General features: G+C 44.7%; 3 protein-coding genes across 4 annotated transcripts; 1 reads left to right on the forward strand and 2 right to left on the reverse strand.

The window, feature by feature from the left end:
• Positions 1–1,962: 1,962 nt before the first annotated feature.
• LOC147462758 (uncharacterized) lies at positions 1,963–6,988 on the forward strand. 2 transcript variants are annotated; one of them, XM_086485322.1, is made up of 10 exons: positions 1,963–2,204; positions 2,674–3,553; positions 3,807–3,898; positions 3,992–5,057; positions 5,143–5,597; positions 5,706–5,831; positions 5,906–5,986; positions 6,061–6,114; positions 6,199–6,350; positions 6,505–6,988. In XM_086485322.1, exons 1-10 carry the CDS (start codon positions 2,106–2,108, stop codon positions 6,524–6,526), a joined length of 3,027 nt encoding a protein of 1,008 aa, XP_086341448.1. In that variant the 5' UTR covers positions 1,963–2,105; the 3' UTR covers positions 6,527–6,988. The 2 variants fall into 2 exon arrangements, with proteins under 2 accessions (XP_086341448.1, XP_086341453.1); XM_086485327.1 differs by having other exon boundaries at positions 3,995–5,057.
• A 14,948-nt stretch (positions 6,989–21,936) lies between these two features.
• Positions 21,937–114,361, reverse strand: GSH2 (glutathione synthetase 2). Its single transcript, XM_086485338.1, has 15 exons — positions 114,127–114,361; positions 59,895–59,979; positions 33,919–33,986; positions 32,907–33,151; positions 32,127–32,296; positions 31,967–32,042; positions 24,014–24,144; positions 23,813–23,935; positions 23,563–23,648; positions 23,394–23,469; positions 23,231–23,300; positions 22,820–22,941; positions 22,597–22,745; positions 22,328–22,523; positions 21,937–22,226 (listed from the first exon to the last, which is right to left on the reverse strand). The coding sequence occupies exons 3-15, from the start codon at positions 33,959–33,961 to the stop codon at positions 22,097–22,099; spliced, it is 1,617 nt and encodes a 538-aa protein (XP_086341464.1). The 5' UTR covers positions 33,962–33,986; positions 59,895–59,979; positions 114,127–114,361; the 3' UTR covers positions 21,937–22,096.
• LOC147462760 (uncharacterized) lies at positions 40,354–42,469 on the reverse strand. The gene is made up of 2 exons (XM_086527289.1): positions 40,517–42,469; positions 40,354–40,401 (listed from the first exon to the last, which is right to left on the reverse strand). The coding sequence occupies exons 1-2, from the start codon at positions 42,467–42,469 to the stop codon at positions 40,354–40,356; spliced, it is 2,001 nt and encodes a 666-aa protein (XP_086383415.1).
• Positions 114,362–144,179: the final 29,818 nt, after the last annotated feature.

Raw genomic sequence — 144,179 nt, forward strand, 5'->3', positions numbered from 1 at the left:
TAATCACTTCAGTAGCGGGTTGTTGACCTTCCTAGGCATTCCAAGCGTTCGCAAAATCCTCTGGCAAACACTCTTTTATAATGTTTGCAGCATCCATTGAGGACAAATACGCTTATATGCAGCTTCTTCTGCCATAACCAACCAATACCTCACTTTCTAGAGACAAAGGTATACCTCAAATAAAGACTACTAATTAAAGCACACACTAGATGAGCCCTCACTTTTATGGTTTATCAACTTTCTCCGTACAAGGCCACAAAACTGTACATAAACCAGTCTCTGCACATAGAAATTTGAATAAGAAACGTGCACCAATAGAACTAACAGAGAGCCTTCTGAGATGAAATGCAGTGAAGGGAAGCTGCTTGTATAACCTAACATGTTGCTCTGCTGTACTGAAGGAGAAACCCTAATTCGTCACTTTGATCTTTGCTGGCGGAACCCTAACTCGATTACTTTGCTTTTGGCGGACCCAGGTCGTCACACTGTATTGCAGCTCTCGCCACCTGCTGAAATCAAACAACTGACGCGAGCTGAGGAGGCTGACGAAAAGCGAAAAGTCGCAGGGCACATAGCACAGACACTGCAAAGGCTCGCACATAGGCTGATTCACGTTGAGGACAGACGCTTGAATGCGCTGCAGGTGGCTCGCGCGCAGGGCTTACTCGCGTAGAAGGCAGAGCTCAGCAACGCGATCACACACACTTTTTTTTTCTTTTTAGTAAGTGCATTTGATTAATTTACAAGTGGGAAACCTCCAAAGAGGGTAAACCCACAACAAGAAGTCGATACATCAGGGTGAACACCAATGTGTTCCAAGTATGAAAAGGCTATAAAAACAAACATAAGAAAGCTAATAAAGGTCAGGCGATATATCCCCAATAGCGAGGGCAGAGTGTATGGATTTAGCGAGGGCAGAGTGTATGGATTGTCGAAGAGACCTCATGAAGTAGGGGAAGGGTTACAGATCAATGCGATCAAACATTCGGGAGTTGCGTTGGCGCCAAATACTCTAGAAGGTCCAATATCTGACCCGTGTAAAGAAAGTAGCAAAAGACTTTAACGTCATGATATGAATCCAAAAAGCCAGAATATCTTTTGAAAGATCGTTGCGGAAAAACAAAGACGCATGAGTGTAGAAACCCGAGCAATAAAGACTCTAGTACAATGACAATCCCACAGTAAGTGTTGAACAGATTCTTCAGAAGCAGAGCAATGAATGCAGCATGAGGAGCTGATCCGACGCTTTTGCAAAAAAGAACCAACTGGCAGCACACCCATCAAGCAACGCCACAGAAATGGACGTTCCTTAAGAGGCAAATGGCTCTTCCAAATGGCAGTAAGGGGTTTTTGCCACCACTGGGTGGAACGCTGTAGTGACCATAGGGCATTGCAGTGGTCCGCAAGCCACGGATCGGGCAACAAAGTGTTATAAACTTGGCGAGCAGAAACTGTAGTGAAGTTGAATTGATGTAGTCGCCAATCCATGATACGACCTCCATCAGCCAGAGGTGGAATGGGGAGTAGGTCAGCCAACATGAGGTGCAATTGCCGCCTGAGAGGTCGATAATGCATGCCTAAACCAAAATTGCATGCCATCTCGTCAAAACGAAGCACATTCCCTTTCGAATTCACGACATCAGCAACCATACGCAGCGATCACACACACATCTCTCTCTCTCTCTCACACCGGGCGGCGCCACACACCCCAATCTCTCTCACACACACACACACAGCTTGCCAAAATGCATTTTGGGAGCTAGGGCACCAACTATAAGGTAAATTCTCATAAATATCTTGGCACGATTAAACGCCATTTATGCTTAATTCCTCGTATTCGCTTTCTCCCTCCTGCAAGTTTCCCTACAGACAGGTTGATGGAAGATTCTCTCGGCAGGAGCCCATTTTAGAGGTGCTTCGTCACTGTCCTTTCAGCTTGTTGTTCTTGGGGAAGCCTTATCGGAGGCTTGCCCTCCTGCTGGACGATGAGAAGACACTCAGCAGCTCTATTCCAAGGGTAGCTTTGCAAAAGTAAGGACTGCTGGAAGCTTTTAAACAGCAGCACACTTCTCTGCAGAGGGCCTCTGATAGCGGTAGAATTCATAATGCACCAGCGGCATCCCATTAGAGTTGACAAGAGCAGGGCCGTTCCTGCTGGAAATGATCGCCAGATTACAGGCTCAACCCAGCTTTCTTTCCACAAGGTAAGAATCTGTGTGATTGTGGCTCAAGCTACTCATTTCATGTTTCATTCAAAGCCAATCAAAGTTGAAGGAGAAACATCAAGGGCTAGGTCTCTAACCATTCAGAGTTCTTTGCTGAAGGGAATTCATGTCCTAGCTAGTATGCAAGTGGAGAACGTATTCCAGTAATATGTGATATTTTGAGCTCAATAGTGAGCTTTTGGTCTTTGTCTAATGGACCATTAGCAATTGAGAAAAGGAATACACAGCTATTATGGGCTGTGATTTCTCTTGTCAAAGGTTTGTGTAATTAAAGAGGAACTTCTTCAAATGGAGTTTGTGTGAGTGTGTTCTAAGTGGGGAAAAAAAAATGGAACAAGGATAGATTTTGTCCCCTAAAATGATTGGAAAGTGTTTTTTTTTATGGAAAATAAATTCAAATAACAAGGGTAAAGCTTGTTCCCTTGAATGATTGGAAAGCTTTATACAGATATACAGACAAAAAAGGTGCTACTCAAACTTTGACAAGGGGAAGGAGGGGTACTCAAGCAGCCAGTGGAAGTCTGACTGTGGTAACAGTTCAAGAGAAGCTGTAGAACCCAGGTACTCTGCTGGGCATAACGGTTTCAAGAGTACCCGAAGGACTGATTACAAAGAAACCATTAAGTCTACCAGCCCATCTTTATTGCCTTCAAGTACAGGGAGTGCCAAAAGTGATCGAGATTTCCCAAAGAGGTCTTTTGACAGGTTTTCACGCAATTTCTCATCAGGGATCGATTTTGATGTACCGGTGGTTAAGAAGCAAAAAGTTGAACACTGCAGGTCTTCTGCTCCACAGTACTATGCCACTCCAGAGTTTGACCATAATGAACAGAAGTCTTTTTTGGATGAAACAAAGTGGATGTATAAAAACCAGCATGCCAAGATGAGTGGGCCTTATGGGGTGAAACAGCTCATGGAAGGCTTCCATTCTCGCTTTTTGCAAGAGGATCTTCCAATATATCAACTTCTTGAAGGGAAACTTTGTGAACCAATAACACTGAAACAATTGATGGACGATGTTCAACAGTCTCCGCGAGAATCAGGGAGAAGGCATTCCAATCAAAGCATGCCTAGTCAGCGCTTTCCACAGGTTTTGGCTGAAGACAGAGCTGCCAGTGATGATGACCTTCCACCTGGTTTTGGGGGTCGCTGCAGCCGATTTTCACAAAAATCTACTCGTGATTACTCACCTACCTCTATGTTAACAGTAACAGGTCCAGGGCTTCCAGTGCACGGCTTTTCTTCCTCAGGGTCAGATTACGAAGACACTGACCTGTATTTACCACCTGGTTTTGAAGGCGGACCTGCTATTGAGTCACATACATCTGGTACTATATTTTTTGGTAGATTTTAGCTGATTAATATCAATATAGTGAAGCCCTTATCTGTTTTTCAGTATCATCCTTTTAACATGCATTACCTGACTGGCTACTTGTTTGGCGAGTTAATGAGAGTACTGTGTGTCTTTCTGAGCATGTTCAGTTTTACGTGCTACTGTTTCCGCAGCTTCACATGTGCATATGTAAATGTCACCAATTTGCATGTGTTCCTAGTGAAAAGACGGAATATCTTGTTTCCCAGAATTGTGTGGGACACCTCAAAATCCTTCTTTGAGTGTCGGTGTGGCTGCCAGGAGAGAAGGAGTGCGAGTTATGCATTTGGGTTATGAGCAGGTGAACAAGCAGCTTTTCATGTTACAGCTGCTATGGATCCTTCTGGCTTCAAGTAATTGTTTTAACTGTTAATTGGCTACTGCTATTTTGCAGCAGGAGCCTGTGGTACATGATCGAGTCCACGCAAGTTGGCAAGGTAGCTCTCCACATGCAATAGTGGGTTATTCAAACCAAGGGACGAATACAGGGAGTGAAACTTCCTTAAATGGTCACACAGCCTGGGCCTATGCTCCTGCAGCTATAAAAATTCCGAGTTTTGAGCCTCAAGCTCTTTCGCAACCCACCGTGTGCATTGGTCTACCAGTGAGCAAACCAGCAACACGAAGCTGGCCCATTGCCAGCCATTTACCTTCTGGTGTTTTCAATGCTGAGCCCTATAGCTATCTGAATTCATCTGTACTAGCCAATAATACACTGGCTACCAAAGAGTCAATTGAATTTTCGGAAAGGCAAAGTCCTGATCCACTAAGTTTGATTCTCTCAGAGCTGCTTGCAGCTGTAAAAAGAACTTACATTAGAAGTGTTCTTAGTGCGCTTATTGGTGAGCAGCTTGATTGTTGGCTTGATGCCAATAAACATTGGATTGGCAGGGTTTTATCCTCTGACAAAGATAGTCCCACTAGGGGAGCTTGCTGTATGCTGTCAAAGCCAGAGGTTGGCATGTGTAACATGGAGGCTAGGGTTTCACCCGATGAAGCTTCTGTTAGTGCAGAGGCCGGCACTTTGCATGTTGAAGCTTCAACAGCCACTACCGGTTGTCCTAATTTTGTCTCAGAGGCAGGGAATGCCCAAGGTTCTGAGGGTAGCTGGCTCGCTAATCATGCAGGATCTTTGGGTGAAAACCAGCAGCTTCTTTCGACACATACAAGAAATGATGCTAACCTGTGCCATGCAGTGGGAGTGGTTGGCGCTCCACTTTCAAGCAATGCTCACAACAATGTTGTTGGTGCTAGCAAAATGTCTCCCTCTAGTGGGAAATCTGTAACCTTCTCCCTTGGCCCAGACAAGGTGGGATCTTCTTTGTCAAGTTATGAAGCTTGCAAGATGTCTTCAAAGTTATCTAGCTCAATGGGTAATGAAACCAGCCAAATTTTCTCAGTTCCTAGAGAGGAAAGGCAGCGCAAATCAGATGCAATCACTAGCAGACGTCAATCTTCAGGTTTGCCTCATGACTGGCCTCTTTTTTCCTGTATCTACATTATGATCCTTTATGCTGTATGTCTCATGTTATAGAATTTTCTCAGGTAATACTTCTGATGCTGTTCAGCTCGAGGCTAAGCCACCACGCCTTGCCGCTTCTACATTGAAGAAGGAGAATATGAAATCTTTAAAGCAGCTGATGCTGATTACGTCGAAGCTTAGATCGGCTCGTTTAAAAAGTGGTTTGTCAAAAAAAACTGGAAGTAAACTATTATGCAGTGAAAGTCCAAAAATTTCGGAGATTGGGCAAAGGAATTGGATACTGGCTTCTGAAGGTTATGATGGCTGTGCTCGAACGTCCGTCTGTGGGTTATGGAAAACTGATGCTCATGGTGATGGTCATCATGTGGAATGTTTTCACATTAAAGACCAAAGCCCCAAAATTGGAGTGCCATGTATGCAAACTCTCACGCATTTGGCTGGATCACGCAGCGCTCCTGTCGAGAGCCTTACGGCTGCTGCTGAAGAATCTGATGTGATCAAGCTAACGCTATCTAAGGTATCCTTTATTCAACAGCCATGTAGTGTTTGATCCATAGAAGCATTATTGCAAGGTTTCACAATTCGGGGTAGAGTTGATCTTATATTTCCTATCTATGGCTGTCAGCTTGTGAATAAGAGAAGCTTGAAGGTAGCAAGGAGCAAGATACACAAGTGGGGTGTTTTTCCTGCCGAAGCTGTTGAAGCTGGTGATTTTGTCATTGAATATCTTGGTGAACTTGTGAGGTCGAGGGTAGGTGTTTATTTCAGAATAGCTTGGATGGTTTGAAAGACTGCAGTTTTTAATAGTCGTGGGCTGGTACGCAGATAGCAGACATTAGAGAGGAACGCTACACAAAGTCGGGCATTGGGAGTGGTTATTTGCTCCGCATAAACAATGAATGTGCGGTAAGTATGGTTATCTCTTACCTGCACGGTTGTCTTAGATTAGATCTCAAAGCCAATAACTTGCTTACAAGCAGGTGGATGCAACCAAGCGAGGTGGGCTTGCAAGGTTCATAAATCATTCCTGTGATGTAAGCTTCGTCAGAACTATTTTCCTTCTCACTCTGTTTCTCATTCTGTCATTTGAGTACTTAATTTGTTCTCTTGTGGTACAGCCCAATTGCTACATAAACATTGTTACGGTGGAGGGATTGAAAAGAGTGTTAATTTTTGCCAAGAGGCATATTCAACCTGGAGAGGAGGTCACTTACGACTACAAGTCTGTGCGTGGCGTGTTGAATGTTCAGTGTTGTTGTGGCTCTTCAAAGTATGTAAACCCTCTATACCGTAATATTAAATGGCTGACCTGTCTTTGCTTTTTGTATATTGGTGTGAAGCTGGCCAGTGCTGGCATGTATTATGAGAGTTAATTGATCTTTAGTTGACTTGAATAGTTTACCTATTTTGCTGTCGAAAAGCAGGTGTCTAGGATCTTCAACATGACATATTTTGTTCCCATTATAAATCAGCCCGAGTGGTGGAGGTGGGGATCTCTTGTGTAAGTGGACCAAGTATGATGCAGCTTCTGAAGAATGGGAAAGAGTACAAAGTCTATTGGGATCTTTTGGGCGGCTTCAGAAGCTCCATCCAGAGACATGAAAAGAAATTTTATCCTGCTTTTACAAGTTAAAGACCTTGTGTATGTGTGCAACAGGAAGGTCATTTTGGGCAATGTCGCAGCTTTAGCTACGTGAATTGTTGTTACTTAACATGTGAAAAGTATCATAGCGACAATCAGGTAATTTTGAATTGGTATTATGGGCACAACCATGCGTTCTAAATTCTGTGGGCTTCCTGTTCTGCATGTATTTATTCTGCACAGAAGGTGCTTGCTTTCTGCATTGTAATATAAACCATATTTTCAAAGGAGCCACTCTTCTCAAAAGAAAAGAGATTTTGAAGGTGTCTTTTTTGTTGCTAATTGTGCTGAAGATTGAGATACCAGTGTTGAATAGGGTAAAGTTGGGTTTTGAGGTTATATGAGTCAATGACTGTACTGCAGTGGAGCAACAGCAAGCATAATCGGTGTCAATAAGCCATATCAGTCATTTTGTTTCAAGTGATGTAAGCTCAATGAGTACGATATAGAAAAGGTCCTCTCCAGCGTAAGCACTTCTAACATTTTGTGGAGGTGCACGATAATACTCGAGAGTGCTGCCTAGTTTAAGGATTTGTGCCAAACTTGCATCTCCAATGCATTACCTTCACATTCGTTGAGTTGGCAGAGGATGAGAATATGGGACAAGGGCCAACAGAATGTTAGGTAAAATGTGAGCTTTGGGTAGGGAGTGGAAGGGTGAGGGAGATCTAAGTGAGGGATGGAGAGCATGGATGCCTTAGCATACACATATTTTTTTACATATTAATGTATTTTTGCCCTACTTTGCCTATTCCAAAAGGAAAGAACCTTTCTGCGCACATCCACACTGCATGTGCAAGCTCACAGGCAGTCTCTGTGTGAGGAAAAGACGTCTTTTACTTCATTGCTGCTTGGGCTTTCTCTAGATGACCCTCTTCAGTATAGCTTGAAATTATTTTAATGAATATTTGGAGCTTTTTGCTTTCAATTTATTCAACAATTTTTTTTGGAAATGCAATTATGTTCATGTACTCCCTGGTTTTCCTAGAGTATGAAATGTTGGAATGCTTTCATTCTTACTAAGGTAACAGTGTGGTGTATATAGTATGGCAGTTTTACAAGGTGTTTCGACCCTAGTAAGTGGTTTCTATAGAGGATGTTTTCTGTTTCTTGGACATAAGACCGTTCCCGAGCAATGTGTGCCTTGTGAGTGCGTGGGAGAATTTTTTGGCTTAGTGCGCCCGGCTTACCAAGCTCCTTGAGATGTGCTATCAAACGTCCCAAACACCTTCCTGGTTTGGGAGATATGGATCGTGGAAGTTCGCAGTGGAGCCGTACTGGTGTGCCAGCCAATGGCCCCATTGATGCTCCGCAGGCGAGCCAGGTGTCCTGTGTACCGTTGTGTCATGTAGCGTGGTGTCCCTGTGCAAGGGTGTACTCCCACGTTGAGTTTTGGGGGAGGGCACTCCCGTTACCGGGCCCTCTCAAATCAGACCACATGCCCGCTACAACCTGATGGTGGATGCGAAAAAAACTATATGTTGGGAAGTAATCGAATGAAGACTGCATTAAGTCGTATCAAGCAGCCTGTTGCTTTTAGTTACAACTCGGGTGGGAACATTCATATGATACACTTGGTAGTCATAAGAATCCTTAGTTGATAATCTACTCACCCAATGATCGAAGGTTGCGAAAAGAGAATTTTGCAGTTTGGCTTGAATAGCGGTCGATTTTTCAATTAGCAGTGGCCTATGCTATCAAAGTACTGCTGCCAATGACTCTGACCAGTACTCACATTTTGCAGCAAAGACACACCAGTTTAATTCAGGAAAGTTGCAATAGAGAATTCTCACTAAGCCGAAAAGGAGATTTTATGTGGCTTAGCAATGATTGGCTTAGAGTTTCCTTGTTAATACAGTTTGACACCTGGTCTTCGATCTGGCTCAACATCCCTAGGATTTGCTGACACTTGAGAACACTTGCAATGCAAGGTAACCGTGGAGGAAAACGATCTGAGGTAGAAAGATAGGACATTTGAGAAATAGAGAGACATGGATGCAGAGAATTTGTACAATTTTACGGGTTTTCTTCAAGGCAACCTTGAATCTAGTGCGATGTGGCAATTTTACCTGGTTAAAAATCCATTAAACCCGTTCTTTTGCAAACAACAAGCTAAGGTAATACAAGTGGTCGTTCAACATTGTGGCATGGCTACTAAGGACGAAAATAACTTCAGCATCTGATCCGGAATGGACAATTGTGTTCATCCACAAAAGGATTGGAACCATGGTATGCTCCCAATCCGCATTGCGCACATATATAACCACTCATAGCAACACCATGAGCACGAACCTAGTCACGTAGCGATCAACGCACCTATTTACACCATGACACACCACACAAGCTACCCATTCTTTGCACATCACACGGAATCTATCTTGTGCAAGCCAGACAAGCTATCGAGCTGTCAGCATCAGGGTTTGCCAAAAACATATTTAGAAACCGAGTAAAATAAGGGCACACTTTCAGGTTTTTAAGTCAAAATTTGAAGCGTTTTCTGGTATTTACACTAAAACCTGTAAAATTTTGTCAAGTTTCTTCAAGGTAAGCTCCAAAAGGCTAGCTTGGGATACTAGCCTTGAAACATTAAATGGCCCGGGCTTCTACAAATTAGTCATACATCCTAAAGGAACTCATTGGCTTGGCTTTTCATAATAAAGCAAAGGTTGGATACCTTAAAATCCCAAAATTGGCTAAAAAAGCCCCTAAACACTTCGTAGATGTTCCCTTAGTTGTATTATAATCTGGTTCATTAATAGTTCAAGATGCTTTTGTCAATTGCACCTATGGGGCTTTTGTGCTCCCAAGTCATGTGTACCCTTTACTGGCCTACTTTGAATATAAATGGTTCATAAAAAATATGGCTAATACCAATATAGTGACAAAAGAATGTTTTCCAAACTTGAAAGTATATATATGATATTCTTAACAACTTTGAATTTTAGCAGGAGATTTATCCCTCCGATATTCTAAAAAATGAACCCATAGCTACACAACATACTCTGTAATGACCAATAGTTTGTCACTAAATAGTAAACCTACATGCTAACTAGAAAAGAGAGACTTGGTCTTCTCCCTTCTAAATTTGCAAAGAAACAGAGCAACACACCTTTTAAATCTGCTCGAAGTTCTTGCCTTGGGCCCTTCATTTGATTATGTATGCATCTTCTGATGCTTTCGTAGCATTCCTAGCATTATTGGTAAAGAGGTTTATAAATAATGGGTTTTGACAAGTGAACATTCTATGCCCCACTAACAATAGCTTATTAGAAGGCAATTGGCCTAGTGTTAGCTTCTCAAAAGACACTTTATTTGTATGATTAGGTAGTAGGCCCATACTCATTGGGTCTATTGTCTAAAAAATGAGTATGGTGCCTGGGTTTGGGTGGGCGCACTTGCACGCACGCGCATATAGATGGAAATGAAAATATAACTCTGTTCCTAAACTTTTTATACTAAACCTCAAACTATTGTAGTGATAAGTTCGCCTCCTAATTATGTGGAAAGACTAACTAAATGCTGATAATTAGTTCTCACAACGGGACCCTTGCTTAAAGGACCAAAAGCTAATGGATTTTTATAGATTTTGAGGGATAGATGTGATATAGTGCTTACTTTCTTAGGGGCTCTAATCGTAGTTGGGTTTTGATCCAAAAAAGAATGCATACGTAATATTAATACTAAGATCGAGGGAAGTGATGAATTGTTTTACACTCAGCCTTATCCTTCATTCTTTTGCAAAAGATAAGACATAAATATATGACTCCAATTTATACATGTAATTATTTTTTGGTTTAAAAAGCGACAAGGATAACAATTGGATTGGTGGTATGCTAACACTTGTCATATGTAACCAAGCATTTTGTTTTGGTTGTATGGGTACAAGTGAGGATCCTCATTTTTCTTCCACAAAAATGGTTGAAACACAAAGTGTCTTGGTTGGATGAACCAAACATTGTTGGAATTAGCATTGTAGAGAAACGCACACAGCTTGGAGAAGATGAAGGAAGCTCAAGGCACACAATAGAGAGTATATTACTTAGTGTGCAATGGAAAGAAAATAGCCCTAGAGTGATGGGCGTATATACAATGCACGGGGGAAAAAACCTCCTAAAGAGGGAAAAAATGCCCCGGCGGTCTTAGTGTGTTCACACACATCACTACCACATGTATATGGTAACAAATCCCTCCTCGAGTGATGCGGTGAACGAGAGTTGGCACATGAGTAAAGGGAAGTACCATGCCCTAAGGACATGATCGGTCCACAAAGGGGAGTAAGCCCAAAGCTTTGCGGAAAGCTTCAAGCTTTTCATGAGACAATGCCTTTGTGAAAAGATCTGCAAGGTTGTCCTGTGTTGGCACATAAGCCAAGTTGATCTCTCCTGCTGAGAGCCTCTCCCTGACATAGTGGTAATGCACCTCAATGTGCTTTGTGCGAGCATGAAAAACTGGGTTCCTCGCAACTGCCAATGCGCTCTAACTGTCAGTGTAGATAGTGTTGGCAGTGTCTTGTCCAACACCCAAATCAACCATAAGGCGTCTGAGCCATACACACTCAACCGTAGCTGTGAAGACTGCCCTGTACTCAGCCTCACAACTCGAAGTGGCCACAATAGGTTGCTTCTTGCTCAACCATGATATACATGAACTGCCAAGCATGAAACAAAAACCACTTGTGGATACTCGCGTGTCAAAACAACCAGCCCAATCTGAGTCCGAAAAAGCATGTAAGTCTGGCGGCAATGAACCCCCCTTGGGATAAAACAAGCTAAGATGAAAAGTGCCACTAAGGTAGCGGAAAATCCTCTTGACAGCCTGCCAATGCTTAGACCCTGGGCTATGCATAAATTTGCTGACGTGTGAGACTGCAAACTGAATATCCAGCCTCGTGTTGCATACATAAATGAGGTAGCCAACAACAGTTTGATAAAGAGTGACATCAGTAGGATCGACAACATCATGTAGACTCAACTTCAAACCTGTTTCCATGGGAGTGGCAATAGGTTTGCAATCCTCAAGTCCAAACTTACATAGCAATGTCTCTATGTAACTTTTTTGACACAAGGAAATACCACCATCACACTGCTTAAACTATATACCCAAGTAATGATGCAACAGTCCCAAATATTTCATCTTGAAAGTAGCATTCAAATCAGCCTTAAATTCAGCAATATGTCTCTCATTTGGTCCAGTGATTAGCAAATCATCGACATAAAGAACCACAATGAGATCACCCTCACGCTTTACATACAATGGGCTTTCTGTTGGACTGTTATGAAAGCCTCGTTTAACCAAATGAGTGTCAGCTTTCTCATACCAAGCACGAGGAGATTACTTCAACCCATACAAAGCCTTCTTACATCTGCACACTTTGTCCTCTTGTCCTTTTATGACAAAACCGCGAGGCTGCGTTACATAAACTTCCTCAAATATGTCACCATTCAAGAAAGCAGTAACATTGTCTGATTGATGTACATCCCAACCAAAATGAGCTGCCAATGTACATAGAAAACGCACAGTAGTCATACGACAAGTGGGAGAAAAAGTCTCCTCATAATCTATGCCTTTTTGCTGTGCATAACCCTTTGCAACAAGTCGAGCCTTATGGCGATCGATCTCACCATCCGGCTTGCGTTTCAACTTGTAAACCCACTTCGTACCAATGGCCTTTTTGCCAGGAGGCAAGTCACATAAAGTCCATGTGTCATTTTCTATAAGTGCATCATATTTTGATTGCATGGCAGCCATCCAATTTTGTGAATTCTATGCTTCATCAAAAGATAGAGGCTCCTCAATATCATGTAAGCTAGACACAGCCAAAGCATAACAATCTCATGCATAAGATGCATGGTGAGAGCCTGAACGAGTACGACTAGACAAAGGTGCATCCAATTTACTGTCACGCAAAGTGTGCACCAGCCATTTTGGCATACCTCTAGCCTGCTCATTTTCAGCCCTTTCCTCATCAAGTACATCATGTACATCTGCATCAGAAATAGGCTGATCTGTAACATTTTCAGAAACCCCCATAGGCGCCTCATTGGAAATTACATTCGTATTTCCACCACTGAAAAGAGGCAACAAAGTGTCATAAATGTCCTGTGAGCTTACATTATTGTCTCTAGTACATGACAGCAAGGGCTGAACAGAATCTTACACTACATCCCGTGAAACCAGAATACGCTTTGTTTGCGGATGATATAACCTGTTACCTTTGCTTTCAACACTATAACCAAAAAAAATACATTTGACAGCCTTATCATCCAATTTTCTACGCTGTGTTTGTGGCACCAAAGCATATGCCAAACAACCAAAAACACGCATGTGCTCAATAGAAGGCTTTCTATCATGTCATTCTTCATATGGAGTAATAGACTGCAAAGATTTCGTAGGACACCTGTTAAGTACATAAGTGGCACACATGATGGCCTCAAGCCAAAAAGAATGCGGCAAACTTTGACTTTTGACCATACATTGTGCCATTTCCGTCAGTGATCTAATTTTCCTCTCAGCAACACCATTTTGCTAAGGTGTATAAGGCATTGTACATTGGTGTTTTATCCCACGACTAGCCAGAAATACATTAAATTCATGAGACATATACTCCCCCCCTCGATCCGAACGGAGGGTGCCCATAGTACATTTGGAGACATTTTCAACCATAGCAAGAAATTGTTTGAAGCACATAAAAACTTCGGACTTCGCTTTAAGCGAAAATACCCATGCATGCCTGGAGTAATCATCAATGAAAGTCATGAAGTAAAGGTGATTGCCCAAGGACAGAGTTTGCATGGGCCCACAAACATCACTATGCACAAGCTGCAACCTGCATGTGGCCCGAACTCAACCATCCTTTGGAAACTTAGAACGCTGCATCTTACCCAAAATACAGCCTTCACAAACATGTTTGACAGGTGCTTCAAGAGGCGACAAAGAAGCAACCATATCAGATTTCTGCAAACACAGCAAACTAGCAAAATTTAGATGACCAAAACGTGCATGCCAAAGTTTTGCATCTAAAATAGCCCTTGAATCTGCAACAACATTTGCAAAATTTGCTTATACAACCCACGACACAAAAGGCCAGATGCAACAATTTCATCACCAAAATTGATATCATGAACTGTACATCTGTCATCCACAAATTTGACTACAAGTCCAAGTCTAGCAAGTGCGGATACAGACAAGAGATTCTTCTTGATCCGAGGTACATAAAGTGCATCAACAAGTGTGTAGGAACTGCCATTTGCAGCAGTAAGCACAATCTTTCCAACTCCCTGAACCGGATAAGAGGCATTGTTGGCACAAGTGACTGAATTTCCATGAGGGACAGACTCAAGAGAGGTAAACAATTCACGATGTGAGGTAATGTGCTTTGTAGCACCACTGTCGAAATACCACACATGTGAATCTGCAGCAATTGAAAAGTATGCATCATAGACAGCAGGATTGTAAGTGCACTCTGCACTAAAAGCCCATTCTGCACTAAAAGCCCATTCTGCATCAACATCAGCATTACAGTCTCCTTTTACAGAAGACTCAACAATGACTGTATTTGTAGTAGAACCAGCACTTGCAGTGGAACCACCCTCTTTCTTCTTAGCCTCTTTGGCCTTCAACTTAGGACACGACTTGGTTAAGTGATCATTAGCTTTACAATAATGGCAACACATTTTCTTTTTGCCCTTACACCAGAATCGCCAGACGAATTGCTGCCAGCAGAAGCATTAGGAACATAAGTTTTTCCACTCACGGCAGAACCATAAGACTTGGCCGCATTGCTGTTACCACCCTTTCTTTGAGAAGCAATAAAAGCTTGTTCAACTGCACGCTGCCTAGTTCTGTTTTTTCTAGAAAGTGACTCTTGCAACAACAATGTGTATAATGCATCAAACTTGACAACTTCAGGATTTCCTTGGGTCATCAATCTCGAAGTACTAGCAAATGTTTGGTAGGAATCTGGTAAAGCATCAAGAACAGTCTGCACAAGGGAACTGTCTAAAATGACTTCACCTGCACCAGCAGACATAAGTTGCTCATTGATATCCTTGACACCAGTAAGGAAAGTTTCCATATCATCTTCCTCATGCATAATCTTCGACTCCAGCTCTTTACGTAGCAAAGCAATTTTAGCCTCATTGTGGCTTGCATAAAGACCTGCTAGAATATCCCAAGCCTATTTTGCAGATTTTGCTGAACAAATGTGAGGAACAATGGTGCGCTTCACAGAAAATGCAATCAATGCATGAGCATGCGCATCCTTTACATCCCAACGAGCTTGTTCTGCCGGAGGCAAAACAACTCTAATAGCAGCAATCCTTACAGTAAGACCTGCAACATCCTCAACATCGCCTGCATCCTCAGAGCCAGGACGTACATCAATGCCCTGCACAATATTCCAGACGCCCTTTGAGACAAAATGGTGTTGCATCATATAAGCCCACATAGGGTAATTGTCCCCATCCAGCTTGTCCTCAGTAGCAAACATCTTGAAGACATCTGTGTTGGTGTCAGCCATGGTAAATGTTGTACCTGATGTGAAAACTGCCCAAAAATAGGAGAAACAGAGCGGGAACAACTTGTGCTATATAGCACAAACCGTAGAAGACTAAAAGCCACCTGTTATGCAAAAAATGACACTGACAAAAATTCTGCACAAAATGACGAAATTGCCTATGCAGACTTGCCTATAGTGGAAACGGAGACCAAAATGAGCCCGAATCAGAAATCTGAGCAGACTAAGCTCTACGAGTTTCCCCAAAATATTTGTCGATCAGCGAACGCTCGCCAAACCTCACTGTAATCAGAGAAAGTGAGCAGGTGTGTGCTGGAGCAGCTTGCGACTAAGCCCAGGAGGACGTAACCTGCTTTGATACCAATTGTTGGAATTAGAGTTGCAGAGAAACGCACACAGCTTGGAGAAGACGAAGGAAGCTCAAGGCACACAAGAGAGAGTATATTACTTAGTGCGCAATGGAAAGAAAATAGCCCTAGAGTGATGGGTGTATATACAATGCACGAGGAAAAAAACCTCCTAAAGAGGGAAAAAATGCCCCGGCGGTCCTAGTGTGTTCACACACATCACTACCACATGTATATGGTAACAAACTTCCACCCGAAATTATGCTTCATTCTTACTCTTTATCCTGTACGAAACTCTTTGATATTAAAAGGGTTTTGTACAAGTATTTTCACTATCTTTGATCCATGATTTCTTTGAATAGTTATTGTTCTTTTGCGTTAAGTATATACATGTTAAAATATAGCTACAATTAAGCTAAGTAAGCGAATTAAGCTTGATTGTGAGATGATTAGTGAGATACACTCAAATTCGCTGTTATTTGGAGCAAAGTTGGTCAATTTTAGACCTTGATGACACTAATTTGCACTAGTCTTGTTAATTGATCAAGCATCGGCGTGTTCATTCCTTGATCTGAAGAGTTGTCTTATGACTACTAGAATTTTCTAAAAAAGAAGACTTTTGTGTTAATATTTTCTCTCTTTAGCTCAAACCTCGGTCAATCAATCTTAATTGAGGAATCTAGATAACTTCAATCACCTCTCTTGACACATGGAGCCAATATGCAATGAACCTTTACATACTCCAAGTTAGCCTCCCATTTGAGCCCTGCAAGAGGCTTGTCCTCAACTTTTCCATTCTTCACAAACATTATGGTGTGAGATGTTATAGACACTCTTAGTACAAGTGAGGCACATGATCGTAATGATTTAGGGTTTGAGCATGTTTTGCATTTCAAAGAGATGTTGACAACATTTTTGACACATATGTTTGATAGAGCTACCTGTGAAGGCTTTTTTAAGAGCCTGAAAGACTGGCAACACTCCCCCGTTGCATAGTGGAGTGAGATGATTTATATTCATTGTAAAGTGTGTACCATCTCTGACCATATGCTAGTGTCTCTTTGGCTAAGCTCGAGAGGAACCTCTGTTATTTATGAGCCACCATTTTAAATTGGCTTAGACACTAGTTTGAGAGCACATCACCCTATCCTTAATTCTAAACACATGGCGTCAACATGGAGCAGATCTTTACATAGTTCCAAGACAACTTCCCATTCAAGATCCACTAGAGCCTTGTCCTCTAACTTCTACATTTTTCATAAAGGATGGTGCAAGCTACTATATACAAGCTTTGTACAGTTAATGAAGAGGATCATGCTGGTTTAGTGACTAAACATTTTCTACATTTGAGAGAGATGTGAGCAACATTGTTGGCACATACATATGTTTAATAGATTTGTGTAAAGGTTTTCATCAAAGCTAGAACATAAATACAATTGTGCCGATACTTATATCAAGAGATATCATCATAATTGGCCACACAGTAGCCAAACTACATGCCTCCATTCTTGAGCATGACATATGGAAATGGACAAAGAGGATGCAAATATAGTCTGAGGGACATACATGTTTCCAGGGAGGATAGTTGAGAGTGCTCATTAAGGAGGGTAGATTCTCAAGGAGATGAATATCTTACTATTTTGTGGATTCTCACAAAGCTTTTGACACAATATCTACGGCAATGCTATTACAAAGTATGCATGACTTGAGAGGAACTGATGAGAACGTGTGAGGAATCACTACACTGTATGAGATGGTCATTAGCACAATGAGAAATTTTAAGGATTCATCTACACCAATTTACTCCACTACAAGGTAAAATAGGGATGTTCATCATCGCCTACTCTTTTTGGCCTATAAAAGACGAGTTTGCAAACTATATTGTTAGAGGAGGAGACAGAGGAGCACAATTGAACAACATATAATTCCCTCTTTTACTCTACCAGTTCTTTTATTCTATGCAAATGATATGTTGGTACTTGACACTTTAGAGGGCCTGCAGATACATCTTGATAGATTGCACTCATAAGATAGTAGTTTGTTGCTTGGCCTTGGTAAAACCAAAGGTTGTGGTGTTCACGTCTACCTCGATGGGGAGATCGACACCACACTTTACATATGGTAAGGACATATTGCACTATAGTGAATCTTATACATATTTGGGAGTGTCCTTTGGTGGCCCTTCCTTCTCCTTCAAAGGGATTGCATCAGTTTGATTGACACATGGATATGCTCCCTTTGGGGATTTGGAGAGGATGTGTTCGTGGGTGCAACTTCATAAGTCCCCTGGCTTTGTCCCGCCTTGAGCTGATCTAAAATAAACTAGCTCATTAGGCAAGATATTGACACGTCCTAATATTAACAACATGGCTTACAACTACACAAGAGCTAGGTACAAAGATGTCTTTCTATAGATCTTCTTCTTCGTAATACTCTAAATGGATCTATCAATCTCCCTAGAGATATGGACATACATCTATCACATGGGTTTAGTTGTGCCACTGCTCAAATATGCACCTCTACACACTAGTTGGAAATAAGAGGTTGGAAGATACAATGGAGTGCCTCGAAAGTAGTGCATATGCCATGTTTCTAGGCTTGATTAAAGACAAAGGGGCATTTTGCCTACCGTTGTCTTGCGTATTATGAGGTGAGGGAGGACTATGGACCACTTTCCAACATCATGACCTACTCCCAAATCAAAGATTTTTTGGTTCATACTTCCTAGAGATTTGCATGCTTGAGGATACACTTTTGAGAGATAGCACACCTATGCACTGAGGGCCTCTATGGAGGAAAATAACAAATTTTTTCACCTCCCAACCAGACATGAGGATACAAGGACTCCCACCCAAGACATCTTAGTGGGTAGATTTTAAGGGTCACCATTATACTCATGCCACTTACAATGAAGGATCTATTCATTCACAAATACCAAGTTGGGCCTACTCATTTCTTACTATGGGAGAAGAGAGATACCATATTGTAGAGACCCATGTGAGATCATCGGATGACCCCTGCCACCCCTCCTTGCATTTATACTCTCTCCCCCCTTAACATTTCGTTCCCTCGTATTGTAGCACCCTATTACGGTTTGACTTTCATCTTTTCATATATTTCATTTTCCTAGTTTTTAGGTCATGATTTATTCAATTTTGTCACAAAGAGTTGTATCACACTTATGAGAGTATGTCTTTCAATCTCATAGGTCATTTTGGCCGGTTACATCTCCCCCCCCCCCCCCCCCCCCCCCCCACACACACACACACCAACCGCCCCCACTAGTGGAGGGCAACAATCACAATTCGTAGACTTCTTTGAAAGAGCTACCCCATTTTCACCCACCTGCATTTGAGTGAGGAGTTGCCTTTCAATCATCAAAGATTGTCCAAGCCCGTAGAAGCCCTAGAGCACCAAAATACAAAGCCTAGAGAGCACATCATAGAGACACTTGATAGATCTGATTGCGACATTAGCAAACCAAACAGAGGGGGATAGAGCGAACTTCCTCTAACCCTACTGCTATGCTATAAGGACTCTTCACGCCCTACTTACCTATGTAGATGGAGCTAGCTAGCCTTTTGCACATTCTGGTTGTAGTACCCTCCTACACATATAGCTCCACACCCATTAGAGTTAGAGCTCCATTGTCGTACCACATGTAAGTCAATTTTATTCCCCAGCAAGTTTTTTTCCCAACTTATGTTTTTTTCCTCGGATACCTAGAGGACACACATGTACATTGTTCCATCTCATACACTGAATTCTGCCTCTAGAGGATGCTAATAAAGCTCTCTCTCTCTCTCTCTCTCTCTCTCTCTCTCTCTCTCTCTCTCTCTCTGGATCAACTTTCACCCCACCCCTACGCACTATTCTCTTTTCAGTTCTTTGTACTTTTTGTGCCCCTTGGTATTAGATTCACCACATGTAACCTTTTGGTCTCATAGGTCATTTTGGCCTTTTGAAGACAGGTAATATTACATTTCATTTCATTTCTCTCTCTCTCTCTCTCTCTCTCTCTCTCTCTCTCTCTCTCTCTCTCACACACACACACACACACACACACACACAAGTATATGTGAACATATATGCACATACATACATACACACATACACACACTTGTTTTTTTACAAATCTTTGGGATTAATTTACAAGTGGGAAACCTAGATGCAAGGAAAACCCACAGAAAAGATCATTTACAAAGGAAAGAAGACAGAAATGTCCGATTGAAAAGGATGGCTAAAAGCATTCATAAGAGAGCTGATGTATCTCAGAGGCGATATCATCAACATCCAAAGAAGAACATAAGGATTGCTAAGGGAGACCTTGAGAATTTGAAAAGGATGTGCATAAGAGCGGTGAAACATATAACCAGTATGTTGATGCCACAAGGTCCAATAAGCCCAATATCTAACCCACATGAAGAAGATCGCAAATTGCTATAAGGAAGGTGGGAGAATGTCAAAAGACCACATCCGTTTGTTGAAGAGTATTGAATGGAAACAAAGCCCCATACAAGATATGACGTGCATAGAGAAAAGTGCCCACTCGGATATCTCCAAGCAACCATCTCCAAAGAAACAAACACTCCTTCAAAGGCAAGTGACTCTTCCAGAGGGTAGAGAGAGGCTTCCTTCACCAAGTATCATACTTGTGCATGGACCATAGGGCATTACAATGGTCAGCAAGCCAAGGTCGCGGAAGAAGAAGTGCATAAACCTTACTAGCAAAAATAGCCTCAAACAGTGTTTCCCGAAAATTCCAATCAAACCTGCAATTACCATCTGCCTAAGGTGCAATAGGTAAAAAGTATGAAAGCTCTCTCCAAAGCTGACGATAATGCACAACCAACGGGTAGCAATGGGAAATCGAATGGTATAGTCCACCTCATGAATCACATCATCTACATTAAGGCCACGACAAGAGAGGAAATAATCTTAACGAGGCGAACGGTCAACCAAAGTAAGAGAGGATGCCCAACTCCCATGAAGACTCTTCATATGAAGCGATTTCCCTTTCCGCTACTGTGGACCGTGCCATGATAAATGACATGTTACATTCTTCCAAGCCGAAATCAAACTTCAAGCAAGAGAACAACTAGAATCTGCCCTTTCATCTTGCCAAACACGACCTCCCAAAGAGATGAATGCCAATGGCCAAAAGAGGAAGTAACCACATATTGCCTTAAATACGCAAGCATAAGAGTCCAAGGCTAAGTTTGTTGCACAAGGGTAGGCAACAACATAGCCTTCCTAGCAAGAGCATACCTACACAAGTCTAAGATATTCAAGCCCCCTAAGTGGTTAGGAGTGTAAAGTTTCCCAATCAACATTAAATGCAAGCCTTTTTTGTGAGCATGGGTTCGTCACATGTGAGACGAAATAACTGACATAAGAGAAGTGAGACAATGACGAGACCAATGTAGCAACAACAATAGAACAAAACATAAGCCATCAAGACACTTCGAACGATTCGCAGGCCAACATGCAATGACCAATTGGATACTTTCTAGTAATGCAATTTGACATTCAAGCGATGCATAACCCAAATCACTTTTTGAGCGTGAGTGACATTCCATCCAATTGGATACCCCAAGTGCCTGGTAACCACATTTCGAGGAACAATCTCACCTGGTCATAACAGATTATGCCAATCACAAGGGTTAAGCAACAAAAGCTTTGATTTGCGGAAATTGACTCTCAGACCAGCTGCAAACCCATACAATTCCAAAGCGTCCGTACTCCCTTGGACATCAGCCTGGTAATTGCGAGGCATAAACAATGAGTCATTTGCATAGGCCTGCTCAACGAAGTTCTGGCCCGAGGGTAATTGCAAGCCATGAAGACAACCATCTGAAGTTAAATGACCAAGATGCATCAACAACGGGTGAGTGGCAAAAGGATACAACAATGCACTGAGGGGGCAGCCTTGCCTAGCTGAATAGCCGAGAGACCAAGATTCGGTCAGTTCCCCGTAAAGGATCCCCGAAGACGTATTGTGAGCATACAAGAAATACACGATATTAGCTAATTTAGAACCAAACCCAAGACACCGCATCGTAGCAGCAATGTAATCCCATTGGACAATATCAAAAGCCTTTTCAATATCAACTTGCATAATAAGTACATCCTGCCGCGTGTATTTTGCATATTCCATGCCAATCAAAATATTAGCCAAGTTGTTAGTGATTTGGCGACGTGAGATGAAACCATACTAAGCCTCCAAGAAGGTGATCTTTAATCCGATTCACCAACAACTTGGCCGATAGCTTGTCTCTCACACTCACACACACACACACACACACACACACACACAATGAGGAAATACTTCTTTAATCACACTAGGAACGACTGCCTCAACATCACATTTTAAAGCAATTATAACGATGCCGCTTGTTCTGACATTTGCTCACGTTTGCACATTCCACTTCACAAGGCTTGATATTGTTACAAGTACAACAACATCAGTAAACAAAAAGAGAAGATGGTGCCAATATGTAAGGGTCATTGCACTACTCTTCGACCAGATACACACTGTCCAAAACTGCAAACCCAGCTGCCACCCCACCTTCATTTGTGTCGGAGGCTTTTGTTCTAAGTAGATAGCCTGTTTGCTCATTTAGGACAACTTTACCCCTGTTTCTGCATGCAAGAGAAAATTCCATTTGGATTTCATCTTAAGAAAAGACTTCTGATTATGCTTGAAATAATACTACACGATGACCACCTCAATTCTTACAGACCTTACAAAAGAGCCGAAGATGCCCAGCTCAGATATTGCTTTTTGCGGGATCAGCTCTCCGTTACGCACGAAGTAAGTTGTGTGAATTGGAGGAAAGATTCTTTGCATCAAGATGTATGCAGCAAATGAATCAGTTGTACCTCCCTTCATTAGCTCCAGGAGCTTTTTCCTTATATTTTCACCAAATAGATTATTTCCTGTAACAAGAAAAATAAGCCTTGCAAGGATTGCTTTGAACACTCGAATAGGCTTGATAGTAATGAGGTTTACCTCCTCCTTCACGTTGAGGCTTCAGGACAAAGGCATCTGGATTGGCTATTGCCTCTTTGATTTTTTCCATGTCTCGGTTTTCATCAAAACCCCACAATCCAGCAAAGCACTTCCGTATAAAAGAAGCATCATCAACATTCTCCACAAACCTGCTTGCTCATTGACATCTACATTATCCAAAAAAAATTACTGCTGACTTGGATGATAAGCTTCAGTCTCTAACCTTTCAAGCACCCCAGGTTTGGTCAGTTGCTGTTGAATCTTTTTGGTTCCTGCAAGGTGGTAGGTGATTGAAGGGCACTTGACCGCATTGGATCTTTCCATTAGGATCCTGGCAGACCATTCCTGAAAGTTTGAAGGTATAAAACAAAAATAAATAAATTGCACGCATACATAGTGCAAGGAAACTCTAAAGTGAAGAAGATGCTGAAGGAAAGGCAGAGAAAAGCATTGCAGGCATGCTCAGCTACCTCTTCATATAGACATGCAAAGTTTTTTGACTTTCACTTTCATGAGGCTTTTGCATTTTTTTATTTTTCTGAAACTGTGAAGACCTAATTGCAACAAAGAAAAAAGACTGCCCCTTTCTTATTGCAAGGCATTTAAGATAAGTTGTGAGACATGATGGACTTACATCTTCTGAAGGGTAGTCCTTTGGATCATATCCAGCACGGTAGTACACCACAGCAACAGTATGCTTGCCACTTGAAACATGTATCAAAAGTGTATCTTGAATTGACACTACAATGCAAAAGGAATTCCCACAGAATGTTGCAACAGATACCAACTCTGCTCACATGACGAGTGTGTCATCTTCGTGAAGTTCGCCTTCCTTGTGCACCTCAGCAAGCGTCCTCCGAATCATGCGGATGCGATATGTAGCTTTTAGTTAAGAGAAACATGCCAACTGCATGATAAAGATTTTTGAGAGACCTAAAAAACTATTGCAATGCAGCTTGACTTTTGGATATTTCTCTTGAAGCTTTGTGCTCAACCAGTACTGATCATACACATTTCTTTCTCCAGGCTGAACAACCATAAGCACAACAGCACTGAAGCAAAGCCAGTTAGTATACAAAGAACAAAACAGCTGCAAGTTACCTTGTTTTCTCTGCCCAAAGCACAACAAATTGAAAATATTGAAAATTCATTCTCGCACCACAACGTTCAATGTTCACACTGCATTATACAACACGCCAAACATGCAATCGCTTACCTAGAATTTCCCCATTCTTCAAAAGCTACAGCCATAGCCTTAGCAAATCCAACTGCAGCCTCATTCTCTGGTATTGCTTTTGAATCCAAATCAGACTGCCCACCAATGTAATCAACTAAATATCTGAAAGAGATTCAGACCTTATACAAAGCCATGGTTTTGCAATTTCTATAATTTAGTGGTAATAATATTCCTGCATACCTGTGCAATAGAGTAACCTGTGAGCCTAACCCAGCAAAAGATGAGGAAATTGTATTGATCTCAACTTGCAGAAGATCACCAGTATGCATATCCGTCATGTAATCCGACCGATGCAAGCCAAGATAAATGGTCTTCACACATGGAAAGCAGAGATTATAAAGATTCTAAAATTAAATGAGCTAAATCAACAAATGAGGCTTATCTTAATACATGGTTCAAAGGCAAAAAGCACGCACAAATTGAGCTTTCATAAGGCATGCATCCTTCCTCTCTCTCTCTCTCTCTCTCTCTCTCTCTCTCTCTCTCTCTCTCTCTCTCTCTCTCTCTCTCTCTCTCTCTCTCTCTCTCTCTCTCTGGGACATCCAGCATACGCGTAGGCGGCAATAACATTCACACAGGTAGCAGGGGTCGCCACATTTGTGGCTCGGGTTCGATGGATCCGCCTACTGAAGGGGAAGGGCCGGGTGTAGATAGCTACACCACCCCAAAAAAAACAACAGCTACATTTAAACGGAGAAACAGAGATACTGTACTATCACCAGGATCCTTACGAATTGGGAAAACCTCCAGGATACATGATGAGCTAATGATGGAGAAGGTCCAAGTGATGCTCAAATCAGAGCTAAACTATATGAGGGATGACATCAGGAACGAAATGCACGCGAGCGCTGAGAGCTACAGGAACTCCATGTATGGAGACATGATGAGAGAACTAAGGAGAGAGATCCGGGGGATACAGAATGAGGAAAATCAGATCTTGAAAACGGAATTACGAAACCTAATCAAGGCCGAAGTAAATGTTACAGAATGCGTTATGCAAAAGAAACTCGATGAGGCAGTAGCAAGTTTTGAAGCATGGAGAACAAATATGGAAAAGCACATGGGGGAAAAAGATGCAATAATCGAGGAGCTAAAAGGACAATTGGCGGCTTGCAAATCTGCAACTAATGAGAAGGGAGACGACCAACCTTCGGTGCTGAAGGAGCTCGAGGACATGAAGGATCAGATGAAAGCTCTACGGGAAGGAGATGAACAGAAATCGAAAACGGCATCTTCATGGGCGGAACCTCTTTTTAAGGCACAAGAAAAGGTTGATGAAGCAGAGAAATGGATTGAGGATGCGAAGAAAGGGAAGGCCCAGATGCCCGAGACCACACCTACCTCCACCATTATTAATATGACCATTGAGGAAGAGCAGAAAAGGAAGAATCGGGCTCTGCATGTGCGGGTCACAGGAGTCAAAAACAAAGAGAATGTAGATGAAGAAGTGAAGGAACTGCTACAACGCATGGGCATCACAGAGCCTACTCACACAAGTGCATGGAGAGTGGGCAAGAAAGGAATCGATGAGAAGGGAAACGTAAAGGATAGGGCACTTATTCTCCGCTTCCCGAATATAGAAATAAGGAAAGAATTTCTAAAGAAAAGGCCAACTCTTAAGAAAACCGGTATTTTCCTGGGAGATGACCTTACATTGGCACAAGTGGCACACATGCAAGAGTTGATGCCAGAGATCAGGGCAGCAAGAGAAAAGGGGAAAATCGCCTTTTATAGAGGAGGGAAAGTAGTGGTTTTGGAAAAGCACTCATCGTGACGGTGTGAGACCTATGGGGCAACGCTCCGGATAGCGGCGTGGAATTGTAATGGATCATATAGGCTAGATGTAGGTGCCTTTGAAGACAGCTTTAGGGACAGAGACATAGTTTTCTACTTAGAGACACACCTGATACCGGGACAGCTCATGCCACATGTGAAGGGTTATTTATGGGAAACAGCTGGTCAACCAGACAAGAGATCTCTACGGGGTAGCCGGGGTTCAGGAGGAGTAGCAGTCTTATTTAAAGAGGAGTTGCAACCACTAATACAGATTATCAGGAAAGATGAGCAAGCAAGGTATATGTGGGTGAGAATGAGAGCCAAGACAGGTAGATTTCTATGTATCGCTATATGCTACTTCCCCCCAGTACATCAGTCTACTCCTCACCTAAAGGACAGTCCCCTTTCTCCATATTGAATAATGACATATGGGAGTTCTCTAGAGATGGAGACATCGTTCTCTTAGGAGACTTTAATGCCAGAACGGCCAACTCTCAAGCAATATTCTATGATACTTCTGAGGAAATGCTCACAGAAGTGGATTTATCACAGAGGGGGCTTACTAGAACCTCACAGGATAAAGAATACACTGAATATGGGAGACATCTCATGGAGATGGCAACTATACATGGTTTGGCCATACTTAATGGTCTAGAGAATTTCCCTTTATCTGGGGGATTCACATGCTTCCCGCACAGGCATAAGGCCAGTACAGTGGATTATGTCATGACTTCACCAAGCTTTATTTCTAGTATCAAGGACTTTAAGGTGGGACCTAGACCGGTTGGGATTGCAGTGGATCATGCTCTCTTGACCTTATCAATCTCCTTCCAATACAATGCCTCTCAAGTACAAAGGAAGAAGACACACACAAGATATACTTTCACGCCAGAGACTGATTCAGTCTATGTGGAAAAGATCTATGATAGGATGTGGGCAGCCGAGCCAGTATATACTGTAGAGGAGATTACTTCTCAGTTAACAGAGATACTACATGGAGCAGCACAAGAGGCATACCTACATACTCAACCTGATCAGAAGAGAGGATCTGGGAACATGCCTCCAAACAGTTGGTATGACGAGGAATGCAGAGAGGCAAGAACCCAGGTTCAGAAAGAGCTTGCACTTGGGATCATCACATACAAGCAGTCTCGGATTGCTCTTCGGTGTATAATACGTCGCAAGAAAAGGGCATTTTTAGCCAAACTGGAGAAGGATTTATATAAGCTCTTCTTGAGTCAGGACTCACATGAGGCCTAGAGTTTATTTCACGAGCACTCACCGCCTCCGACGATTACTTCTCCTGAGATTTGGGGTCAATATGTAACATCATTATATATGGTATCTGGACAGCCTCCATTACCAGATCCGCTAGAGCCATGCCCTGCTACTAGTACTTTCTTTACTACGGAAATGGTGAAAAAAGCCATTGATAAGATGAAGACAAGAAGAGCATATGATCGTGATGGTTTAGTAGCAGAACATCTGATCCATGCCAGGGATCTACTTTCAGAAGTCCTTGCTCGTCTGTTTAATCGGGTCATGTGTGAAGGATTATCTTAATCTTGGAAATTATCTACTATCGTACCTATTTTCAAGTCAGGGGATCCTATGATACCCGGGAACTACCGTACCATTATGGTAGGTCACACATTGACCCGACTATACGCATCCATTCTTGAACAAAAATTGAGTAGACGGGCAGAGAATGAGGGCATAAGGGCAACAAGACAAGCTCGATTCAGGAGGGATTGTTCCACTTTAGATCATGTTCTTACGCTCAGAGCCATTATTGAGGAAGGAAGAGCAAGCGGGAGAAGGATGTATTGTTGCTTTGTGGATTTTCGGAAAGCTTTCGATACAATACCAAGGGCCAGATTGATGCGCAGGATGCAAGAGTTAGGGGTCCCCAAAGAGATTATTTGGGGGATCATGGCCTTATACGGGTCAGTAACTGGTTATGTACGTACTCCAGAAGAGGATTCCGACATTGTTCATTCCACCGTTGGAGTAAAGCAGGGATGCCCACTGTCCCCTACTTTATTTGGTATGTACATAGATGAGGTATCAGATTACATTGATAGAGAAGGTGACAGAGGTGCTCAACTTGAAGGGTCATGGATCCCTTTGTTGTTGTATGCAGATGATATTGTATTGATAGCAGAATCACCAGATGGAATGCAGAGGCAGCTAGATGCATTACATAAATTCACGGAGGACAGTGGACGGTCAATAAACTTGGGTAAAACCAAAGTTCTGGTGTTTAACACCACACCGCAGTGGGTTAGGAGATCGGCACCTACATTTGCATATGGCCAAGATACAGTAGAGTACACAGATGCATACACATACCTGGGTGTGGTATTTGAAGGACCGAAGTTTACTCTTAAGAAAGCAGCGGATGCTAGATTGTCCAGAGCCTCTGCGGCCTTGGGAGGGTTGGAGAGGATGTGTTCACAAGTGCAGTTTCAGGAACCACGAACAAAACTTTGGCTCTTTGATACTATGGTGGCTTCGGCTATGCTTTCTGGGGTTGAGATTAGAGACCATCTGTGGATCAGTATAATTGGAAGTCAATGGAGAGACCTTTGGTATCTATGATTTCCTGAATGATTAGAGCCAAGGCCTCCGTACCACACGCGATCACCCGAGCCAGATCAGTGTCCTTTATACATGGTTTGTGGGATACAAATAATTGCCGATATACTAGACTGGCCCTCGAATCTTCTCGACAATTAGCAATGAAAGGGGATACATCATGCTGGTATGCGCAACTCTCCTCGTGGTTTCAGAGACACGGGTTCAGTATGGAAAGATTACCCCCCTTCCAATACTCTCTTGCGGCTCCATCACTGGCAATTACACGAACGGAGATTAATAAAATCATCCGTCAGGATCTTATACAGTTGGATACTAAGAGGACATGGGTAGACCCTACACAAGAATTGGGCACGAAGATGGCCGACTACAAAGAAAACTTCCTACAACTATCTAAAGATGGATTTGTGATTCGCCTGAGCTAATGGATACCCACTTGTCTCATGGTTTGAGATGTGCTATTGGTCAGATTTGTACATCCTCACATTAGCTGGAAATTGAATTTGGCAGATTTAGGGGAATCCCACCTGAGAGCAGAATTTGCAAGTTATGCGGAATGGAGCCGGAGACAAAATTACACTACATATGCCATTGCACCGTATACTATGAGATACGTGGGCGTTTCCATTGCCTATTAAAGAAGGCTTTGGACCTCTAGATAGAGTCATGCAATACCAAGATCAAAGATGCTTAGGCTTGTACCTACTGGAACTACATCGGCACAGGGATAATCTAATGAGAAGACAAAGAGCACTACAGCCTCAGAGGCAGATCACAGATTTCTTCGGATCGAGAGAAGCAAGAGTGGAAGGAGAAGCAAGAGGCCAGCAGCCAGCACAAAGGAGTACCCACATTCATACCAAAGGCACCCTCATTGACAGGGCGATTGAGCTTAGGAAATCGAGACGACCACGACCGAGATGCAGAAGCACACTTCACCGGAGGAGACTACAACAAAGGATTAGAAGCATTATAGCCAAACACCCAGAATGCTCCTAAGAAGTTTATTTAATAATTTGTATTTAGTTTTTCACATTTATTTTCACACTTTTCACACTTAGTACTTTAGTACTAAGGTACCCAGACATTGTAACAGATTCACCACTTTTGTATCAGTTTGGTCTCATAGGTCATTCTGGCCTTTTGAAGACGTTAATATAACATTTCATTTCATTTCTCTCTCTCTCAATTGGGGAGATCCAGACGCCCACGACTGCGGAGGACTACACAGCATCGACGGAGGCTACATCAGAGGATTCGGATCACTTTGGCCCAACATGCACGACGCCCGGTCAGATGGCTGACCATGGAGGAGATTGATGAGATCCGCCAGCGACCAATGCTGGATCTCTTGTGACTTGTGATTTAGCTATCCTGGCTAGCTGCTTAGTTCACACCTACCAGCTTAGGATTTCATTTCATTTCATAGTATTTCATTTTGTTACTCTGACTTTGTATCAGATCCACCACATTGTAACGCTCTGGTCTCATAGGTCATTTTGGCCTTTTGAAGATGTTAATAAAACGTTTCATTTCATTTCATTTCTCTCTCTCTCTTGCCCCCCCCGCCCCCCCAAAAAAAAACCCATATACCATGTATCTTGTATCCTGGCCTCCCATAAATCAGCCACTTCCCCCCCTACCATAGGGCCACATTTTATTACTTTGTACTTTTGTTCTTTCCCGATAGATAGAGGACACACACATATACATTTGACATGCCTCATAGGCCAACTTTGGCCTCTAATAGTAAAAAGACCTTTTGGATACTGATGTATATGTATATGATGTCTCGACTGTCAGAGAGCTCCATGGTATCAGCTAACCCTTTGTATTCCCCTTGTATCAGCTTTCATCCTACCCCTACCCACTATTTTCTTTTCAGTTCTTTGTACTTTTTGTACCCAGACCTGGTATTAGATTCACCATATGTAACCTTTTGGTCTCATAGATCATTTTGGCCTTTTGAAGACGTTAATATTAAGATCCAGAAGGATTGTATCAGTTTGGTCTTATAGGTCATTTTGGCCTTTTGAAGACATTTAATATGACAGTTCATTTCTAAAAAAATAAAAAAATAAAAAAATCACTATTAAGTCAACAACTCAAGGGCACAACATCAAGATAAATATAGATAGCACATCACCACAAAGGTATGATTCCAAATGTCGATCAAATATACAATAATTGACCAAGACTATTTCTTAGTTCTCAATCTCTGACATCTCCTACCATATACATTTTTATAATGTCCAAGAGGCATGAGCACAACAAGAGGAACATCATCTCTATCAAACCTGCATGAAGGTACACAAGTCTCCCCATAAGCCCTATCGAACTCGAGAGAAACAGTTGGTATCTGTACTGAAGAAGAGACACCAAAAAGAGGTGGATCCTTTAAAGGGTCCCTACGCTTGTAACCTATCTAACTAGATGCATCTCTGTCTGCCTCTGTCCCCTTCTTTGCTTCTCTCCTTCTGGCTCCCTTAGCCTCTGACCTCCTAGAATCTAATTATACTTACATCTGTCTCTTTTGAGACACTATCTACTGTCTCTAATTTGGATGCTCTATCTGCCAAGTGCATCCAGCTGCCATACGACCAGCTCTGCTACATACAAAACAGTGTCCTAGTAAAACAATGAAAAATACTTGTTGCTATCTCCTCCATGTATCGTCGATAGAGAGATGAATCAAGGATTCTTACTTACGAACGAGGAGGGATGAAGAATCAATCTTAGGGAGGGGATGGTACACCACACTAACTCAAAACAACACCCAGGCTACTGCCAATCCCTATATTATGTGATTGCAACTCTGCAATAGTCTGGAAACCTCAATGTAACTGCTAGACCCTCACCGAGGTCAGCTAGATCCATCCCCTGTCTCCATCTAAACAAACAACAATATGCTTTGCTAAAGCTCAGGGGACTCTTTGCCAATCCTAGACTAGCCTCTTCTGATGTCTCGAACTGAGCCCTGCGGCAACCTATCCCCAATGGAGAGAGTCTCACAATCCTGGGAATATGTGACACAAGAAAGATAGCTCTAAGGAATTCCAGAAGCTGGCTTGCTGGCAGCCTCCTTTTGACCACTTTGAATACCAAACAGCATGCCTCGAAAGTAGCCACTGAACTGTAAGTGTATCTGCTGAAATTCTGATCCCAATAGATAATCCATTATAATCCATGGTGAAGACCTATCTCACCTACGATGAACAGCCGAAAGCAGCCTAAGAGCTGGAGATGGTGACCCTACCTCCGATGAAGAGCGCCAATGAGATAGCTCCCTAGAACAAAAACAAATACCCGATGCACTATGTGCACTGAAGGCTATGGTGAAGATTTGATTATGGTGGGCAACACCAATGCAGTAAACTACAGAAGCGAGAGGAGTGGCTGTGTCCCACGGTAATGTCCCTAATTCTCAGAAGCTGACTGGTAAATACAACACTGCTTTATCACATGAGCAACTCCTTAGCCTTTTGTAAGGCGACAAAACTGTCATCGACCACTGTGAAGACTTGCTGATGGGTTGAGCATAAGTCCCAAGTGAGATGGCAAACTGGCTTCCCTCAAAACATCACATATTCAACAATTTTGGGGTGGTCTGCATCATCATCAGAAACTTGTCACACTATCACAAACACATAGGGACATCTTGCTTGTCTTATCTTCTCCAGTTCGATGGTTGTTTGTATGAGTTGATGTAACTGTTCATACATGTTAGACAGACAAAAAGGTCATATGTTGTAAACATACCTGCTTTATCCCTTCCTGCAAAACAAGAGTGTGAATATCGAGAAGCCTGGCTGTGAATGCGTCGGCTTCCCTTGTCCTGCAAGTTCAATAGATATTGATTTCATTATAGAAAGACAAAGAACTAAGCAACCCAACCCACAGATGTGATAGGGTTTCCTACCTTGACAAAGATTCCTGCAAAAATTTGTCATCTCTGCTTATGTCATCTACTAGCTTGTTGAACAAGGGACCTAACTCAACTGCTTGTTTGAAGTGTCTTGTGTAGAAAGAGGAAGGCAGAAGGGATAATGGAGCATGAACCAGCCCTGTTCCAGGAATTCTGCCTGAGCTCTGTAAACATTACATCCAGGAAAGGCTTAGCACAACTCTTGCGAACACAATTTGGTAATTGCGAACTAAACATGCATAGAGGAACAAACATACAAATGCCTTAATTCTTTCGCACACATAGGACTGAGAAACCTGTTCCTATTCCATTATGAGCATGAGCTGACCATGGTTATCCCATGAGAGCAAGCAGCCCCTGCTAGCAAACAAGCATACGCCATCCAATTTATGCATGTATGGTAGCTGTATACTTTGACTTGCAATATGCTGGCATAATAAACTCACATCTGCACGATAAAAATAAAAAATGGAGCATCTATTGTCCTCATATGAAATCCCTAAGACTGTAAAATATATGGAGTGACTGGCACGTAATAACTTTGTAGCCAAGCATCTACCTTTCGAGTTCTTAAAACCATGTTGCAAAGACACAACTGCACCTACACTACCTCAATCTAGCACCTTCACATCGTGAAACATCTTGTCAAAGACCCAAGAGTCCAGTCTACCAAGTCATGGAGTTTTGATTCGGTGGCACTATATGGGAAACTTCTAAAACCCCTGAACCGTGAGTATTTCAAAGATTATTAATATGCAGTATCAAGCCACTCACCTCGACTGATTTGTCACCCATCACTATACCCTGTAAAGATGCCCATGCAAGTGCTTCTGGTAAAATCTGCTCAGCTAGCTCTTGAGGCACAATTCCAGCAGTTTCAATTGATAAATCTGAAGAGAAAACCTCCATGGATGCCTGAGTATGGACAGGCAGTATTGCAACCTTATGTGACAAGCGGAATTGGCACCTCACTGTCGTTCTCAATGCAAAAGCTGAAGCTTGTTTTTTGTGTAAAGTTCCTGAAATACATTCTTGTGATTAGAATACCTTGAACAAACAAACAACTAAATAAAGTAAATTTTAAAGGAAAGAAGAGGCTAGGAATGTAAAAGAAAAACAAGGGATCTGATGTTTCTACTCTCAGGTAAGAAAGAATCATGCTACCCTTAGCAGCTCTTCTGAGGAATCCACTGTAATAAAAAGCACAGCTACACTTGAGACAAATCTTTAGAACTTAACACTAAAATAAGAGGTAAACCTAGACTTAAAAACTGCTGCAATTGTGGAGGTGATGAAATAAAACCTGACAGTAGTAACGGAGGCCCAAGTTGCCCTTGGCTTAAATTGTGCCTCTTAGCCTCACAATAAGGTGGTTATACAATTTGCGGTGCTAGTGAATCCAGAAAGACATACATTCACACTCCCAGGGGCTATGAAGGAGTTGGTTCACTTTTTGAAGGACTTTCACATGACAACCATGGAAAGAGTGGGACATCTATACAGACCTTCGTAAGGTCAGCAGAGCTTGCAAGCTATGAGATGGGATAAAAGAGCCTATGATAGAAAGAAGATACTCAATCAAGTAAAAGTATTATTATTTCAGAAATAACCTACCAGATATAAATCCAACGAGCTATTTCTCTCGCATTTAACCATGATCAAGCACTCACAAAATAGGAGAAAATAAACCAAATGTCCAAGTACAACAATGAATGTTGAGTTATAAATTAGTGATGGAAAGAAAGCGCACCCTTGTGCTGATTAAAACAGGTAGAGAGGAGCCTACCTAGAAAATACGAGTCATATGGACCATCCAACCTTTGCCACATAGACCATGCCCCTAGCTGGTAGCATCTGAAGATGCAACAATAAAAATGAGAATTTCATAGAACCATGCACTCCCTCAGTATAACCTCATGCTGCAATAGCCTCATGGGTTCTACAATTGCTAGTGGTGGCCATGATTCATGAGTCAGCATTGCAAACGAGGCTGAGGACCTCCTCTAAAAGGTAACTACAAACAAATACCGTGTTTATATTGACGTCCTCGTGCAGACTAGACACCCATTCCGACTTTTAGAGGAGGCTGAGGACCTCCTCTACAAGGTAGCTGCAAACAAATACTGTGTTTTCATTGACGTCCTCGTGCAGACTAGACACCCATTCCGACTGTTCTCAAGGTAGACTGTCTCCTCTAGGACGTTGAAAAGGAGGGCTGAAAGCGTTTCACCTCTAGAGCATAGCCTGCTTGTAGCTTGGAATGGATACTCACACACCCAAATGGTAAAGGAAACTCACCCAAATAGGTCCTTCTTCACTCGAATCAAGAGGTAACTAGTGGGGATTACAAGCTCCCGCCAACCCAACAAGATGCATGTAGAGAGTCGGTGACGATAAGGCATGGGATCACAGCAGACGCCAACCAAGCCAATGTGAAGGTCCTCCCAAGGTGATCAAAAGTTCAGCCAATAAAGACACATACTCATATCCTCTCACACTCGACTCGATTCCCAAATCTCTCCCACTCTTCCTTACACACTCGGCCCCAATGGTGCGCACACACACCCGCAGACTATGTAGAAAACGCCTCTATCTTCTTCACCAAATGTCACGTGACACATCCAACCCTATGTGTCAGTGGACAAGCTACTTCAATAACAAGGGTTCCATCAGTCCAGTCAGTCTACATTAGAAGTGTTCTGGCACTTTTGTGAGTCTGTTCGCAGACCGTGCATGCCCAGGCACTTAGTGTAGATGCATATCCTCTGGTTGCACACAGCATGATCATAAGCATTCCCATCTGAATCCATCAGAATCCTTCAGGGAAATTTTCCAGTGCATTTAGCCTATTTTACCTATTTTTGACATTTTTCACTTATTAATTTAAGTGACTTTTGTTGGAAAGTAGGTAGGGCAAATTGGGTAAGATAATATATAAGCAAACCAAGGTTAGCACTATTTGGCAGATGAGCAAGGAGAACACAAGCCTTCGGCGACAGGTTCCCCCTCTCTTTCAGCAAGACTCTCAACCTTGGCGATTCCCTCTCAAGCAGACTTCCCCTTGCTGAAAGTCTGCTTGAGAGGAAATCGCCAAACTAGGCGATGATGGGGATCTGGAAAAACGCCAATGCTCGGGGTTTGTGGGCGATGATTACCTTCATGAAAAATGCCAATGGCTGATGTCCTATGGCGTTTTCAGCAAGACTCATTGCCATAGGACATCAGCCATTGGCGTTTTTCATCAAGGTAATCATTGCCCACAAACCCCCAGCATTGGCGTTTTTCCAGATCCCCATCATCGCCCAGTTTCTCCTAGCGTTTTCAGCATCGCATTGCAGTAGAAAATCAGCGTCAACAGCCCCCGAAACAGCGTTTTCAGCAGTAGAAATCAGCCCCAAAACCAGCGTTTTGATTTGCAGCAGATTTCAGCCTTGAGCGTTTTTGGACAGCAGATGAATAGCTTCAGTTTTCAGCCCTAGCGTCAGTCTCATCATTCCCGTCTTCGACATCGACCTAGCCTAGACTTGCATCAGTCACATGCATCCACTTTGTACCAGTTTGTGCAATCAATCGTAGACCACTCTCGCCAACGAGAGTGGGGCTTGCGGAGGAGGGTTTTACATTATCCTTGGTGTCGTATTTCTCTTCTCTCTCTCTCTCAGTCTCATACACTTCGGCTAAGCAAGGCTCAAGAATCTTATTCACGGCAGGCTAATAAGCATCGTCAGGATGTCTCAATCAAGGAAGGAGATTGGATATATTTAAGAATCATGAAGCAACGTCTTAAGCAAGTTGGAAAGAAGTGTCCCAAGTTGTCTTTTCGAATGTATGGTCCATTTCCAATCATTAAAAAGATAAATGAGGTTTCAGTGAAATTGAAGTTGCCTAACTCATGGTCAATGCACAACGTTTTCCATGTTTCTTGGTTGAAAGTGTTTCAGGGAACACCTCCAAAGGACATTTGGGAAGAAGAAGAACCGGAGATCATCGATGAAGCTGAAGTCATGAAGCAGGAGCAAGTGTTGTTGCATCGGTTTCGACAGGGTTCGAAGAAGCAAGTGAGACAATACTTTTTGAAGTTCAAGGATCGAGGGACCCACGAAGCGATGTGGATCGACGAAGAGTTTTTAAGGATTATCCAGAGTTGTTGGCAGACTACAAGGAAGCCATGCAGCTCGGTACCAGTACCTCACTTTAAAAAGGAGGGGATGTCACGTGATACATCCAACCCTATGTGTCCGTGGACAAGCCATGCAGCTCGGTACCAATAGCTCACTTTAAAAAGGAGGGGATGTCACGTGATACATCCAACCCTATGTGTCCGTGGACAAGTTCCCTCTCCGTCCCTTTTTGTTACGGGACCCTGGAGAGAGGCCCGTTAATGGGACTTAGGGGCCGTGCGCGTTCGCCGATCCTTCACCTGAACACAAGTTAGCCGACTTCACAACAAGTTGAGCAAGTATTTCAAAGGGACGCGCGAGACAAGATTTGTAGAAACGAGCCCGTGACGGGCGCTTTGTATTGATTCAAAAAGTTGATTACAAAAAGGGACGGAGGCCCCTCCGGCGCCTCTGAAGACTGGGTTAACCTAACTCCAACCTAGTATGGGTAGATGGTTTTATGGACGTGAGGATTGCCGCCCCGGCTCCGGTTGAACAACCGGCCCCCTCTTAGCTACCCGGCAGGATGTGCACGGTTCACCAAGAGTGGAGTACTACTCCCATATAAGTCCTTTAATTTGGGGCGCTCAGGCATACCACCCAAGCCCCATGGCCTTGAGGTAGAAATCCCTCTCAAGGAATCACCGTTGGTGCCGTCAAGTAGCCGCGGTTCCAAAAACTGATCAAAATGCCGAAACGGCCCCGCGGGCGCGTCCCGGGCCGTTTTGGACCACGGGACCCCCGGGGACCCGGCCACGGCCCAAGCGGGGCTCTCACTTGCATAAAGCCTTTCGGGGGCTCCCGGAGTCGTGTTTCGTCCACGGGAGCGACGGGTCCACGGGTCGTCATGTTGGCCCGCGGGGAGCATGGCCGCGGAGGGGCAATTCACCAAACGGGGCCTCGGTCCCCCTCAAGTGCCGTCCACGGTGGAAAGTTAGGTTAGCGGGAGTTAGGTTAGAATGGGAACGTGGACCGCTGGGCCGCATGAGGGACAGCCCATATGGGGGCGCTAGGGGCAAGGAGGGACCGCCGACGCGCCGCGAAAAAGTTCCCTCTCAAGAGGATCCCAACATTCTCCCCCCCCTCAAAGAACTTGACGTCCTCGTCAAGACTGCCAAGCATCTGACCACATAGTGCATACATCGCATAATTGTCACATAACGCATCTTTATTCTGCTAAAACTGAGCATAGCTGTGCTGAAACTAATGCATCCTAAACTACTACTGTACATGGTTGTGGTCTTCTATGCCCTAGGCATGTGCTTGAGCTCCGGAATCCGGTAGTACCGAAGCAACAACTGTTTATCCATTGCAATGACTCTATCTTCTGGCACCCAAGTGCAATCTGACATTGGCCGCCCTCTCCACTTTACATAGAACTCTAGGTTGTTGCGCCTGAAGCGGTGTTTGATGATAATTTCTGGCTCAAAAGGGTTTACTCCTTTGTCTAGCAGAGGCACATGGCGGCCGTATTTCCCATCAACTTGAAATCGTTTGAGTAGGCTGATGTGAAAAACATTGTGGATCTTGACATTGGAGGGTAGCTCCAGCTTGTAGGAAACGTTGTTGAAGTCTTGTAGCACCCGATATGGACCGTAGAAGCGGTGGTTGAATTTGGGTGTCAAGTTCTCGGGAAGGTTGATGTTCTGGGCACTTACCAGTACCAAGTCACCTTTCTGGAAGAACTCTGTTCGTGCTTTTTCATTATGTTTGGCTACATACTTGTCTTTGTATTTCATCAAGTGCTTTCTGGCTAACTCCAAACGTTTGTGCCAAGCCATCAGAAACTGCTCAGCATCCTGATCTTCTGCATGCATAGTGCCCGAAGCAAGTGCCATGGGCGTAATCACTTCTTTTCCTGTAGCTAGTTTAAATGGTGTGTAACCTGTCCCCGAGTGCACACTGCTGTTGTACTGAAACTCAAGGACTTCCAGAAAATCTGCCCAATCCTTTTGATCTGCTTGGACATAGCAACGGATGTAATCTTCGATGCCTTGATTGATCCGCTCAGTCTGCCCATCTGTTTGGGGGTGATAGGCTGATGAGAACCTGAGTTGCGTGCCCAGGAGCTTGAATAACTCCCGCCACATATCGCTTAAGAATCGCCCATCGCGGTCTGACACAATTGCCAGGGGCAGTCCGTGATTCTTAAAGACATGCTTGAAGAAGAGCCGTGCTGTCTGGTAGGCTGTAAGAGGCGGCTTGGCGGGGATGAAGTGTGCTTGCTTTGAAAAGTAGTCCACGATCACGAAGATGGTAGTGAATCCGTGGCTTTCGGGTAAGTCGACAATGAAGTCCATGCTTATCACATCCCAGGGTCGAGATGGTGTAGGCATAGACATCAAAAGCCCTGCTGGCTTTATTCGCTGTGCCTTGACTAGCTGACATGTTGGGCAAGTTCTTACATACTCCACCACATCCTCCTGCATCTTTGGCCAAAAGAAATAGCGGCTTAGACTATCAAAGGATCTCTTTTGCCCACCGTGCCCTGCAACTTTGCAGTCGTGGGTTTCCCAGAGTAGCTTCGCTTTGAGCGTGGGATCATCTGACACATACACGCGGTTATGAGCATACCATAGCCCATCCCGCAAGTCGAACAGTCCCACTGAGGTCTTGCCTTGTCGCCAACTTTGCATCATCTGTAATACTGCGGGGTCTGTCTTACTGGCCTCGCGAATCTGATCCAGTACTTCGTCACTGCTTATTATGCTAACTGCATTAACCTCGGACATGCGACTGAGAGCATCTGGCATCGCATTCTGCTTGCCCGGCTTGTGGATGATTTCTATGTCATATTCCGCTAGTTGATCCTGCCATCGACTCTGTTTGTGAGAGAGCTTAGGCTGTGTCTGGAAATACTTCAGTGAAACATTATCTGTGTATACTTTCGTGTGCTTGTCCAATACGTAGTGACGCCATTGGTCAAGACAGTATACCACTGCATACATCTCCTGCTGTGTGTAGCCCATCTCTTCTGTGGATCTGAGAACTTCTTCGAAATGTAGGCTACTGGTCTTTCAGCTTGCATTAGTACCCCTCCCAGAGCGATGCGTGAGGCATCAGTGTGAATTTGGAATGGCTTGTCGAACTCTGGGAGCTTGAGTACCGGTAGAGAACACATTACTTGTTTGATGTGCTCAAAAGCTCGTTGGGCTTCATCTGTCCACTTGAACGCTAGCGAACCCTTGGTGGTGTCTGTTATGGGAGCCATGATTTTCGAAAAATCTTTGATGGACTTTCGGCAATACTGAGTGAAACCCATGAACTTGCGTACCTGTGTGACTATTCGGGGGGCGGGCCAGTTCACCACGGCCTCAATCTTTTTAGGCTCCACTCGGATTCCATCTGCAGTGACCAAGAAGCCCAAGAATTCCACTTCCTGTACTGCGAAGACGCACTTTTCCAACTTTGCATACCACTTGCATTCTCTGAGTCTGCGGAGCACCTGGCGCACATGCTCTACGTGCTCTTCATAAGTTTTGATGTAGATTAGCAGGTCATCCAGTTACACAATGAGGAATTCATCCAGCATGTCGCCGAAATCTGTATCCATTCCAGCTGAGAAGGTGGCCACTCCATTGGTGAGGCCAAAAGGGAGCACTAGCCATTCGTGAGCTCCATATCGTGACCTGAAAGCTGTCTTGTGCACATCCTCGTCCACGATCCGAATCTGGTGGTATCCTGATCGCAGATCAACCTTAGTGAAGTATTTTGCCCCTGCCAACCTGTCTGTTAGATCGTCCATGTGCGGCAGAGGTACCTGTTTCGGATAGTTATTTTATTTAGGGCTCTGTAGTCGACGCAGAGCCTGGATGAGCCGTCCTTCTTTGTGACAAAAAGAACCGGGGCCCCGTAAGGGGACTTGCTAGGCCTGATAAAACCTGCTTCAAGTAGTTCCCCCAGTTGCTTCTTCAGTTCTTGTAGCTGTGTGGCATCCATTCGGTAGGGTGGACGGACTGGCGGCGAATGGCCAGGCACTAGTTCAATTTTGTGGTCCACTGCTCGTTTAGGTGGGAGCCCAGCTGGAAGCTGCGGCGGTACCACGTCCTTGAATTCTTCAATCACCTTGATGATGCGACTATCCCCGATAGTGCACTCTTCGTCTGAATCTGCTAGTGTTACTTTCATCACACAGCAGTGAACCTGGGCCCCTTGTTTGAGAGCCTTCTCTGCTTGCTTTGGCGAAATCCACATTGAGTCTGGGACTAGGTCATCCCAGCTAACTCGAGTCTTCCCTTTTTCCGTTTTCGTTGGCATCGGTGTCTTAGTCTGAGCTGCGTTTACCTGCCCTCGAGCTTGAGGTGGTACGTAAGGTTGTGGCTTAGAATGAGCTTTTTCTTGAGTGGTCTTGCGGGCAGGAGACGTGTCCATTGGTTGGATGATCGGAACAATCACCCCCTTTCCATTCATGTCCAGCATCAGTTGATTCATGCCCTTGGCGTACAACCCCATCACATAGGAGTCATACCAGGCCAAGCCAAACATCATGTCGTAGGAATCCATGGGCACGACGATGAAGTCCACTTTGGCTCGCCATTCACCTACTTGGACCGCCACGTCGTATGCCATTGCTGTGTTCGAGTCTTCGCCTTGTACGAAGCCTACTGAGATGCTTCGTCCTCCTCCGGGCTTGCAGGTCTTTACTCCCAAGCGTTTGGCGCATGATGGTGAGATGAAGTTGTGACTCGCTCCCGAGTCGAGCATCGCCAATTGGGACTGCCCGTTGATCACCGTCTTGACATACATATTTGGGATTGGCTTGATACGAGCTGCTAGGCAGTGTAGGGAAGCTTTGATGGCTCCTACACGGACCGTTCCTTCGGTAGACTCTTTGTTTCCGCTTTCAGCCTCTTGCTCCGTGATTTCAGTGATCTGCACTTGTGACGTTCCTGTCCTGTCAGCGTTGGTCTCATTGGCCCAAGCGGAGTGAGCTCGAGACTGAGAGCTAGCTTTGTGACAATCATTATCCCAATGAGGACTCCCACAGTTACGGCAGGGGCGGGGCGGGTTCGCTCTCCAAGGCAGCGTCCGTTGAGGAGCCCCTCCACGCTGGTTCACTGAGAAGTTCCTACTACTCGACGAGCCGCTGTAGCTGCTTGGCGCGTTATTGCGAAAGTTCCCGTACAGTCGGGGCTGGTTTGACGTGCTGCCTGCGGGCTCACTTCTTTGAGGCCCGGCTGAAGACTGATTTTTGTTTGAGTTGGAAGGGGTATTCCCACTTCCCCCAGACTTTGTGTTGGTGGCCCCCTTTCGGCGCAAGTCGGAGTCCACTAGCCTTTCTGCCATGGCCAGCGCTGCCATGTAGTCGACAGGATTCTGCTTTTCGATCTCCCTACGGGCCCAATCTTTGAGCCCATAGAGGAAACCGTGGAGTCTCACTCTCTCCCAAGTCATCTGTTCCACTTTCAGCATGGACTGCCTGTATTTGGACACATACTCCTGCAACTTGCTCTCACCTTGGGTGATGGCCCTCCATTCGTCTAAGTGTCTGAAGTCTTCATTCTTCGGAACGAAGTAGTCCCGCATCTCAGCCTTGAGGCGGGTCCATGACATGTAGGGATTTTTTCTCTCTTCTAGAAGGAACCAACTGTAGGCATCCTCTGTTAAGAAATGAGACACCACTGATGTCCATAAGTGTTCTTCCATTTTGCTGGTGCGGAAGAAGCTCTCTGTGTCGCGGATCCATTTTTCCAGTATCAGTGAGTCCCGTTGGCCCGAGTAGGGAGAGGGCTTGATAGGCTTGAAGCTTCCCATTCCATCACTCCCACTCGCGGGAACTCCTGACGTGCTTGCCGGTCCTTTTCCTTTGTCTGCTGTGGCATTCTGAGCATTCAGCAGACTCACCTGTACGAGCTGTTGGACCAGCGCGGCTTGAGACTCTAGTATAGCCTCCCACCTGTCCATTCTGTCATAGCGAGGGGGGTCATTCCTCTCCCCGTGAAATGAGTCTCCGTCTGCGTGACTCATCGTGTTGGGTGACGAAGGCGCGGATTCAAACTCTGGCCCGGCTTCGTTGATAGGCTCTAGGCGTTGTAGTCTCCCTTGCGAACGTATCCACCTGGAATACTCCCAAGACTCAATTACACCGTCCGCTGCGATTTCTTCCAATCTTGAAGCGGGTAGGGGAGTGCTGCTGGAGTCACTTTCTGCGGGTCTCTGTGCCCCTCCGTTAGGCATAGACCGGCTTTGATTTTCTAGCTCTGATACCAAGTGTTACGAGACCCTGGAGAGCGGCCCGTTAATGGGACTTAGGGGCCGCGCGAGTTCGCCGATCCTTCACCTGAACACAAATTAGCCGACTTCACAACAAGTTGAGCAAGTATTTCAAAGGGACGCGCGAGACAAGATTTGTAGAAACGAGCCCGTGACAGGCGCTTTGTATTGATTCAAAAAGTTGATTACAAAAAGGGACGGAGGCCCCTCCGGCGCCTCTGAAGACTGGGTTAACCTAACTCCAACCTAGTATGGGTAGATGGTTTTATGGACGTGAGGATTGCCGCCCCGGCTCCGGTTGAACAACCGGCCCCCTCTTAGCTACCCGGCAGGATGTGCACGGTTCACCAAGAGTGGAGTACTACTCCCATATAAGTCCTTTAATTCGGGGCGCTCAGGCATACCACTCAAGCCCCATGGCCTTGAGGTAGAAATCCCTCTCAAGGAATCACCGTCGGTCCCGTCAAGTAGCCGCGGTTCCAAAAACTGATCAAAATGCCGAAACGGCCCTGCGGGCGCGTCCCGAGCCGTTTTGGACCACGGGACCCCCACGGACCCGGCCACGGCCCAAGCGGGGCTCTCACTTGCATAAAGCCTTTCGGGGGCTCCCGGAGTCGTGTATCGTCCACGGGAGCGACGGGTCCACGGGTCGTCATGTTGGCTCGCGGGGAGCATGGCCGCGGAGAGGGGCAATTCACCAAACAGGGCCTCGGTCCCCCTCAAGTGCCGTCCACGGTGGAAAGTTAGGTTAGCGGGAGTTAGGTTAGAATGGGAACGTGGACCGCCGGGCCGCATGAGGGACAGCCCATATGGGGGCGCTAGGGGCAAGGAGGGACCGCCGACGCGCCGCGAAAAAGTTCCCTCTCACGAGGATCCCAACAAAGGGTTCCGTCAGTCCAGTCAGTCTAGATTAGAAGTGTTCTGGCACTTTTGTGAGTCTGTTCGCAGACCGTGCATGCCCAGGCACTTAGTGTAGATGCATATCCTCTGGTTGCACAAAGCATGATCATAAGCATTCCCATCAGAATCCTTCAAGGAAATTTTCCAATGCATTTAGCCTATTTTACCTATTTTTGACATTTTTCACTTATTAATTTAAGTGACTTTTGTTGGAAAGTAGGTAGGGCAAATTGGGTAAGATAATATATAAGCAAACCAAGGTTAGCACTATTTGGCAGATGAGCAAGGAGAACACAGGCCTTCGGCGACAGGTTCCCCCTCTCTCTCGGCAGGACTCTCAGCCTTGGCGATTCCCTCTCAAGCAGACTTCTCCTTGCTGGCGTTTTCAGTAGGACTCATCGCCATAGGACATCAGCCATTGGCGTTTTTCATCAAGGTAATCATCACCCACAAACCCCCAGCATTGGCTCTTTTCCAGATCCCCATCATTGCCCAGTTTCTCCTAGCGTTTTCAGCATCGCATTGCAGCAGAAAATCAGCGTTTCGATAGCCCCCAAAACAGCGTTTTCAGCAGCAGAAATCAGTGCCAAAACCAGCGTTTTGATTTTCAGCAGATTTCAGCCTTGAGCGTTTTTGGACAGCAGATGAATAGCTTCAGTTTTCAGCCCTAGCGTCGGTCTCGTCATTCCCGTCTTCGACATCGACCTAGCCTAGACTTGCATCAGTCACATGCATCCACTTTGTACCATTTTGTGCAATCAGTCGTAGACCACTCTCGCCAACGAGAGTGGGGCCTTCGGAGGAGGGTTTTACATCATCCTTGGTGTTGTATTTCTCTTCTCTCTCTATCTCTCAGTCTCATACACTTGCACACACAGAGTCGATTCACTTTGTTTATGATCATTGCACTCTCTCATTAAGAACGGAAGGCTCTCCCTTCCATAAGAACAAAAAGGAACCTTGAGCATATTATGGAGCACTCATCTTGAGAAAGAACAACATTCATTCCGCTGCATCTTACACCAAAACACCATGACCATGGAGAAAAGCTCAATCACAGAGCACCCAAGATAATCCCTAAACATCAAATTGATAAGAGAAAGGTGTAATTCACTCTTCAAAGGTGGGGAAGATTCAAGAAACAGGTGCGGGACAGCACTATACACACCACCATGAATCCTCTTGGCTCCCTCTCTCACAGTAATGAATTCTCTATTTTTTCACTTCAACAAGCGGCCCCCCCTTTTGTTTTCACGGCATGCGAGCCGATGTGTCAAAAAATGGCCAATTTGGACCATATTTGACCAGTTTTAGACCATTTTTAGCCATTTTCGATGGGGACTGGGGGAAATAGTTACCAAAAATCACCAAATTGGTCACAGTGATTCCTCAAAGCATTTCAAAGCACTCTATTTCAGAATCCATCACTTTCTATACACGATGCACGTGATCTGGATAAATTCTACAAGGATATAGCCGAGGTGCCCCGACCACTACACAGATCACATTTTTGCGCATGAGAGAGCATTCTCTATACTTCCACTTGTTTTATTGAGACTCAAAAGCATATTGACATCATGTACAAGGAATTCCAGAAAACCATGATGTCACAAACAAGGGTCCAATCCATCCAGACGATATGTACATAGCGGTGACCTTGATTGAGCATGCTTGAGTATGTACATGGCATATACATATGCGACTTCTTTCAACAAATTGGCAAGCATCTATAAAATCTTTAGGTGTTTTCTTAGTCGCATAAAAAAACTTGTCATAACTTGCCAACTCCGTAGTCTGCTAGATCATTCATGATCAGCAACAGCAATTTCTGGGGCAAACACAGAGCGCATATCATCCTTAGAAGCTACCTCTGCGTGTAAAGTGACATTTGATTTGTCATGCTCTTCAAGAAGTATATCATCCTTTACGATTGTCATCATTCTTGGCACATACTTCTTGAGCTTGTATCCATTAACTCTAAATGAGTAAATGGTTCCATCCAAATTAGCAAGCTGATAAGTGCCATTCTTGTACTTCTTTGCTACCATGAATGGACCCTCCCATTTGATTTAAAACTTTTTTTTAAAGGTTCTATCCAATCTGCTATTGTATCTTAATACTATTTCACCCTCCTCTATCTCTTTGTCCTTCACATTTTCATTAAACCTTCTTTGTTGATGATATACCTAGATGAATCCAGGATAAGCCCAGATTCACCCTTAAAGGAAAGTGCAAGGTATAGACCCATGGTAGTCACCCACGAGACAATATAACCATCAGCTCCATCATGCATAGTATTGACTAAATACCACGACATCCCCACTAACGTCGTCAGTGCCCAATAGTGGGTGTAGAACTAGGTACTAACATATGCTCCCAAACACAACACACACCACACGCACACACACATGAGCATACATCAACACAAAGTTCAGCGTACTGAGTTTCTGTCATGACTCCGGAGATCAAGGGCAGACTCAGCCATAATGAAGCCTAGCACTAAAAGAAGCATTAAATCAAAAAAATTAGCACAAAAATGAGGTAGTTGATATGGCATACGCACCACAAAAGATAGAAAGAATTAGCACAATATCAACTGGTCGTAACTCGGACGAAAACTTCACAATGTGAAGTCTGCATGTCCGCTATACGACTAAAAAATATACCTAGATGAATCCAGGATAAGCCTAGATTCACCCTTAAAGGAAAGTGCAATCTCAACTTCAATGGACAACAACGCTTCCTTTCCAAACACCAAGTGAAATGGAGATAATCCTATTCCTGATTTCACAGATGTTCTATAAGCCCACAAAGCATATGAAAGTTCAAGATCCCATGTTTTACTATGACTTTGAGTCATTTTGGTAAGTATCCTTATAAGCTCTCCATTGAATCTTTCATTCATTCCATTGCATTGCGGATAATATGGAGTGGTGTACCTATGTTGTACCGTCAACTTCTCACATAAATAGTCGATCAACTCTCCACGAAAGCCCGGACCATTATCAGAGAGCAATTCCAATGGTACACCAAATTTACAACATATATCCTCAGACACAAATTTTCCAACATCCTTGCTAGTGATCTCTTTACTGCCTTTGCCTCATCGCATCTTGACAAATAGTCAACTGCAGTAAGAATATAACTTTTTTCTCTACCAGTCATAGACAATGGCCCTATTGCATCAAGGCTCCATTTCTCAAACAAATCATAAGCCAACATAATGTTGCGAAATTCAGCTTTGACTACTCTCTTACCCATATGTTGGCATGGTAAACATGATTTGCACCAATGATGGACATCCTTTTGTATGCTTGGCCACACATACCCTTCTTGTAAGATCTTCTGTAAAGTTACTTTCATTGCAAAGTGTCCACCACAAGATCCCTCACGGTTCTCTTCTAAAATTCTATAAATCTCTTCCTTCCAAGGTACACGATGTAGCACCAAATCACTCCCTTTCATGAAAAGAACATCATCATGAAGCACATATTTACCAACTTTCCTCATGAACGCATACTTCTTTGATGCTAGAATGTCTTGTGGTAAAAGGCCTGTCTGCAAAAACTCTTCTTCTTTTGACAAGGTTTCTCTTCCATGATACATAGCCTCATCAACTTTAATGACAAACACTTTAGTGATCATCTCCCGTGCAACATTATGAGCTTCTTCATTTTGGGACCTATCAACATGCATGATGCTCCAAGCTTCAAATTGTTTCAGCAATTGCTTCACTTGCAGACAAAGGCCCTCCAATTTTGGATTTTTGTTTTTCCACACTCCCACAACTTGCTTAAGCATTAGCAAGGCATCACCTCTTATTCGTAAACGTTAAAAATTCCAAGTTGCAAACACATATGTAAACCACTTTGAAGAGCAATGTATTCAGCCTCATTGTTGCTTTTTGCATCAAGCTTTAGACCTTACTTCCTAATCAAAACTCCTTTGGGATCATAAATTACAATGCCTCCAGAAGTTGCATCATGACTTTTCCTTTATGAGCCATCAAAATACATCAAGCATGCATTTTCAAGTTCTTGTATTCTCACCCTTTCTTGCTTCACGGCTACCTCTTTGATAAAAAATGGACTCTCTTTGTATGTAAGAAGATCTGTCAAAGTAGCTCTAGTGCTTTCCTCGACCATAAATAAGAATTGAAACTCTTGAAGCTCAATTATCCATTTCATCACTGTCTCTGACATGTTAGAGTTATTGAACAATTCAGGAAGTAGAGAATCGCTCGTCAAAAAGGCAAAAGGCCGTGGTAGTAGATAATGCTTGAATCTTCTACAAGCATATACAACGCTAACCATAACAAGCTCCACTTCAGAATAACCTCTCTCATTAGCATTCTTAACTCGGCTGGCACAATATATGGGCCTCATATATTGTGATCCTTTTCCTTTTTGTAAAAGCATGGCACCAATAGCATCTTCTCCCACTGATGGGTTAACATAAAACTCTTTTTCCCAATCTGAAGCTTGCATAGTAGGAAGAGAACCCAAAATCTCCTTGACTTTCTCAAAAACCTCTTCACATTCAACACTCCAAAGTAAGGGGTCAACCTTTGCTGCTTGCTGTAAAGGATAGAGAATCTGTGATGATAGGAACATGAATCTACTCATATACCTAACTTTTTGGATAAAAGTGGCTAATTGCTTTGTATCCTTTGAGAGACATTAATGCCTTGACCTTCTCAGGATTTGGATCTATTCCATTCTCTGATATCAGAAGCTTGACTCTAGGTTGTGCCAAATGACATTTCTTTGTAAAGGATAGAGAATCTGTGATGATAGGGACATGAATCTACTCATATACCTAACTTTTTGGATAAAAGTGGCTAATTGCTTTGTATCCTTTGAGAGACATTAATGCCTTGACCTTCTCGGGATTTGGATCTATTCCATTCTCTGATATCACGTCCCAGAAGATTGACTCTAGGTTGTGCCAAATGACATTTCTTTGGATTTGATTGTCCTCCACAATTATCATATCGTCTAAATGCTATCTCAAGCTTCATACAATGATCTAGTGGAGTACTATACACACAAAAATCATCGATGAAATCTTTGACAAACTTCCCCAAATATGGAGTGAACACCCAATTAACTCTTCTTCGGTACTCGCCAAGTCCATTGGTGAGCCCAAATGGTAGGATACAATAACAAAAGCATCCCCATGGAGTTTTGAGTAGTCTTCTTCTGATTTTCAAGAGCAATAGACATTTGGAAATAACCTGAAAAACCATCACACACACTATATCGTTCATGTCTTGCAACTAAGTCCAGAACTTCATCAATGAAAGGCAAGGGATAAGGATCCTTCTTTGTGGCTGCATTCAATGGCTTATAATCAACACAGACTCTCCATCTTCCATCCTTCTTGGGGGTCACAACACATTCTGCATTATCAACAGGGCACATGAAACCTCCTTCCAAAAGCTTATTCACCTCTTCTCTTAACGCTACCATTTTCTCATGTCCAAGCCTTCTAAGCTTTTGCCTAACAGGTATTGCCCCATCCTTGAGTTCAATCTGCACAACCTTTCCTTTAAAACCCCTTATTTCTTGGTAGAAGGTGATAAAAAGATTTGGGAACTTCTTTAATATCCTCGTGAACTCATTTCTTTCACCTTCAGAAAGATCTGAACATAGCATCGTTTGTAACATGTCTTCCTTGACCAAAGGATCCACTCTTGGTTGCATAAGCTCTTCTAGTTGCTCATAATGGCTTGACATACCTCCATCATATGACACTTGAAAGACACGAGCATCCTCATCCTTTTCCTCTTCAAGAAGAAAATAAGAGACATCAACTTCACTATCAGAGCTAAAATTAGTAGTATTGCCCTCGTCATTTGATTGCTCTCCATTTGAAGTTGAATATTCTTCGTCCTCTTCCTCTTCATCAATTTCTAGTGGCAGTTTGCTGGTCTCATCAAACTTCTTCTTACTTCCTTTCTTGTTATAGATAGTAATGGTTCCATGTCCCCAGTCCTGGATACCTCTCACTGCTTTCAGCCAAGGTCTCCCAAGAATAAGAGGAAAAGCTCTAAGGCCCACAAGCATGGCATGACAATTAACAAGTGTCTTGACATCAAATGCCTCTACTTCAAGGTTTTTGATAACTCCCAAACATTTGACTTTAGCATAATTGGCCAACCGTATTCTAAACTTTGAGCCACTTGAAATGATAAGTCCCAACTTCTCCACACAGGATTGTGTGATCACGCATATTTGGGCACCACCATCAATATAAACCTCTCCCAATACTTGCCCTTTATGCCAAGCATCTACAACTGAGCAAATGTCTGGCAACTCACCAATACATATCCAAGCTCTCCACAATTGTAGCATGTAGGAATAAATCTTCTACCACGATACACACCACGTCCACGTCCAAGATTTCCAATAGGTAGTAGAGCTTCACATTGTTGAAGACCCCCTCTTCCTGTTGGTGGTGGAGCACCTCTAGCATAACCACCTCTTCCACGTCCACCTCCAACGACATTTCGGCGCAATTCTTGCATCATATTCATTATGTTTTCCATATTGCGTTGCATTTGTTCCGTATCCATTTGCTTGTGTGCTCCTTGTTCACCCTGGCCTCCATTCGCTTTAACTTCTCTCTCATCTCCCCTTCTTTCCACTACATAATCCGCAATAATTCCATATTGCGTTGCATTTGTTCCGTATCCATTTGCTTATGGGCTCCTTGTTCACCCTGGCCTCCATTCGCTTTAACTTCTCTCTCATCTCCCCTTCTTTTCACTACATGATCCGCAATTATTCCATATTCACTTAATCCTTGTATCTTCCACTCCTTTTGCCTGGCTATGGTTACTGCTTCTTCAAAAGTGGCTGGTCTCCTTAACTCCACTTTCAGCTTTAAACTCCCTTTGAGGTTGGCAATAAAACGGTTCTTCTTTAACATGGTTGGTGGAGTCTCATCTCCAAGAGATACACACCAACAATCCCAAACACGTGTAAACTGCTTCAGGTAATCATCAACACTTTGATTCTCCTTCTGCACATGATTTAGAATCTCATACCAAACAGTATCAGGCTCCTCTCCTTCTCTAAAGAGATTCAAAAAAGCATGCTTAACTAGGTTGTAATCAAGCACAACTGGTGGATTTTGTGCTTGAGCTTGTGCCTCAAAATTTTGCAACTACCCCCTTGCATCACCTTGCAAGGTGTAACCAAAAAGACACAGCATAACGGCAGGATCTTGTATGCCATGTAGTAAACATTCCACTTCAATATTTTCCACAAACGCATTAGCATCTTCATGTGGCAATCCATGAAATTTAGGAAAGCTTTGCGTCATCTTTGTCCACCACAAAATCACTTACATGTGACGTTGATAGGGTAAGGGATGTCGATGGATCGCTCCAGTACCTAATCCACCTCACACTGGGTAACCCGGCCCCCAGTGCTTGGCTTCACAAAACCTCACAACCCTCAACAAAGGCTGCAATCCAATTCAATTACCGCATGAATTGCTACCCACAATTTGCACATACATAGGCGGCTGTCCCAGAGGACCCACAACCACATACATCATCAACTCCAAGAACTGCAATCCAAAAGTATGCATAGAGTTCTTGCCCTCCTCAATAGGGGCCACAAAAAACTGACAAGGAGGGCTGAAAGCATTTCACCTCTATAGCATAGGCTGCTTGCAACTTGGAATGGATACTCACACACCCAAATGGTAGAGGAAACTCACCCAAATAGGTCCCTCTTCACTTGAATCAAGAGGCAACTCATGGGGATTAGAAGCTCCTGCCAACCCAACAAGATGCATGTAGAGAGTCGGTGACGATGAGGCTTGGGATCACACCAGATGCCAACCAAGCCGACGTGAAGGTCCTCCCAAGGTGATCAAAAGATCAACCAACAAAGACACATACTCATATCCTCTCACACTCAACTGAATTCCCAAATCTCTCCCACTCTTCCTTACACACTCAGCCCCAATGGCACACACACACCCGCAGACTATGTAGAAAACGCCTCTATCTTCACCAAAACACCATGAACATGAAAAAAGCTCAATCACAGAGCACCCAAGATGATCCCTAAACATCAAACTGATAAGAGAAAGGTGTAATTCAGAATGAAGGGCTCGCTGCTGCTGTACACTCCCGCTGCACCATCGCCATCGCCTCCCCCCCCCCGCGTGCTGCCCGCTGCCCTCAGCCCCCGCTGCCCCCCGCTCGCCTGTCCCCTCCCGCTGCCCCCCCTCGTGCTGCCCTATTCCAGCCAATCCGCCCGCCCTCGGCCCCTACTGCCGCCACACGCTCTCAGCCCCAACCCGTTTTATCCCCCCCCCCCCGACTCGGCCCGTTCACCCATCAGTTTGGGCCCTCCGCCTCGGCTACTCCCTGCAAATTCGGCACTTTCGGCATCTGTTTCAACTCCTTGGAGCAGTGTTGGCGCGCCCTTTTGCAACACCCTCGTGTCGTCCTCTTCTTACGCCACAGCAGTAGACACAGATGAAGGCTCCAGCTTCGCCACAGAGGGACTCGCCAGAAGCCCCCTCGCCCGACCCCGCTGAGCCCACCATTCGACTTGCTCTCTCGCCTACAGAGCAAGCGAGCCTTGCCGCCGAGGTAGAGCGATTGCAGGCGACCTCGGTCATCTGCAAGATTCTCGGCACCCAACCTAGCAGAGGAGAGCTGCGAGACCTTCTCCAGGCCCGCCTTCTCGCAGAGGTGGGAAAGATTTTGGATGTCTAGATTCTCGGACGGGGTTACTATCAGATCGAGTTTGAGTCCTCCGAGATGGCGTCCAAGGTCATAGCTATGAGTCCATTGGCCATCCGAGCCTCACGTGCCCACTTTCGATAGTGGCGACATGGTTTTGACCCAGCTTCGGATGTTCTAGTAGAAGAGGCAGACATCCCCATCTCAGTCAGCTTTCCGGGTTTACGGAGGGAGTACCTACCACTTCTTTCCAAGATCGGTTCCGCCATTGGGATTGTCCTGGAGACACTTCGCACGGCAGCATCAGTAGCTGCCAAGGCGGCTGGCATTCCCTTAGTTCGAGTTTTGGTCAGAGATACCCACACGCTCCCGAAGGTTATCCTTCTACCTCGGGTGAGTGGGGGTTGGTTTCGACAGAGTGTGGAGTACTCGGGCCTCCCGAACCAGTGCTTCATTTGCCGCCAGATGGGCCATCTAGCGAAGGCCTATCCACAAAGGAGGCCGGGACCTGCACCACAGCCTCAGCCCCAGCTTGCCAGGGCTGGCCCGCAGCCACAGCCAGCAACACAGCGTACAGATGCAGAGCCACCCTCCAAGCCTGGGGCTCCAGCGGAGGAGGGATGGCAGCAGGCCCGTGGCCGCCGACGCCAAGGGCCACAGCGTCAGCCTAGCACTCAGAGTGGCCCTCAGGTGCCTACTCAACAGCAGTGGGTTCCCACGGGGAACCGTTTTGGTCCTCTCGAGAAGGAGGAGATCCCTACGCCAACCTCCACCTCCGCTTCTCCCTTGACAGCCGCTCCCCCCCCCCCCCCCCCCCCCCCCCTCCCCCCCCCAAAGTTCCCTCCCTTTGCCTCATCCTCCCCGCCTTCTGCTCCCGTCGCCTCTCCACCCCGCCCCTCTACCTCTGTCGCTCCATCCCGCCCCTCTTCTCCCCCACTCTCCTCCTGCTCCCTCTCCTCCTCCTGCTCCAGTTCCTCAATCGGCTCAGGCGACTGGTCCCTCTCCGACGGCTAGGAGATCTCTTGGCAGCGCCTTTGCCACGAGTCGCATGGCGCGAGAGGGTCAGCCCTTCTTGCGGCCCCATCTGCAGATTCAGACATCCTCCCTTGCAACCATCCCTCGTGGGCTGACGAGCATTGACATCAGACGCCGCTGGGACTTCTTCGACTACGAGTTCACTCGTTTTCTTGGCGACTCCGCAGCAGACCATGAGGCAGCCTGTTTCAGGATCCATGTTTTGTTCCTCGCGCACTCCAAATCTGACAATAATGCACGCCCAACCCAAAGCGTGCAACTGCCTGAGAAAAAAGAAGCATGTTCCGAGACGAATCAACCACATTATCCACTATGCGTATGCGTCCACAAGAAAGGAAGTATGTATGGCGAGGTGACCAGTCAACAAGAGTAAGAGAGAATACCTTACTCCAGTGAATGCTTTCCAAGCGTAGTAAATTCCCATCTGGTTGTTGTCTGCCATGCCATGAAAGATGAGCCGTAACGGCTTTCCAAGCAAAGAACAAACTAGAGGTGATCGAGCAACCAGGAATATGGCTGACCATCTTGCCAAACACAATCTCCCAGAGAAGTCTGCTAGTGATCAAAGGAGGACGTGCATGCTAACATATTGTGGGAATCATAAATGTCCATGGCTGAGACTGCTATGCAAGATTAGGCAATAAAATTGCCTTCCTCACTAAAACGTGGCGGTAAAGGTCCAAAATATTTAGTCCCCACAAAACGCTTCGGCAGCCGATTACTCTTATGCTGGTTATGTATAAAATCTTGGCTAAAATGATTATACATCTCATCAAGGAGCCTCTTATTGCGGATATCCATTTGGCTCAGTATGGCTTCATCCCTCGTCACCAAATCTTGGATAATTTGGCTAATGTATTGATTGGAATGAATATGCTAAATATACCCAGCAGGATGTCCTTGCAATGCAGATAGACATTGAAAATGCCTTTGATATGGTACAGTGGGATTTCATTGCCGTCACAATGCGGGCCTTGGATTCGGTCCTAGGTCAACCAATGTTGTATTTTTCTTGTATGCTCATAGTACATCTTCAGGCCTTCTTGATGGAGAGCTGACTGACCCTTGGCCTCTTGGATGCTCTCTCACACAGGGTTGCCCCATCAGTGTGTTGTTGTATGCCATTGCCACTCACCCCTTGTGGTTGCATTTTGATCACTTGACTTCGCTTGGTTGTCTTCACAGCTTGCAATTACCCTTTGGGAATGACTTTATTGGGCAAGCTTATGCCGATGACTCGTTGTTCATGCCCCACAATAACCAGGATGATGTGCGAGAGATTATGCAGGCATTGGATATATTCGGTCTGGCTACATGCCTTAAGGTTAATTTTTAAAAATCATAGCTCTAAGATGGAAAACTGCTCTATACTATATAGACCTTGGATAGGGGGTGTATGCAGAAAGGGTGGTATGTAGTTTAGATGGCCATAGGGTGAACCATGTTAGATGCAGGTGCCAACCCTTGTTGAAGAGTAGGAGCGAGGCTCTGCTAAAGGCCGTAATCCCTTTAGGTAGTAGCAATCCTTGTCCTCATGTCCAAATTTTTCACATAGGTGACAGTAGGCCCAAAGAGGGCGTTCGTGTGCAGGATGCCGTGGGAAGCGACATGAGCTACATTAGACCACCGCTTTAGACTCCTAGCGAGCCTTAAGCTCTACTAGCTCCCGCTTGATCGGGTCTAAACCCTTTTGATGTGGGGACTTCTCCTGTCGAAGAGAGGAGGACCTCTCCTGAAGAGCTCGTTCTAATTTCAGTGCTTCGAGTTCCCTGCGTAAAGAAATCAAAGGGTCAGATGCACTTTCCATGAGGATCGAGGCAAACTCTACCTGGGGGGAGTCCTTGAATAACCGCCTTGCCCCCTAGATTCTGGTAGCGGCGGCCTCAAAAGTTGCTTTAGGTAGCTTCTGTTCAGACGTCTTTGGGAGAGCCTTCTCCACCCACTTCTTGATCATGAAGTCTCATGGTTGGTGAGGAAGCTTGGCCACCAGAGACTTTGTTCTTGTCATGAGTTCTGCAAATGTCTCGTCAGGTTGGAGCATCAAATTTTCCAACTCATCCAAGACTTTCTCTTAAAATTCACCTAGTCTAAAAGCTTCATAGAATTGTCGCCTCAGTGTTGCCCAAGTCATAAAGTGGTTCTCGCAAACTGACTGTCCCATTTGTCCGCTAAACCATCCAAGGTAGACGGAAAGAGTACTAAGTAGGCATCTTTTCTGTTTAGGCCCCAACCTCTGCAGAGGGATACAAACCTCCTAGCGTGGTTGTCTGTATCCTCGGTAAAGAGTCCTTTGAAAGTGGGAAACTTGATGTTCACCTTAGCAAGAACTCTTGTTAGGGCCTCCATGGCTGCCTTCTCAGGCACCTGTTGCTCCAGAGCCTGTTGTAACACAGTTGGTGGAGTGTATTGGGGAAAGTGACATGGGAGGTGAAGAACTGGTTGAGGAATTGGAAGTAGATGCTTGGGAGGGTAGGGGTAGCGGGACTGATGGACTTCTACTTGGCACCGTTGGCGCTTTCTGTGGTAGTACTTTAGACTGCCTTGTATGTGTCATGTAGCAGCAATAAACCCACCCAACCTCTTAGGCAGGAAGAGTCAAGACCCATGAACTTTAAATCGAGTGGGCTAGACTCAACCTAGATCGACGACCAATTAGACTTGCTGACTAGACTAGGACGAGTAGACCATCAGACATTAAACATGTGTCAACCAAGACTTGGAGCTATTGATAAACATGTTTGGCATCCTCAACATCACCACGTAATTGAAGCATGTAATGCTTGCTGTAATCTTGAATCACACTTTGCACACGCACAACGAAGCAAAACCAAGCAATATCAAGATCAAGATGCATTTGGGTGACCAGTGGGGGAATAACATCATAAATCATCGTGAAACGCCTCATGCGAAAAATAGGCATTATTGATGTGCAACAAATCAGGGGCACTAATCAACGGAGGAAGACTGTGGCTTTCTGGGTTAGAAGTGCTCCTACACCTGAGTGGTCCCCAGGAGAGGACTTCAGGTGGAATCTGGATTCCCCCAGGGACTTCTATATGTTATCTGGGCTGCTAGATTGGCTTGAATTTGTCTCCAGAGCAGCAGACTGCTCCCTCCACTCCTCCATTAGGAGGAAGCTGCTTCATTGAAATTTCGCACGGCTATCTTTGGCTGGTAGAGTGGTAGTGGCCAACCAAGTGCTTTTTACTATGTGGTACATCACGTCTTGCTGAATCTTTTCGAGCTCCTTTATCAACCAGCTGGAGAGGCTGATCTTGGAAGTTTTGTGGTCAGGACGCAACAACCAATCAGCCAGGGCCAAAGCGTCCTGGCAGGTCATCACTCTACCATGTTCTCAGGGAGGGCTAGGGATCATCGACTCAGCACGGCAAAGCAGAGACCTCCTTGGGAAGCTTGTGGTCAGAGGACTACTTCCAAGGTAGGAGCCTTAGAAGGAGTTGTTGCTACATCAGATTCGTGCTCGAGTTCCTCATACGGGCGGCCCTTGGAGCCCGTCCACCAGATGGACTTTTACAGAGATGCACCAAATCAGCCTGAGCAGGAGTTAGGAGGACCGCTTTGCTGCGAGTCTGCTCAAGTCCTGCCAGCTACTACGGAATGGCCTGGAGCAGCACCAGCCCACTTGCATGGAGGAGCGCTTGAGGCAGCCTCTAGTTTGGAACCCCATGATTAGCACACACAGAGGTCATTTGGTTGGCAGCAGGCCTCATGTTTCTTGGGGTCCCATGACAGAGGGTCCGGCCCACACTTTCGGTGACCTTGGCTACAGTTTTCAACCCTCCCCGAGGAGGTTTAGAGCATCCAGGGGAGCTACAAGGCATGAGGGGGGTGTAGAGCATGTGTCACGATATTACAGAGGCTATACGAGCTGAGTGGCATACCCCCCTTGAGGCAACAGCTCCCAGATGGATGGCGGCCTTCACGCGCTTGGAGGTCCTCATTGCCGTTAGGGCTTGCTCGGAGACACTGCCCCACATGTTTTTCGAGATTCGGGTAGAGGGTCTGCTTCATAGAGTCTCAATAGAGGTACCACAGGTTGCAAAGTGTTGTTTTTAGAGGATTAGAGTTGTGGACGGGAGGACTTGTGTCATCGATCCTGACCCAGTAGATCTCAAGCCAAGACACTGTCGGCTTTGGGCTTGGGAGAGCTGCCCTCTGGTACGAGTGCAGTGGGACCTCGGAGAGTGGTTCCAGCACGATCCTTTCTCTTCAATTGATCACAAAGGGACTCTTTTTTTCCAGTACACAACTCCTTTGTGGCGACACATGTTGACAGCACACAGAGAGGCTCGTCCAACTGCAGCACTTCACTGGCAAGAGAAGGACTCACAGCCGAGTTCTTGCCAGGTTTTTGGGAGCGGTTGTGGGACAGCAGGCGGCCGAGGAGAGTTGCTATCTTTAAGTGGCTTGTAGCGCACAGGGCTACAACACTTGGGAGTTGGCGCAGTCATGTGCAGCCTGTGACCATCCTTTGGAAAGTCAGCATCATTCTTTATGAGACTACCCCATGGCACAGCAGGTTTGGCTTCGGGTTCTCAGACTGATGCCAGCCCTCTCCACAACCCGACAGTACACTTGAGGTGTTGCAGCTTGGTCCACTCTCATGGGCCGAGCACTCCACTTTGAGTTGGCTTCCACCAGGAGGATGATAGTGATCCAGGAGGGTCGACCTACACTTCAACTTGCCAAGAGCTCATCCCCAAGAGTGGTGCAGTGATAGAGAGTGGTGTTGGGAGCTCATCTGCGGCTTCACACTCTGGTTCATCTGCTTTCACATCTTCGAGGCTCGCCCTGTTCCACCAGCAAAGACTGTTCGTGACATTTGGTTGGAGCTAATACATACACTCAGTGGTCAGTTTGAGAGACTTCACGGCAGCTCCGACCGCATGCGGGAGTGCCAAGAGGCTTTCTTGCGACTTTGGCGCCCAAGGCCTTTCTTCACCATTGTTCAGGGTGCGCCTAGATGGCACTACCGGCCACCAGTGTTTCTTTTTCCTCCTCCCATCTCGTGATCTAGCCCTCATTGTACATACTTTTTCTCACTGGGAGAGTTTCCCCTCCATCATTTTGTTGAGCGTTGCAAGAGCCCCGGTAAGCCCAGATGGCATCACCAAAAACCCATACAATCTGAAGGATGCCTTGGACTCGTTCTTCTATATATCCCTACGAGCGATCCGAATATGATGGTATCTATTGTTCAAATCCTCTTACTGAAACAAATAGAAACAACCTATCAAGCATATCAATGATCCTAGATAATGGAAACGTGCTATTTGTGGTGATTTGATTAAGAGCTCTATAGTCTATGCACATCCTCCAAGATCTTTCTTCTGCACAAGTAGCATTGGTGAACAAAAAGGCATAGAACTCTGCTTAATCAAGCCCTTTTTCAATAAGTCACTTGACTTTGCTCATACTTGCTTCTCGTTGTGATCTAAGAACTCAGTACGAGGTCTGTTTGGTGGACGTGAACTCCCTAGAATCAAATCAATAAGGTGACCTTCAGGCGAAAGTCACCCAAAAGCTAGTTCACTTGGAAGACCTTCTAAGAAGCAATCCCCGTGAGACTTGAGAAAATTTGACACCAAATCCACTATCATATTGTCCTTGTGGAGCCAAGGCATTCCCAAAAGAACGTGTGACCTAGGTCGCATCATATATAAGCCCTCCTGTCCAGTACCAATGGAGCTTGCCTGTCAAGGGTGGATCTCGAATCTCATGCCTTGGTGCCACTAGAACCTATGTCAATCTATAGTTCCATCGCTCCTAATAAAGCTGGCATCTTTGGTGGAATAAAGTTGGTCTTGGCTCCTTTGTCGAAGAAAATCAGGCCTCCTAATCTCATACTTTGCCCCACGCTCTTCAGAGTTCAATACTCTCACCCTCTTGAACCTATGGCCTCTACATAAAATCTGAAACTTATCATCCCTTCATCTTGCCCTTCTTAGCTTGATGCTCGTCAACTGCCTTTGATGTCTCTAGCTTGTCTTTTGGATGTTCTTCCTCCTTCCAACACTTTGCTGCAATAGGACCTGCCTCACCACACCTGTAGCACTTTCCTTGCTTGTAGCAAAAAAAACTTCATTTCATTAATTTCGAAATGGCCAAAGTCGATAAAAGAGGTACAGGCTCTCCTTTGAGTTTTACATCCCAATCTAGATCCTTGCCCTTAGTATTCCTCAGTTGGAGCTTCCTAGACCAAGTAGCCACTATCACATTGTTTTCTTGTGGTGCCAAAAGGCACCCCCAAGTGAACATCACACCCCTCAAGTCTCTCTCCTACAAAACCCTGCCACTCTCATCTAAACCAGCCAAATCCTCACAATCAACACAACTAATAAGACAATATAACTACCCTCTGTAGTAGGTACGTATTACCATTGTGGATGCAAAACAAACCAAAGCTTCACCCACCATATCCGAGCTATGCAAGTAATGACAAAACAAACCCTTCCAACACACACAACACAATTGTTTTTATTATTTTATGGTTCAATCACAAGTCCATTCCCCCACTCCAATAGATGCAAGCAAACTGCACACAAAGTTATCATGACTATGATGTGAGCTTCCATATGACAACACAATAGAAAGTTATATACGGGTAGAGGACTAGATGATTGTACAAATCAATAGTGGTCCACCCACAACATTTTACACATGTTATCTTCAAAGATGTTTGTAAAAATTGGGAAAAAAATTGTGCTGATAAGAGATTGTTACCTAATAGTGGGGAGCAACGACAGATGAAGACTATCATCTGCAGAGGACTTCAGCAATAAAATTCAGTAACTGCCCATTGCCTGACCTGGAAGCATAAGAAACTATAGTTGCTACCATAGCAAAAGACTAGAAGTGTTTACCGTAAAGACTACCTTCTAAACTATAGGGTCTAGATGTAAATAAAGCAAGGCTAATTTTAGATGAATCAAAAGCTAGTATCAAAGCTTTCCCTGTCCCTCACTCACAATCAGCACTTTAAGACACAAAAGTTAAACAATCATCTTCCATTCATAACATTTCCCTAGAACATAAACATGCATAGGAGACAGACGCATGCACATTGCAACCTGCCACTTGGCAATACAATGACATTGCTAGAGCAGCCTATTCTCATCTGTACTTTATCTCAATGTGTATGTCTAAATAGGTCCACCTTAGACAAAACATTGCTTCTAGATTTCTGAAAAACTAAATACATTGACCTTGCTTTCCATGAGCTGCTTCCTGTAGCTTGTTATCAGGATGGTGGTCTGCCATTATGTGGATGATGACTGATGTCGACAATAACATGGCAGCTGACAGGCAGAGCAGTGACATCACATCCCGCTCACATGGCATGGACTGACATGGCAGCAGCAGAGGGGAAGCCACTTAGGGCATTTCCAGAAAACATGAAAAGCAGTCTAAAAGCTAAAAGATGAGATTGCTGAGGAAAAGATTTTCGCCTCATACGTGGGCTGTTTTTGGCCAAAAGCCCTTGATTTTCATCGCCTAAGCTTTTGGGCAGGTGCTTTTAAAGAAGCCCATAAAAGAGAGCCAATGGGGGCAGATGTCTCTCAAGTACCGAACGCCTCGTGTGCGGGGAACAGACCACAGGGACTTGGTGATGGGTACGATTCCTTCCCTGGATGCAAATCCCAGGATATTTAAGGGATGCATGGCATGGAAAGCCAAGCAACTTGGGAGAATCTGAGAAGATTGAGTCTAATGAAAAGTATGTAGAGCAAGTATTCAATTATGGAGGGTACACGTTGGTTGAATTGTGTGCTTCTTGTGTGGTCAATTGTGTTTTTCTTTTGTTTGATCCCACAACTAGAGAGAGATCCATTCAATGATATGTTGTCTGAAAGGTTTTCTGTGAGAAATATAAAACTTCCTTGGTTAATACTTGTAAGGTGCAGCCGAATGAATGTTGTATTTCTCAAGATGAGTGATCCATATTTTGCTCAAGGTTCCTTTTAGTTCTTATGGAAGGGAGAACCTTCCGTTCTTTATGGAGAGTGCTGTGATCACGAACAAAGTGGATCGGTATTGTGCGTGCAAGTGTAAGAGACTGAGAGAAAGAGAGATACGACACCACAGACGTTGTAAAACCCTCCTCCGAAGGCCCCACTCTTGTCGGCGAGAGTGGTCTACTTATGATTGCACAAGGGTGTACAATGATGATGCATGGACTGATGCAATTCGTGACTATCTCGGTGACGACGATGATGACTTTATGGCTGAAAATTGATGCTCTTCTATCTGCTGTCCACAAAGGGATAATGGCTGAGAATCTGGGACCACTTTGGGGTGTTGAAAACGCTGTTTTAGCTGCTGTTTTTGTGGCTGAAAATCCCTGGTTTGTCGCAGGTCTTGTGGCTGATAAAAACGCTGAAGATTAGCAAGTTAGGGCAGCGTTATTATGGCAGCAGTCGAAGGCTGAAAACGCTGAATGATAGCAGGTTTAGGGCTGCGACAGAGGGCTGAAAATGCTGCCCAATAATCAATTGCAAGTCTTGATGGCGATCCAAACGCTAGGGATTGGGGACTGCTGAAGGTACGGAAAAATGCTAAGGGGCTGGCCTCTTAGCGATCGGGCTGCTTGTGGAAACGCCAAGTGGGAAGAGAGGATGGCGCCAGAAAACGCTGGCTGAATGGGGAGGGCTCGCCAAGTGATGCTTGGAAGTTGGAGAGGGTCTTGCTGAGATAGGGGGAGTACCTCCTACCTGGGGGGCCTGTTGTGCTCCTTGCTCATCTGCCCAGGAGTGCTAACTTGGGTTTCCTTATATATTTTCTTACCCAATTTGCCCTACCTACTTTTGTTGGGAAGTCACTTAAATTAATAAGTGAAAAATGTCAAAAATAGGAAAAATATTATAAAGTCACTGGAAAAATCCCCAAACTGACTCTGATGGAATTTGATGTAAATGCTTATGCTTATGCGGCGTGCAACCAGAGGATATGCATCTACACTAAGTGACTGGGCATGCACGGTCTACGAATAGACTCACAAAAGTGCCAGATCACTTCTAATCTAGACTGACTGGACTGCCGGGAACCCTGTTATGGTGTAGCTTGTCCACGGACACATAGGGTTGGATGTGTCACGTGACATCCCCTCCTTTTTAAAGTGAGGTACTGGTACCGAGTTGCATGGCTTCCTTGTAGTCTGCCAACAACTCTGGATAATCCTTGAAGAACTCTTCGTCTACCCACACCGCTTCATGGGTTCCTCGATCTTTGAACTTCAAAAAATATTGTCGTACTTGCTTCTTCGAACCATAGCGAAACCGATGCAACAAGACTTGCTCCGGCTCCATGACTTCAGCTTCATCGACGATCTCCGGTTCTTCTTCTTCCGAAATGTCCTTTGGAGGTGTTCCCTCAAACACTTTCAACCAAGAAACATGAAATTGTGCATTGACCATAAGTTAGGTAACTGCAATTTCATTGAAACCTCATTAATCTTTTTGATGACTGGAAATGGACCATACATACGAAAAGACAACTTAGGACATTTCTTCCCAACTTGCTTAAGACGTTGTTTCATAATTCTTAGATATACCCAATCTCCTTCCTTGATCGAGACCTCCTGACGATGCTTGTTAGCCTGTCGAGAATAAGACTCCTGAACCTTGCTTAGCCGAAGCTTCACACTCTCAGAAATCTCATCCAATGACTGACTCTCAGCATTGGCATCAGGCATTTGACTGACCGATCTAGTCAAAAGTGACTGGAACGAACGGCCAAAAGCTGCCTCATACGGAGTTCGACCAATAGCAGAAGAAAAGGAGTCATTCAAAATCGCCTGAACCAATGGGAGATAGAGCTCCCACTGAGACTGTTGATCATGAACATAAGATTTTAACACATCAAAAGTCAACTGATTATAAATTTCTGTTTGACCATATGACTGTGGATGAAAAGCCAATGAAAAATTCAACTTTGTGCCAAAATTTTCAAAGAGTGCGCACCAAAAATTGGACGTAAACTTATCCCTATCTGAAACAATGGACTTTGGCAAACCACAGAGGGGGTACCAATGCTTAATGAACAACGTGCTACATCTTGTGCCGTGAGTGTGGCCTTATAAGGAATCAATATGCAAAATTTGCTAAAACGATCGACAATTGTCAAACATTGACTGTTCATGAAATGCAAACTTGGTGGTAAGTTAGTCACAAAATCCATAGAGATATCCTGAAAAGGTCCCTCGGGAATAGGCAGCGGAAGCAAGAGGCCTTGCTGAAAACCTTTGCCCCATTGAGTCTATCAAGGCTATACTCAATGTGATGCATCGGAAACTTGTTCTTGACGGTCATCTTGTTTAATGCCCTGTAATCAACACACAAATGAGACGAACCATCCTTCTTGCGAAAAAACAAGATAGGGGCAGCAAAAGGACTTACACTAGGACGTATGAATTCTCTAGCCACCAACTCCGTGAGTTGTCGCTCTAACTCTTTCTCCTGTGGCTTGTTCAAACGGTAGGGAGCCTTACTGACCGGCTGCGCTCCCTCCATAAGCTTGATGCGATGGTCCTCCGGCCGCTCTGGTGGGAGACGAGGTGGAAGATAAATGTAAGGTGCAGCGGAATGAATGTTGTATTTTCTCAAGATTAGTGATCTTTATTGCTCAAGGTTCCTTTTAATTCTTAGGGAAGAAGAGAGCCTTCCGTCTTATGGAGAGTGCTATGATCACGAACAAAGTGAGTGGATATTGTGCGTGCAAGTGAATGAGACTGAGAGAAGGAGAGAAAAGAGATACGACACCCGAGAGGTTGTAAAACCCTCCTCCGAAGGCCCCACTCGTCGGCGAGAGTGGTCTAACTTTGATTGCACAAAGGTGTACAACTATGATGCATCGACTGATGCAGCCTGGGACTATGCCGATGACGACGACGGTGATGACGACGACGACTTTAGGACTGAAATCTGGGATCTTCTTTGTGCTGATTTCGGGACTGTTTCGGTGGCTGAAAATGACTGTTTTGGCTGCGTTTTTATGGCTGAAATTGAGGGAACTTCTGCAACCAATCTGGGGCTGATCTACTACGGTACCATAGGCTGAAAACACTATGTATCTGCTGCAAATTAGGGCTGAAAACAAAAACGCTGATGTATGGCTGAGCTAGCAAAAACGCTAGAGCTGATCTAGGACAGAAATCAAAAACGCTGATGCAAGGCTGATTTGGAAAACGCTAGAGAAGCTGGAATCTGATGGCAATCATGGGAATCTGCAGTCACTAGGGTGCTGAGGGTGCTGACGACCAAGGCAAGGACTGAAGCGCCAAGTGCTGGAAAATGCCCGCGAAGATGGGGATCCAAAAACGCTGGGGGTGCTGGGGGGGGGGGGGGGGGGGGGGGGGGGGGGGGGGGGGGGGGGGGGGTTTACTGCTGAGACGTTGCCTGTTGAGCGGGAAGCTCCTGCTGCCTCTTCTGCCAAAAAGTGCTAACTTGGGTTTGCTTATATATTAACTTAGCAAAATTGCCCTACCACTTAAAAATAATAAGTGAAAATAACCAAAAATAGGAAAATAGGCTAAATGCACTGGAAAATTCCCCTGACTGAATCTGAGGGATTCTGAAGGGAATACTGATGATCATGCTTTGTGCAACCGGAGGATATGCATCTACACTCAGTGACTGGGCATGCAGGGTCTACGAGTAGACTCACAAAAGTGTCAGATCACTGCTAATCTAGACTGACTGAACTGACTGAACCCTGCTGTGGTGTAGCTTGTCCACGGACACATAGGGTTGGGATGTGTCACGTGACAATCATCCTGCAAAAAGAGATGTTTAAACTTCGTAAACAACTCTAAATACTTAGCTGGAACTTGAATGCTCTGGGAAACTGGAGCAGCATAGATGAATACCGCTTGTGCTCCTCTTCATAATTCACGCTTTACCTGCACATGAGAGATGAGAGGCAAAGAATGCAAGCCCTCCTCAGCACGAATGATGAGGGGGGAATCAGTTTTGGCATGTAAAGTGAGAGTGTTAGCCTCAAAATCAATGAGAGGGTTGAGTTCACGAAACCATTTAATGCCCAAAATCATATCACATCCTGAGAGAGGAGACACAAAAAATTTCCTACAAAAAGAAGCTTGTTGAACGGTAAACATCACATCAAGGCACTCCTTCGTGATGAGAGAGTCCATACCAGGAGCGAAGCCAGAAATTTCGAGAGGAGATTTCTGGCTGACCTCTAGGCGGACTCTCTCAACAAGAGGGGGACTAATCACATCATGCATACTGCCTGGATCAAACAATATGATAAAACGCTGCCCCTTTACATGACCATAACACTTCATGAGAGACTCATCAATGTGTGTGTCAGAGTCGTGAGAAGATGCAGGTTGGCTTGTGATAGTGCTTGTGGTTGTTGTGGGTGCCTTTTGTTCTTTAGGTGGGACTGTCTTAGGACAGGCCTTCTTAATGTGGCCCTTGATGTGACATTGAAAACATCTACCTTCTTTAGCATACATCACTTATTCCTCAGCCATGATGTATCCTCCTATAATTCCTTGTGAAGCTTTTTCATCAGGGGTTAGCTTAGGTTTTGCAGGTGCTTTAGCTTTACCCTTAGATTCATTGTTAGAGTTCTTTTCCGAGGAAGTAGAGGAAGATGGGCTAGGAGAATTTCCATTTTTATCGTTCTTACCATTCTATGTGTTCTGAGAATTCTGAGATGTCCCTTGAGAAGACTTGTTCTCCTTGGGCTTTCCCTTGTTGTGCTTCATCTCTTGGGAGAGAGCGATTGCTACCGCCTTGTTGAGATCTGCGGGGTCAAAGACTTCGACATCAAACTTGATGTATTCGTCTAACCCAAAGAGAAAATACTCTTTGCACTCATCATCCGATTTGCGTAATTGAGTGCCTAGCTGCAAAATACGGTTAGAAAAAGACATGACTGGTATACCATGTTGCTTGAGATTGCGCCAATCCTCTTTCAATCGTGCGAGGTACTGAGGTGGCATAAACCGCACCTTGAGCTTGTCTTGGAAATCAGCCCAACTAAAAGAGAGGAACGTGAATTCGTCGGCTTCCTCTAGGTGCGCGGCTAGCTGTGCCTCTTGCCATGCGGGGTACCAATTGATGGCATCATCGGCAAGGTACATAGCTGCCGCCAAAACTTTGCTATTTCCTGTTTTCTTAGTTGTCGCAAAATAAGCATTAAATTAATGCAACCAAGAATGAATAACCATAGCATCCATCTTACCATCATACTTACTGAAAGTCAACTTTTCAGTGACTGGGTTGTTGGAATCCGCATCGTGGCTAGCACCACCTGAGGAACTCCTTGGTGGTTCGGTCTTTGAGGCTAGCACTTGTCAGAGCAATTCTTGAGTGCGTAGCTCTCTTTAAGCTTCACGCTCGGTCTCCAAAGCCACTCTTTGAGCTTCTCGCTCGGTCTCCCAAGCCAATCTTTGAGCTGCACGCTCGGCCTCCAAGGCCGCGCTTCTTGCCGCCTCGTCTGCCTTTCTCTGTTGTTTTCGTTCTTTGCGTGCGTCGCGCTCGCGTTCTAAAGCAAGGCGATTTGCTTCTTGCTCGCGGTCCTTAGCAAGGCGATTTGCTTCTTACTCGCGGTCTTTTGCAAGGCGATTTGCTTCTTATCTATCCATCATGGCCATCATCTGCTTGACCATTGCCTCCATAGGGTTTGGTACACTTGGTGGCGTAGATGGCGAAGGGGGAGAGTTGAAAAAATCTCTTGGTGGAGAAAAGTCTTCATCGCCTCTCTCATGCTCATCACCTGTATGCGAAGTATCCATTCCACTTCGAGTGACGACCATGCACTATGATCTTTGGTCCTTAAGTCCACGAGGAACTTGGGTTCTTGAGGGTCTTGAGGTTCTTGAGGTTCTTGGGTTCTTGAGGATCTTGAGGTTCTTCAGGTTCTTGAGGGTTTCTTTCGCTTGCAAACTGTGTTTGAGAAGGATCTTCTCTTCACCCGAGTTCTACTCTTTTCCGCGGGCACACCCCTTGGCGGCCTTGCGCTCACACCAAGGTTGTTTTTTCCCACCTCACGTCGATTGGCCGGCCGCTAAGCGCACGGTCCGCTCTCGATGAGTGAAAAGAGACACAAGGGGAGGTTGGACAAGCCCTTCTTTCTTGGGATTCCTGTCACTCTTCAACAAAACACAATTAGGAATCGACACGCCCAAGCGAACTTGGGTTCGTGCGACCGCAACAAGCAAAAAAATTCTTGTGGTTCTTGTGGTTCTTTCCTTGAGTAATACAGAACACTTCCAAAGCTCTGTTACCAATGTAAGGTGCAGCGGAATGAATGTTGTATTTCTCAAGATGAGTGATCCATATTTTGCTCAAGGTTCCTTTTAGTTCTTATGGAAGGGAGAACCTTCCGTTCTTTATGGAGAGTGCTGTGATCACGAACAAAGTGGTTGGGTATCGTGCGTGAAAGTGTAAGAGACTGAGAGAAAGAGAGATACGACACCACAGACGTTGTAAAACCCTCGTCCGAAGGCCCCACTCTCGTCGGCAAGAGTGGTCTACTTATGATTGCACAAAGGTGTACAATGATGATGCATGGACTGATGCAATTCGTGACTATCTCGGTGACGACGATGATGACTTTATGGCTGAAAATTGGTGCTCTTCTATCTGCTGCCCACAAAGGGATAATGGCTGAGAAGCTGGGACCACTTTGGGTGTTGAAAACGCTGTTTTAGCTGCTGTTTTTGTGGCTGAAAATCCCTGGTTTGTCGCAGGTCTTGTGGCTGATAAAAACGCTGAAGATTAGCAGGTTAGGGCAGCGTTATTATGGCAGCAGTCGAAGGCTGAAAACGCTGAATGATAGCAGGTTTAGGGCTGCGACAGAGGGCTGAAAACGCTGCCCAATTGCAGGTCTTGATGGCGATCCAAACGCTAGGGATTGGGGACTGCTGAAGGTATGGAAAAACGCTAAGGGGCTGGCCTCTTAGTGATGGGGCTGCTTGTGGAAACGCCAAGTGGGAAGAGAGGATGGCGCCAGAAAACGCTGCCTGAATCGGGAGGGCTCGCCAAGTGATGCTTGGAGAGGGTCTTGCTGAGATAGGGGGAGTACCTGCTGCCTGGGGGGCCTGTTGTGCTCCTTGTTCATCTGCCCAGGAGTGCTAACTTGGGTTTGCTTATATATTTTCTTACCCAATTTGCCCTACCTACTTTTGTTGGGAAGTCACTTAAATTAATAAGTGAAAAATGTCAAAAATAGGGAAAATAGGATAAAGTCACTGGAAAAATCCCCAAACTGACTCTGATGGAATCTGATGTAAATGCTTATGCTTATGCGGTGTGCAACCAGAGGATATGCATCTACACTAAGTGACTGGGCATGCACGGTCTACGAATAGACTCACAAAAGTGCCAGATCACTGCTAATTTAGACTGACTAGACTGACGGGAACCATGTTAAGGTGTAGCTTGTCCATGGACACATTGGGTTGGATGTGTCACGTGACAATACTCCAGTGTCACTACAGTTTTGGTGGGGTTTTCGGAGACACGGTGAGGATGGTTACTAGAGAGATGGACAGATTTTAGGTTGGTTCTTGGGCAGCATCTCACCGGGGGACGGTCACGATCTATCTGCAAGTGTTGTCCGACCATGAACATATTTAATTGCACTTGGGGTTCCATGTATCCTTTGGGCCTAGACCTGACTGAGGGGCCACTGCTGAGGATCAAAACCCCATGCTCCCTCTGTTACCGCCAAAAACCTTGGAAAGCTGTCCACTCAAAACACTAGGGGAGGGGTCTTCCCCCCTACATGGCTGGCTATGTGGCAAAGGGCTGCCCAAAAGGGCGCTCTAGTGGGTGCACACTTCATGCCTTAAAAAGGGCCCCCACTAGCCTTGAATATATAAGGTCCTCCCTAGCTGCCCGACCCACACTCTCTCCCCCATGACATGGAAAAGAGGAGAAATAAGGGGAAAATAGTGGAGAATGTAACAGACTTGGACACTCCAAGTCAAGAATCAACCGCGACAGCACCAAATAACCACTTCAAAACCATTCACAGATCACAATAGATTTACACTGGCCCGGCGGAGTTCCATGCCTAGAGATATTGGCCCCAAAGACTGACGCCCCTTTCAATATTTCTTTTTACATTAATCAGTTCAAAGTACAAGAGAGTGGGTCGGGATTCACTCTCAAACTCTGCGTCCAGATGCTCTGAGAAGTGAAGCCCTCACCACTATTTTAAAGGTTACAAGGGATGCCCAAAAGCAGAGCCCCAAAAGCTTCAAATCAAAAACAATTGCTCTCTCTCTCTCTCTCAGGGAGTCAAAACTTGAAAGTAAAAGCATTCTCTCTCTTTCTCATTGCATAGAGAAAAAGAAAAATTTGCGTCGCTCATCATTTTTTTTAATTTATTTTTTAAATCCAACCTCTGCGATTTCCGGAAATTAGGGTTTGCCATAAACCGTCTTAGCAGACATTGACTGTTAGTACCTACGTACTAGGAACACACATCTAGCACATGTACAAAATCGACAGTCACATCACACAACATCACAGGACATCACCAGACATCACCGGACATCACATGACATTCAACATTCATTCGGATCTTAGACCATGATTTATCGGCAATGTAGCTAGCAATCACATCTAGGTCCAATCGGGACCTCATCGATGTCCGATTGACTAACCCCTATTGCAACCATGTCTATTCGAGATCAATCAGACCAAAATGCTGCAGTCATTTCGGCTATCAGTTCCTGCACTCAAAAGAAGTCAAGAACAAATCAGTATCATTATCAGGAATTCCATTTCATAAAGTCATCCAGCAGAATACTGTCAGCTCTCAATATCCCTGAAGCTCAAAGAGACATCAGTGACTTTAGTATCAAAATCAAGGCATCTGTTCACAAAGGACTGGAGTAACTCCCCTCTTGTGCATCCCACTGCACCAGATCTTCAGCCAAGCTGAATTTCTAGGTTCCGTTTGGAGTAGACTATGCTAAACCAAAACATCGAGGTAAAGTTTCACAATCCGAGGAGTATCTGCTAGGGCCTCCTCCCCCATCCACTTCGCATCAAATGCAGGAAAGTTCTTGAACTTAACCAAGAACCGCCTTCGGACTTTACCTTTCTTCGTATCCGTATGTGCCAAAATCTGTTCAGGAACAAGGGTCTCCTCGTTTTCTTCCACTGCGGGTTGCTCATCAGGCTCCCCATCATCAGGCACATCACCCTTAACAGGTTTCAAGAGACTCACATGCAATGCATTGTGAATCCTCCAAGTATCTGGCAGTTTCAATCGGAAGGAGACATCATTTATCTTTTCAGTAATCTGGAAAGGTCCGTAGTATCGCTTACTAAGCTTTGGAAAAAAAAAGCCTCTCTCCCTTTTTCTTTCTTAGGCGTGCCTTCTCAAAACGTAAGAGCACCCAATCATCCTCCTTCAGTTTCAAGTCGCGACGATGGCGATCCGCTGCCTTTTCTGTCGTTCTTGAGACTTCTGCAAAGTCTCGCGAACCTTGGCAAAAGCCGTATCCAAATCTCGCGAATATTCATCCACTTCAAATATCTAATCTTTCATGCTCAGGAAGGATGGAACCTTCGCAACACTTTCAACAATCTCAAATGGCGTCTTCCCCATCGAAGAGTGTATCTTGTTATTGTAGGCAAATTCCACCAAAGGTAAGTTCTTTTCCCATTGAGTCTTCTGATCCGAGATACAAGACTTCAATAAATCTAAAACCTCTGAATTGGCAATCTCAGATTGCCCGTCAGTCTGCAAGTGGAACGATGACGAGAACTGCAACCGCGTGCCAATGTTCTTCCAAATTGCCTTCCAAAACAAACTCATAAATCTGGGGTCTCTGTCGGAGACAATCGTCTCAGCGTGCCATGTAATCGGAAAATCATCGTGATCATTCTGTGTTCTCGGGAGATCAAAAATGAAATCCATTTCAATATTTTCCCAGGGGCGGGTGGGTATGGGTAAAGGCTGTAACAATTCCTGTGCCTTATGTCTGTCAAACTTGACCTTCTAGCATACTGCGCACGAACTCTTCCACATCCTTTTTGAGTCTCGACCAAAAGAAGTATCTCTCTACCCCTTCATGGTGGTAGCAATGCCGCGGTGACCCGTAAAAGGTGGGCATTCAGTCATAACCTTTTCCCGCAACGGCTGTGTAACGCACAACATAGTCTTTCTCATCAAGTAGCCTTCCCGAAGGGACTATCCAGCTACTGCCTCCCCATCCCATATCCGTGTGAAAATATCTGCAAAATCTGTATCTGTGGCATACTGATCGACCATATCCTCGAAGCTCCTATGATGTATTGCGGAAATAGCCAAAACCAACGGCTTCCGAGACAAAGCATCTGCCACCACATTCTTCTGTCCCTGCACATGGACAATCTGGAAGTGAAACTGTGACAAGATGTTCGCCCACCGCATTTGCTTTTCCAAAAGCTGCTTCTGTGGCAAGAAGTAGCACAAACTCTGATGGTTTGTAAAGACAGTAAAATCCGCTCCGAGTAGGTAATGCCACCACTGAGTAAGAGCATGGATAACCACCAAAAGCTCTTTCTCATAAATCAGTGCTGTCATCTCCGGCCTAGAGAACAATCGGCTCTCGTAAGCAATGACATGGCCTTCTTGCATCAAGACCGCACCCAGACTATGACCATAAGCATCACAAAATACTTCAAATGACTTCTGCAAGTCCGGCAAAGTCAAATCTGGTCCTGTAGTCAATTTCTCTTTCAATGTCTGAAAGGCAGTCACCTCTGTGGATCCCCACAAGAAAGGGACTCCTTTCTGTATCAAGATATGCAAAGGGGAAGCAACCTTTGCAAACTTTCGAATGAACTGTCTGTAGTACGAACACAGTCCCAAGAAGTTTCAACTTCATGGACATTCTTCAAATCGAGCCAATCACAGATAGTGTCTATCTTGGCCGGATCCATTTGCACTCCTGTTGCTCAGACCAAGTGTCCCCAAAAAAAATGTATCTCTGAAGCATATGATCTCTGTGGTCTGCTTCATTCTTGGAGAAAACAATGATATCATCAAAGAAAGTGCGAACAAATAGCCTGTACTCTTGAAATGTCTTGTCCATCATCCGGTCAAATGTCGCAAGAGCATTGGTTAAGCCAAAAGGCATCATCAAAAACTCAAATAACCCAAAAGTCGTCTGAAAGGCAGTCTTGTAGACGTCTCCAAGCGCGATTCGGATCTGATGATATCCACTCTTCAAGTCAATCCTGCTAAAGCACGAGGATCCCTGTAACCGAGTATATCATCGATCCTAGGAATCGGAAATCTGTTCTTGATGGTGATTTCGTTGAGAACGCTATAATCGATACACATTCTCCAAGATCTATCTTTCTTCAAATGCAACAACAGTGGAGAGCAATACGGTGAAGTACTACGCTGGACAAGACCCTTTTCCAAGAGGTCTTTCACTGGGTTCATAATCTTTTCATTCTATACTCGGCTCACACGGTAAGGTGGCCGGTTCGGTGGCGTGCTTCCAGGTATCAGATCAATGGTTTGATCTTCAGGCCATCTAAAAAGCAATCGGCATGAGTGTGGAGAAAAATCTTGGCGTTCTTTTGATCAGGTCAAAACATATTCAACCTTTATCCATCGTTCAGTTCTCTCCCAAAAGAATGAGTAAGAAACTGAAGTTCATCAAGTACAATCTCTCAGCCCTTCATTTATCAAAGTCGCTTTCTCGGACCGGTAGTCAACCACGGCATAGTTCTTGTGGTACCAAGGGATCCTGAGTAGAATGTCACTCGCGTGCCCTGAACACCCCTGTCATTGCAAACGAAGTTTGCCAATGCTCGGTGTAATGGCAACATCCCATCCCGGTGCCAGTCGAACTACCTCCGCCTATGGCGTCAGTCTGTCGGGCGTAATTCCAAATCGAGCCGCCAATTCCAAGTGAAAAAAAGTTGGCCTTGGCTCCTTCAAAAGAGCTTCTTGATCTTTCACTTTGCCCCAAAAGCAGCAAAGTTTGTACTTTCATTCATTAGATTCGGTGCAGGTCCCACGCCATGGTACCAGTTCTACTTTTCTATCTGCCTTTTCTGCCACGTTCCTCAGCTGCTCTCGAACTCTCAGGCCTGTCGTCGTCTTTATCCTTCTGTTCTTTCTGTGCCTTTTTAGGGCACTTCGAGGAGATATGTCTATGTTCCCCGCATCCAAAGCACTTCCCCTCTCTGATGAAGCGAGCTCTCTCCTCAGGAGTAAGCTTGGGTCGTGCATCCTTTTTCTCTTGGTTGCTCTTTTTCTTTCTACTTCCATTCCCAGAAGTCTGTTCGGCTCGTTGTGTCATGGCTTCATCTGTGGGGTAGGTCAGACTGGCAGAGTGAATGGCAAAGCCCCGCTTCGCATGACTCATCAACTCCTGAATAGAAGCTGACTTCTGTTCCAAGCAGTGATCTCTGATCTCTGTAGGTAGACCCAAGGTAAACCGCTCAATCTGTTCTCTGAACGAGATCTTCTTGAATGAAGAGGCGGGTAGAAAAGAGCTCGAGGATCGTTCCCAGTAAGCATTGATTGTATCTTTCTTGGTCATTCGAAAATGGTTCCAAGCAGCTCGTATATCTCGTTCATATTCTTGCGTCAACCAAGAAGAAATAAAAAGCTTCTTAAATTTCAGCCATTTAACTGGCACAGTCTTGTTTAAAAGAAGCGTGGACCACCAAGTACGAGCATTCCCCTTAAAGTAAGAGGCAGCTCTCCAAATCTTGGAGTGCTCTAAATAGCGTCCTCCCGCAAAAGTGATGTCAAACTGCTGTATAAAAGACAAAGCCTTCGAAGCATCTGAGTATCCTGAAAAAGTATCAAACTTGATCGAGTGGCCACCGTCCTTAAACTCTCGGACTTTCTTACTTTTATCTTCGAGAAAGTCATACTGGTTAGCTTTGTAAAAATTCTTCTTGTTCGCAACAAGTTTCTGTCATCAAAATTTGAGCTGTCTGTAGACGAGTCCTTAGTAGAATTGTCAGTCTCTGAGCGAGATGTAGCCTTCTTTGCCTTTTTTCTTGCCCTTTCCAAAGCTTTGTTTCTTGCTTCGCTTTTTACCTTTTTTGTCTTGTTCGCTCGAATCTGAAGAGCTAGAAGAAGAAGAAGAAGAACTGGGTACTCCTTCAAATCGAACACGCTTCTTCCGTTTCTTTGCCTTGTCAAAAGTCGACTGACAACCCAAATATCCCGGGAAGTCAGTGCTTTTCTTCTGCTTTTTGCCGTGCTTTTTGGCTTTCTTTTGCGCGTCAAAAAGCTGAGCAATCCGTGCATCAACCACCTCTTCTAATTCCTTCTCTGAATATTTCTTGTGAGCAGAAGGTTTCTTGAGAGTGGGTGTAGTGGTTTTCTGCCACTGCTCATGCACTTCTTGAAAAGAAGTCTCGCTCATGTATTTTGCAAATTTTGGGTCCTTCGCAAAATTGAGCATCATCTTCGTTGCATCACCGATCAACTGGCGATGCTCCATCTCTCGCCGCTCCGCCTGAGTAGGCCGAGGCAGGCCATACTCTCTGCCGGAATCTTCGTTGTGATCCCTGTCCGCATCTCCAGATGCAGAGGGAGTCGACTGATCCTTGCGTGAAGCCATAGGTGCCACGGAAAAAAATTTGGGGATCAGATTTCTCGTAGAAGAGAAATCGGCCGTGCTCTGATACCACTGTAACAGACTTGGACACTCCAAGTCAAGAATCAACCGCGACAACACCAAATAACCACTTCAAAACAATTCACAGATCACAATAGATTTGCACTGGCCCGACGGAATTCCGTGCCTAGAGATATTGGCCCCAAAGACTACCACCCCTTTCGGTATTTCTTTTTATATTAATCAGTTCACAGTACAAGAGAGTGGGTCGGGATTCACTCTCAGACTCTGCGTCCAGATGCTCTGAGAAGTGAAGCCCTCACCACTAATTTAAAGGTTACAAGGGATGCCCAAAAGCAGAGCCCCAAAAGCTTCAAATCAAAACCAATTGCTCTCTCTCACAGAGAATCAAAACTTGAAAGCAAAAGCATTCTCTCTCTCTTTCTCATTGCGTAGAGAAAAAGCAAAATTTGCGTCGCTCATCATTTTTTTTTATTTTTTATTTTTTTATAAATTTCCAGCCTCCGCGATTTTCGGAAATTAGGGTTTCTTGCAAAAATTAGGGTTTGCAGGAATTCTAGGGTTTCTAGCAGAAATTAGGGTTTCTGCTGTCCGCCACGTCATCACTTTGTGACAGAGAAGGATATCAAAGGCCAATAGTGCTCTTAGGAAAAAATAGTCCTAGCGTGCAGGGGCCTATATGGACAAGGAAAGAGCCAGAAGCTACACCTGGCAAGCAAAATCCCAACATGAGAGATTTGCCTCTCTCCGACCGGTCACAGCCACAAAATAGCCCACACTCCCTATCACTTGTCCTTATCAGATACCGGGACCGACTGGACGCATCTAGAGGGATGCCAAAACTCTAACAGATGCTCCCAAATATATGCAAAGAAATTGTTATTCATCCTATGAGCCTTGGACATCAATGTCCATATCGAGGCATGATAAGAGAAATTGGATTTCTCCAACTGAATGGAACTGGGGGTTCCTTGGTGTTAACTCACTCTCTTTGCAAAATAAATCATGTCATCTCATCCCACCAGCCTGAGAGCGATGGGAAACAGATTTTCTCCTTAGAGTCTTCCCCTAAGGGCAACCCATTCAAGGGGCATCATATAAAGAGGCAGCACACTCTTCTAGATGTGCAAGCCTAGTAGAGCAGACACTTCCATACCCTCTAGCAGGAAGCCACATCGGCAGCCTTGAGGCATGTCCCTCTCTTTCTCCACGGTCTTTCTTGATGCCAGGAGGAGGATCAGAGTTGGAGTTATTGCCCATGTGGAGGCCAAGTCAGTGGTCTCGTGGGTAGGAGCAGATAGAAGTAACTTTGTATCAGCAAGGAGAGCCTTTTCCACATCTCTCTCTCTCTAGAGTCATGCCGTAGGAGGATCAGAGATGCCTGGGTTTGTTTTTGCTCGAGCTGCGCAGACATAGAGAGAGGCTGATGAGAGGAGAGGCTAGCCAGTCTCAGAGACAGATCACAGACTTCTTTAGAGCTGCCACTGGACACCCGGAGGAGTTACTACCACAGCAGAGCGCGTCGCCTCACACCAGAGGCACACTAATCAACCGAGCGACTGAGTTGGGGAGATCCAGACGCCCACGATTGCGGAGGACTACACAGAATCGACGGAGGCTGCATCAGAGGATTCGGATCACTTTGGCTCGACATGCACGACGCCTGGTCAGACTACTGACCATGGAGGAGATTGATGAGATCCGCCAGTGACCGCTGTTGGATCCCTTGTGATCTAGCTATCCCAGCTAGCTGTTTAGCTGCTTAGTTTACACCTAGCAATTTAGGATTCCTTATTATTTTATTTCGTCATTTTGTCATCTTGTTACTCTGACTTTGTATCAGATCCACCACATTGTAACTTTCTGGTCTCATAGGTCACTTTGGCCTTTTGAAGACATTAATATAACATTTCATCTCTCTCTCTCTCTCTCTCTCTCTCTCTCTCTCTCTCTCTCTCTCTCTCTCTCTCTCTCTCTCTCTCTCTCTCAAGTCTCTCCCGAGAGCTCCAAAATTGGGGCAGCCCATTTTGATCTTTGTGGGCATGTTGTTTCCCTAGGCAGTTCATGTACTCTCACCGTGAGTATTGGTACTATGTTGTGCATTGGATGTTGACTGTGCACTTGTGTGGATACATTTGCTAAAGCAAAAGTGGAAAAGGACATAGTTTTGATGGAGATTTTAAGGAAGCAAGTTACAACAATAGGAGTACATTGCTCTTCCGAATCTCTATGGATTTTGGCATATTGTATTGGATTGTCCGTACACGTTTGATCTTGACACATGCCGAAGAGTGGCAAACATATTGTTTGACCTCTAAGAGTTTGCTTGAGTAGGTAGGTCCTCCCATACCCCAACTGCTTCTTTGGTAAGCATGATCCTCAGGTGACGACCTTTCAAGCCTTCCGGTTCTTGGCAATTCAAGTTTACGCGAACAGTGCGATTCTTTTGGGTCTCGAGTTTATTAAATTCATGTTTTGCTATTCAATTACAGAGGAAGCAGTTTTCCTCCAAGTTATCTCACATTTCTTTCTAGTGGTACTTATTCTCTTTTTCGAGGCTTGAGCGGATGTGGAAATAGTAAGAAGATGTTCAGTAACAATCTAAACTTTTAAGTTGTTGAGCTATTTAGGGCCGGCAAACCTATTACCATGTCATCACCCAGCCTGATTGTTTTTTTTTTTTTCTTTGGGTTCCAAGGGGTTTTTGATCATTCTGATTCCAGAACCAGTATCCATTTTGGCAAATTTTGAGAAGAAAGGTGAGATATAAGCTGCACTATGAAAATCTTGAAAAATGACAACTTAGTGCTCAAAATAGTATTTTCAGCAAGCAGCATTCACACATGCATTGGATTCCTTCACGCATGAATGCATAGTGCTCAAGAATTTTCAAAACAGCATCAATGCAAGTCATCATGCATTTCTTATTGTGTGGGCCTAAGCTAAATTCTCTATGTTCCATACACTTGTATTCATCCATTTATCTCTTCCAATAAGGTAAGGGGATATAGTCCCTCATGGTTTACAAGCATGTCGATGGCCATCCATACTTTTCCCTACCTATGGATAGAAGTACCTCTACTCAATCATGGTTTTGAACACATAGAAACACATGTCCAAGCATAGATTGAAACATACTTGTATGTTCATTGCAGTGTCACCATGAAACGCATTTCGACAGGTCGGGACAAGTGAAACGTTTCGAGCCTTGAAACATTTCGCTCAACAAATGAAACACAAGCCGTTTCACTAACGACAAGTTACTGTAGTTTTAGTTTCAAAGTCGCTAAACGCACGTTTCGGTCTCACGTTTCACTGTGCTCTAATTTTGGATTGAAACGTTTCGTGATGAAACACCACATTTCAGGGTGAAACATTTTGCGGTTACGTTGGATCATTGTCCAAACGCATGCATCAAATATACTTGATTTTTTTAAAGGTCAAGAAGCTCAAAGACAAAAGTATACTGTGAAAAATTGTGGTGTGCTAATTTTCTATGTGAAATTTTGATCCTACAAAGTGCTATGGAAGCGAGCGCGACCGTGTTCCTTGTACTCACTTATGAAGTTTAGAACCTACACCTAAATGGGATCCATTTAGGCTAGAATTTAGGGCTACATATGTTTAAAATTGTCTCTCCCAAACATTCTTGTAACATACTTCCATACGCATGTGAAAATGTGTATGCTTCCAGTATGTTTCACTCTATGTGTCCAATTATGTAATCTTTCAATCAGAAAGACAACGTATGTTTCACTCTATATATCCAATTATGTAGTCTTTTATTCGAAAAGCAATGTATATAATCTTTCATAGATTGCTTTGATACATGGGTATTGTATACAAAGGCTAGTGACACTATTGTATGTGGATTTGCCTTGGTAATGGTTTCTTTGTGTTAATGGTAAATTCTTGGGTAGAATGAATAGACGGCGAGATATGTGTTAATAGTATCGCTAAATTAGCTTTATTTAGAAGAAATATAATTCTAAATGAATGATAACAAGAGCTAAATCTAAAGTGGGAGTGTTTTTTCGCTTGAGACATCCGAGTACAAATATTTCTAGTGCATCATTCAAAGGAATGACGAGAACGTTGTGAATAGGAATATTTGTTGGGACACCAAAAGAGATACTTTTGATGCGTCACATCGGATAGGTGACAGCATGCATCAAGAGGAAGTATTGAACCATCTAGAATGGACATCTTTGATGCATCATGGGAAGGGTGGCATAGAGCACATCGAACAAGTTGTTCCGTAAGTTTGGTGAGAAAGGACTAAGTGATGGGTATTCCTAATGCATCACATGGTGGGCGATGGGAGCATCAGATAGGTAATATTCCATAGGCAGAAGAGATTTCAAATTGAGTTAGAGTTGTGCACAAGAGACAAGCACTTGAATGAAGATGACTTCTAAAAAGCTTTTGAGGAGATGCAGTTGCTTTCTGAATAAGTGAGTTGCTTTTCGGGAAAGAGGATGCTTTCTCATGAAGGAGTTTATGTTGGCATTGCATCTGTGCATGAGACTACATCCAAGGACGCCTAGGTTGTGTTTGTGTAAGCGTAGTTTTCAGCTTATGAGTTTTTATTCAGTTTTAACAAGTTCACACCATTTATCAAGTTTTCTGGCCATCCACTTAATAAGTAAACAACCATGTGCTAAACAGGGTCAAAAGCTAGGCACTCCCTCTTGGTTGCCTTTCCTAGCAGTAGCGCCCCCCCCCCCCCCCCCCCCCCCCCCCCCCCCCCCCCCTGCAAGAAATAAAGAAAGTACTTGCACTGGCAACAGAGTAAGGGGGCCCTTGAGGGTTTGGGATCCGACATTCAGTGTCCTCTCTCTCTCTCTCTCTCTCTCTCTCTCTCTCTCTCTCTCTCTCTCTCTCTCTCTCTCTCTCTCTCTCTCTCTCTCTCTCTCTCTCTCTCTCTCTCTCTCTCTCTCTCTCTCTCTCTCGCGGACCTGCTGCTGTGCTGCTGTGCTACACCAGCGCGCGGACCTGCTGCTGTGCTGCATCTCTCGCGGACCTGCTGCTGTGCTGCACCAGCACGCGGACCTGCTGCACCAGCGCCCTCCTCCTGCTCCAGGCACATTACTGCTGTACAGCGCGCTGCTGTGTCACCCCAGCTGCTCAACGCGCCCACCCTACCTGCACAGCACCCCCAGTACCCGCCTGTTGCTGCCGTTGTTATACCAACCTGCTGCTGCTGCTGAACTGCCCCTCACGCAGCCCCTCCTCGCTCCCGATCACACAGCCATCTCTCTCTCTCTCTCTCTCTCTCTCTCTCTCTCTCTCTCTCTCTCTCTCTCTCTCTCTCTCTCTCTCTCTCTCTCTCTCTCTCTCTCTCTCTCTCTCTCTCCCCCTCTCACACACACACACACACACGGATACATACCCACACACACACTACACACATACACGCATACACACACGTACTCCCCTTCTCCCCTCTTCTTCACAATATGAAGAGAGGGTAGCTCCGAATACAACTATGTCTTCCCCCATCATCAAGACGCCGAAATCGACAATGAAGACAACCTTCATGCTCACGAACAAGAGGCTTGCACAATTGGAGAAGGACATGAAAGAATGGTGGATGGAGAGAGAGATATGGAGGGAGGAGAAAGCCACCTTCATCAAGCTATGGAACGAAGAAAAAGAGGACATGAGAGCGGAAATCCAAAACCTCAAAGAGGAGAAGGAGAGAAGGGCACGGGAGAACGAGAAGGAGAGGGAGAGATGGAGGAAAGAGCAAGAAGAGATGAAGGCACAAATCGACCTCCTTCATGCTTCCATCACATCCCTCACCCCCGAGGAAGGAGAGATTAAAGAGGAGGCTAAGGAAGCCCTCAAGGAGGAGATCACCAAAGCCCTCACCGCAAGCATTGAGGACAAATTAGAAGCCACCAAAGAAGGATGGGTCGAAGTGGTCAAAAAGAATATCAAGAAGGTAGCAAGAGAGGAAGCCCAAAAAGATGAGGTACTCATCGTACACACAACCATCGAGGAGGAGAAAATGCGACAAGCTCGCCGTCTCAATGTGCGAGTGACCGGCATCAAAGAAGAAGAAGGGTCCACACCCGAGAGCGATGGGAAAGCCTTATGCAAGAAAGTGGGATACAAGGAAGAAGAGATCCCTTTCTCCAAAGTTTGGAGAGCCGGCAAAGATCCAAAGAAGAGAGCTCTCATCCTCCAATTCGCCTCCGAGGAGTCTCGAACTTCTTTCCTCCGAAAGAGGGTCATCTTGAGAGGGCTAGAAGGCCCCCCGATTTATCTTGATGATGACCTCACAAAGATGCAACAAGATCACCGCCGCACGTGCATGCCTAGAGTCCACCAAGCCCGCAAAGAAGGGAAGAAGGCAGTATATCGAGATGGTAGGGTTATCATTGATGGCAAGACCATCGCATAGGGACTCGCGGCCTGTGGGACACACGAGGAGATTCATGTCACGGTTTGGAATTGCAATGGAGACCTATGGACACACCCAGAGAGACTTGAGGAGGTGATGAGAGGTCGAGACATCATTCTACTTACAGAGACACACGAGAGCCCAGAGAGAGGGTTACCACGGATACATGGTTTCCAATGGGAGTCTCTACATCGGGGATGTATGCGCCAGCACACCACTCGCGGTTCAGGAGGAGTGGCCATACTCTTTAGACAGGGGCTTCACAGCAGACTACAGATTGTTGCCCGGGACCCACAGGCCCGATACATGTGGATTCGCCTCGAGCTCTCACGAGACAGGATCGTCTACATTGCCCTTTGCTACTTTGCTCCCACAGGCTCCAGATTCGCCCCTATTGAGCAGGAGTCACCGTACGCATGCCTCACGGAGGAGATTATGGAGTACTCCACACTGGGTGAAGTCTTCCTTATGGGAGACTTCAATGCTCGTACGCGCAGTGAGCAGAGTGAGGCATATGACCACGAGGACCCAGAGGCACTACACACTCTAGATGAGGAGGCTACTATGAGAGATACAGCAGACAGAGCTCCAATCACAGCCTACGGACGACACCTACTTCGACTTGGCTCCCAGCACCGTCTCGTTATTTATAACGGGATGGCCCAGTGGCCCACCTCAGGGGGCCTGACTTGTATGCCACATGGAGTTACAGAGGGAGGGGGGAGTACAGTCGACTATATTGTGGGACCCAGGGAGGCTACACACCTTATCACATCCTTCACCATTCCACCCATACCCATCGGAGCCGACCACACATACCTCTCTTTCTCCATCACCGGAGATACCATCCCACACAGCTCCACAGCACACACTCCACACACCACCATCCATTTCACACATGAGCTAGCCTCTCTTTACTCAGCCGAGGTCGAGCATGGCCTATGCCTCCTCCACCCATCCACACCACTCTCAGTTCTCACATCACATATCTCTTCCGTTCTCCACACTTCAGCTATTAGCTCTTTTCCACACACCACTCACACAGGACGCACTCCCCCCCCCGGGACTATGCCTCAGAACCGCTGGTATGATGATGAGTGCAGAGAGTTATACCGACGCCTCCGTGCACGGCGAGCCTTAGGAGAGATCACAGAGAGAGAGGCCAGACGAGATATAAAGACGCTGACACGCCAAAAGCGGCGAGCATTCGAAGAGGCACAGGAGCTTGAGCTATACCGCCTATTCATGAGCATAGATAGCGCGACGGCATGGCGCACCCTGCGCGAGCCACGTCCGACCACAGCTATTGAGGATCCACAGATATGGCATGATTATGCAGAGCGCCTCTATGAGGTGCCAGGGCAGCCTCCTATCCCACAGCCACATGAGCCACGCCCCACGTGCTCCTCCTTCTTTACAGCAGAGATGGTAGAGAGGGCCATACGCCGCATGCAGCACAGACGATCAGCTGACCACACTCGATTACAGAGTGAGCACATCATTTATGCGGCCTCCACTATAGCCCCGTTGATTGCACATGTCTTCAACCGGGCTATAGGGGAGGGCTTCCCAGAGGAGTGGACACAGCACACCATAGTGCCTATCCACAAATCTGGCGACACCCTGGACCCAGGGAACTACTGGACTATCATGATTGGCCACACGATGGCCAAACTATATGGAGCAGTACTTGAGGCACAGCTCAGCTGCTACGCAGAGACCGAGGGTTTACGAGCTCCAGGCCAGGCAGGTTTCAGACGAGCTTTCTCCACCACTGACCACATCTTCGTTCTGCGCTGCCTCATTGATGGGGCAAAGGCGCGGAAGAAGAGGCTTTACTGCTGCTTTGTGGATTTCCACAAGGCCTTTGACACAGTCCCACGCGAGAGACTCTTCCAGCGCCTTCACAGCATTGGGGTACCGACAGAGATGATTTGGGCCATATATACTCTCTACGAGAGGGTGACGGGTCGAGTTCGTTGCCCAGGCGGCTTTTCAGAGACCATTGCTAGCACCATTGGTGTTAAGCAAGGATGCCCACTCTCCCCGACACTCTTTGGGCTCTACATCGACGAGATCTCCGACTACATACTACGAGCAGGGGAGAGGGGAGCGACTTGGCAGGTACTCCGGTCCACATCATGTTATATGCTGATGATATTGTGTTGATTTCAGAGTCACCCGAGGGCTTGCAACGCCATCTTGAGGCCTTGGACGAATTCAGCACACACAAGGGGTTGACTGTGAACCTTGGCAAAACCAAGGTCATGATCTTTCACACATCCAGTGCAGTGAGGAGCGCTGCCACCTTCACAGCAGCAGGAGGACAGGTTGATGTAGTCACCTCCTATGTCTACCTTGGCATCACATTCACCAGCCTACCAGGACCCTTCACTATGAGGCAGGCTGCTGCTGACAGGCTCACCCGAGGATATGCAGCTCTGACCATGCTAGAGCGGAGATGCCACCAGGCACACTTTCAGGAGCCCCGCACGAAGGGGTGGCTTTTCGACACCTTAGTCACCCCGGCCCTGATGTACTCGGCGGCAGTATGGGCACCAGGATTGACAGCTGACCAGTGGACACAGCTTGAGAGGCCACAGGTATGTATGATCTCACGCTTGCTCCGCAGCAAGAAGACAGTGCCACATGACATTATTAGAGCCGAGCTCGCCACACCACCTATGGTTGTAGAGGCATTATTCCAGACAGTCTGCTTCATCCAGAGTATGAGAGAGCTACCTCCTGACAGACTTACTCGTAGAGCATTTGAGGCAGCTATACAGCTATCAGAGAGTGGGCATGAGAGAGCTTGGTACTCACAGGTCAGAGCATGGTTTGAGGGACACGGTCTTGACATGGAGAGCCTACCACCATTCCAATACGACCCCCACTCACCATCTGTTCACCTCTCTCGCAGTGAGAGAAACTTGGTATTGAGACAGGATCTGTGGCAGCTATACACTAGGAGAGTCTGGGAGTCACCTGGCTTGGGGACGAGGATGTCAGATTACAGAGACCAGTTTCTCACCATATTGTCTGGGGGGTTCATACAGAGACCACGCTATATGGACACATATATGCCACACAGCTCACGGGTGGCGATTGGTCAGCTGAGAGTGGCTTCACACAGGTTAGAGATTGAGATCGGGAGACATACTGGTGTTCCCAGGGAGGAGCGAGTCTGCAGAGCCTGCACAGAGGAGGTGGAGAGTGAGGAGCACTTTGTATGTAGATGCAGAGCATACACTGAGATCAGAGGCAGGTATGAGGCCTTATTCAGAGGACAGCCCACTCTCCAAGAGATCATGGACTCTCGAGATCAGAGACAGCTCGGACGTTTCTTACTAGAGATACAGAGCCATCGGGACACACTACTACAGCCACGCACAGCTACACAGACAGAGGGGAGACAGTCGCAGCTCACAGACTTCTTTCAGAGGATTGCCACCCCTACCTCACCAGATACTCAGAGAGGAGTGACACTCCCACAGGCGGAGGTGAACCGAGCTAGACGACGACCACGAGTCACAGGCTACAGGGGCGTGAGCTCCCACCACCGACAGATCGAGGAGATCCGAGCCCGGGAGCGCCGTGCCACTGAGGAGCGAGTAGCTCAGATGAGGGCCGACCCGACAGCTTTCATCCGGGTAGCCTTGGCACCAGCCCCGCCCATGTACCACATCTTACATCCCCCCATTTGTACAGGATGGAGCTAGATAGCTTGATGCATTCTCATGATTGTACTACCTTGAGCATATAGACATGCATATACCCCTAGAGATAGAGCTCCATCCCTCCTCAGATACTCCATTACCTACATTCAGTTCAGTTTTGTATCAGTTTTGTTTCATTTGTCTTTCCGATAGACGGATGACATACACACCATGTACATTTGATTTGTCTCATAGGCCGATTTCGGCCTGACATAGACGTTAAAAATCTTTCTTTCTTTCTTTCTTTTTCTCTCTCTTGTGTCTCTCTCGTGTCATTCAGTCCAGTTCTTTCAAGTGCAGTAAAGCGTATTGTGTCCCTTGTGTTTGTGCGAAGTACTAGATCCAATTTTAATCCCTAAACACTTCCGCTGCACTTGACATTGGTATCGAAGCTTTGTGCGTGCTTCGGCTTCGCGAACTCAAAGGAAGAACCATCAAGAACCCAAGCAGAACCAAGAACCCAAAGAACCTCTCTCAGTTTTTTTTCCTGAAAGAATCTTCACGTCCCGATCCCGGACTTATTAGCTCCCGTCTTCATCGCCATGTCTTTGAAGGAAGATCGCCATCGGATACACGAAAATCCCGGACTTGAGTACGAGGATCTACTTGCCTTGTATGCGGACGTGTTGGGGTTGGATCAGACAGAGTGTGGAGTATTGGGGTCTCTCTAATCAGTGTTTCATTTGCAAACAAATAGCAATCTAGCAAAGTCCTGTCCTCGAAGGAGATCTCGACCCACAACGCATGCGCAGCCTCCCAAGGCTGAGCATGCCCAGAAGCCAGATACACAGGGCGCACAGGCTAGTACCTCGACAGAGACCAGCAATCGGACAGTTGATAGTATGAACAGATGCCTGGCCGACGGCAATAGGGACAAACTCGCCCCAGTACTCCCCCCTGGTGGCCGACCTCCTGCAGCTCAGCAGCACTGGGTTGCGATAGGGAACCGTTTTGACCCCCTTCAGCAGGACCCGCCTCAGAAGGCTCCATCCACTTCAGATCCTCCGCCTCCGCCTCCGCCTCCTCCCCCCCCCCTCCACCCTCACCCCGCCCCCCGTCCCTCCTCACTCCCCGGTGGGGCCCATGGCGTCATCTCTCTACCCCTCCGTCACTCCTCCTTAGACGCAGGGGACTGGACACATTGTTGGGAAACAAACAAACTGGAACACCTCTATAGCGATGTCACCCAAGAGCGTTGAAAGAGAACTACAAGAACACCAAAAGCTTTGGAAAATCCCTTTGAAACACCACAAGTGTCACGTGACACATCCCAACCCTATGTGTCTGTGGACAAGCTACACCACAGTAGGGTTCAGTCAGTCCAGTCAAGTTTAGATTAGCAGTGATCTGGCACTTTTGTGAGTCTATTCGTAGACCGTACATGCCAAGTCACTTAGCATAGATGCATATCCTCCGGTTGCACACAGCATGATCATCGGAATTCCCATCAGAATCCATTAGCATCAGTTAGGGGAATTTTCAAGTGCATTTAGCCTATTTTCCTATTTATTGGTATTTTCACTTATTATTTTTAAGTGACTTTCCAACAAAAGTAGGTAGGGCAATTTTGCTAAGTTAATATATAAGCAAACCCAAGTTAGCACTTTCTGGCAGAAGAGGCAGTAGGAGCTTCCTGCTCAACAGGCAACTTCTCAGCAGTACCCCCCCTCAGCATCAGATCCATCGCCACCATCTCCCCTCATCTGGCGTTTTTCCCTCTTGCAGTCATCGCCCACAACCTGGCGCTTGTGTTCCTCTGCAGATCAGCCCCCAACTACTAGCGTTTTTGATATCCACAGCAAGCGTTTTGGCAAGGAGAACAACATCCCTAGCGTTAGTGAATCTCAGCCCATGGCAGCGTTTTTGGCAGTCATCGCCCACAACCTGGCGCTTGTGTTCCTCTGCAGATCAGCCCCCAACTACTAGCGTTTTTGATATCCACAGCCAGCTTTTTGGCAAGGAGAACAACAGCCCTAGCATTAGTGAATCTCAGCCCATGGCAGCGTTTTTGGCGGCAGATATTCAGCCCTTTAAGATGCAGATCTTGACCTAGAGCCTCAGCGTTTGTACATCAATTCTCAACAGGTACATCAGCCATTAAAAACGCAGCCAAAGAGGTACAGCAACTCAGCGTTTTTCCCCTCAGCATGACCCCCGAGCATGACATTCATTTTCAGCCATAAACAGCAGTACCACAGTCATTTTCAGCCCTAAAACAATCCAAGAAATTCAGCATAAGGAAGATCACAGATTTCAGCCTCAGTCGCCGTCATCGTCATCGGCATAGTCCAACTTGCATCTGTCCATTGCATTCGCATTGTACACCTTTGTGCAATCAAAGTAGACCACTCTCGCCGACGAGAGTGGGGCCTTCGGAGGAGGGTTTTACAAACCTCTCGGTGTCGTATCTCTTCTCTCTCCTTCTCTCAGTCTCATTCACTTGCACGCACAATATCAACTCACTTTGTTCGTGATCATAGCACTCTACAAGACGGAAAGCTCTCTCTTTCCCTAAAGAACTAAAAGGAACCTTGAGCAATAAAGATCACTAATCTTGAGAAAATACAACATTCATTCCGCTGCACCTTACATTGGTATCAGAGCTTTGGAAGTGTTCTGCATTACTCAAGGAAAGAACCACAAGAATTTTTTTGCTTGTTGCGATCGCACGAACCCAAGTTTACTTGGGCGTGGCGATTCCTAATCGTCTTTTGTTGAAGAGTGACAGGAATCCCAAGAAGGAAGGGCTTGTCCAGCCTCCCCTTGTGTCTCTTTTCACTCATTGAGAGCGGACCGTGCACTTAGCGGCCGGCCAATCGACGTGAGCTGGGAAAAAGCAACCTTGGTGTGAGCGCAAGGCCGCCAAGCGGTGCGCCCGCAGAAAGAAGTAGAACTCGGGTGAAGAGAAGATCCTTCTCCAACGCGATTTGCAAGCGAAAGAAAACCTCAAGAACCCCAAGAACCCAAGACCCTCAAGACTCAAGAACCTCAAGAACCGCAAGAGACTCAAGAACCTCAAGACCCTCAAGAACTAAGTTCCTCGTGAACTTAAGAAACAAATCCTAGTGCATGGTCGTCACCCGAAGCTGCATGGATACTTCGCATTCAAGTGATGAGCATGAGAGAGGTGACGAAGGATTCTCCCCACCAGGAGATTTTTCCAACCCTCCCCCTTCGCCATCTACGCCACGAGTTGTCCTCACTTCTATGGAGATGATGGTCAAGTCGATGTTGGACATGATGGCACAACAACAAGAAACGAATCGAGTTGCATTGGCACAACTCGCAAGCAAAGCAGAAGAACAAGCAGCAAAGGACCGTACACAAGAAGCCAAGGACCACGAGCGTGATGAAAGAAACGCCACACTTGCCGCAAAGCAAGAAGAAAATCGACTAGCTCAGGAACGTGAGCGCATTGCTCTTGCCGCAAAACAAGAAGAAAATCGACTTGCTTTCAAACGCGAGCGCGATGAACGAGAGGCTCAAAGGGAGATTCGTCATCAAGAATTTATTTCCCACATCCTAGCCTCGAAGACCGAACCAACCAAAGATCGTGGGAGTTCGTCAAGTGGCGCAAGCCACAACACAGATTCCAACCATCCAGTCACAGAAAAGTTGACTTTCAGTAAGTATGACGGTAAGATGGATGCTACAGTTATTCATTCTTGGTTGCATCAATTTAATGCTTATTTTGCGACAACTAAGTAGACAGGAAATAGCAAAGTTTAGACGGCAGCTATGTACCTTGCCAGTGATGCCATCAATTGGTACCACGCATGGCAAGAGGCACAGCTAGCCGCGCACCTAGAGGCAGCCGACGATTTCACGCCCCTCTCTTTTAGTTGGGCTGATTTCCAAGACAAGCTGAAGACGCGGTTTATGCCACCTCAGTACCTCGCACGATTGAAAGACAATTGGCGCGCTCTCAAGCAAAATGGTATGCCAGTTATGTCTTTTTCTAATCGTGTTTTGCAGCTAGGAACCCAATTACGCATGTCGGATGATGAGCGCAAAGAGGCTTTTCTCTTTGGATTTGACGAGTATATCAAGTACGATGTCGAGGTATTCGATCCAATCGATCTCAACAAGGCAGTAACGATTGCTCTCGCGCAGGAGATGAAGCACAACAAGGGAAAGCCTAAGGAGAACAAGACTTCCACAAGTACCTCGCAGACTTCTCAGAACCCGCAGAACGGTAAGAATGGTAAGAATGATAACTCTTCTAACCAATCTTCCAACAATCTCTCATCAAAGAATTCTTCCAATGAATCTAAGGGTAAGGCTAACACACCTGAAGCTTACTCCAGGTGAAAAGGTAGCACAAGGAATTGTAGGAGGATATATCACGTCAGAAGAACAAAGCACTTATTCTAAGGAAGGTCGTTGTTTTCATTGTCACATTAAGGGTCGCATAAAACGAACATGTCCTAAGCTTGACTCGAATGAATCTAAAGAACCCACAGCACCCACTATATCTGTCAATGCAATGAATGATAACACGATTGTGCCCAAAGTTTCTCACGACCCTCCCATTGATGAATCTCTCATTAAATGTTATGGTCGTACGTCGGGGCACCGTTTTGTCATATTGTTTTACCCAGGTAGTATGCATGATGTGATCAGTTCCTCTCTTGTTGAGAGAGCCCACCTCGAAGTTAGTCCGAGATCTCCTATCGAGGTCTCTGGCTTTCGTCTTGGTATGGACGCTCTCATCACGAAGGAGTGCCTTGATGTGTTGTTTGCAATTCAACAGACTGCCTTCACTAGAAGATTTGTTGTTTGTCCTCTCTCAGGATGTGATATGATTTTAGGCATGAAATGGTTTCGTGAAATAAACCCTCTCGTTGATTGGGAGGCTAGCACTTTAACTCTCAATGCCAAAAGTGATTCTCCTACTGTCTTTCATGGAGTGGACATTGTTCCTTCTCCATCTCTCATTGCTAATATGCAAGACAAGGTTAAAAGGATTCGGGATAAGGAGATTCTCTCAATCTCTTTTTCTCCACAGCATGACACACAGGATTTGCATAATTATGAGAAGCATGATGATTTGAAGGATAATGATTTGCATGATGATTTGGATGAAAAAGACAAGCATGATGAATTACATGAAGATGATGTGATTATTCACAAGGATGATGTGTTAGTTGATGCTTTTTCTAGCGAAGCTTTTAGCGAAGCTAACCTCATTGTAGATTCGATCAATCAAGTCGCGGTCCACAGATCCCCCACAAGACAATTCGATAGATCCCGAAGAAGCGATCTTGGCTCTCGAGCCTAGGTCCAAAGAGCCCTCACAGGAAGTATTATGTGTTCGCATGATTGATACGCACGCACTATTCGAGTGTTTCATTCGTGAAGGTTTCCTGTATTTTAGTCAGCATCGTTATGTGATCCCTTTTCCTAGGCATGACATATTGCATGTTGAGCACGTTTCTCTCATGGATGCGCACGAATGTATGCGGATTGTTCATGAAAAGCTAAAAAGATTGTATGTAAGGAAGTCACATTTCATGTCTCTTCCTTGGCATGACACAATTTCCGAACGAGCACATGATTGTATGAGCACCAAGCATGGGCATTTCCATTGTGATTTGCCACAGTTGATTGATTTCAACCAAACAGACAACATCTGGGCGCATTGTTTGCATGTGTTTGATAAACGGTTTGTCACTCCGTCTCTATGTTCATCTACATTGCATACCCAGTCTTTAGAGAAGACAAGAATTTTTTCCTTCACTTTACATAGAATGGGTATGTTCATGGTTTTGCGTTGGAGATGGTTTCAAGAATTTTCAGCCATGGAGATTCTTGAAGACGAAAGAAGCAGGACTCTAGACGAAGTTAAAACATCAAAGGAGCCACAGAAAACTTTGAGTCCCTTTCGGCGCGGCCCAAAGAAGCAAGCGTTGCAGACCTTTATGAAGTTCAAGTACCGCACGACCCACACATCAGAGTGGGCCGGCGAAGAGTCCCTTCCAGGATTCCGGATGCTCTTGGCGATCTCCCTCGACGCCATACAATTCGGTACCAGTACCTCACTTTGAAAAGGAGGGGATGTCACGTGACACATCCCGATTCCCAACCCTATGTGTCCGTGGACAAGCTACACCACAGCAGGGTTCAGTCAGTCCAGTCAAGTTTAGATTAGCAGTGATCTGGCACTTTTGTGAGTCTATTCGTAGACCGTGCATGCCCAGTCACTTAGCATAGATGCATATCCTCCGGTTGCACACAGCATGATCATCGGAATTCCCATCAGAATCCATTAGCATCAGTTAGGGGAATTTTCCAGTGCATTTAGCCTATTTTCCTATTTATTGGTATTTTCACTTATTATTTTTAAGTGACTTTCCAACAAAAGTAGGTAGGGCAATTTTGCTAAGTTAATATATAAGCAAACCCAAGTTAGCACTTTCTGGCAGAAGAGGCAGCAGGAGCTTCCCGCTCAACAGGCAACTTCTCAGCAGTACCCCCCCAGCATCAGATCCATCGCCACCATCTCCCCTCATCTGGCGTTTTTCCCTCTTGCAGTCATCGCCCACAACCTGGCGCTTGTGTTCCTCTGCAGATCAGCCCCCGACTACTAGCGTTTTTGATATCCACACCAGCGTTTTGGCAAGAAGAACAACAGCCCTAGCGTTAGTGAATCTCAGCCCATGGCAGCGTTTTTGGCGGCAGATATTCAGCCCTTTAAGATGCAAATCTTGACCTAGAGCCTCAGCGTTTGTACATCAATTCTCAACAAGTACATCAGCCATTAAAAACGCAGCCAAAGAGGTACAGTAACTCAGCGTTTTTCCCCTCAACATGACCCCCGAGCATGACATTCATTTTCAGCCATAAACAGAAGTACCACAGTCATTTTCAGCCCTAAAACAATCCAAGAAATTCAGCATAAGGAAGATCACAGATTTCAGCCTCAGTCGCCGTCGTCATCACCGTCGTCGTCATCGGCATAGTCCAACTTGCATCTGTCCATTGCATTCGCATTGTATACCTTTGTGCAATCAAAGTAGACCACTCTCGCCGACGAGAGTGGGGCCTTCGGAGGAGGGTTTTACAAACCTCTCGGTGTCGTATCTCTTCTCTCTCCTTCTCTCAGTCTCATTCACTTGCACGCACAATATCCACTCACTTTGTTCGTGATCATAGCACTCTACAAGACGGAAAGGTCTCTCTTTCCCTAAAGAACTAAAAGGAACCTTGAGCAATAAAGATCACTAATCTTGAGAAAATACAACATTCATTCCGTTGCACCTTACAACAAGTCCAACAAGAGTAGTCCCCTTGGGAATTTACTAGTCGTCGCCCACCCAAGAGACTATGTCATATAGGAGTTGCCAAAGCATGGTTTTACAGCACACGCCGACCAATGCATATGAAGACAAGGGCCTCCCCTTTAACCAGTGAACATCACAAACCCACAACTTCAACATCAATTCCACAATTCATAGATACATGCCCTCCCAATCTGCCTGTACACAATTTGCCACTAGGTTGCCATAGCCATAACCCTGCAGAGAACTAGTCGTAACTTGAAAAGCACAACTCCAATTGGGGCACTTTAAAGCTTGAGAGAAAGCTTGAAAAATGATTGGTGAAAAAGCAGAAGATGACCAAATTTGAATCTACACGCTGCTACATGCAAAATTGATGCGAACAGGGAGCTGCCCCGATACGTAAAGTAGGCAAGGCGGGGGCAAAAAACTGCATCCAAAAGCATCAAGAAGCCACAACGACCCAAAACCTGCAAATTTCTGATGTTTGACTGATCTTTTTTTAGTTTGTACATGAGTTTTAGTAATATACAAGTCTCCGTTCAAAAAACTCACTCACGGACACTTACAGTAACACGACAACTATCACTAGACTAGCGACTTGTAGTGCATGTACATGTGCTTGCTAAAGCAAGCTAAAAAACTCACAAAAATAGGCCCCATACACCTTTTTGATATCGGGCGTCATGTCCATATGTACAAATTTATAAAAAACGGGGTTCTCAAAATGGGCGCAACATAGTTTGCCGAAACTCCAGTCTGCTAGAGCATTCATGCTCAGCAGTAGCAAAAACATGTCATCCACCTGGATCAAAAGGCCATACAACATAAGCACAAAATGCATGAAGAAACACCAGCCATATCAATTCTATCACTCCCAATATCAAAGCATAAACCATATGTAGAATCCAAATCCTCGTTAAGCATAAAATACTCTCAATAGATACCACATAGAGACACCCTTTCATTAGTATAGCATGCAAGGAATCCTTTGACATTTCATCCAAAATGTGTTCAACTTTTAACTCAACCATTTTCATATTCATCTCATTATCCCCACGCTTGACTAAGCATCCATTCACCAATTCAACCACACCATGCTTGATAGGTAAGCCACCCTTCATACATAACTTAGGCTCCTTAACAAGAGGATCAAACAAGGTAGTATCAACCATATTCACATGTGGTATAAAAAGATCATCTCCATCATTTTTCACATACTCTGATCTCTCAATATTCTCTTCATCATCAGTTAAGGCATGGCTACCCATATCATCATACAAATCATCAAGTTTCTCATTGATAGGCTCTTCATCAACAACACAAGTAGTATACCTAATTGCTTCATCACCCTTTTGCATACAATCACCAAAATCATATACTTGAGAGCCCTCATCATACACATCACCATCTTTCCCATTGCTAACTTCCTTGACCTCCATCATGTGATCTTTGACTACTTCATCTACACAAAGAGAACTCCCAAGAGTCACATTAAACATACTTCTCTTCATTAGAACATACATTACAAGCATCAACCATGTGACTTGGATATTCAAAATTCTCATTCCTTGCAATTGAGACTCATTCATGACCATGGTAGCCTTCTTGCCTACATCCATCTTACTAGCATCATCATCTTTGACAGGAAGGTTGACATCAAAGCACTTAAACAACAAAGATGGCATACATTGAGCATTCTTCTTGATCTCATTGTGTATATGGAAATCTTCTTTCACATGCTCAAGAGAATAAGAAACATAGAAGTCTGCATTACATACATTGTCCATATTTATGTCTAAAACATAAGATACATTTGGCTTCACATCTTCCTGCAACCCAAGCTGCCTCACTCTCTCTAGCTTCCATTCCTTATGCTTTGCAATCCTTACTGCATCCTCAAATGTCTTTGGCCTTTTCAGCTCAACATTCAACCTCAAATCAGCCCTCAAACTTTGCATAAATATACACTTCTTAAGCATAAGAGGAGGAGCATCACTGCCCAAAGCAACACACCATCTCTTCCATAAAGCATTCAACTCCTTTGACCATCACATTGCACAAGTCCTTCAATGGAGTGCCATACATCTGTTGGGTCCTCTACCTTCTTGAACTTCTCAAGGAAAACCTTCTTGACCTCATGATAAGTCATTACTTGTGAAGGTTGAGATGAATTCAACCAAGACTCATACTCATCATACCATGTCCTTGCATCGTCTTTCAAGCAAAAGAACAAAATCTTGAGCATAATCATTGGATCTTCCTTATTTGCAATCAAACAAGAAAACTCCATCTTCTCAATGAATGCATCAGCATCCTCACCTACCTGACCATTGAAACTTGGAAACTCTGCCATCATGTCAATGCAACCTATAAACTGAAGGTCACTTGAAGCAACTCCTCGGCAGCGAGCACCAAAACACTGTTGGGAAACAAACAAACTGGAACACCTCTATAGCGATGTCATCCAAGAGCGTTGAAAGAGAACTACAAGAACACCAAAAGCTTTGGAAAATCCCTTTGAAACACCACAAGTCCAACAAGAGTAGTCTCCCTGGGAATTTACTGGCCGTCGCCCACCCAAGAGACTATGTCATATAGGAGCAAAACCCTGCCAAAGCATGGATTTACAGCACACGCCGACCACTGCATATGAAGACAAGAGCCTCCCCTTTCACCATTGAACATCACAAACCCACAACTTCAACATCAATTCCACAATTCATAGATACATGCCCTCCCAATCTGCATGTACACAATTTGCCACTAGGCTGCCATAGCCATAACCCTGCAGAGAACTAGTCGTAACTTGAAGAGCACAACTCCAAATAGGGCACTTTAAAGCTTGAGAGAAAGCTTGAAAAATGACTAGCGAGAAAGCTGAAGATGACCAAATTTGAATCTACACGCCGCTACATGCAAAATTGATGCGAACAGGGAGCTGCTCCGGTACGACTACACGTAGAGTAGGCATGGCGGGGGCAAAAAACTGCATCCAAAAGCATCAAGAAGCCACAACGACCCAAAACCTACAAATTTCTAATATTTGACTGAACTTTTTTTAGTTTGTACATGAGTTTTAGTTATATACAAGTCTCCCTTCAAAAAACTCACTCACGGACACTTACAGTAGCCCGACAACTGTCACTATACTAGTGACTTGCAGTGCATGTACATGTGCTTGCTAAAGCAAGCTGAAAAGCTCACAAAAATAGACCCCATACACCTTTTTGATATTGGGCGTCATGTCCATATGTACAAATTTACAAAAAACGAGGTTCTCAAAATGCGCGCAACAATGCATCTGCCGCGAGGCGATCTCTTGGTAGTGCTTTCGCTACGAGCCATGTGGCTCGAGAGGGACAGCCCCATCTGAGGCCGCCTTTTTTGGTGTAGACTTCTAGTTTTGCAACAGTCTCCAGAGGTTTGACTAGCTTTGACATTTGCAGACGCTGGGACTTCTTGGACTACAGCTTCACACGATTCCTAGGTGGCTCTTCTCTTGACCTGGAGAAGGCTTGCTTTCGAGTCCACGTCCTCTTTCTTGCAACTCAGGGAATTGAGACTTTGGACATAGTGGTGGTTTTTCCTTCCTGCTATGCGGCAAGGATCCTACAGAGTGAACACTGCACACAGTTCTTTACTGGCTCCAGATTCAGGCTACTGAGTTCTCACACCACACATGGGACTTAGGGGTGACAGATCTGGTACAGACACTTTGGCCTCTAACCAAGTTCAGCGTGATGCCACCGGATGCAACGAGCTGCAAGCACATTGTGGTGCATTTGTTTGCTGACACTCAGAGCCCTCCTTGCTATGTATTTGTACATGAGGATTCTTGGACAGAGGATGTAGCCCTACAGGTTGCACGCTCGACTTGGGTCTGGGTGGGACAACCACTTAAGACGCGCTTGTCTAGAGGTCGTTCGGATGCAGATCACTCCCCATCCAAACCGGCCTCAAAGATAGCGAGGTTGGCTGTAGTTGTAGTGTCTGTTTTCTCTCACCGACTCCATGAAGATCAGTTGGAGGAGTGAATCTGTCTAGGATAGATCGTTTCTACGCTAGTAACCGCATTTGTGACATAGGGGGATCTGTTTGTATCCTTGCAGGGACTACTTTTTCTGACCATGCGCCTGTGATTCTCATTGTGACAGACAGACAGACAAAGGAGGGGGGGGGTGATGCTACGCATCCCCGAGCGGATCTTGCTGGATTCCGAGCTTTGAGAGCAAGTGGAGATTCTTTGGACTGAGAATCTAGACACGCAGGACACCCTTGTTGTATGGTCTCTGGACTGGCAAAGCTTAGTCGCTTCTTCCTTCAGGAGTCTGCAGCTTGCTTGGTTGCAGCCAGGGAGGATGAGAAGTGTCTTGACGAGGAATTGTTTCCTTACAGAGGATTCGGGAGCAACACCCAGACAGTCCATGGTTAGAGGAGCAGATGCAGCAGGCTAGACAGAAGTTGACTCCATTGAGGAGTGGCACCATGAGTTTGCCTTCCACCGGCAGGCATCTCAGTGGACCTAGGTGGGTGACCAAGTTACTGGGGAGTTTTTTGAGACAGTGGGGCCTCGCCATGCGGACACCAATGTTAGCCTGTTGAGGATACTTGATGGATCCGTTGCTTCCGAGCCTGAGGATATGTGTGCAGTTGCTACTGACTTCTACAACGTTCTATTGTCAGTTGAGCCTCAGTCAGAGCACCAAGAGGCATGCAGGGAGTAGGTTTGGGCACAAATGCCTTGCCTTGTTACCAAGGAGATGCGACAGAGACTTGACTCTTGAGCTTCCCCTCTAGCTTGAGGAGCTCCATGAGGCCCTCAGACATTCCCCCGTGGTAGTTGTCTAGGGGAGGATGGTTTGACCCCCAGTTTTTTCTTGGAGTACTGGGACTTGCTTGGTTAAGATCTGTGCAGCGCATTTCAATATGTTTTGCACGCTGGCAAGATGCCTAACAGCATGAGTGAGGGTTTGATCTACTTGATTCCCAAGGAGGGTGGCTCTTTGGATGAGATTCGGCAATGGTGATCCATTACCATCCTCAACTCATCCTACAAAATTCTAGCAAAGGGTCTGAGTTTGAGGATCCAGCCACTTCTAGAGAGCATCATTCATGGGACTCAGATAGGTTTTGTCAAGGAGAGTATCCTTGACAACATCTTCACTTTTTGGGAAGCATCGACCCTTGCGCGTCTCCGAGGAGAGGATTTGGTGATACTCCTTTTCGACTTTGAGAAGGCTAACAACAGAGTTGGCTCGGACTTCATGGAGGGCACTCTACGCAGGATGGGTTTCACAGATGCTTGGATCAGAGGTGTCAGCTCTTTACAGGCAAGCGCACAGTCAAGTGCTCTTGGCAGGGGGACGAGGGGAGCGCTTGCTGCTCACGCGTTCGGTCAGACAAGGCTGCCCTCTTGCCCCCTTCCTCTTTTTGTTCTATGTTGAGGCGATGAGCAAATTCTTGACTTCCCAACAGGTTGGCCTGCGTGGTCTTGAGCTACCTATTTGGGCAGAGGAGCTTCTTGATGCTGAGTTTGCCGACGACTCAGCCTTATACTTGGAGGACCATGAGGCCAATTTGCACAGGTGTGAGCAGGCTCTCAAGGTGTTTTGTTGTGCATCAGGCGCACTGATCAACTGGAGAAAGACAGTTGCTTTTTGGGTTGGCAATGCTCTTACACCTGCTTGGTTGCCAGGTGAGGGTTTCAGATGGATTCCCCCAGGGACTGCAGTTCGCTACTTGGGTTGTCAGGTTGGCATGGACTTGTCTCCCGAGCAGCAAACTGCCCCCCTCCTCTTGTCCATTAGGAGGAAGTTGCTACATTGGAGCTCGGCACGGCTCTCTTTGGCAAGCAGAGTTGTAGTGGCCAACCAAGTGTTGTTGGGTACTATGTGGTACATTACATCTTCTTGGATTTTCTCGAGCTCCTACATCAGCCAATTAGAGAGGCTGATCAGGAATTTTCTTTGGTCAAGGCGCGACACTCAGCTAGCCCAGGCCAAAGTAGCCTGGCAGGTCATCACTCTACCATGTTCTCGAGGGGGGGGATCATAGACCCAGCACAGCAGAGCAGAGCCCTTCTTGGGAAGTTTGTGGTCAGAGGATTGCTTCCAAGGGAGGAGCCCTAGAAGGAGTTGTTGCTTCGGCGTCTTAGAGCTCGAGTGCCTCATGAAGGAAGCCCTTGGTTCCCGTCCACCAGGTGGATCTTTATAGAGATGCGCAGAGTTGGTCTAAGCAGGAGACTGGAGGATCCATTTGTTCCGAGCCTGCTTCGTTCTTGAGAGCAGCTGCGGAGTGGCCTCGACCAGCACCAGCCCACTTGCACGAAGGAGCGCTTAAGACAGCCCCTCGTTTGAAACCCCATGGTTAGCACTCAAAGAGGACACTTGGTTGGTAGTAGGCCTCATGTTTCTTGGGGTCCAGCACACACTCTAGGCGACTGGCTTCAGTTCTCAGGTTTGCCAAAGGAGATACAGAGCATCCAGTTGCAGGGCATGCGAGGGGTGCAGAGTATGTGCCAAGACATCACAGTCTTTTCCAGCAGAGTGGCTCACTCTTCTAGAAACTGCAGCTCTGTTAGGTGCAACGGAATGAATGTTGTATTTTCTCAAGATTAGTGATCTTTATTGCTCAAGGTTCCTTTTAGTTCTTAGGGAAAGAGAGAGCTTTCCGTCTTGTAGAGTGTTGTGGTCACGAACAAAGTGAGTGGATATTGTGTGTGCAAGTGAATGAGACTGAGAGAAGGAGAGAGAAGAGATACGACACCCGAGAGGTTGTAAAACCCTCCTCCGAAGGCCCCACTCTCGTCGACGAGAGTGGTCTACTTTGATTGCACAAGGTGTACAATGCGAATGCAAAGGACTGATGCAACTTGGACTATGCCGATGACGACGACGGTGGTGACAACGACGACTCGATGGCTGAAATCTGTAGTCTTCTATCTGCTGTTTTTCGGGACTGTTTCGGTGGCTGAAAATGACTGTTTTGGCTGCATTATTATGGCTGAAAATGGGGGAACATCTGCAACCAACTTGGGGCTGATCTGCTACTGTGTCTAAGGCTGAAAACTGTGTGTATCTGCTGCGGATTAAGGCTGAAAACAAAAACGCTGATGGTTCCTGCTGCTAGCCAAAAACGCTGGGCTGATCTGACTCTGTAATCCAAAAACGCTGATTGGGCTGTTTTGGGAAAACGCTAGGGAAGCTTGATGAATCTGCTGGCGATGGCGGGGATCTGCAAACGCTAGGGGCTGAAGATGGATGGCGATGGCTTGCTGTGGAAGGGGTGAGGATGCAAAAACGCTAGGGGGTCATGAGGGTATGGCGAGGTTGGGAGTCCAAAACGCCAAGGTGCTGAGGTACTGTTGAGAAGTTGCATGTTGAGCGGGAAGCTCCTGCTGCCTCTTCTGCCAGAAAGTGCTAACTTGGGTTTGCTTATATATTAACTTAGCAAAATTGCCCTACCTACTTTTGTTGGAAAGTCACTTAAAAATAATAAGTGAAAATACCAAAAAATAGGAAAATAGGCTAAATGCATTGGAAAATTCCCCTAACTGATGCTAATGGATTCTGATGGGAATTCCGATGATCATGTTGTGTGCAACAGGAGGATATGCATCTATGCTAAGTGACTCGGCATGCACGGTCTACGAATAGACTCACAAAAGTTCCAAATCACTGCTAATCTAGACTTGACTGAACTGACAGAAACCCTGCTATGGTGTAGCTTGTCCACGGACACATAGGGTTGGGATGTGTCACGTGACATCCCCTCCTTTTCAAAGTGAGGTACTGGTACCGAACTGTATGGCGTCGAGGGAGATCGCCAACAGCATCCGGAATCCTAGAAGGGAGTCTTCGTCGGCCCACTCTGATGTGTGGGTCGTGCGGTACTTGAACTTCATAAAGGTTTGCAACGCTTGCTTCTTTGCGCAGCGCCGAAAGCGACACAAAGTCGTTTGAATCTCCTTTCTTATGTCAACTTCGTCTAGAGTCCTGCTTCTTTCGTCTTCAAGAATCTCCATGGCTGAAAATTCCTAAAACCATCTCCAACACAAAACCATGAACATACCCATTCCATGTAAAGTGAAGGAAAAAAATATTGTCTTCTCTAAAAACTGTGCATGCAATGTAGATGAACAAATAGACGGAGTGACAACCCGTTCATCGAACACATGGAAACAATGATGTCGAATCTTTTCTGTTTGATCGAAATCAATCAACTGTGGCAAATCACAATGGAAATGTCCATGCGTGGTGCTCATACTTCCATGTGCTCTTTCGGAAACTGTGTCATGCCAAGGAAGAGACATGGAATGTGACTTCCTTACATACAAACTTTTCAGCTTTTCATAAACAATTCGCATACATTCGTGCTCATCCATGAGAGAAACGTGCTCAACATACGGTATGTCATGCCTAGAAAAAGGGATCACATAACGATGCTGACTAAAATACAGGAAACCTTCACGAATGAAACACTCGAACAATGCGTGCGTCTCAATCATGCGAACACTAATACTTCCTGTGAGGGTTCTTTGGACCAAGGCTCGAGAGCCAAGATCGGTTCTTTGGGATCTATCGAATCTTCTGGTGGGGGATCTGTGGACCTCGACTTGAAAGCCAAGATCGATTCTTGGTGATTGATCGAATCTACAACGAGGTTAGCGTCGCTAGAAAAAGCATCAACTAACACATCATTCTTGTGAACAATCACATCTTCTTCATGCAATTCATCATGCTTGTGAGAAATCACATCTTGATCATGCAAATCATCATGCTTGTCATTGTCATTCAAATCATTATGCAAATCATTGGCATCCAAATCATCATGCTTCTCATTGTCATTCAAATCATCATGCTTCTCATTGTCAATCAAATCATCATCATGCTTCACACAAATCATGCAAATCCTGTGTGTCATGCTTTGGAGAAGAAGAGACTGCGAGAGTCTTCTTTTCCCGAATCTCTTGCATCGGTGTCGACACTTGAGAAAAGAGTCGCAACATCTCTTGCACTCGTGCTTTGGTCTCGCGATAAAATTCTACTTCTATTTCTTTGTTCTCTGCTTGTCTGCGTTCCCTTTCTGCTTTTCTTTCTTTGAATTCACAATCCAATTTGGCTTGTCATTCTTTGGCTTCCAAGCGTGCTTGCTCACGCTCACGCGCTATGGCTGCCATTCTTACGGCATTTCTTGCTTTGCGTTGTAAATTCTGTTCCATAATCAACAATTCGAACTCCTCCATTGGAGTTAGTGCAATCAATGTCGTAGATGGGGAAGGGTCAGAAAAACCTCCTGGTTGGGAAAATTCTTCTTCGTCTCTCTCATGCTCATCACCTCCAAGCGAAGTATCCATTCCGCTTCGAGTGATGATCATTCTGAAGTCGTGGGTTCTTGTAGGTTCTTGTGGTCTGGATTCTTAAGTTCACGAGGAACTTGGGTTCTTGAGGGTCTTGGGTTCTGAAGTTCACGAGGAACTTGGGTTCTTGGGGGTCTTGGGTTCTTGAGGTTCTTGAGGTCCTTGATTCGTGAGAATCTTGGGTTCTTGAGGTTCTTGATTCTTGAGGGTCTTGGGTTCTTGGGGTTCTTGAGGTTTTCTTTCGCATGCAAATCGCGTTGGAGAAGGATCTTCTCTTCACCCAAGTTCTACTCTTTTCTGCGGGCGCACCCCTTGGCGGCCTTGCGCTCACACCAAGGTTGTTTTTTTCCCACCTCACGTCGATTGGCCGGCCGCTAAGTGCACGGTCCGCTCTCAATGAGTGAAAAGAGATACAAGGGGAGGCTAGACAAGCCCTTCCTTCTTGGGATTCCTGTCACTCTTCAACAAAACACGATTAGGAATCGCCACGCCCAAGTAAACTTGGGTTCGTGCGATCACAAGCAAAAAAAATTCTTGTGGTTCTTTCCTTGAGTAATGCAGAACACTTCCAAAGCTCTGATACCAATGTTAGGTGCAGCGGAATGAATGTTGTATTTTCTCAAGATTAGTGATCTTTATTGCTCAAGGTTCCTTTTAGTTCTTAGGGAAAGAGAGAGCTTTCCGTCTTGTAGAGTGCTGTGGTCACGAACAAAGTGAGTGGATATTGTGCGTGCAAGTGAATGAGACTGAGAGAAGGAGAGAGAAGAGATACGACACCCGAGAGGTTGTAAAACCCTCCTCCGAAGACCCCACTCTCGTCGGCGAGAGTGGTCTACTTTGATTGCACAAAGGTGTACAATGCAAATGCAATGGACTGATGCAACTTGGACTATGCCGATGACGACGACAGTGGTGACGACGAAGACTCGATGGCTGAAATCTGTAGTCTTCTATCTGCTGTTTTTCGGGACTGTTTCGGTGGCTGAAAAGACTGTTTTGGCTGCATTATTATGGCTGAAAATGGGGGAACATCTGCAACCAACTTGGGGCTGATCTGCTATTGTGTCTCAGGCTGAAAACTGTGTGTATCTGCTGCGGATTAAGGCTGAAAACAAAAACGCTGATGGTTCATGCTGCTAGCCAAAAACGCTGGGCTGATCTGACTCTGTAATCCAAAAACGCTGATTGGGCTGTTTTGGGAAAACGCTAGGGAAGCTTGATGAATCTGCTGGCGATGGCAGGGATCTGCAAACGCTAGGGGCTGAAGATGGATGGCGATGGCCTGCTGTGGAAGGGATCGCCAAGGATGGGGTCAGGATGCAAAAACGCTAGGGGGTCATGAGGGTATGGCGAGGTTGGGAGTCCAAAACGCCAAGGTGCTGAGGTACTGCTGAGAAGTTGCCTGTTGAGCGGGAAGCTCCTGCTGCCTCTTCTGCCAGAAAGTGCTAACTTGGGTTTGCTTATATATTAACTTAGCAAAATTGCCCTACCTACTTTTGTTGGAAAGTCACTTAAAAATAATAAGTGTAAATACCAATAAATAGGAAAATAGGCTAAATGCACTGGAAAATTCCCCTAACTGATGCTAATGGATTCTTATGGGAATTCCGATGATCATGTTGTGTGCAACCGGAGGATATGCATCTATGCTAAAAGACTCGGCATGCACGGTCTACGAATAGACTCACAAAAGTGCCAGATCACTGCTAATCTAGACTCGACTGAACTGACGGGAACCCTGCTATGGTGTAGCTTGTCCACGGACACATAGGGTTGGGATGTGTCACGTGACAAGCTCCCAGATGGATGGGGACCTTCACGCGACTAGAGGTCCTCATTGCAGTTCGCGCTTGCTCAGAGATCGTACCCTCCATGTTCTTCGAGATCCACGGCGAGGGTCGACTGTACAAAGTCCCAGTTGAGGCTCCACAAGTTGCAGAGTGTTGTTTTCAGAGGATATGAATAGTGGGCATCTGTGGGAGGAGTTGTGTCATGGATCCTGATCCAACAGCTCTTGAGACAGGCCATTGGAGGCTTTGGGCTTGGGAGATCTGCCCTTTGGCACGAGTGCAGTGGGATCCTGGGATTGTTTTTGGAGAGACCCTTTCTCTTCAAGCGACTACCCAGGGATCCCTTTCGTTCAGTACACTGTTCGAATGGGGCGTCATATACTGGTAGCACGGAGAGAAGGTGGGGGGGGGGGGGGGGGGGGGGGGGGGGGGGGGGGGGGGGGGGGGGGGATGTCAAGCGCACACCACACGTGCGCTACATGGACATGCTTCTACTTGTTAGATTTTTGTCATCACCAGATGCTTCGCACCTGTAGATGCTTCGCACCCTGTCTACATGCTCCTCACTTTCACGTGCACTGGCCCTTGGTTGTGGGTTGGCCACCCGTACACCTGCTGCACAGGGATCTCGCGCACACTTAGGGTTGTTTCAACACATTGCCCACTTAGACCTGTTTTGATCACTTCACATTCCCCCATTTATATTGGGGGGTCATTTATTAGGTAGGGTGATTTACTAGGTATTTGCCAGACCTACCCCTATTCTCCTATATATAGGAGCAGGGGCGCCCTCTTTTCCATTGTCTCATCCTTGTACATGATTCGCCATCTGGAGTATATTGGCTTGCCATCCTCTCTCTCTCTCTCTCTCGTGCTATTGTCTCTTTATCTCTCTCACCTTCCGCTGCACACTTTGACACTGCTACAGTATAGCATGAGTCTTAGCTTAGGACCTAACCTGGCACCTTTGTGAGCCTCTAGCAAGACATGCATGCCCAAGCCAATCGTAGTTGCATACCCTCTCTTGCACAGTACCGCATTTTAGCACTTAGGCAATTTACCACGTGTGAACCATCTCTATCATGGCACTTTTTTATTAAGTGACTTTTAGCATTTTCAAATGGAATTGTGGGCTGGCTTTGGAACTGTTCGACCCAGCCTTTGGAGGCTATAGAGGCAGCCTATGGGCAGCGCTAGAGACCAGAAGAGGCAGCAGAAAAAGAAGTTCAGCGTTTGCGGAGACAGAGCAGCCAGCATTTCAGCCTCCTCTCCATCAGCGTTTTCAACTTTAGCACCAGCATTTTCAGTCCAGAACAGCCAACGTTTTCAGCCCATGATCGCATCAAATTTCAGCCCCTAGCCTCGTCATGGTAGTAGATTCTAGCCATCGACACAGCTAGCATTTTCGGCATTCAGACATAGCCTCGTGGTCGTCGTTGTCGTTGTCGTCCTCCTCGTCGACACAATACCTCAATATCTAGCATCCCTTGTGTTTGGCTTGGCTCTTTCCTAGCTCAACATAGGGATCTTCAGTACCCATTATTACCCGCAGTACCCCTCAGTACCCTCAGTATTCTCAGTACCCGTAGTACCTTTGTTTGACAACATTCTGGTGTCGTATTCTTCTCTCTCTATCTCTCAGTCTCAGGACCTTCATTCACACTGTTCACCACTTTGTTTGTATCCATTGCACTCTCTCACTAAAGGAAAGGAAGGCTCTCCCTTCCGTAAGTAAAAGGAACCCTTGAGCACAGTTCGAAGCACTCATCTTGAGCAAAGTTCAACATTCACTTCCACTGCACCTTACACTGGTATCAGAGCTTTGGCAGTGTTCTGCATCACTCAAGGAAAGAACCACATAATTTTTTTTTGCTTGTTGCGGTCGCACGTAACCCAAGTTCTCTTGGGCGTGTCGATTCCTGATCGTGTTTTTGAAGAGTGACAGGAAACCCAAGAAAGAAGGACTTGTCCAACCTCCCCTTGTGCCTCTTTTCACTCATTGAGAGCGGACTATGCACTTAGCAGCCGGCCAATCAACGTGAGGTGGGAAAAAGCAACCTTGGTGTGAGCGCAAGGCCGCCAAGGGGTGCGCCCGTGGGAAAGAGCAGAACTCGGGTGAAGAGAAGATCCTTCTCTAACACAGATTGCAAGCGAAAGAAGAACCTCAAGACTCAAGAACCTCAAGACCCGCAAGAATCTCAAGAACTCAAGAACCCCAAGAACCAAGACCCCCAAGAACCCATGTTCCTTGTGAACTTAAGAACCCAAGACCACAAGAACCCACGACTTCAATGGATGGTCATCACTCGAAGCGGAATGGATACTTCGCTTGGAGGTGATGAGCATGAGAGAGGCAAAGAAGAATTTTCCCCACCAGGAGGTTTTTCCGACCCTTCCCATTCCCCATCTACGCCAAGGATTGCACTAACTCCTATGGAGGAGTTGAAGCAGTTGTTTATGGAAAGGAAGTTAGAACGAGAAGAAAGAAAGCAGAAAGAAGGGCAGCCATAGATCGTGATTACAAAGAAAGAATGGCAGCCATAGAGCATGAGCACAAGCAAGCACCCTTGGAAGCCAAAGCAAGAGAAGCAGCATTTGATCGCGAGAACAAAGCAAGAAAAGCAATGAACGACCGACACATGAAAGAGATGTTGCTACTCTTTTCTCAAGTGCAGGCATAGATGCAAGAGATTCGGGAAAAGGAGACTCTCTCCGTCTTCCCAAGCATGACACACATGATTTGCATGATTATGATAAGCATGATGATTTGAATGACAATGATAAGCATGATGAATTGCATGATAATGACAAGCATGATGATTTTCATGAAGATGATGTGAATGTTCACAAGGATGATGTGTTAGTTGATACTTTCACTAATGAAGCTAACCTCATTGCAGAGACAATCAATCACGAAGCACCGATCTTGGCTCTCGAGTCGAGGTCCAAAGAACCCCCTCAGGAAGAACTGATCTTGGCTCTCGAGCCTAGGTCCAAAGAACCCCCTCAGGAAGAACCGATCTTTGCTCTCGAGCCTAGGTCCACAGAACCCCCCCAGGAAGTATTATGTGTTCGCATGATTAGTCAGCACGCATTGTTCGAGTGTTTCATTCGTGATGATTTCCTGTATTTTAGTCACCGTCCTTATGTGATCCCTTTTCCTAGGCATGCAATATTGTACGTTGAGCACGATTCGCTCGTCAATGAGCACGGATGTATGCAAAACTTTCATAAAAAGATGAAATGTTTGCATTCAATGAAGTCACATTCCATGTCTCTTCCTTGGCATGACACATTCATAAAACGAGCACAAGAAAGTATGAGCACCAAGAATGGGCATTTCCGTTGTGAATTGCCACAGTTGATTGATTTAGATCAAAAAGACAAGATTCGATCTCATTGTTTGCGTGTGTGTGGTGAACGGTTTGGCACTTCGTCTATTTGTTCATCTACATTGCATGCACAGTCTTTGAGGAAGACGAGATTTTTTCCAGTCACTTTGCATGGAATAGGTATGTTCATGTTTTTGTGTTAGACGTGGTTTCAGGAATTTTCAGCCTTGGAGATTCTTGAAGAAGATGGACTTACGTCCATAGACAAAGTGGGAGCATTGAAGCAGTCTCCGATGACTTTGTAACTTTCTACGCGGCCCAAAGAAGCAAGCGTTGCAGACCTTTATGAAGTTCAAGTATCGCACGACCCACACCGCAGAGAGGACTGGCGAAGAGTCCTTTCGAGGATTCAGGATGTTGTTGACGATCTTCCTCGACGCCATACAGTTCGATACCAGTACCTCACTTTGAAAAGGAGGGGATGTCACGTGACACATCCAACCCTATGTGTCCGTGGACAAGCTACAGCATGACCGGGGTGCAGTTCAGTCAAGTCAATCCAGAATAGGAAGTGTTCTGGTACTTTCGTGAGTCTGTTCGCAAACCGTGCATGTCCAGACACTTAGAATAGATGCATATTCTCTGGTTGCACACAACATGATCATCAGAACCCATCAGGAGCATTTTTACACTGCATAGACCTATTTTTGACATTTTTCACTTGTTATTTTTAAGTGACTTTTGTTGGAAACTAGGTAGGGCAAGTTTGCTAAGTTTGTATATATAGAAACCTAGCGCTAGTAATTTCTGGCAGAAGAGACAGCAGGAGCACCTTGCTCAACAGGCAACTTCTCAACAAGACCAACCCCCGCGACAACTCTGGCGTTTTCTCTCACCAGAAGGCCTAGCGTTTTTGCACCAGATCAGCCAGCGTTTTTGCACTTGCAGATTCCCGGCAACAGTAGAAGCAGATCAGCCCTAGCGTTGGCAGATTTCCCTGAAACAGCAGATCAGCCCTAGCGTTAGCAGTTCCATTAGCAAGGACAGATTTCAACCCCTAGCGTTTTTGGTTTGCAGATCGACGCAGCATTTTTGCAGACCTTCGCGACAAGGACAAGTAGACAAACGTTTTGAGTTTTCAGCGGTCAGATACCGTAGAAAAAGTCCCGAACCTCGCAGATCTCACCTTCCCGCAACAATTCCTTGCCGCACGGTCAGATCCCATTAAGGTTGCAGATTCAGCCCAAAAAACACAGATTTCAGCGTCTGCGTTTTCAGTGCGTCGTCGTCGCATCGTTGTCATCGACATCGTCACCGACATAGAGTCAGAATTCAGCAAATAAGATTTGCAGATTTCAGCCATTAGCATTTTCAGATTTCAGCCCGTCTCTCATCATCGACATCGTCGGCAAGTCCAAAGCATTGTAGAGATTTGTGCAATCAATAGTAGACCGCTCTCGCCATAGAGAGTGGGGCCTTCGGAGGAGGGTTTGACAATATTCTGGTGTCGGATTCTTCTCTCTCTATCTCTCAGTCTCAGCACCTTCATTCACAGTGTTCACCACTTGTTTGTATCCATTGCACTCTCTCACTAAAGGAACAAAAGGCTCTCCCTTCCGTAAGTAAAAGGAACCCTTGAGCACAGTTCGGAGCACTCATCTTGAGCAAAGTTCAACATTCACTTCCGCTGCGCCTTACAACTGTCTCCTTGCAAAAACGCTAGGGCTTTTGCTGGTTCTGCTGTCGCCGGTTGTCTTGCAAATGCAAAACGCTAGGCTGATCTGTTGTTCTACTATCGCCGGGAATCTGCAAGTGCAAAAACGCTAGCTTGTTGCAGATGGTGCAAAACGCTAGTCTTGGTGGGGGTTCTGCTGAGAAGGTGTGTGTTGAGCAAGGTGCTCCTGCTGCCTCTTCTGCCAGAATGTGCTAGCGCTACGTTTGCTTATATAGTTGATTTGCTAATTTGCCCTACCTAGTTCTCAACAAAAGTCACTTAAAAATAATAAGTGAAAAATGTCAAAAATAGGGAAAAAAGGTCTATGCACTGCAAAAATGCTCTTGATAGGTTTTGATAAAAATCTGATGGTCATGCTATGTGCAACCATAGGATATGCATCGAATCTAAGTGTTTGGACATGCACGGTCTGCGAACAGACTCACAAAAGTGCCAGATCACCTCCTATTCTAATTGAACTCAACCCATGTCATGAAGTAGCTTGTCCACGTACACATAGGGTTAGATGTGCACGTGACATCAGAGTGGTGGAAACTATAGCCATTATAATGACGCCACAAGGTCCAATAAGCCCAATATCTGTCCCACATAAAGAAGACTGCAAATCCTTGTAAGGAAGGCGGAAAAATGCCAAAAGCCCAAAATCATTCAAGGAAGAGCATTGAGGGGAAACCGAGCCACATACAAGCCAATAAACATCGAAGAAAAGCTCTAGTGATGAAGCAATCACAGAAGTTAGAACATGTGACTAACAGTCTCCTCTGAAGTCGAGCAGCGGACACACCATGAAGAGCAGATAAGACGTGCACCGAGAAAAGTGCCCATCAAGAGAACTCCAAGCAAGCATCTCCAGAGAAAGAAACACTCCTTCAAAGGCAAGTGGCTCTTCCAAAGGGCAAAGAGAGGCTTCCTCCACCAAGTATCAGACTTGTGCATGGACATTAAAATGGTCAACAAGCCAAGGCCGCGGTAGAAGAAAAGCATAAACTTTACTGGCAGAAACCGCCTCAAAAGACATTCCCCAAAAATTCCAACAAGACATGCTGTTAACAAACTTGGACACCCCAAGTCAAGTTTCTAACGCAACACAACAAAGATTCACTTTAAAACAATTCACAAAAGACGACACAGCTCCGTGTGGTTCCGTGCCTAGAGGTATTGGCCCCAAAGATTGGCGCCCCTTTCGGTATTTCTTTTTATATAAATCTTAGTGCAAAGTACAACTCCCGCGGGTGCTCGCTCTCAAACTCTGCGTCCAGATGCTCTGCAGAGTGAGCCCCCTTCGGTTCATTATAAAGGTTACAAGGGATGCTAAAAGCAGAGCCCCAAAAGCTTTCAAAATCAAAAGCAACTTGATCTAAAAGCTGCCATCAAAAATCAGCTAGCAAAAAGCGGAATTCCGTACTGCTGCCACGTCAACTTGTTAGCGTGAACTGCGGATTTCCGTACAACTGTTGTGTCACCCTGTCTGTACAGTCGCCGCCACGTCATCAGGTTGTGTGTGTATCCGGGGGCCTGCCATGTCACCAGTTTGTGACATACCCCCCTCTTGAAAGAATTATAATCGCCCTCGATTACGCCTGCAGAAACAGACAGAAGCCATAAACTATCTTAGTAGACACTGACTGTTAGTACCAATGCAGTAGACACGACACATCTAGCACTTGTACAAATCGATAGTCACATCACCGGACATCACTTGACATCACATGACAAATCACATTCAAATTCATTCCAAATCTCAGACCATAATTAATCGGCAACATATTTAGTAATCGCATCTAGATCCAATAGAGACCTCACAGATGCCCGATTAACTAATCCTTATTGCAATCATGTCTATAGAGATTTATGAGACCGAAATGTTACAGCCATTTCGTCTTTCAGTTCCTACACTCAAACAAGTCAAGTAGAAATCAATCAGTTTCATTTTCGGGAATTCCAGTTCATAAAGTCATACAGCAGAATATTGTCAACCCAACAATATCCCTGAAATCCAATGGGACATCAATGACTCTATATCAAAATCGGGGTAATCTGTTGACAAAAGAGCGGAGTGACTCCCCTCTTGTGCAAGCCCACTGTACTAGATTCACCCATGCTGAAATCGGGGTTCTATCGGAGTAAACTATGCTAAACCGAATGCTTCAGGTAAAGTTCCAAAATCTGAGGAGTATCTGCTAGGTCCTCCTCCTCCATCCACCTCGCATCCAATGCGGGATAGTTCTTGAATTCAACCAAGAACCACCTAATCACTTTACCTTTTATCTTTCTTTTCTTGTGTGCCAAAATCTATTCTGGAACGAGTATCTCCTCGTTTTCCTCCACTTCGGACTGCTCATCAGGCTCCCCATCATCGGGCACATCGCCTTTAAAAGGCTTCAATAGACTCACATGAAATACATTGTGAATCTTCTAAGTATCGGGCAGCTTCAGTCTAAAGGAGATATCATTTATCTTTTCGTTTATCTGGAAAGAGCCATAATACCTCATGCCAAGCTTTGGAAAAAGCTGCTCCTTTCCTTTTCATTTTCTTAGGCGTGCCTTCTCAAAACGTAAGAGCACCCAATCCTCCTTTACTTCCAAATCGCGACGATGTCGATCTGCTGCCTTCTTATGTCTTTCTTGAGATTCCTCTAAAGCCTCTCAGACCTTGGCAAAAGCAGTGTCCAAGTCTCTCGTGTACTGGTTGGCTTCAAAAATCTTACCTTGAGTCTGGGGAATGTTTTGATTTACCCGTTGATTCCCTTTTACCTTTCTTTCATTGTACCCAGGGACCTGCGGGTAACGTCTTCCGCTTCCCTGTCCATTGGCACGTCAGAGTCAAATCATTGAAACCCTAAGACGCACTATCACCTGAGTCCTCTTTCTCTGGAATCCTTTGATGAACTTGCATCTGGTTTCCTTAGTTCGTAGGAACCCTCTGATTCGCCAAAATCTTGTGATGAGTTATCATGTGATTCCCTTGATTCATTCTCTTCACTTAAAGACTCTTGCCTTTTTGATACTATCCTACCCGTCACATAAGTCAATGAGCCGGCATGCATTCCAAATCTGTTAGGTGCAGCGGAATGAATGTTGTATTTTCTCAAGATTAGTGATCTTTATTGCTCAAGGTTCCTTTTAGTTCTTAGGGAAAAAGAGAGCTTTCCGTCTTGTAGAGATGCTGTGGTCACGAACAAAGTGAGTGGATATTGTGCGTGCCAGTGAATGAGACTGAGAGAAGGAGAGAGAAGAGATACGACACCCGAGAGGTTGTAAAACCCTCCTCCGAAGGCCCCACTCTCGTCGGCGAGAGTGGTCTACTTTGATTGCACAAAGGTGTACAATGCGAATGCAATGGACAGATGCAAGTTGGACTATGCCGATGACGACGACGGTGATGACGACGACAACTTGATGGTTGAAATCTGAGATCTTCTAACTGCTGAATTTCGGGACTGTTTCGGTGGCTGAAAATGACTGTTTTGGCTGCGTTTTTATGGCTAAAAATGGGGATCATCTGCAACCGACTGGGGGCTGATCTACTACTGTGTCATAGGCTAAAACCTGCGTGGATCTGATGTAGTTGAAGGCTGAAAACAAAAATGCTGGCTAGTTCTGCCTCTTGCCAAAAACGCTGGCCTGTTGGAGACAAAAACGCTGATGGGCTGAATTAGCAAAAACGCTAATGCTGATGAATTCTGGCGATGGATCCACAATCTACTAACGCTAGGGTGTTGAGGGTGAGGACTGCCAGTGAAGAAAAACGCCAGGGATGGAGTTTTACTGCTGGGAACAAAAAGCGCTAGAGGTCTTTGGGGGGTACTACTGAGAAGTTGCCTGTTGAGCGGGAAGCTCCTGTTGCCTCTTCTGCCAGAAAGTGCTAACTTGGGTTTGCTTATATATTATCTTAGCAAAACTGCCCTACCTACTTTTGTTGGAAAGTCACTTAAAAATAATGAGTGAAAATAACCAATAAATAGGAAAATAGGCTAAATGCACTGGAAAACTCCCCTAACTGATGCTAATGGATTCTGATGGGAATTCTGATGATCACGTTGTGTGCAACCGGAGGATATGTATCTATGCTAAGTGACTGGGCATGCACGGTCCACGAATAGACTCACAAAAGTGCCAGATCACTGCTAATCTAAACTGACTGAACTGACGAGAACCCTGCTATGGTGTAGCAGGGTTGGGATATGTCACGTGACAAAACCGTTGCTTAGTCGTGTCCCATGGAGTTAGACTTCTCTTTAGCAAATCATAGCAAAACCGCTCAATCTGGTCTTTCAAAAGAATTTTCTAGAAGGACACCAAAATCTCTAGCAATAGTCATCCAACGTATCTTTTTCAATCATTTTCAAGTGATGCCAAGGCATGATGTGCATATCCATCGTTCTTTTCAAGTAAGATGCCGCCTTTCGCTCCCTGGAATGTTCTGAGAACCACGCTCCAAAGAAGGCGACGTCAAACTATTGTTCAATCCAAGGGCTCGATGGGTGTCCTGGCCTGACTCCCTTCCTTGAACTCCGTGGTTTTCTTGTTGATCTGGTCATTGTCAAAAGAGGCAACCTCTCCTTCTTTAAACAGCTAGATTGCCTTCTATGCCTTCTAGACTTTGTTTTAAAAATCGTCTTCAAAAGAATCTTGTCTTAGATGCTTAGAAATTGAAGAAGCTTCTTAGCACCCTCGAACGCTTCAAATGGCGTCTTTCCTGTGTGTCGTTGTAGGCAAACTCCACCAAGGGAAAAAATCAGTGGATGGTTCCTCAAGGCATTATGCATCCTTAAAGAAGTGAGTGGATGTACGTGAGAAAGCAACAATTGACGCGCTTGTTGTACTATTGTAGAGGGCTGAGCAGGAGCAGCAAAAACGTGCCGATAATGTGAGATCATAGCATCAACAAGTTCCTGCCTGGATGATGTCCAAGCACCTGAAGAAAGCAAGACTCGCTTAATGTCCTGGGAGACTCTCATATGATGCAGATGCTTGAAAAATTGTTTTGAAGCGCAGCCTTTATCCACAAAAGCTCGTTGTCAAGCACGTCTTTGCCATTTATCCAGTTCCGCTTGTCATTATATTCCATACATACACGAGCTTCACACAACTCCTTCATTTCAAGATCTGACAAAGGCCACGAGTCAACCAATACTTGCAACCGGTGACAAACCTGTTTTGTAGCATCAACTTCTCCCCGAGTGTGATGCATGTAATGCTTCCCATAACTTGAATAGCACATTGCACCCGCATAACAAACCGATACCATGCAACATCAATATCAAGATACAGGTGGACAAGCAAGGGGAAAAGTCGAAAAATCATATCTCGAAACGCCTCATGAGTAAGATAAGCATTGTCGACATCAATAGACGCTTTCAAGAAAGAGGTCGATCATTGTTGATATCACACACACCAACGCTACACATTGAGAATAACTCACCTGTGCACACACGGAGAGATGGCTGGACAACGCGAATGACTACAGCACGAGCAATCACTCTCCACAAACTCTCTCTCTCTCTCTCTCTCTCTCTCTCTCTCTCTCTCTCTCTCTCTCTGAGTAGCAATTTTCATGAAGGAAAAAGAAAGGTTAGCATCCAAGCAAGACTTCATAGTGAATACTTGAGAATGCTGCACACACCAGCTCTCGGGGAGGAGAGAGCACCTTGTAAGCAAGATTTCATAATGAATCCAAGCAAGACTTCATAGTGAATCCTTGAAAATGCTGCAGACACAGCTTTTGGGGAGGAGAGAGCACCTTGTAATCTCAAATGTCTCCTTTTGACGTTCTTCTACTGCCTCTAAGAGCTGAGTCGCGCGTCAAAGAGCGAGTGGGGGGTATGGGGTTATTGAGCAGAAGCTGTGGTGGATTTCTGCAATGCAGCTTTCGATGAAGGAGAGAAGAGCGGCCGTTTTCAAGTTTTTGATTGGTCAAAAACTTAGTATGCCTACACAATCTACTCTTTTCATTTCAAGGTGCTAGCACAACCCTCGGAGGGGTTCAAAAATCAAGAAAATGTCCCCTCCTGTCCTAGGCTAAGCTCCAGCCTCCATGCTCTTGTGGCTCTGCATTACTTTTCTCTCTTAAATCTCTACTTTTGTTGGCCACGCACTGTCCCCTAAGCTTGCCAGTGTGGCAGAAGTAGAAGCCTCCAAAAAATTATCTGAGATTAATCTCTAACTATCAAATTGTCAATCCAGAATTTATTTCTATGTAATTTTGAAAAATATAGCCATGTGGCACCCGAGTGAGTAGGGTGAGCAAGGGGAAAGATGCACACAAGTCACACTTGCATGTGTAGAAAGGAAGAAGAGAGAAACACGAGGAAACCTTGTCACGGAAATAAAGGCTTTTTGATTGGGCAAACTTTGTCTGCAAATGAGGAGAGGTCATTTCCTGTTTCATAGCTTAATACCTTGCTTTTTCATCGTGCTACTAGAGCCACAATAGCGCTTCTACAATTCTAGAGCAGGTTTTAAGTTCTTGCTTCCCCCCACTGCCCCCATAGACCCCTAGCACGACCCGGGTCTTATGCAGCACAAAAGTATCTATACAGTATAAAGTCAAATGCATTATTACTACCATAAACGAAAGAGTATTGACCTAACAAGAAAGACATGCGGTTTAATATGTTTCTAATTCACAACATGTGTCTTTGTGAAACTACCAACAAAAGGAGCCGTTAACCTTTTTATACAACAAAAACTTTGGAGAAATGTTGAAAACCTATAATATCATGCATAGGACACTTAATTGCCATATTAAAGCATGGCCATTGGATGGCACATTTTCTCTCAAAAATTTAGGAGAAATGGAAGCCATGACGTGCCTGATAGTCATGGGCGTAATCCATCATTCAAAAAAGTCAAGGAAATCAACAACCACAGTTATGTTTACACAACAAGTCTTGGCATGAGGCACAATTGCATCTCATTATAAACTTGCACGTCTATTCTATCTGCAATGAAGTGATGTTCTCACTTTTGTCATATACATTTGAAGACATCCAACGCTCTCACTATATGTGAGGAAGTAGGGCCAAGAAGGGTTTATATGCATTGTCACACCTTGTAGTTTAAGAGAGGGAGTGATACTTGATGTTAATGGAGAGAGAGGCCATCACCAACTTGTTGGCCCTTGGTTTTATCTTATTGTTCAATATTATCCATGTGTGTTGCTGTATTTTTTTTTTTTAGCACCACTCTTTGAGTTTGGAAGTAAGAATTGTCTTCAATATGAATGGTGCACTAGTGTAGATGGTGTAACCCCCTCTCTCTCTCTCTCTCTCTCTCTCTCTCTCTCTCTCTCTCTCTCTCTCTCTCTCTCCACATATGTTGTGGTCTCTTCTCTTCCAGCAAAGAAGTCACACAACTTGTAGCTATCCTTTTCTACCTTAACTTCTTCAATGACAACCAAACCATAAAGGGTGTTCAATGTCAGGACGTGTGTCCTACTATGGCTGAGACTTAGGGCTATGACATAGTGAGGATATGTTCTAGTCTGATTTCCTATTCCTAAAGGTGCATATTTGAACATGGGTCCTACATATGGAGGTAGGGGTAGCCTATAGAAGGAGATGGTTGGGTGGAGCTTTAATGTGTTGTATCATCCACATTATGTGATGCCAACTTGTGCCCTTGTCTTATCAATAATATCAAAGCACGGTTTTACCTTTTAATACTTGATTCCTACGCATGATAGGTTGTGGTGCCCTCCAGTGTCATACGTGCACAATGTACACACCATGGGAATACACCCTTATTAGAAGTGAGAGGATCGCCTGACTTCATGAAAGTCTATCAGCTATAGTCTCAAAAGGGGGACCCCCCTCTATGTGACAAAACTCTTTATGTTCAACCACCAAAGTGGCTTCCAGACTCAAGAACGAGCGCCTTTTTATATCTTGATAGTTGTAGCTTCGCATCATCAAGTGCATGCCTTTGGGTTCAAATTAAAGTAGCATTATTATTTTCATCAAGGTGGTGTGAGGACAAGGGTCCTACCCCACTCAAGGGCTATATAGCTCCTAAACTAATAGTTCCCCTTAGGGTGGACTATACAAAGGCTTTCCTATATATAGCCCCTGAATTGCCAAGTCCCCCTAGGGTAGGATCCTTGTTCTGGCATGCGCCCTATATTTCCCCTCCCCTTGTGGTAGAAGCTCTCTCACATTGCACTTCATAAAGCACGTTCATTAGTGCTTTTGGATCTTTAGAAAGGAACCGATGAGTGATACTCATTTGAGAATTTGTGGTGATTTTCATAGTTTCCAACTTTTGCAATGTACTTTACCTTTGCGGACATTGATTTTGTAATGGAATTGATATTTTATTGTTTAATGCAGCTGACAGGTGGAAAAGGCTAAGGATTATGTGAAAGGATCTCCAAAGGATATTATTTTTATAATTTGTTATTCAAGTGCTCTTTAGGAGCTTGGCCATTTATGACCAACCGGCCAGTTTGTAACCAATTTGACCATTCAAGAAATCTATATAACAAATACGTGCAAGAGGGAAATGGTCACTCTTGCGTGGGGGCAGATTGCACCCAATGTCCGTGTTGTTCTTCTCTCCTCTCTTCTCTCTCGCCATGCCGACGTAGCACTCCGTTCTAGGAGGGGCGCTTACACGTGCGCTATTGCGTTGTCTCGTTCTTGCTCTCTCAATCTATCTCGCTCTCTGTCTCTCTTTGCTCATGTGCAGCTTGATTATGTGCAAGGATGGTTGCCAGGTATGCAGATTTGTGTGTTTCATCATCTATAGTATCTAGTTTTGGTATTTTGCAGGGAACTCCATGCCTCCGGCTGTAGCAATGGTATCAGAGCTTGCAAAAACGCTCCTGGTGGTGCTAGAAACATGCTCATGATGAGCATAGTGATGAATCACATCCCATAGCTAAGTTTTCTTACTTTACTTATTTTATTAGCATGATTGTTTTATTCCCATAGGTGTTTAGAATGGTTATGTAATTCAATCAAAATAAGATTTTCTTGATTAGGAGTTTAATTAATACCAATTAGCATGAAGCAAAGAATAAGAAAAGCCTTAACATCAAAGGAACAATCTCAATTGACGAAGAAGCAGAGAAGTTTTGACATCAGATGAAGATATGGAGAGAGGCGTCCAAAATTTGTTTGATGAGTTTTGAATCCATGGCCTATTATTCAAGAAGACCGAGGGAATAATAAGATTTGGGTGCCTCTAAGAGAGCTCGTAGACCTGCACACTAATTCTCGACTCAAGCCCCAATGGATAACCTATTTGCCACACTCGGGTGCACACCATCGTGGGAAAGATGTGGGAAACACGACTTGCAAACTTTGAATATATTCTCTGTTGCAATTTCAGTGGCGTGAGAAGCTTGGCAACTTGCCTTCATAGAAAAGCATTGAGCGCACAAGGAAGGGGGAGCGTTGAGGAGGCTCATGAGACAAGAGCTATGGCACCAACTTAACTGCCAGTGGTCCCACACCACAGGCCATTGCATGCCCACAAAGCGAGGCTAGCATGCGAGTAGCCGTCTTCGGACACACTGCAGTCCTCTATGGCGTGTACCATGTAGATCCATAGTGCACTCTCTCTCACTCTTTCTCTCTCTCTTTCGCACAGATCACGGATGGCCCTCTCGTAGTTTTCTGCCCGTTTCTCGCCTTCTCAGCCTTTGGTTTATTCCCATGCAGAGCGACACCAACCACAGCAGTCACTCTCTCTATCTCTCTCTACAATCGCGACTCTCTCTCTGTCTCTATCTCTCTCTGGCCACCACCCACCATCAACCTCTCTTTTGCTGATGTTTATCACCAACCATCTCACACGCGCTACTGCCCGTCCACAAACCAATAGGCAAGTGGTGTCGTTCTCAGATCGCATGCATTTGTAGCCTCTCAAGGCCCGGCGGCTCGTCAATCTCACGAATCTGTCTTTGTCCTTAACTGGAACCAAGAGAGCAGCTTACCCCATCTGTTCCAACTGCGAGTTCACGCGGGCTGCATGCAGCCGTTACGCACAAGAAGTAAAGACTGGTGGGAATTTTTTTTGTTTTTTTTTTCCTCTCACTCCTTTCCTGCATAATATACTGTGGTGTAGGTGATGGGTGCTCTCATACCCACACAAAGTGAGCGCAACTCACCTGCTTGCTCTCACCCACCACCCATGCTTGCATGTATAAGCTGCCATGCAGGCTTGGAGCCACAGAATCTCTCTCTCTCTCTCTCTCTCTCTCTCTCTCTCTCTCTCTCTCTCTCTCTCTCTCTCTCTCTCTCTCTCTCTCTCTCTCTCTCTCTCTCTCTCTCTCTCTCTCTCTTCGGCCACCTATGACCACAGGCTGTACATGCGCCTCTCACTCTCCCCCTTTGATCTCACTTGACAAGTGACTTTAGCGGCTATGGTTTGCCAACCCACACAACCACAGAAGCGGTCATCTCTCTGCACTCCGACTATCACTCTCTCTCACATCTTTAATCTCTGAGTCGACCTGAGTCCTCTAACTCTCTCTCAATGACGAACACACCTACAGAGCATCTCTCTCCCTAACCCCCTCCGTATGCTGCATCTACTACCATCTCCTAGCTCGGTTACTTGCCGAGAAGGAAAAACGCTGCGCTTCATCAATTGGAGCCGCTCTCTGTCTCTCTTCCCCAATACAACTGAGTATAACGGCTAGCGTGAAGGGCCAGGTGCCACTATGTCTCAGACACTATTTATCATGCACCCTTCTTTGGGGAGGGGCAACGACAGGTCGCTTATGGAGCTGCTCGCTCACAACTGCAATGGCCTGCAAACACTTTGCATGGACAACGTGAAAGATGAATATGCAAAGTTCATAAGCATGCAGACGTTCCCACCTGCGATCTCTTTATCTGCCTGAAGGCTTGGAGAGGATGAGCGTCGAAGCATGGGAGCACATGGTAGCATCGTTGCCCTTACTCGAGGAGCTCTATCTTGGGGATAGAGATACAAAAGAAATCAGCTAAGGCAAGTTGAAGGTTCACCAGTGAGCTACTACTATTTCTTTCCTTTATTCCGTACTCACCTACTAGTGCCATGCGACCGCTCGCGGTGAAAACTCTCTGATAGGCTGCATACGCATTGGCCCGGTTGTGATTGCCAGCTTTGCATGACCCTACCTCTTCAGGTTATTAGCTAAAGCAACGACGGATGGCTCTTGTGAGTGGGCGAACAGTTTCGTGCGTGCTGTTTGCACTGCATGTTCTTGGCATCGTCTACGTCTACAGTAGACACTTTGGGTTGGTTGTTAATGAGAAGACATGGTCGCAAAGTATGATGGCAATCTGTCGGTGTTCGGATTTCTCATTTTGTAATGGCTTGTGGAAAAAAAATGTAATACCCAGCTCTCAATTTTGTTGTCAAGTTGGTGGCATTGTTGGCTTCATTAACCCATAAAACTCTCAGGATTTTTTATTTTTTATTTACTTTTGGCTCCTTCCCATTGGATGGTGACCTCGTGGCCTTGGGTTTTTGAGTTCCAGCTAGTTAGCTAGATCCTTGAAGTCAATCTGAATTGTTCAAGGACACTCAAACCCATTCGATCTATTGCAAGACTTCTTTGCCATCGAAACCCATAAGCCAAGTACATTGGCAAGAGTGCACGTGGTATGACATTCATTAGACTCCAGCAAGAGTTGACAATAAAGATCAAGTTCACCATAATTGACATGAGAAGGTACTTAAGACAAGGAGACTATGACAACGATAATGAATATAGCATGAATCCTAGCCATTATGATTGCAAGCCTAACTCTACTATGTCCACACTCACACTCATCACACTGGTGGACATAGAATATCCCTCTCTCTACTTCTCATTATTAAAGCTTCATGGCTCACTTTAGATAGCTGGAACCACATATACTGCCTCATCTTTTGGAGCAGCATCCCACTAAAGGTCCTCCTCAAGTGTGGCTCACTGCTACCGGAGTACGATCGGGATGCAATCGATAAGGCATACACCTTTTACTCACCAGTCATACCTCTTATTCATACGTTTCCATATCGGTTTATACAAATAGCCATGCTAACCAAGTTTCATTTACAAATTGTCAGTGCCAACTTTTATACTCTTTAACATGTGATGAATGCTATCTCCGTCGCTCAAATGCGAATATATCATTCTAAGCAATTCTTCTCTCCTGAAAATAAGTAGATTTATTTATTTGATGTGCCCACAACCCATTGGCTTAATGGTGCTGTACGATCACACATATTCCCATTGACATAACGTAATTTGTGCTTTGTATCATTGCACTACTCCTAAGTGTTAAACCATAATTCCATTTTTATTTTTTGGCAATATAAGTCTCTGTCTTGATTGACCTTACTCAAATGATTTTTATTATGATCTTCATTTGTTTTTGTTACATTTCTCTAACTCGTTTAAGGATTCACAAAAAGCTATGCAGACCATAATGCGAGGACGTCAGATAAGTAATCTCTTTACTTTATTTTGCAAATTCATGTTTACAGCTTTCGTACTAATCTCCTAACCATTTTTTATGATACCCTCTTACACTGCTAAGGTCGTACCCTCTAATTGTATTGAAAGAAATTTTTGTTGAAATGATTTGTCAGTAAGCTATGTAGCTACTCATGCAAGCTACAGTACTCTAGGATAGTGCACAACAATTTGTAAGTGCTTTGATATACTGCACTGTGATGTCAACAACATAGTAAATATTTTTTTTTCTTTATGTCTTGCCTAGTCCATTGGTCACACACACACACAGATTCGCCGATTTAGGCAGTGTGTAGATACTCATCTTGGTGCAGATTCCCCGATTTAGGCAGCACATTGAAAATTCCAGATTCATGATTTTTAAACAATACCAAATGCAGATTCGCCGATTTAAGAAACATTAGTGCAGATTCACCGATTTAGGCAGCACACTTTATTGGTGTAGACTCGCCGGATGAGGCAACACCGATCACAAAATCATGCTGCACTGGCTAGCCACCACTGTAACCGGTATGATTTTGTTACCCGGGTACATAATGAAAGTGATTTTGGATTTGGATATTTAGATTTTGGATTTGAAATGGATATATGTTGGCAGATTTTCGGACTTCAATTTTTGTGGGTTGTCATGACAGTATTTATGCAATTGGATTGATTGATGCGAATTGATTATGATGACTGTGACCAATGATATCCTAATTCATCAGGGTATGACATATACTGCTTATTCTAGTGGTATGGGACACTAGAATAGGTAGTATGTGGATGACGGCAGGCATAAACTAATGTTGTTTCGTTTCATAAATTTTTCTTTTATTATGTGTGTTAGGACAAGGGTCCTACGAGGCAAGGCCCAACCTAGGGGGGTCAGGGACCTAGGCCAAGGGCCTGGACTGGACCAGTGCGGACTGGGGATCCGCTTAGGGCAAGTGCTAGGAGCTAGCCTATATAAGGGGCAGTAGGGAGGAGGATCCTATGTTCAGTTATCCTAGGTCTTATATTGGTATCAGAGCTCAGGGGGAGGGAAGAGCCATGGAGGAGGGGAAAGGGTTCTCTCTCTTTAGGTCTCTCTCTCTCTCAATTAAAGAAGGAGGCAACCTCTCTCTCTCTCTCAAACGGATTCAGCATGGCCTCTCAAGGTCTCTCAGGCCGTGGGAAGGACGGCTTCACAGGCAAGGAAGGCATGGCCCGACTCCTTGTCGGCAAGGCCCAACAAGCAGGCAGTGCAATCGGCCTCTTGACAGGCGGGGAAGGCTGGGCCGAGACCCAAGCACCGTGGGAAGGATCGCTTACAGCGGGGAGGGAGCAAAGCTCCACCTCCACCAAACAGCCCGCAAATGGTTTGGATGGGAGCGCATGGCGGAGATGGGGATTTTTCGTCACAAGGATTTGCCCGGAAATGGAGTGCATCGTCGACCCTCTCAGCCTCCTTGCTCGCGCAGTCGGCTGCTGCCATGCGACCTGCAGGTTTTTCAAAGTTATTATTATTTTTTTTTAATGCCCTAACCTTGCCCATGCAAGGGCAGTTACACACGGGCAAGGCCTAGGCTATGCATCCAAGGACTAGAGACTCCCCACCCAAGGGATGTGCCCCATGGCCAAGCTCTGCATGTTGGTATGTTGGCAGGACATTAGAGACGTTTGCAAAGCAAGGCAACAACAACAGTCTTGATGCGGACACGGTCCTCTGAAGGGGGATTTTTCAAATCTTTAATTGCTATCCACATAAGATCGACCATCACCTTAGTGTTTGGCAAGGCTATAAAGCCAAAACGGTGATAAATCCACAGGAAATAGATACCCTCCAGGATGATCTTAGACATTTTGCACTGTTGGCACGCCAAGGCCTATTGTTCGTTTTGAACAAGAGTATGCTCCGCATGGCCGACCACTGGTTACAGATTGCGATGCCGATTATTTCGCCTTTTCGATTTGCATTTTTGGATAGGGACATGGTTCCTCGGACAGTGTGATCGTGTTTGACTCGCTCACAACAAACCTAAGCGGTCAAGGACAACAATCATCATGCAACATAATCATGCAGCGCGTCAATTGTTGCTAACACGGCCATCCAGAATTCAACAACATGGTTCCACCGCTCGAAGCGGAAATTTTGCTCGGACATGGTTCCGCAGGCAAGGTCGTATGAGAACGTTGGACCTCGGTATGAATTGCAACTGGTACCAAAGTAGGCCAACATCATCACATGATTGCGACACAAATTTGAATACAATAACAGAAACAAGGTAACCTCTTTCAATTTTGTTTTAATCAAGTTGATTACCATCATGATTTATGTAGGGGGGCAACGTTGCCTAGCAGTAATGGTCAATAAGCCTATGACTGCTATTGCCATTAGCAAGACTCCGTGAAAGGGTGCTCATGCGCATGGCCGGTGTAATCCAATGTTGGGTTACTACTTTCATCCTATTTGCATTTTCCCCTCGATAACACGTGCAATTTTTGGGTAGACAAGATTGGTCGGCAGGAGTGCTTAATGAGGTACGCAGTTGATTTTGGGTTTATTGTCATCTGCATAACGGGTTCCAGCATTCTGGTCATATCTCTGCATAAGGTAATATATGCGAATGGCGTCATGCACTTACCATACATCTTTTCATCATCGACCATGAATTGATGTAACAACAGCAGGGCTGTCAATTGCTTACGAAGCATTTGACCTATATGGAACATGCCTCATCTCTATTGCATATATCTCACATGCATCAAAGGAGACATGCATAGCCTCTTCTTGGACTTGAAACAGAAAGCAAGTTCCTTGGCATGGCCGACTCTTTGTCACAGTTTTTACACGCTGACGGAGGCTGCTTATACAGCACTGGTTTCAGCACAAAGATATTTATGTGAAGCAATGCTTCAATCTACGACTCTTAAATTGAGATTGTTCCCGTTTGGGGTATGCTTTGAGCACACGCTTTTGGGGGAGTTTCTCCATATGCCTGCAGGATATTTCAGGCCAACTTTCTCTCGCGCAACAGAGACGAAGATCTACATTTGAGCGAGTGTTTCTTCCCACATCTCAAGACAACTGGTTACAGCAGAATGACCAGGTTAGACCAGGTTCAGTATTGATTATTTTTTCCATGTTTATACATTTACATTGGAAACTAATGCTTGTGTACAAAGCAAAGTTTTTTGACAATTTTTCATGAAGCAAGGCTTCTCCCTTGTGCCAAGGTACCGCACAATTACTCGGAATCACGAGCAGCACTGCACACAAGATTGACAAACTGGCAAAATAGGGAATACCACCTCACAAAATCCCTAACAGTTTAAACTGTGCAAGGCACTAATGGTTTTGGCTCTCAAGTTTGACGCCATCACTCTCGCCAAGGGCTTCACAATCTGTATGCATGGCATACTAACTAGGTGGCATAAAATCCACCGCTTCAAAGATTATGCTTCCGCTATCACACCAGGCACTCTGTCTCACAGCCATACTAATTTCTGAATGTTGTTTGTTTTTTCTCTTTTCTCTCTCGATGACAACATTATACAGGAAGATTGTTGCATGCTCTATAGGTTAAGCTGCTAGTCAGACATAAGCTATCTAAGAGCACACCTTCTGGGCACACACACACTAGAAATTTATGAAAATTTCCTCAGCCCAGCATAAGCTTTTGATACATATTCTGCTCGTGAGTCAGCTTGATCCATGGTACTCTAACTCACAGCTAGCACGTGGCTAAGACGCTACTCAAATTAGTCTACCTCGGTTCATCGATTGAACACTAATTTTCATAAGGGCTATGAGCCAGACAGGCTAAGAGCCGTTGTTAGGCCAGGGGCAAGGCCCAACTATTGGCATTCCTTGGGTGATTGTTTTCAAGATACACTCACAGCAACTGATCTCTACAAGAACGTATAGATGCAACAATAAGTTGCGACAGCATGGATGTCCATAAGAGCTCGGCAGTTCACCTGTGTGGGTCCCCTGCTCTCTCTATAGACTACGGAGTGTCTATGGACATATTGTTTTGGGTAAGACCCGACGAGTGATTGCTACATCACCCCATAAACATTAAGGATCACAGCTTAATCTGCATTGAGGATCACAGTTGATCTCTCCCAGTTATACTTTCAAGGAAAGAATTCCGCAATCTACCACAAGCAGTAGCAGACGGAGGCACTTTTCAAGTTGATGCCAATCATTTTGTACACGGTTGACTATATTAGTTACCGTGATATGCTAGTTGAGCAGTTTTTGCAAATAGTCTTACCACGAGGTTTGACTACGTAGATTCTAATCCAAGGCTTCGATTGCACAGGCAACAACCAGGGGTTCCAGTGTAAATGCTCTTTGTTTATTTCAGGTAGGGGACGTGCTCCTCTCCATTTGAATACAGGTAAGTGTACATTACGTTCAAATCTCCAGGTATGCATCTATTGATTTGGTGTTATTCCATTTTTAGTATGCTTTGCTTGGTTTTTCAACACGTTTGAGTACGCTTGAATGTCACAGAGCCATGCCAAGGGCATGTCGGCACAAAGTATTTTGGGCCAAGTGTCCAATCTATCTTTTTGCCTTATGCTGTTACGAACCTACTTGTAGGGGTTCAATTTGGCACATGTTGTCACATGGGATACAACATGGTCTGGGAACTCAAGGAGTTCGGTTTAGCCAGTGTGGAGCAAGATAATGAGGGTCCCTCTCACTCTTGTCGTAGAGTATTACAGTTACCTCCACACACAAGTACATTTTGTACTTGAAGGATGTTCTTTTTTACACATCCTCACATGAGACATATTCCACATGTGGAGAATATGAGTCTGTGGACTGACACTGGCGCCATTATTTCAATTATGTGTCACGACAAAGTCCCTAGGTTCTGGTCACATCTGTGTTCTACACCATTTTTTAGCACGGCGTATCAGGAGCAATTTTGTGGCCAGAAATTGTAGGATACTTAGAATGACTTGTTAAGGTACAAGTACGGCTAAACAACATTACAGATGGTTGTTTATACGTATAGCAAGGCTCTAAGTTGTTAATGAAACAGCTTCATTGTTTGTACCTAGAAGTGATCCATGTTTCACCTTCTATTATGGTTCAGACGTTTCAGCAAGGCTGGCAGAGGATTGCAATTGAAAGTATTTAGTTTCTTTTCAGACCTATTTACATTCCTTTTTACTGGGTGCTAAGTGCATCACATTTGTCATACGTGTTGGCAAGGATCACCATGGTTATACAGGTTCGGATCTGTTTTTTGCTAAATGCATGCACACTAGGTGTTATGGGCCCTGGTGTTTAGCAAAAGCTGATTTGGAATGGCATGCATATTCATCCAGTTGTTGCTTATGAAGCTTTTTGCATTCTATGAGAAGTAGCTTTATGAGATTACTTATGGGTCTACTAAATCCCCGATAGAGGTCATGGCTCGGTTTGAGCATTTTTGGGTTTTTCAAGTTAACCACGATGGTTATTCCGGACATTGTTGATTCCTCAACAATGTTATACGCTATTGTGATTCCCTGTTTACCAGTCGTCTGGGACGACTGTCTCTAAACCGTGGGGGAAACACACCTCAGTACTGTCAGTATCCAAGGGGATTCACAGATTACAAAGTGTAACCTTGGGCTAATGGGATATGCAAAGTGCGTACATTAGCACCACGTAATCCAATTAATAAGCATTTATTGCTCTTCTTGGAGTTACTTCCTATCAGATAACGCATGTTGCGACTACATAATCTCTTCATGTAAAACTCAGGTTCTCAACCTTGAACACTCGTTAGGGTGGGGTTGTTTACTGATGATGAAAATTGGGACCAAGTCAAGGACTTAAAATTGGTTGATGATTTATGTTAGCAGGTTACTTTCATGGAAAGTGACAAGAGGTACTCTTTTTGGTACACTTGTGTTGTGATAAACTCGTTTACCATGCTCATGAGCGTTCTAAATGGAGTCTACACACTATGTTTGGATAGGAACCGGTACCATCAGATGGTTACAAATAGACAACAATGTAGAAAATCAAGATGTTACTCTTGGTTTCATTGAACCTCCTACTGAACTAGGTTCCGCTCAAATGAACCGTTGGATCCATGTGGGATGTTACGGTAGAAAACATTAGTATTCTTAAGAAGATATTACTACTTGTGTTTGCGAGGACAAAAACTCTTCCTTAAGGGGGGAGTAATGTCAGGACAAGGGTCCTACGGGGCAAGGCCCAACCTAGGGGGGTCAGGGACCTAGGCCAAGAGCCTGGACTGGACTAGTGCGGACTGGGGATCCGCTTAGGGCAAGTGCTAGGAGCTAGCCTATATAAGGGGCAATAGGGAGGAGGATCCTATGTTCAGTTACCCTAGGTCTTATAATGTGATGTTTTGACACAACATACTAATCATTGTTTTTGACAAGTATTGTTTGCAGATTTTATCTTCGCATCTGAGGACAGTTGCTTTCCAACCGAGAGGTATGTAATGGAATTGATATTTTATTGTTTAATGCAGCTGACAGGTGGAAAAGGCTAAGGATTATGTGAAAGGATCTCCAAAGGATATTATATTTTATAATTTGTTATTCAAGTGCTCTTTATGAGCTTGGCCATTTATGACCGGCCGGCCAGTTTGTAACCAATTTGACCATTCAAGAAATCTATATAACAAATATGTGCAAGAGGGAAATGGTCACTCTTGCACGGGGGGAGATTGCACTGAGTGTTCGTGTTGTTCTTCTCTCCTCTCTTCTCTCTCGCCATGCTGACGTAGCACTCTGCTCTAGGAGGTGTGTTGTTGCGTTGTCTCGTTCTTGCTCTCTCAATCTATCTCCCTCTCTGTCTCTCTTTGCTCATGTGCAACTTGATTATGTGCAAGGATGGTTGCCAGGTATGCAGATTTGTGTGTTTCATCATCTATAGTATCTAGTTTTGGTATTTTGCAGGGAACTCCATGCCTTCGGCTGTAGCAGATTTTTTCCACCTAAGGTGTCCTCTTTGCCGCAATTGAATAGAGATGTGTGTTGACCACACAATGCAATCTTGTGCACACATATGATCATCCCACATTGTTCAATGTTTGGTGGCATGCTTTCCACTTCAATGCTCACATATGTGTTGACCACATAGTGTAATCTTGTTTCATCACATATGATCATCCCACATTGTTCAAGGTGTGGTGGCATGCTTTCCACTCCAATGCTCACATATTTTTAAAGCTTTTACCTTCAATATGATAGGTTGGGATGGTTATTGGGAGATCACAAGTTTTAGTCCAAGCAACTGGATTTGCCTCTAGTAGATGAGGCTAATTAAAGCAATTGGTGATTATGAGTTCAACAATTATCTTGGGTTGATCAACTTGTAAGGTTTTAGGATTCTTCTAGCTCACACTCAAATTTTGTGTTGCCAATCTATCAAATTAACTAAGGCGGTTAACAACTTCATGGCACAATTAGTAGCTAAATGCTCCCTAACTGGTCTATGGTAGAGCTCTTTGAAGGGTTAGGGAGGACCCATCAGACTAGCACACATCATTTAAAAAGTAAAATGGACACAAGAGGAATGAAAAAAATTACAAATTGAACTTGATTAGTGAACTGATTCAAACACCAGCTCAAAGTTTTTACAAGTCAAGCTCCTTATGTAGGAGTAGAGATTGCATTTAGGGCTAGTAAAACTTATGTAGTACACCATAAATAAGGCCAAAATTCACCCCATATAAGCCCCAAACAAGGTAACCTCATTTTAGAAGTATTGAGACACTTTTTGGCACGATTCATTTGGACTCATATCCATCTCAATAGGTACATTGCCACCTAGGCTCAATGTAGACAAGAGGTGGTTCCTACACTTAGACAAAGCAAAAAATAATACATAGCATAAAGTCCAAAAATCCAAATAACCCTCCCCTTGGGGTTTGGATTACGACATTGAAAAGACCCAAGAAAACATGCTCCAATCCAAGAGCAGCACACTCCAATCTAGGAGCAAAAAGGGCATCGCCAAACTAGAAGATCATCCGAATGTAGGAGACAAATAGTACATCCTTACTTTAGGAGACAACTAGAACACCTCCCCTTGAACAACATATGCAATAATGAGACCAAGCTAATCCAAGCTACCTCAAACTTGAATCCACTAGTAGAGACAAAGGTACACACCACATCTTAAGAAAGTGCTGCAAAATGGTTATCCTTCCTTCATTGCTCTTCTTGTGTAGATGCTTTCATTTTTGTTTTCATTGTTGCTAATATCCTTGATCTTGGATGAAAAGCAATTTTAATGTCCCTAACTGTTCTATACTCAAAGCATGGATTCCAATTGACTGGATGCAAATGCTAAAGGTAAAATGCCTAAAGTTGTTGACAAGCCTAAAACCTTTCCCTTGACCTTGAGCTTCTCCTCCCTTGTGCCTTGGATCAATCTTAGCACTTAAAATGTATGTCTTTATATCTATTACATTTGAAGACAAAATTTTGAACATTTTCAACTAAGCTCTACTATGAGAGACAAAAAGAGAAAGACATGGAGAGGAGAACCTCCCTTTAAGATTTTGATAAAATGTGTGTGACTTTATGGCCTTGATGTGGATCTACCCTTGGCTAAGAAACGACAGTGATGCATGTGGGATTGCACCTTAGATGGTTTTGGCACTTTGCTACAAGTGGAAGAATCTTATTGGCTAGAAGCAGCACCAATCGATGGTGGGAATCATCCCTCATGTGAGATTGCATTGGGTGTGTTGAAAAGCCAAGAATAGAATATTTCACACCATGCTTTGTGTTGTGTGAAGGGAAAAGAAAGACTTTATTCTCTATTTAGTCAGTGCTCCTACACCCACACACCTAAACCTAGCAAAGGGAATTATGCAGGTTGATGATGCTCAAAATCTGAGGTTAGAGGCTCAATGGGAAGCTTAATGCAGTTGATTGTAAGAATTAATCAAGGAAATGCTGACACTAGGTGCAGTTCAATATCTCTATTATAAGTGATTCCAATCACACTAATCGATCATTACCTATACCATTAGATGAAAGCAAGTCAAAGACAACTCGACTACACTAATAAGTGAGTGTGAGAACTGATCAAGAGAGGTATTTATTGGAATAGCTCAATTATGAAAGGGATTATGGGAAAATCTATGTACAAATGCAAGCCTAGGTTCCTTTTAACGTCCAAAGCTAACCAAACATGGAATGTAATGGGTCGCTGATACTGCCAAGAGTTTGTTCACACACGATCAATTAAGCAATCGATTACAAGGAAAGTGATTAACTAAAGCAATTAATCTAAGAGGTAATATGGAGGTAATTAACCACTATTATCTCTTATAACACTTGTAAACGAGACTAGCACTATGAGTAAAAGATACTCAAAAGGAAACAAAAAATAAATTAAATTTGATTCGATGAACTAACTCAAAACATTAACTCAAAGTTACGTAGGAGTAGAGATGGCATTTAGAGCTAGTACAACTCATGTAGTACACCATAAATGAGGTGAAGTGAAGGAGTACGAGCGGAAGTGCGACGCGAGAGAGAGTGCGAGAAGAAGAGTACAACGATATGGTGAACTTGCTCTACTGTAATGTGTAGAGCATAGTGAGTTCTTATTAGGTTTTTACAAAAGAATATGTGTACATACCTGGCGGCCCGCCCACTTACCTGGGCGACCACATTGGGCTTTATACCCCAACAACCTCCCACTTAAAGTCCAATGTGGTACTTTAAGTGTGAGAGAAGCTACTATACAAGCTAATATACAAGACATGTAGAGAAGTGATGTACTACCCTACACCTAACTGCTTGCGAAAATGCGCAAAGCTCTCTGAGGGAAGCCCTTTTGTAAGTAGATCAGCAGGATTTTCTGTGGTGTGAACTTTGACAAGCTGAAGTTGCTTATCCTCGAGCATTTCCCTGATGAAATGATACTTCACATCCACATGCTTTGTCTTTGAGTGATAAACTGGATTGCGAGCCAATTGTATAGCACTTTGACTATCACAATATAACACATGCATCTCTTCTTTGATTCCCAAATCTGTTACTAGTCGATTAAGCCAAATGGATTCTTTGCATGCCTCTGATGCTGCAACATATTCAGCCTCTGTAGAAGACTGAGTAACACAATCTTGTAATCTAGAACGCCATGATACTGCTCCACCAGCCAATGTAAAGACATACCCTGACGTAGACCTTCGGTTGTCTAAGTCACCTGCATAATCTGAGTCTGTAAAACCCTTTACACTTAGCTCCTGACTCCTATAGCATATACGCATACTCTTTGTAGCTTTCAGGTATCTCAATATTCCTTTCACTGCCTCCCAATGTTTCTTGCCTGGGTTTGACATGTATCGACTTACTACTCCCACTGCAAATGCAATGTCTGGGCGAGTAGCAATCATTGCATACATCAAACTACCCAGTGCAGACGCATATGGAATCTTACCCATTTCATCCTGTTCTTCCTCAGACGCAGGACAATCTTGTTTGCTAAGTTTCACATATGGTGGCAATGGAACACTCAGTGCCTTTCCCTTCTCCATATTGAAACGTTGCAAAACCTTGTCAATATACTCTGTTTGAGATAACCAAATCAACTTCTTTGATCTGTCTCTCTCAATGCGCATACCAAGTATATGACTTGCCTCACCCATGTCTTTCATGTCAAACGATTTTGCCATCTTTGACTTCAAAGCTGAAATTTCTTCCAAGTGCTTGCCAGCAATCAACATGTCATCCACATACAAAATAAGGATCAGCCAACTACCATCCTTAGCCTTCTTTGTATAGAGATAGTGATCGAACTCACTACGTTTGTAGCCTTGAGAAAGCATAAACTTGTGGAATTTATGGTACCATGCCCTCGGTGATTGTTTTAAGCCATAAAGACTCTTTAACAACTGGCATACCCAATCTTCCTTGCCTTTCTCAACAAACCCTTCTGGCTGCTGCATGTAAATTTCCACATCTAAATCACCATGCAAGAACGCTGTCTTAACATCCATTTGGTGCAACACCAAATCTAATCTGGCAACCAATGCAAGAAAGCATCTCAATGGAGTCATCTTGACCACCGGAGAGAAGACTTCATCAAAGTCAATGCCTTGTTCTTGCTTAAAGCCCTTGGCAACAAGCCTTGCTTTGTACTTTGGCTGACTATCATGAGCGGTGATCTTATACCTGTAAACCCATTTACAAGGTAGAGCCTTTTTGCTCCGTGGTAATTTAACTAGCTTCCATGTCTTGTTTTTATGCAGAGCTGTCATCTCTGACTGCATGGCCAATTGCCAATTCCCGGAGTCCTTCATTTGCAGGGCTTCCTTGTAACATGAAGGCTCATTGCAATCAATCAACATGACATAGTTCATAGATGGAACAAACCTATCAGGAGGTCGCGTGACACGTCTAGATCTACGCACAATAGGTGGCTCAGGCTCAGCCACAACCTGTGGTTCCACTCTATCCTATCCTTGCTCCTCTTGAGCCCTGAAATTTTGTCCTGCACGTGCAGGTCCATCTTCTTGGAAGACAACTCTTCTAATCTCCTCAACCCTCTCTGGTTTAGAATGATATTTGGATTCATTAAAGTGAACATCATTGCTACGGACAACCTTTTTGGATTCGGGATCCCAAAGTCTGTACCCCATTTCACCAGAATTACCATAGCCTAGAAAGATGCACTTTCTACTCTTTGGCTCAAGTTTGTTCCTAAATTCCTTTGGAACGTGAGTATATGCCTCACAGCCAAAGACTCTGAGATGCTTGTATGAGGGCATTTTGCCTGACCATACCATCTCTGGCACTGAATCCTTCTGCAAAACCCTGCTAGGAGATCTATTTACAAGATGAACAGCTGTTGATACAGCTTCAGCCCAAAAACCATTTGGCAGTTGTGCATTAGACAACATACTTCTGACCTTCTCTTGTATGGTCCTATTCATCCTCTCAGCAACACCATTTTGAGGAGGATTGTAAGGAGCAGTAAGTTCACGTTTTATACCTTTTGACTCACAAAAGTCTTGAAAGGCCTTTCAAACATACTCTCCACCATTGTCACTGCGTAAGCATTTAAGCTTCTTGCCACTCTGATTATCCACAAGTGTCACAAACGTTTTGAAAACACTAAACGCTTCATCCTTGTGCTTGAGAAAGTAAACCCATACTTTCCTCGAGTAATCATCTATAAATGTCATAAAGTAAGAAGCTCCCCCTAGAGATAGGTTAGGCATAGGTCCACACAAATCACTATGAACAAGTGCCAACTGTGTATTGCTTCTATGCTTATGTGGCTGCTGTGTTTGCTTACCATACAGACAATGTTCACAAAATTCAAAATCATTAAATGAAAAGTCAGGCAAATAACCAGAAGGAGACAAGATTTCCATTCCCTTCTTGGACATATGTCCTAACCGGCTATGCCACAAAGAAACGTTCGGCTGCTCGGTTACATTGATTACATTTTTAGAGACATTTGATACATAAATCATGTAAAGTCCTCCAGACTTTACTCCATGTGCTACTGTCATAGAACCCTTGGATATCTTCCACATGTTCTGTCCAAAAGTGGTGACGTAGCCAGCATCATCAAGTAAACCTGTGCTGATCAAGCTCTTTGTAATTGCGGGAACATGTCTCACATTCTTCAGTGTGAAAGAAGAGCCATTCTGAAACTTCAATTGAACATCTCCAACACCTAAGATCTCACATGTCTGCTCATTGCCTAGCCGAACATGATCTTTAGTGGTCACATAAGAGGTAAACCACTCCTTGTTTGGAGACACATGAAGTGATGGCCCTGAGTCTATAATCCAGTCACTCAGTGCATTTCCATCAGATGTTGTAAGAAGAGCTGAGTCCATTGTATTCTTCAAGAAGTAGATGTCTCCTGACACTAGACTGTCATCCTCTGCAACAGTGTTTGTCACATTTATTTCTTGAATCTTCACTGAGGACTTGTTCTTCTCAACATGGTCTTCAGCTTTCTCTTTGCCTTTTTCTGCTTTCCATTCTCTGCAGTCTCTTTTCATGTGACCCTTCTTGCCACAATGGTAGCATTCTATGTCACTCTTGCCTTTAGCACTGCGGGACTTGCTACGAGAGATTCCTCTTTCCACCTTTGTACTTTTCTTTGGTCCTTCCCCTGACAACTAAGGCTGTTCCTTTGCCTTTGTCCATTGTCTTTCTATTGGTTTCTTCAGTAAACAGACTTCCTTCTACACCTGCTATGTTCAAACCATCTGGAGGTGCAGAATTACTCAAAGTTGTGCGAAAAGTGTCCCAACTTTCCGGCAATGTGATCAACGGGAACATAGCTCTAACAGGTTCATCAAACTTGACACCTTGAGCTGACAACTGACTATAGATTGTGCTGAATTCATTCAGATGATTGGACATAGGTGTCCCTTCTTTCATCTTCAAGTCAACAAGCTTCTTAAGCCAGTATACTTGTGAAGCTGCACTCTGCTTCTCATAAAGATCACTCAGCTTTAACCATGCTTGATAAGCCGACATCTCGTCTGCTACATTGAAGTAAACGCTTTCTGCCAAAGTCAGCATAATGGTAGAAAGTGCCAATTCATCCATTTCGCTCCATTCATCTTCGTCCATATCTTCTGGTTTTATCCCCTTGAGCTTTATAGGTTTTATCTGCTTCTTTTGTACCAACACGTGCCAAATCTGCTTCTTCCACAATGGGAAATTGGTTCCATCCAGCTTCTTGATATTGTAAAGAGCAGTGTCCTTTGATCCAGCCATAGCTATGCATAACAGTAGTTTACTTTTCAGGGAAAAATTCGGCAGAGTTTCCCCTGTAAACTGACCTCTGAACCAATATCAACCTGTCAAATGAACCAAGAAAGCTTCAGATTCTGCAGAAATTTTGGCAGAGTCTCCTTTGTAAAATGGCTCTGGTGTACTAAAAACAGACCAAAAAACAGCTCAAAAAACCACTGTCTCTCTAACACTGTAAGCTGTGGGTAAACCTGTCTTGCACCTGTACTGTCTCTGACTGTCTTGTCACTGTCCTGTAAGCATAGACTGCGACAATGCCTCAACGGCAGTAAAGCAAAGATGCAATCCCAACTGTCTAACTCACAGTCAATACATCCTAGCTGCCTATCTAAGGGTGCTCGAGGGATCGCTCCAAGACCTGTATCACCGAAAGGATCTCAACATTCGAGAATCCCCCAGCTCAATAAAACCTCACTCGACCCTCAACAAAGGCTGCAGTAAATCTGACAGTACATAGACTTCCCACAAAGTCATACATCCACAAATTTCCCACTGTATGCTGTAACCGCTGTAGCGGTTGTTTGCTGCGTGACTCACAGCCAGCAAACCCTCAACAGACATACATCATCTCTGACAATACATCCCATGTGGAAGTACCTGCAATGTCAGGATGAAATCTGGAATATCAAGTAGCAAACACAAGCTACCTGATGAACTAGTGGATGTCGACTACAGTCTGTGTGTAGATGCGCCCGTGTCGTATGTGACACGTCTCCAAGAACTGTGAGCCGTCCTTCGATGTGTAGACAACCACAAATCAACACTCTGGGAGTGTCGATATCCTCAGCACGTGCAGTCGTAGGCCAAAAAACCCAATTTTGCAGAGTAGGATCTGCACCCGCTGAGACCACGTAGTCGAAAATGGCCTGCGCAGAACTTTGTCGAAGCTGAACGGTGACCGAGATGACCTCAGAATGAAATTCTGAGCACACCAAGCCCTACGAGCTGTCCCACAAGATTTGGGGCCGTGTCTTTGCCTGTCGAATTTCACTCCAATCTGAGCTGGTGACTCTAGCCTCCTGCAGTGCTGCCCCGAGCCTCGATCTGAGCTCTGATACCAGTTGAAGGAGTACGAGCGGAAGTGCGACGCGAGAGAGAGTGCGAGAAGAAGAGCACGACGATATGGTGAACTCGCTCTACTGTAATGTGTAGAGCATAGTGAGTTCTTATTAGGTTTTTACAAAAGAATATGTGTACATACCTGGCGGCCCGCCCACTTACGTGGGCGACCACATTGGGCTTTATACCCCAACATGAAGATGCACCCCAAATCAGCCTCTAAGAAGGTGAGTTGGCCCTAGAGGTATGGGGATACTTTTGGCATAATTTGTCATGTTGTTTCAAAGCCATAAAGTAAAAAACTATAGGATCTACTTGGTAGAGTTTTTGTTCTTTATAGAACAATAATGTCAGGCAGGAAAGGGTAGCCCATGATTCCTTGAACTTTATTGTAATAAGTTAGCTCAAATATGTGATATAGGTGAGATCGGCATTTATTTTTTGGTGGGAGATTGTGTCTATCTAGCTCAACCATTTAGGTTGGTGCCCTTCAAATGAGGCAAAGAAGTTTTGTCTCACAAGAAGTACCATTGAAATCTCATACAATCCAAGATGACAATGCCAAAGGAGAGAGCATCTAGCATGCTAAAGGCAAGGTTTTGCATCTTGTTGAAGGCATGTTCCTGATTTGTGACTACATGCTCCATGCTACATCATATATGTGTCTGTCATTATGATGCATTTGAGATGGAATGGGTGCAATTTAATGGAAGAAAGTTGTAGCAAGATTTGTGGTGGAAATTCAAGCTCTTTGTTTCAAAAGAGGGGAGGATGGAATTGAATGAGCTCAAAGAGGTGATTAAAAAGGCGTTCAAGGGTAACTGTCAAACAACCTTGGATTGGGTGCCAATCATTGGGACAATCTTGTAAGGTCATTGGGCACAGAATATGCTAGTAAGAAAGCACAACAAGTATTTGGCAATGCTTCGTATAATGGCTCGTTGTCATCTACTTTTGGATAATCTAGTGGAATAGAGGATTAGGATTTACACCATGGTTTTTGTGAATTATTTTTTTGCTTGCAATATTGAATCAATTTATTGATTTTATTATTAGTAATGTCTTTGGTTAATAGAAAATTATGCCAAATCAACCTTCATTGTGGATTTGCAGTCACTATCGTGCCATTTTTGTCCAAGTTAGACCTTGTCCGATGTCATTGTGTGATGTACTTGTTGGGAGCTATCAATTCAGACATAATTTGCAAAATGGCGCGCAAAGGGTGCCCTAAGGCTATGAGGCCGGGGATGGTTAATGCTTTTTGCAATGTTTATGCTATACTTGTGATGCAGGAAGCTTTCCATCTTCATGGCATCACCTAGGTCACAAGGAGCACAAAGATTGTATTGTACCAAGTCTCTCTTGATGGGAGAATCTATAATACAAACGCCTTTTGGAGTGGGGACGGCCGGCTCCAAGTAAATCCGGTCCTCAACTATTGTCATGTTCTCTCATACTCTCTCTTGCAAAAGTATTGTTCATGCCAAGTTAATTAAGTACTATGTTTATGTTGCTATCATCGGTTAAGTTCACCCTCTATGTTCTCAAAGTAATCTCACAAAAATGCTCGTGCTCACTCTAATTCTCTTAATTCCACTATTCTCAAAGTTCATAGGCCATTTCCATTACATTGGTATCAGAGCATTTGATTTCTCTTTTCTTGCTTAAGAAGAGAGGTCCTTAAGTAGCCTATTAATGGTTGATTTTGTTAATTATATTAGGGTAAGTGGGACTGGGATCTATTATCGGTTTTGTTGAGCCCCCTATGTGGGATATGGTGCACACCTCGGGAGCTTTGGTCTTAATAATGGGGTCTTTTTAGGCTTGCCTATAGCTTTACCATTATTGAGCCATAAGAAGTCTGAAAGGAGCTAGCCCTCGGCAATTCTGCAATATTAGACCCACTCCACTACCAATTCGAGCCGTGGGGGTGTAGATACTTAAGTGCTAATTTTCAAAGGCTAAGAGGAGTAGCAACTAAGGTTTTGAATTGCCAAAGAATACACTCAGTAAGCACATGAGTATAATTAGCGTGGATGACAATAACCAAGAGAGTAGAATGAACATTGATAACTTTGATTTTGCACATCAAGGTGCTAATGATTATACCCCCATGTTTGTCAGTTATCTTGTTACTAGGTTGCAGCAAGCTATGGGCAACCCTGCTTTGCAAGCCGAAGTTACTCAACAACTTCGTGCTTATGGGATTTCCCTTCCTCTCCAAGAGGAGAGAGGGCTTAGGAGGCCTCTTGATGAGACCCCCAAAAAGAAGACTCTCTCCCATACAAGACGAGGAATCCAAAGAACAAGAAATTAATGAATCCCTAAGTTCCTCTGAAGATGTGGATCCACGAAGATGGCGGTCTAGACAATTGCCAACTCCTCCCAAGACGAAATGGTCAACACACAGTCCTTCTCCTCGTCAATCCAAAAGGGAAGAGAGGAAACAAAGGTAGAAAAGGTCAAGAAAGAGGTCACCCTCTTCTCCTTCTTCTTCACCTTACTCCTCTTCCAACGAAATTTATGGCTATTCTTCTAGAGAATACAAGAGGAGAGGACATCGCAAATCATACAATGCATGGCGAAGGTCACAAAAGCTCAAGAAGTTCAAAGAGGGAGGAAAGAGTATCTCTTTTCTCACCTATGATGGCACCTTTGGTGCCATCGACAAAGTATTGGCCTTCATCCAGCAATTTGATGCGGCCTTTGGAGACGAGGGCTTCACGAAGTCCTCCAAGCTACGCCATGTAGCTATGCACTTCCAATAATCGACTCATCAATGGTGGGCTAGCCTTCATGCCAACGGCAAAGCCCAAAAGACATGGAAAACTCTATAAGTTTCCATCATGAAGCAATTCCTTGCAAGCGATGCAAAGAACAAGTACTTACCAAATGGTGCAATTTGAAGCTTCTCTCCCATGAGTCTATTCACAAATATGTGGACATGTTTTGGAATTTACATCTCAAGGCTACTATCTTCCAAAAAATAGACTTCATCGAGCAAAAGCAACAATTTTGTGTGGGATTACCTAAAAAAATGGCCAAGTAAGTCAACTCCAAACGGCCTGGTTCTATCACCAAAGTAATCCACCACACCATGGTTGCTTCCTGCATCAATTTCCAACAAGGGGCTAGACGGAATGTCAAGCCCATGGAAAACAAAGACAAAACTGATGCAAAGGGGAAAACCAATGGCCAAAATTATTCCCAAGGCAATTCCAAAAACAACAACAACAACAATCGGTCCAAGGAGAAGGGAGTTTACAAAGCTAATAAAAAACTCTCTCCTAAGGAGCAAGGACATGGCTATCATTCTTGCCCCAAGAGAAATGCTCGCAGTGAAACTCCTAGAGCTTCCACCATCGAAGCTCCAAAAGAGGATGCTCATTGCAAAGGATCACCTCTCTCCTATGCTTGGGGAAAGGCAAGGAAACATGATGCCTTCATCTTATTTGACCCTAGCTCTACTCACAACTTCATATCAACGGAGTTGGCCACCAAGGTGGGAATTCAAGCTTTTGAGATGGGAGATACCGTAACTGCTGACACGGCTTTTAAGGGACAGCAAGCCTCCATTACTCCCTTGATTGGGAATTTGAGGCTTCATGTCCAAAGCTATGTCGACAAAGAAGACTTTTTCATTTCTCCTCTCCAACATGAGGATGATATCCTAGGGGCACCATGGTTCAACTGCATGGCTGCAACATGAAGTTCCCTGAAAGGAGAATCTACTTCACCTACAAGGGAAAGAGCATGTATATAGATGCTAATGAGTCTGGTTGTACTATACTACTTGTAAATTCACCGGCTTTTGATAAGTCAGTGAAAAGCTCGGTTTCTACATACATGATTTTTGTCAAAGAATCCACTAATGACGCTAATGACTTTTCAAATGAAAATGGTAGGAATCAAGAAGAGTTAGACTTGTCTACTTTTCTAAATGGATTCCAAGATGTTTTTATCGATGATATCCCTATGGATTTACCTCCAAAACGAGGGGATGATGACCATTGAATTGAGCTCCTACCAGGAAGCTCACCGCCTAACAAACCTCCTTATCGAGTTTCCCAAGCTCAATAACAGGAGATCATGAGGCAAGTACAAGAATTGGTAGACAAAAGGATGGTGAGGCGTAGATCCTCTCCCTTTTGTTCTCCAAACCTTTTAGTGCAAAAGAAAGATGGTACATACCATATGTGTGTGGACTATGGAGCACTAAACCATATCACTATCAAAACCAGATTTCTCGTGTCTCGGGTAGAATATCTCTTTGAAAAGCTACAAGGCTTTACCTACTTTAGTAGGGTTGACCTTAAAAGTGGCTATCATCAAATAAGGGTGAGGATATCCTAAAGATCGCATTTCGTACAACGTTTGGTCTTTATGAATATATAGTCATGCCTTTTGGCTTGACCAATGCACCAGCCACATTCAATCGTTTGATGGAGAAAATATTTAGACCCTATCGCAAGTTCACCGGAGTGTTCTTTGACGATAACATCATCTACTCCAAGTCCTTGGAGGAACACAAGCAACATCTCCAAGTGATTGAGGGAGAAAAAGATTTTTCTCAACCAAAAGAAAAGAATTTTTTCTTTAAGAGATTCAATACTTAGGTCATATTATCTCTCAAGATGGTATCCATATGGATCCATCAAAGTTAGAGGTAATAAAAGCATGGCATAATCCAAGGAATCTACATGAGCTAAGAATCTTTATTGTATGTGTGCATACTATAGACGCTTCGTAGCAAAATTTTCTCAAATAGCAGGACCATTACATGACTTAACAAAGAAGAACATTAAGTATTCATGGACTGCTATGGAGTAAAATGCTTTTGAAAAGCTTAAAAAGAAGCTTACCTCTCAACTAGTCCTCATGCTTCCGAAACTCTCAAAGCCATTTGAGTTCCAATGTAATGCTTGTGGTGATTGCCTTGGAGCAATCTTGCTTCAAGAAGGGCATGCCATAGCATATGAGAGCCGAAGGCTCTATATCGATGAACGGGTCCTGGGCATTTATGAGAAAGAGTTTTTAGCTGTTCTACATGCCCTAAACACATGGAAGCACTATTTATTGGGGACTCCATTCATTTTACGAATAGACCAGCAAAGTCTCAAGTACTTTATAACGCAAACCAAGCTTTTGAACAAACAAATGAGGTGGGTAAATTTTCTTTCGCAATTTTATTTTCACATTGCTCACATTGCTAAGAAGCACAATCAACTGGCCAATGCACTTTCACGATGACCAAATATTAATGTGGTGTCTATAGCAACTCACAATGATCTATCTTCGATGAGTATGCTACTGACCCTAACTTTAAAGATGTAATATCAGCCCTTGCTTTGGGGAAGAAAGAGGAACCATTCACCTTGCAGGATTGTTGTCTTCTCCGTGGCAATAGGCTATGTGTTACTCACTCTCTTTGTGCGAGAAATTCATGTATGAATCCCATGCTCCTCCCTATGTGGGGCATAGAGGCATTCAACCTACTCTTCAAGGAGTAGAGACGTACTTCTATTGGCCTACCATGAAAGTGGACATACAAGAGTATGTTTCAAAATGTGTGGTATGCCAAAAGGCTAAGTATGATAGAGGGAAGAAACCTGGATTACTCCAACCATTGCCAATCTCTAATTCACCATGGGAGAGTATATCCATGGATTCTATCTTTGGATTACCCAAGTCTATCCATGGGAATACGGGAATATGGACAATAGGCGATAGGTTTAGCAAGCAAGCACACTTTATTCTTGTCAAAAAGACTATTAAGGCACACCAAATGACAACCCTCTTCATATCTTAGATTTTCAAACACCATGGATTACCAACATCCATCGTGTCAGATAGGGATCCTAGAATGACCATTAATTTCTGGAAAGGTCTCTTTGAAAATCTATGTACAAGATTGAATTTCTCTTCAGCCTATCACCCACAAACGGATGGCCAAAGTTAGATAGCCAATCTTACGATACTCAATCTACGAATAAAGACTTATATTACAGAAGTAGATCAATGCTCACAATGGGAGAAGTACTTACCCCTTGTAGAGTATGCGCACAATAATATTGTCCATACTATTACGGGAAATGCACCTTTTGAGATCATAGAGGAAAGAACTAAAAGTCTCTTGCTACTTAAAGTACATGGGAAGATCTTCGCTGATGATGAATAAAGTTGTGACCTACAAGAATCTTTTCAAAAGGTTAAAAAGGCTATATCCATCTCTGAAGAAAGCCAAAAAACTGTTGTTAACAAGCACAGAAGGGCCTTAACGTTCAAAGAAAATGATTGGGTCTCACTTAAGTTTCCCAAGGCTCGATTGAGGCAAACGATTGGCAAAAATCCTACGGGCCATCAAAAGTATTATGCTAAACTAGCAAAAAGATACTATGGTCCTTTTCAAATCTTGAAGCCAATCAATGACATGGCTTATCAACTCAAGTTGCCCAACCATTGGCTCATACACAATGCTTTTCATGTGAGCCTACTTAAACCTTACAAAGGAGAGCCACCAAGAGAACCAATCATTGAAGACCCTCCAAAAGTCAAAGACCAAGAAGAGGTGGTACAACCCGAAGCTATCCTTCGGCATGAAGACAAGGTACTACGACATGGTAAGATTATCCAATGATATCTTATTAAGTTCAAAAATTATCCTTTTGAAGATGCTAGATGGATGCAAGGAATACATGTTAAGGATAGTATGAACTTTGTCAATGCTTACAATGCTACACTAGAGTAAGCAAATGTTCATGCTTTCTAAATGAACAATGTTTTGTTCTTATAACACTAATGCTCTTTTGTGCACAAATTTAAGTAGTATGCATGCTTAGAATCATGTTTGTGATGACGATGTCACTCAAACACCAAGTAGAATTTGTCACTCTACTTTGGCAGTATGATATGGACTAAAGAGCAGACATGCTTGCAGCAGCTACGTCTCCCAAGCACCAAATGGACTAGTCATCCATTTTGGAATGATGTCGTAGGGTGAAAAGGGATCCTCTACCCGCTAAGAAATGTAAACTAATGACTAAGACTTTATCTCTTCTACCTCATAGTCGAGGACGACTATGATTTCAAGAGGGAGGTAATGTCATAAAATCTAATATCAACCAAAATGATTTTCTCATATTAAACCGATCATTTAATGTGGGAGAATAAATGGGAACAAGGGTTAGAATATAGATATGTGCTTAAGAATCTGTTTCAACACGGGGCCAATGTTAAAGGGGTCCAAATGAGAGATGGTATGTTAAAGATCAATGCTACCTAATGGAGCTTAAAGACCTTAGGGCTAGCTTCATTAAAGACCTCCAAAAGTTAGTGTTAAAAAGTCCTTTGACCTTAGGCAAGCTAGGGTTGACCTTGAGGCGGGAATCCTACCCAAGCATGAGGTGCTTGTCGTGCTTGCTAAGTAAGGCGCCTATGATGTTTGTGTTCAATTCAAACATGATCTCACAAGAGGAATAAACATGCTTAAATGACTAAGGTGATTGAAGTGTTCAATTCAAACATGATATCTTAAGAAGCATAAAAGACACATGTCAAGATCCTCCCTGTTTGGTCCTCATGATGTGTTTGAATCCTATCGGATAGACTTTAAAGGGGGATGCATAAAAATAAATAATTAAGTTCATTCTCTCAAAGAGGAAAAAGAGAACACATGTCCAAATTATATTATTAAATAATACACAGAGAGAGAGAGAGAGAGAGAGAGAGAGAGAGAGAGAGAGAGAGAGAGAGAGGTGGACCAAGCATGAGAGGGGGTATACTCTTCCACACACACACTCTCTCTCATTGTGTGAAGTGCAAAGTGCAAGAGCTCCATCTCCTTCTCCAAGCTTGTTGAGAAGTTGAGAGCCTACACCAACACTCTTGGCTATGGAATGCAAATCCAACTAAGAGCCATGCTTCGATGCTTAAGCTTGCCATCTTCTTCATCTTCATTACTATGCTATTATGCTATGCTAAGCAATAAGAGTGATGATAAGTGACGAACTTTTTTTTTCTCCAGTGAATGATTCCTCTTCCTCTTCCCTACCCTCATTCCCTGCTAGTTCTCTCCACCTTCAAAGGTGTTTGAGGCCTTGGGACTAAGGCTTGGATAGTTAATGCTTTTTGCAAAGTTTCTGTTATGCTCGTGATGCATGAAGCTTTCCATCTTCATGGCATCACCTAGATAAGAAGGAACACAAAGATTGTATTGTACCAAGTCTCTCTTGATGATAGAATCTATAATATAAACGCCTTTTGGAGGGGGGACCGACTCCAAGTAAATCCGGTCCTCATATTGTCATGTTCTTTAATACTCTCTCTTGCAAAAGTATTGTTCATGCCAAGTTAACTAAGTACTATGTTTACATTGCTACCATCAATTAAGTTCACCCTCTATGTTCTCAATGTAATCTTACAAAAATGCTCACTCTAATTCTTTTAATTCCGCTATTCTCAAAGTTCATAGGCCGTTTCCATTACAAGACACAAGCACATTTTTGTGTTCATTTTCATTAGCTACCCCA

The sequence above is a fragment of the Adiantum capillus-veneris genome, chromosome 2 (genome assembly GCF_014529385.1).
Source record: "Adiantum capillus-veneris isolate H3 chromosome 2, ASM1452938v2, whole genome shotgun sequence".
Classification (NCBI taxonomy): Eukaryota; Viridiplantae; Streptophyta; class Polypodiopsida; order Polypodiales; family Pteridaceae; genus Adiantum; species Adiantum capillus-veneris.

Coding starts and splice junctions, on each gene's coding strand:
- LOC147462760 (XM_086527289.1), bottom strand. CDS start 42,469: ATGCCTAACGGAGGGGCACAGAGACCCGCAGAAAGTGACTCCAGCAGC. Junction 40,402..40,516: donor CGGAAAAAGGGAAGACTCGA/GTTAGCTGGGAT, acceptor TAACACTAGCAG/ATTCAGACGAAGAGTGCACT.
- GSH2 (XM_086485338.1), bottom strand. CDS start 33,961: ATGTGGCAAAGGTTGGATGGTCCATATGACTCGTATTTTCTAG. Junction 23,470..23,562: donor AAAGCTTCAAGAGAAATATC/CAAAAGTCAAGC, acceptor AAGCTACATATC/GCATCCGCATGATTCGGAGG. Junction 22,227..22,327: donor ATCTTCGGCTCTTTTGTAAG/GTCTGTAAGAAT, acceptor TCTTGCATGCAG/AAACAGGGGTAAAGTTGTCC.
- LOC147462758 (XM_086485322.1), top strand. CDS start 2,106: ATGCACCAGCGGCATCCCATTAGAGTTGACAAGAGCAGGGCCGTTCCT. Junction 5,832..5,905: donor GTGAACTTGTGAGGTCGAGG/GTAGGTGTTTAT, acceptor GCTGGTACGCAG/ATAGCAGACATTAGAGAGGA. Junction 6,115..6,198: donor TCATAAATCATTCCTGTGAT/GTAAGCTTCGTC, acceptor CTTGTGGTACAG/CCCAATTGCTACATAAACAT.